The sequence below is a fragment of the Pseudophryne corroboree genome, assembly GCF_028390025.1.
Source record: "Pseudophryne corroboree isolate aPseCor3 chromosome 3 unlocalized genomic scaffold, aPseCor3.hap2 SUPER_3_unloc_29, whole genome shotgun sequence".
Taxonomy (NCBI): domain Eukaryota; kingdom Metazoa; phylum Chordata; class Amphibia; order Anura; family Myobatrachidae; genus Pseudophryne; species Pseudophryne corroboree.
In genome coordinates this window covers 1,112,650-1,256,828 of record NW_026967518.1, presented here as the reverse complement: position 1 = coordinate 1,256,828, position 144,179 = coordinate 1,112,650, and the positions used below count along the sequence as shown (strand labels likewise).

General features: G+C 51.0%; 1 protein-coding gene across 2 annotated transcripts; it reads left to right on the top strand.

Annotated features, from left to right (window-relative positions):
- Positions 1–43,444: 43,444 nt before the first annotated feature.
- LOC134983909 (oocyte zinc finger protein XlCOF6-like) lies at positions 43,445–105,369 on the top strand. Of its 2 annotated transcripts, none has more exons than XM_063949521.1 (6): positions 43,445–43,567; positions 64,414–64,605; positions 65,127–65,205; positions 89,364–89,465; positions 89,611–89,958; positions 100,967–105,369. In XM_063949521.1, exons 1-6 carry the CDS (start codon positions 43,460–43,462, stop codon positions 102,784–102,786), a joined length of 2,649 nt encoding a protein of 882 aa, XP_063805591.1. In that variant the 5' UTR covers positions 43,445–43,459; the 3' UTR covers positions 102,787–105,369. The 2 variants fall into 2 exon arrangements, with proteins under 2 accessions (XP_063805591.1, XP_063805590.1); XM_063949520.1 differs by having other exon boundaries at positions 100,964–105,369.
- The last annotated feature ends 38,810 nt before the right edge of the window (positions 105,370–144,179 follow it).

Here is a 144,179-nt window from a genome sequence, read left to right as displayed (position 1 = left end):
ACGCGGGGCAGGACACTGTTACATACACACTCGGGGCAGGACACTGTTACATACACACTCGGGGCAGGACACTGTTACATACACACTCGGGGCAGGACACAGTTATATATACACGCGGGGCAGGACACAGTTATATATACACGCGGGGCAGGACACAGTTATATATACACGCGGGGCAGGACACAGTTATATATACACGCGGGGCAGGACACAGTTATACACACGCGGGGCAGGACACAGTTATACACACGCGGGGCAGGACACAGTTATACACACGCGGGGCAGGACACAGTTATACACACGCGGGGCAGGACACAGTTATACACACGCGGGGCAGGACACAGTTATACACACGCGGGGCAGGATACAGTTATATATACACGCGGGGCAGGACACAGTTATACACACGCGGGGCAGGATACAGTTATACACACGCGGGGCAGGACACAGTTATACACACGCGGGGCAGGACACAGTTATACACACGCGGGGCAGGACACAGTTATATATACACGTGGGGCAGGACACAGTTATATATACACGTGGGGCAGGACACAGTTATATATACACGTGGGGCAGGACACAGTTATATATACACGCGGGGCAGGACACAGTTATATACACATGGGCAGGACACAGTTATATACACACGCGGGGCAGGACACAGTTATATACACACGCGGGGCAGGACACAGTTATATACACATGGGCAGGACACAGTTATATACACATGGGCAGGACACAGTTATACACACGGGGGGCAGGACAAAGTTATACACACACGGGGCAGGACACAGTTATATACACACGCGGGGGCAGGACACCGTTATATACACACGCGGGCAGGACACAGTCATATACACACGCGGGCAGGACACAGTTATATACACAGGGGCAGGACACAGTTATATACACAGGGGCAGGACACAGTCATATACACGCGGGCAGGAAACAGTTATATATACACGCGGGCAGGAAACAGTTATAAATACACGCGGGGGCAGGACACAGTTATACACACGCGGGGCAGGACACAGTTATATACACACGCACGCGGGGGCAGGACACAGTTATATACACACGCACGCGGGGGCAGGACACAGTTATATACACACGCGGGGGCAGGACACATTTATATACACACGCGGGGGCAGGACACATTTATATACACACGCACGCTAGGGCAGGACACAGTTATATACACACGCACGCGGGGGCAGGACACAGTTATATACACACGCACGCGGGGGCAGGACACAGTTATATACACACGCACGCGGGGGCAGGACACAGTAATATACACACGCACCCGGGGGCAGGACACAGTTATATACACACGTGGGGGCAGGACACAGTTATATACACACGCGGGGGCAGGACACAGTTATATACACACGCGGGGGCAGGACACAGTTATATACACACGCGGGGGCAGGACACAGTTATATAAACACACGGGAGCAGGACACGGATATATAAACACGTGGGGGCAGGACACTGATATATACACACGCGGGGGCAGGACACTGATATATACACGCGGGGGCAGGACACTGATATATACACGCAGGGGCAGGACACTGATATATACACACGCGGGGGCAGGACACTGTTATATACACACGCGGGGGCAGGACACTGTTATATACACACGCGGGGGCAGGACACTGTTATATACACACGCGGGGGCAGGACACTGTTATATACACACGCGGGGGCAGGACACTGTTATATACACACGCAGGGGCAGGACAATGTTATATACACACGCAGGGGCAGGACAATGTTATATACACACACGGGGGCAGGACAATGTTATATACACACGCGGGGGCAGGACAATGTTATATACACACGCGGGGGCAGGACAATGTTATATACACACGCGGGGGCAGGACAATGTTATATACACACGCGGGGGCAGGACAATGTTATATACACACGCGGGGGCAGGACACTGTTATATACACACGCGGGGGCAGGACACTGTTATATACACACGCGGGGGCAGGACACTGTTATATACACACGCGGGGGCAGGACACTGTTATATACACACGCAGGGGCAGGACACAGTTATATACACACGTGGGGGCAGGACACAGTTATATACACACGCGGGGGCAGGACACAGTTATATACACACGCGGGGGCAGGACACAGTTATATACACACGCGGGGGCAGGACACAGTTATATAAACACACGGGAGCAGGACACGGATATATAAACACTCGGGGTCAGGACACTGATATATACACACGCGGGGGCAGGACACTGATATATACACACGCAGGGGCAGGACACTGTTATATACACACGCGGGGGCAGGGCACTGTTATATACACACGCGGGGGCAGGGCACTGTTATATACACACGCGGGGGCAGGGCACTGTTACATACACACGCGGGGGCAGGGCACTGTTACATATACACGCGGGGGCAGGGCACTGTTACATACACACGCGGGGCAGGACACTGTTACATACACACTCGGGGCAGGACACTGTTACATACACACTCGGGGCAGGACACTGTTACATACACACTCGGGGCAGGACACAGTTATATATACACGCGGGGCAGGACACAGTTATATATACACGCGGGGCAGGACACAGTTATATATACACGCGGGGCAGGACACAGTTATATATACACGCGGGGCAGGACACAGTTATACACACGCGGGGCAGGACACAGTTATACACACGCGGGGCAGGACACAGTTATACACACGCGGGGCAGGACACAGTTATACACACGCGGGGCAGGACACAGTTATACACACGCGGGGCAGGACACAGTTATACACACGCGGGGCAGGACACAGTTATACACACGCGGGGCAGGATACAGTTATATATACACGCGGGGCAGGACACAGTTATACACACGCGGGGCAGGATACAGTTATACACACGCAGGGCAGGACACAGTTATACACACGCGGGGCAGGACACAGTTATACACACGCGGGGCAGGACACAGTTATATATACACGTGGGGCAGGACACAGTTATATATACACGTGGGGCAGGACACAGTTATATATACACGCGGGGCAGGACACAGTTATATACACATGGGCAGGACACAGTTATATACACACGCGGGGCAGGACACAGTTATATACACACGCGGGGCAGGACACAGTTATATACACATGGGCAGGACACAGTTATATACACATGGGCAGGACACAGTTATACACACGGGGGGCAGGACAAAGTTATACACACACGGGGCAGGACACAGTTATATACACACGCGGGGGCAGGACACCGTTATATACACACGCGGGCAGGACACAGTCATATACACACGCGGGCAGGACACAGTTATATACACAGGGGCAGGACACAGTTATATACACAGGGGCAGGACACAGTCATATACACGCGGGCAGGAAACAGTTATATATACACGCGGGCAGGAAACAGTTATATATACACGCGGGGGCAGGACACAGTTATATACACACGCGGGGGCAGGACACAGTTATATACACAAGCGGGGGCAGGACACAGTTATACACAGGGGGGGGGGCAGGACACAGTTATACACAGGCGGGGCAGGACACAGTTATACACAGGCGGGGCAGGACACAGTTATATACACACGCGGGGGCAGGACACAGTTATACACACGCGGGGCAGGACACAGTTATATATACACAGGGGCAGGACACAGTTATATATACACGTGGGGCAGGACACAGTTATACACACGGGGGGCAGGACACAGTTATACACACGCGGGGCAGGACACAGTTATATATACACGCGGGGCAGGACACAGTTATATATACACGCGGGGCAGGACACAGTTATATATACACGCGGGGCAGGACACAGTTATATACACAAGCGGGGGCAGGACACAGTTATATACACGCGAGAAGGACACAGTCATATACACGCAGGAAGGACACAGTTATATACATGCGGGAAGGACACTTACATACACACGCGGGGGCAGGACACTGTTACATACACACGCGGGGGCAGGACACTGTTACATACACACGCGGGGGCAACACACGCGGGGGCAGGACACTGTTACATACACACACGGGGGCAGGACACTGTTACATACACACGCAGGGGCAGGACACTGTTACATACACACGCGGGGGCAGGACACTGTTATATACACACGCCGGGGCAGGACACTTACATACACACGCGGGGGCAGGACACTGTTACATACACACGCGGGGGCAGGACACTTACATACACACGCGGGGGCAGGACACTGTTACATACACACGCGGGGGCAGGACACTGTTACATACACATGCGGGGGCAGGACACTGTTACATACACACGCGGGGGCAGGACACTGTTACATACACACGCGGGGGCAGGACACTGTTACATACACACGCGGGGGCAACACACGCGGGGGCAGGACACTGTTACATACACACACGGGGGCAGGACACTGTTACATACACACGCAGGGGCAGGACACTGTTACATACACACGCGGGGGCAGGACACTGTTACATACACACGCGGGGGCAGGACACTGTTATATACACACTCGGGGGTAGGACACTGTTATATACACACGCGGGGGCAGGACACAGTTATATACACACGCGGGGGCAGGACACAGTTATATACACACGCGGGGGCAGGACACAGTTATATATACACTCGGGGCAGGACAGTTATATATACACGCGGGGCAGGACACAGTTATACACAGGCGGGGCAGGACACAGTTATATACACACGCGGGGGCAGGACACCGTTATATACACACGCGGGCAGGACACAGTCATATACACACGCGGGCAGGACACAGTTATATACACAGGGGCAGGACACAGTTATATACACAGGGGCAGGACACAGTCATATACACGCGGGCAGGAAACAGTTATATATACACGCGGGCAGGAAACAGTTATATATACACGCGGGGGCAGGACACAGTTATATACACACGCGGGGGCAGGACACAGTTATATACACAAGCGGGGGCAGGACACAGTTATACACAGGGGGGGGGGCAGGACACAGTTATACACAGGCGGGGCAGGACACAGTTATACACAGGCGGGGCAGGACACAGTTATATACACACGCGGGGGCAGGACACAGTTATACACACGCGGGGCAGGACACAGTTATATATACACAGGGGCAGGACACAGTTATATATACACGTGGGGCAGGACACAGTTATACACACGGGGGGCAGGACACAGTTATACACACGCGGGGCAGGACACAGTTATATATACACGCGGGGCAGGACACAGTTATATATACACGCGGGGCAGGACACAGTTATATATACACGCGGGGCAGGACACAGTTATATACACAAGCGGGGGCAGGACACAGTTATATACACGCGAGAAGGACACAGTCATATACACGCAGGAAGGACACAGTTATATACATGCGGGAAGGACACTTACATACACACGCGGGGGCAGGACACTGTTACATACACACGCGGGGGCAGGACACTGTTACATACACACGCGGGGGCAACACACGCGGGGGCAGGACACTGTTACATACACACACGGGGGCAGGACACTGTTACATACACACGCAGGGGCAGGACACTGTTACATACACACGCGGGGGCAGGACACTGTTATATACACACGCCGGGGCAGGACACTTACATACACACGCGGGGGCAGGACACTGTTACATACACACGCGGGGGCAGGACACTTACATACACACGCGGGGGCAGGACACTGTTACATACACACGCGGGGGCAGGACACTGTTACATACACATGCGGGGGCAGGACACTGTTACATACACACGCGGGGGCAGGACACTGTTACATACACACGCGGGGGCAGGACACTGTTACATACACACGCGGGGGCAACACACGCGGGGGCAGGACACTGTTACATACACACACGGGGGCAGGACACTGTTACATACACACGCAGGGGCAGGACACTGTTACATACACACGCGGGGGCAGGACACTGTTACATACACACGCGGGGGCAGGACACTGTTATATACACACTCGGGGGTAGGACACTGTTATATACACACGCGGGGGCAGGACACAGTTATATACACACGCGGGGGCAGGACACAGTTATATACACACGCGGGGGCAGGACACAGTTATATATACACTCGGGGCAGGACAGTTATATATACACGCGGGGCAGGACACAGTTATACACAGGCGGGGCAGGACACAGTTATATACACACGCGGGGGCAGGACACAGTTATATAAACACGCGGGGGCAGGACACGGATATATAAACACGCGGGGGCAGGACACGGATATATACACACGCGGGGGCAGGACACTGATATATACACACGCAGAGGCAGGACACTGTTATATACACACGCGGGGGCAAGACACTGTTATATACACACGCGGGGGCAGGACACTGTTATATACACACGCGGGGGCAGGACACTGTTACATACACACGCGGGGGCAGGACACTGTTACATACACACGCGGGGGCAGGACACTGTTACATACACACGCGGGGGCAGGACACTGTTACATACACACGCGGGGGCAGGACACTGTTACATACACACGCGGGGGCAGGACACTGTTATATACACACTCGGGGGTAGGACACTGTTATATACACACGCGGGGGCAGGACACTGTTATATACACACGCGGGGGCAGGACACTGTTATATACACACGCGGGGGCAGGACACTGTTATATACACACGCGGGGGCAGGACACTTATATACACACGCGGGGGCAGGACACTGTTATAATAAGATTTTACTCACCGGTAAATCTATTTCTCGTAGTCCGTAGTGGATGCTGGGAACTCCGTAAGGACCATGGGGAATAGACGGGCTCCGCAGGAGACTGGGCACTCTAAAAGAAAGATTAGGTACTATTTGGTGTGCACTGGCTCCTCCCACTATGACCCTCCTCCAGACCTCAGTTAGGATACTGTGCCCGGAAGAGCTGACACAATAAGGAAGGATTTTGAATCCCGGGTAAGACTCATACCAGCCACACCAATCACACCGTATAACTCGTGATACTACACCCAGTTCACAGTATGAAATATAACTGAGCCTCTCAACAGATGGCTCAACAATAACCCTTAGTTAGGCAATAACTACATACAAGTATTGCAGACAATCCGCACTTGGGATGGGCGCCCAGCATCCACTACGGACTACGAGAAATAGATTTATCGGTGAGTAAAATCTTATTTTCTCTGACGTCCTAGTGGATGCTGGGAACTCCGTAAGGACCATGGGGATTATACCAAAGCTCCCAAACGGGCGGGCGAGTGCGGATGACTCTGCAGCACCGAATGAGAGAACTCAAGGTCCTTCTCAGCCAGGGTATCAATTTTGTAGAATTTAGCAAACGTGTTTGCCCCTGACCAAGTTGCAGCTCGGCAAAATTGCAAAGCCGAGACCCCTCGGGCAGCCGCCCAAGATGAGCACACTTTCCTCGTGGAATGGGCTTTTACTGATTTAGGATGTGGCAATCCAGCCGCAGAATGCTCCAGCTGAATTGTGCTACAAATTCAGCGAGCAATAGTCTGCTTAGAAGCAGGAGCACCTATTTTGTTGGGTGCCTACAGGATAGAAAGTGAGTCAGTTTTCCTGACTCCAGCTGTGCTGGAAATATAAATTTTTAAGGCCCTGACTACGTCCAGTAACTTGGAATCTTCCAAGTCCCTAGTAGCCGCAGGCACTACAATAGGTTGGTTCAAGTGAAAAGCTGATACCACCTTAGGGAGAAACTGGGGACAAGTCCTCAATTCTGTCCTATCCATATGGAAAATCAGATAAGGGCTTTTACATGACAAAGCCGCCAATTCTGACACACGCCTGGCCGAAGCCAAGGCCAATAACATGACCACTTTCCACGTGAGATATTTCAAATCCACAGTTTTAAGTGGCTCAAACCAATGTGATTTTAAGAAACTCAACACCATGTTGAGATCCCAAGGTGCCACAGGAGGCACAAAAGGGGGCTGAATATGTAGCACTCCCTTTACAAATGTCTGAACTCCAGGCAGTGAAGCCAGTTCTTTCTGGAAGAACATCGACAGAGACGAAATCTGGACCTTAATGGAACCCAATTTTAGGCTCATAGTCACTCCTGACTGTAGGAAGTGCAGAAAACGACCCACCTGAAATTCCTCTGTTGGGGCCTTCCTGGCCTCACACCACGCAACATATTTTCGCCAAATACGGTGATAATGGTTTGCGGTTACTTCTTTCCTGGCTTTTATCAGCGTAGGAATGACTTCTTCCGGAATGCCCTTTTCCTTTAGGATCCGGAATTCAACCGCCATGCCGTCAAAGGCAGCCACGGTAAGTCTTGGAACAGACAGGGCCCCTGCTGTAGCAGACCCTGTCTGAGCGGTAGAGGCCATGGGTCCTCTGATATAATTTCTTGAAGTTCTGGGTACCAAGCTCTTCTTGGCCCATCCGGAACCACGAGTATCGTTCTTACTCCTCGTTTTCTTATTATTCTCAGTACCTTTGGTATGAGAGGCAGAGGAGGGAATACATAAACCGACTGGTACACCCACGGTGTCACTAGAGCGTCCACAGCTATTGCCTGAGGATCCCTTGACCTGGTGCAATATCTAGTTTTTTGTTTAGGCGGGACGCCATCATGTCCACCTGTGGCCTTTCCCAACGGTTTACCAACAGTTGGAAGACTTCTGGATGAAGTCCCCACTCTCCCGGGTGTAGGTCGTGTCTGCTGAGGATGTCTGCTTCCCAGTTGTCCACTCCCGGAATGAACACTGCTGACAGTGCTAACACGTGATTTTCCGCCCATCAGAGAATCCTTGTGGCTTCTGCCATCGCCATCCTGCTTCTTGTGCCGCCCTGTCGGGTTACATGGGCGACTGCCGTGATGTTGTCTGATTGGATCAGTACCGGCTGGTTTTGAAGCAGAGGCCTTGCCAGACTTAGGGCATTGTAAATGGCCCTCAGTTCCAGAATATTTATGTGTAGGGACGACTCCTGACTTGACCAAAGTCCTTGGAAATTTCTTCCCTGTGTGACTGCCCCCCAGCCTCGAAGGCTGGCATCCGTGGTTACCAGGACCCAGTCCTGTATGCCGAATCTGCGGCCCTCTTGAAGATGAGCACTCTGCAGCCACCACAGTAGAGATACCCTGGTCCTTGGAGACAGGGTTATCAGCCGATGCATCTGAAGATGCGATCCCGACCACTTGTCCAAGAGGTCCCACTGAAAGGTTCTTGCATGGAACCTGCCAAATGGAATTTTGCTTCATAAGAAGCTACCATTTTTCCCAGGACTCGTGTGCAGTGATGCACCGATACCTGTTTTGGTTTCAGGAGGTCTCTGACTAGAGATGACAGCTCCGTGGCTTTCTCCTGCGGGAGAAACACTTTTTTCTGTTCTGTGTCCAGAACCATCCCCAGGAACAGTAGGCGTGTGGTAGGAACCAGCTGTGACTTTGGAATGTATAGAATCCATCCGTGCTGTTGTAGCACTTCCCGAGATAGTGCTACTCCGACCAACAACTGCTCCTTGGACCTTGCCTTTATAAGGAGATCGTCCAAGTACGGGATAATTAAAACTCCCTTTTTTCGAAGGAGTATCATCATTTCTGCCATTACCTTGGTAAAGACCCTCGGTGCCGTGGACAGTCCAAACGGCAGTGTTTGGAATTGGTAATGGCAATCCTGTACCACAAATCTGAGGTACTCCTGGTGAGGATGGTAAATGGGGACATGTAGGTAAGCATCCTTGATGTCCAGGGATACCATGTAATACCCCTCCTCCAGGCTTGCAATAACCGCCCTGAGCGATTCCATCTTGAACTTGAATTTTTTTATGTATGTGTTAAAGGATTTCAAATTTAAAATGGGTCTCACCGAACCGTCCGGTTTCGGTACCACAAACAGTGTGGAATAGTAACCCCGTCCTTGTTGAAGTAGGGGCACCTTGACTATCACCTGCTGGGAATACAGCTTGTGAATTGCCTCTAGCACAGCCTCCCTGCCTGAGGGAGATGTCGGCAAGGCAGATTTGAGGAAACGGCGGGGGGGGGGGGGATGCCTCGAATTCCAGCTTGTACCCCTGAGATACTACTTCAAGGATCCAGGGATCCACCTGTGAGCGAGCCCACTGATCGCTGAAATTTTTGAGGCGGCCCCCCACCGTACCTGGCTACGCCTGTGGAGCCCCCGCTTCATGCGGTGGACTCAGAGGAAGCAGGGGAAGAATTTTGATTCTGGGAACTGGCTGACTGGTGCAGCTTTTTCCCTCTTCCCTCGTCTCTGTGCAGAAAGGAAGCGCCTTTGACCCGCTTGCTTTTCTGAAGCCGAAAGACTGTACCTGATAATACAGTGCTTTCTTAGGCTGTGAGGAAACCTGAGGTAAAAAAATTTCTTCCCAGCTGTTGCTGTGGATACGAGGTCCCAGAGACCATCCCCAAACAATTCCTCACCCTTATAAGGCTCTATGTGCCTTTTAAAGTCAGCATCACCTGTCCAGTGTCGGGTCTCTAATACCCTCCTGACAGAATGGACATTGCATTAATTCTGGATGCCTGCCGGCAAAATATCCCTCTGTGCATCCCTCATATATAAGACAACGTCTTATGTTCGCAAAATAGTATCCCTGTTTGACAGGGTTACAGACCACGCTGCAGCAGCACTATCTGCAGGTCTCAGTCTAGTACCTGAGTGTATAAATACAGACTTCAGGATAGCCTCCTGCTTTTTATCAGCAGGTACCTTCAAAGTGGCCGTATCCTAAGACGGCAGTGCCACTTTTTTTGACAAACGTGTGAGCGCCTTATCCACCCTAGGAGATATCTCCCAGCGTAACTTATCCTCTGGCGGGAAAGGGTACGCCATCAGTAACTTTTTAGAAATTACCAGTTTCTTATCGGGGGAACCCACGCTTTTTCACACTTCATTCACTCATTTGATGGGGGAACAAAACACTGCCTGCTTTTTCTCCCCAAACATAAAACCCTTTTTTTTTTTAGTGGCACTTGGGTTAATGTCAGAAATGTGTAACACATTTTTTATTGCCGGGATCATGTAACGGATGTTCCTAGTGGATTGTGTATATGTCTCAACCTCGTCGACACTGGAGTCAGACTCCGTGTCGACATCTGTGTCTGCCATCTGAGGTAGCGGGGCGTTTTTGAGCCCCTGATGGCCTTTGAGACGCCTGGGCAGGCGCGGGCTGAGAAGCCGGCTGTCCCATAGCTGTTACGTCATCCAGCCTTTTATGTAAGGAGTTGACACTGTCGGTTTATACCTTCCACCTATCCATCCACTCTGGTGTCGGCCCCACAGGGGGCGACATCACATTTATCAGCATCTGCTCTGCCATCACATAAGCCTCCTCATCAAACGTGTCGACACAGCCGTACCGACACACCGCACACACACACAGGGAATGTTCTGACTGAGGACAGGACTCCAAACAGCCCTTTGGGGAGACAGAGAGAGAGTATGCCAGCACACACCAGAGAGCTATATAATTTTGGGATTAACACTATATTGAGTGAATTTTTCCCAATAGCTGCTTGTATATACAATATTGCGCATAAATTTTGTGCCCCCCCTCTCTTTTTAACCCTTTGAGCCTGAAAACTACAGGGGAGAGCCTGGGGAGCTGTCTTCCAGCTGCACTGTGAAGAGAAAATGGCGCCAGTGTGCTGAGGGAGATAGCCCCGCCCCTTTTTCGGCTGACTTCTCCCGCTCTTATAAGTGTATTATGGCAGGGGATTTTTACACATATATAGCTTATTAGGCTATATTATGTGTTGTTTGCCAAAGTCAAGGTACTCTAATTGCAGCCCAGGGCGCCCCCCCCCCCCCCCCCCGCCAGCGCCCTGCACCCATCAGTGACCGGAGTATGTGGTGTGCATAGGGAGCAATGGCGCACAGCTACAGTGCTGTGCGCTACCTTAATGAAGACTGGAGTCTTTAGCCGCCGATTTCCAGGACGTTCTTCTTGCTTCTGGCTCTGCAAGGGGGACGGCGGCGCGGCTCCGGACGACCGAGGCTGGGCCTGTGTTCGATCCCTCTGGAGCTAATGGTGTCCAGTAGCCTAGAAGCCCAAGCTAGCTGCAAGCAGGTAGGTTCGCTTCTCTCCCCTAAGTCCCTCGCTGCAGTGAGCCTGTTGCCAGCAGGTCTCACTGTAAAATAAAAAACCTAAACTATACTTTCTTTCTAGGAGCTCAGGAGAACCCCTAGTGTGCATCCAGCTCGGCCGGGCACAAAATCTAACTGAGGTCTGGAGGAGGGTCATAGTGGGAGGAGCCAGTGCACACCAGATAGTACCTAATCTTTCTTTTAGAGTGCCCAGTCTCCTGCGGAGCCCGTCTATTCCCCATGGTCCTTACGGAGTACCCAGCATCCACTAAGACGTCAGAGAAATACGCGCGCGGGGGCAGGGCGCAGTTACATACGCGCGGGGGGGGGCAGGGCGCAGTTACATACGCGCGGGGGGGCAGGGCGCAGTTACATACGCGCGGGGGGCAGGGCGCAGTTACATACGCGCGGGGGGGGCAGGGCGCAGTTACATGCGCGCGGGGGGGGCAGGGCGCAGTTACATGCGCGCGGGGGGGCAGGGCGCAGTTACATGCGCGCGGGGGGGCAGGGCGCAGTTACATGCGCGCGGGGGGGGCAGGGCGCAGTTACATGCGCGCGGGGGGGCAGGGCGCAGTTACACGCGCGCGGGGGGGCAGGGCGCAGTTACACGCGCGCGCGGGGGCAGGGCGCAGTTACACGCGCGCGCGGGGGCAGGGCGCAGTTACACGCGCGCGCGGGGGCAGGGCGCAGTTACACACGCGCGCGGGGGCAGGGCGCAGTTACATACGCGCGCGGGGGCAGGGCGCAGTTACATACGCGCGCGCGCGGGGGCAGGGCACAGTTAGAATTATCGGTAAGTAAATTCTTATTATATTTCTCGTAGTCCGTAGTAGATGCTGGGAACTCCGTAAGGACCATGGGGAATAGCGGCTCCGCAGGAGACTGGGCACAAAAGTAAAGCTTTAGTACTACCTGGTGTGCACTGGCTCCTCCCCCTATGACCCTCCTCCAAGCCTCAGTTAGGATACTGTGCCCGGACGGGCGTACACAATAAGGAAGGATTTATGAATCCCGGGTAAGACTCATACCAGCCACACCAATCACACCGTACAACTCGTGATCTGAACCCAGTTAACAGCATGATAACAGAGGAGCCTCTGGATAGATGGCTCACAACAACAATAACCCGATTTAGTTAGGCAATAACTATATACAAGTATTGCAGACAATCCGCACTTGGGATGGGCGCCCAGCATCCACTACGGACTACGAGAAATAGAATTATCGGTAAGTAAATTCTTATTTTCTCTGACGTCCTAGTGGATGCTGGGAACTCCGTGAGGACCATGGGGATTATGCCAAAGCTCCCAAACGGGCGGGAGAGTGCGGATGACTCTGCAGCACCGAATGAGAGAACTCCAGGTCCTCCTTAGCCAGGGTATCAAAATTGTAGAATTTAGCAAACGTGTTTGCCCCTGACCAAGTAGCTGCTCGGCAAAGTTGTAAAGCCGAGACCCCTCGGGCAGCCGCCCAAGATGAGCCCACCTTCCTTGTGGAATGGGCTTTTACAGATTTTGGCTGTGGCAGGCCTGCCACAGAATGTGCAAGCTGAATTGTACTACAAATCCAACGAGCAATAGTCTGCTTAGAAGCAGGGGCACCCAGCTTGTTGGGTGCATACAGGATAAACAGCGAGTCAGATTTTCTGACTCCAGCCGTCCTGGAAACATATATTTTCAGGGCCCTGACTACGTCCAACAACTTGGAGTCCTCCAAGTCACTAGTAGCCGCAGGTACCACAATAGGTTGTAACAAAGCAGAATTCCTTTGTCGTATAAACAACCCTTTATGAAGCTAAGAACACTGTACGCTGTTTACTTAAAAAGTACCGTAATGGTACGCTATCTGCGTAACGATCGCTCAGCCGTAGGCGAGACGCTCAAGCGTCACGTTCGCTCACGGCCCAGTGACCACAGGACACGTTATTGATTATGTCTAGGGGAATGATTCGCTGTAGCGTAGCCTACGCTCGAGACCACGAGGAGGTCACCAGCGATGCAGACGCTCACAACACTATACCTTTATGTTAAAATCTTATACCAATGAAATACACTGAATACCTTAATGTGAGTACAGGGTGTAAGTGCAACCTTGTGTAACCTGACTATCTACAAAGCTGCTTGTGCGTCACCGACGCTCAAGTGAACACTTAACACTATAGAAAATACACAGATACTGGTTTAGGTTCCAAGGCCTATTAACTGTATTATATCTAATATACTTGTAAAAGGGGATAACAGTACATATGATACACTACAATATAACAAAGACTTCCTAACCACAGAACTAAACAATAAATACAAAAAGACAATACTACACTGACCTAAATGCAATACAATACAATACTATAATACTATGAGAGATATAAGAGAAAAGAAGAGAGAGAGAGAGAGAGAGACGGAGAGAGATGAGAGAAATTGGCTCACAGAAAGACAATGATTATGGAGAGAAAACTTACGCACAAAGGGTATGATCGCCTGCGCCTCGATATCCAGCTCCCGATTATCAGCAGATAACCGTTGATGAGAGAGTGACTTTGGATATCGTCGGCCTGCCTATTTATGCCCCACACACAATGCAATCTCATAGTCCCTACAATCCCATTGTTCATTGGCCGAAGGAATTCGGCCCTACATCATAGCAAAAGGTCATAGGGTGATTCATACAGGTGGGCTGTGACGATTTCCAACAGCTCAGGTGGGTGGGAAACTGGGTTTCCCGCCGCATACCTGAGTATGTGTAAATCATAGAAATGGACATAAACTTCTTATGTCCATAACTATTCGCACGAGCGATTAATACGCTCCAAACCAACACCGGAATATTGCTAATTAAATACTCTTCCGATGGGTACCAAACACTGCTGTATGATTCCTGTTAGACCCTTCGTACGATGCAAAGAGGGATTCCTCAGCTCAGGGACCTTCTATATTAACTAAACTTTCAGAAACTACCAAAGGGACCATGATCTATAAACTACATTAATTGTGAACATTTGTAACGAATGAGTCGCACGCTACGATTACGTGAAACTCTACCGTAAATACGCATACCGCGCCTGCGAGTACACGCTATTGCGGGTATGCGCTTCCACGGGAGAGCGCACGCACGCGCAGCACGGACCAGTGTGCGGTGCAAATATGGCAACGTGCATTGAGACATTTTTCTGACTTCGACAGTCCACCCTTTGGCAGTCAATAATAACTGCCACAAAATATTTAAGGAGAAAAAATGTAAGTCAGGGGTTAATTGATTTCCATGGTGGGGTAAGGAAGAAGAGAGGAGTAGGTGTGAAAAGGGTATGACCTAGTGAGAAAGTAGAAGCATGTGTGTATGAGTCCATGTTTGGGGGGTCATGTATCATCGTGCCGTACGTGTGGTAAATCAAGCTTCGAGGTATTGCGAAGTATACATTTGAATTCCTTCTTATCCCGTACTAAGGGTCTGTGGATGGGCTGTCAAACTCTACCGAGCTCATTTCGGCTGTGGTTGCAACAAAATGGGGATGCACATGTTAGTTGATGATACATGAATGGGGGAGGTATGTGGTTGCTGATATCTGTGCCTGTATTCCCTATCGACTATGTGTGTCATTACCTGAGGGTTGTAGAGATGAAGATAAAGAACACTTATGGAAAATGCAATGATATTCTATGTCAGGGAAATGTACATCTGTCGTCGAAGTTGTTTTCGGTATCTGTTGAGAGTCGTCTTCTTTGCGCTTTATTGCTCCTTAGGCATGAGCAAATAGCTTTGTCTAAGCCATCAGATTTACAAAAAATGTTGGGCTAGCGTGAGTTTAAAAGTACTAGGGAAACTGGGGATCCATGGCAAAGTTCATCAAGTGTCCATTTCTCAAGTGGTCAAAAGCTTCATCTTTGGTCTGGTCTGTTGTCTTGTCTGTATACCGTCTCGTCAACTTCCTCGTCCAAGGGGTCTTTGTATCTTGGAGAAAAGCAGAAAAACAGGTGAAAGAAACGGACCGCATAATCACATTTTCATCACATTCTGGTTTCTATCATTGGGTCATAAATCAAATCCAGGTTAATTACGGTTTCCTCACTCCTCAAGCTCATCACTTTTGTACTTTGTTTGCACCTCATTAAAGCCTGCCCGCATCTAAATATCAATCCAATCGATATAACGACACCTAAGATACACAGGAGAAACTTTCCAACATCCATGATGACTCCTTGAGCCCAGTCTCCCAAACCGGAGAACCAATTTCGCGGGTTCAACCATGACACCCAACCAGTCAGCTCATTACCTACAGCAGCAAGGGTGAGATTGTGTTTTTGACGAAATTCCCACTTTAATTGCAGAATATCGTCCATCTTTTGGTCTATGACCTCTACCGGATCCTCGGTGCTATTTGTGATATACGTGCAACACTTTATGCCGTACTGTGTTGCCAATGTAACACAATATCCGCCTGTTACTGCTGTAAGATAATTAAGAACCATTCTATGCTGAACTAGTTCTGTTTTGTAAGCTTGAAGTTCTCTTCCAGTGTATCTAAACGTGTCATCATACATTTCAGTGATATTATCTAACAAATTGGCGAGTGCGGAAATGTATTTATAATTCATCACTCCTCGAGCGGTACGAGTGAAATCTAACGCTACCAGAACCTGAATCCCGGTGGATTCATGGATAAGATCAGAGGCCGGATGCTCTAACCTTTCTGACAGTTGTCTTTTAACTCGGTGCTCGTAGTGAGTGTGAGTATAAGGAGCTTGGGCACCACGGTGTATGTCTTTCATTTTGTCATGTGTTACAGTCATCACTTCAGGCAATACTTTTCCAATATAACACAATCCTTCAGAGTTTGGGGCAAGCCACTTGTACGCCTTTCTCCCGCATATGAAATATGCATCATCGGGGAGAACATAAGGGACGGAGAAGGACATGACCATGTTACAAACCTTCCAGGTGAAATCTCCTGACCCTAATTCTTCCATCTGCTTAATGCACGTATCAGTTTGTATGACATGTGCACAGTATCCTGGTGATACCTCTCCAACTCTAGTAATCCTATTTCCTAAGGTATATCGATACCGAAAAGATTTTCCTCTACTGGCTATGTGGCGTACGAGTTCGGTATCTGTAGGCATTCTATCTGCTCTGTGTGAAAAGGTCATGGTAAGGTTGCTCCATGACACTTCCCAATTTCCCGGTTTTCTAGGATTGGTGATATTAAAACATATGAGGGACCTATCCACATGGTATTGGTGGAGCTTCAAACTAGGAGGGCTGGAGATGTTAAACCTCCGGTCCACCGGTCTCCCACCACTTAGCTCAAGTACCTCCCCTAACGTTAAAGGAAATGGTACTAGCCCTGATTTGCTGTGACCCTGAGGTACTTGAGAGCATACCCAACAATCGGTCTTGTTTAATACGTTACCCACTAAGGAGTGATAGTCACTCAATGGATGCCGGTCCATATGGATATTAAAACTGGATTGGCATTTCTTTGTTACAGAGCCTACAGATACAACTTTCTTTTTGAACTAACATTCCTTCACAGTTGTTTACAAATAACATGGTTGTTAGATCGTGCCCGGTACTCGCCTTTGCTTGGTGATTGGGTTGCTATTGGAAATTTACACCTCCGTCTCAGTCATCAGGACCTTTCTGGATCCTTTCTCGACCTCACTGGTACTCTCACCGAAACAGACTGCTCTGGTCAACATCATGGTTAACGGGAAAATCCATGTCACAGTCTCTTGGGGCAAGTCCATCTTACAGGAGGAGAAAAGAAGAAATTTGTAAAGGGGGTATAAGAAAATCAGTTTGAGGGGGAGAGAACTCGTTACGATAATAAGTTCTCTCGTTTTGTTGTTCTTCTTGTTCTGCTGTCCTCTCAAAAGGTGCTGTCTCTTCAGTCTTCCGAATGAACCTTCTGGTGATGTAATCTTTCTTCCTAACTAGCGATCTTTCTGTGTGGAGCAAAAATCTGGCATTACCATTGGTTAACACTTAGGGGTGACATACTATCTTTAAATCATGGAAACATGAGTGAGGAGAGAGAGAAAATAAAAAAAACAAAAGAGATAGAGAACAATTCATGTGCATATATACATTACATAACTCGACAATAACCATCAATAAGAGAAGAGAAACAAAGCATTTTTAAACATTGTCAACATTAAGAAAACATTGTCAGACTATTAGGCTGTCGTATCTACGTGTCTAATGGTTTCCTTGAGCAGTCCCTCCCCACCAGCACTTGCATTATTCCACTGTCTGTATCTGGCCAGAATACATTGTGGTGGATAGGTCATGCTGGGGTTTGGTAGACTTCTGCAAGGACCAAGCGAATATGCAATGTTTGAATTCTTACCAATGATCGTCAGAGATGGGGATAGAGAGAGAGAGAAAAAACATTTTTCACAAATACATTTACAACGTTTAACCTGGTCATTCCTGTGTCTTCAGTGAATGACCTCCCAATTTACTAACCATTACCTCAGGCTTACCATCCGTCGTATGATCACCTTTCTTGACTACCTATCATGGGTGTGGCTCAAAATTCCTCCTATCTGATCTCTGATTATAATGGTGTGTGTTGTAATTTTGCTCATTTCTTGGTCTAGGGGGTCTAACTTTATGTGGGTTATTACAGTTGTTGGCATAATGCCCTTCTCTTCTACAATGGTAACAAATCCTTGGCTTTCTCCATGTGCTAGGGGCCTGGGGTTCCGGTCGACTTGATGCATCCTCTAGTGCTTGGATGTTCAGTGTCATCAACCGCTCTCCCTGCGCTTCCCTGGTTCTTTGGATATTTCGGTCATGCTCGATAGCGGACTCTCTTAATGCCGCCACCGAGATACCTCTCCAATGAGGTATTGAAGTTTGTACCCTAATTTTTAGTGTATCTTTTAAGTTGTTCGCTAATACGGACACAGCTACCTCTCTGTGGTGTACATTAGTTTCAATGTCGTCTATACCAGTGTACCTAGCCATATCCTGCAGAGCCCGGTGAAAATATTCTTCTGCGGATTCACCTTCTTTTTGTCTTATTGTATAGATTTTATTCCACTTTGTTACTGTAGGAAAATATTCTTTCAACTGTAGGTTGATTCTTTTTACATTATCTTGGTTATACTTGTTTGTTAGTGGCACTTCCTCATCTAGCTTACAATCAGTGATAAATTTCAATGAATCAACATCGGGGGATAAACATGCCCTCAAAACTGTCCTCCAATCTTTGTTACTTGGCTCTGCAGTATGTCCTAGCACTCTAATGTATCTTTGACAAGCAACTAAGTCTTTCCTGGGATCAGGAAATTCAGACAGAATTGCTCTTAATTCTGTTCGGGAAAAAGGGCAGTACATGGCGATGTTCCTGACAGGAGTGATTCCTGAAGAGTCAGTTTCCCCATTTGGTACTGCAATTATCCTAACAGGATTAAGTCCAGTAATGTCATTCTGAATTGATTCTAGGATATAAGGTACATTTGTTTGTGCGTGATGTATAATACCATACATACCTGTGGACACGACCTCACCTGACCCTCCATTAGGGGGTTTGATTACAGTTTTTACTGACTGGGTCGCGTCCACCTGGACGTCTTGTGTGATGGCTTCTGGAAGAGGTGCCGACATCGTTCTGGGTTCACTTTCTGGTTGGTGTTCCTGAGGAAAGTTTAACATGGGGTGCGACTTGCATGGGTTAATAGTTGTACCTTCAACAGTATTACAATTATCTTTGTTACATTTATTACACTTATTCTTATCATCTATACTACAGTTGCTAAGAGCGTTTATATTGTTCACCCCTGTGCTTTTCTCCGCAATCATAATTCTCCCTGCTGCCACGTTTCTCCTCTCAAGATGAAAGTTAGGTATGTAAGTTACATTTCTCTGTATTTCACTTTCCTGTAGCCATAACTGCAAACAATCATCATGTTTAACCCGTAGTTTCAAGTATTTTATGAGACAGATCCTCCGCCTTAAATTATGCAACACCTCTAAGTCAAAACTACCTATCCCGGGAAATGGTACCTTATCCCCCGCAGTTATTCGTGTCCATTCATCACAAAAGGTCTCAGAGTGGGGACCATATTTCCCCCACATTACTAACCGAGCAGACCCTCGGGGTCTGCAAGCCTCTGGAGTCTGAATCCTGACCTCCGACCGTCTCTGTATTGTGCACTTGGCTGCCATTGTGGACCTTTTTAACACAGAAAAAAACTTCCTAAAATGCACCAAACACAGAACTTCGTTGGAAATCCTTAAAGCTCTTCCACTGAACTTCTTCTGCTCCGGGTATCTCCGTTCCGCCTTCTAGCAGACACGTGTAGCCGTTGCAGGCCCTATTTTTAGAGATTTTCCTGAGAAAATTCCCTTCCTTTTTCTTTACACAAATCACGCTTGCATGTGCTCCCTACAACACGTATGAGGGCAAGATTTACGCATGGATATACGACCTCATATCACGTTGCGTTATTGGTCACACATACAACCGTGCGGTCCAATCGTACCACTTATAGACACTTGTTGCCCATAAATGGTAGGATCATTGGAGTCTCCCTACTGTGCTCCAAAACAGCCAGAGCGTAATACAACGAAAACTTTATCACACTCTGTTGCACGTTTTCACTCAGATCGTGCTCATCACGTTCCACATAGATCACAAAGTTCACAAAGCGGGATTATCACATAGATCACAAAGTCCACAAAGCGGGATTCAATACACTCATACCGTTTTCAACCCAGTATCATTCTTATAGTTTTCTGATCAGAAAAATCATTTCCCGTAGTCTGATAGCTCTCCCCAGAGGTATTACAGTAAAGTAAGGTATTTAAACTAAGTTTTGGAAAGCTGAAATCAATTTGTGCTATTTATCGCTTTGCGTTATTTACCGCGTTGCGCTACTTATTGCTTTGCGCTATTTATCGCTGTGGCCGGAGAGCCCCAGCCACGAGGCAAATGGCCGCCCTGGCACTGAAGGGGTTAATCCCCTAGTGCCCGGCGCCATTTGCCAAGAACAAAGGGCGCTTGGCGCCAAATTTAAAATGTGTTGGGCGCTAGTCGCCATGTTTATAAAATGTTTAAAAAATGTGTTTTTGTAACATGCGCCGTGGTCCCGGACCCCTCCGGAGACCACGGCAGGGAGGACAGCTCCCCGGCGCGCTCAGCAGAGTGTGCGCGCCGGGGGAGAGGAGGCAGCCGCTGACCGCCGGAGTCCGGGAGCTCCGCTCCCGGCAGCGGTCAGTGTAGCCCCGGGCGCACTGGAGTGTGCGCGCCGGGGAGAAGGGTGAGCGCTGCGGCTGGGAGCTCGGCTCCCGCTGCAGTGCTCTATGTGAGAGCCGCCGCTGGGGGCCGGGAGCTCTGCTCCCAGCGCCTCAGCACAGCACGGGTGGCCAGCCGCAGCAGCCGGGACGGACGTCCCGGGCTGCTAGCCGGCGAGGGGGGTGCGCTGCAGCCCGGCTCCCCGCCGGACGCTGCAGCGAGGCCACAAGACAGGCACCGCTCAGGGGGGACCGGGCTAGCCGGCTCCCTAGCGGCGTGGGCACATTAGGCGGGCCAGCAGGATGGTGAGCGCTGGGGTCCGGGAGCTACGCTCCCGGCGCCTCAGCGCTGAAACAAGCCAGGGTCACGGCGGCCGGGACAAGTGTCCCGGTCCGCCGGGCTTAGGTACAGGGGGGTGCGCCGCTGCGTGCGGCGAGGACACTGATTAGTGCCTCCCTGGGGGGACAGGGAGAGCCAGCTCCCTGGAACCCCAGAGGCAGAAAAGCAGGCTGGAGGATGGGGGAAGCCAGCCCCATACCTCCAGCACACAGAGAGCCCTCGCAGCCAGGCTGCAGGGCTAGGGAAGGCACTGCAGTGCCTGAGTATGTAGAGTCTGTGCAGGGCACAGGCTCAGTGTATATTTACAGGGAATGTACAGTGTGATTTAAAAATGTAAGGTATTTAAAGAGAAATTGCACTTACTTGATTGTGTGGGGAATCCATAGCTGTGCAGGCTGATGGATTCTCCCAGACCTTTTCCCTAAAAAACGGAATGCATTCCCATCCAGCCTCACAGTTCCAATAGGGACAGGGAGAAAGAGAAGCAGCTCAGCTATAAGACAAGCTGAGTGGTTTCTTGGAGCTCCATGGAGATCAGCCGTAGTGGACCAGAGACCTGGACCGGGGAGCCAGGCTGCCCAGCTCTGGAGCCCAAATCCAGGCTGCAGGCAGTGAGAGGGGTCCCGGGCAGGTTTCTGGAAGTCAGTTTAGGAGGGAAACCTTCCCCCCCAGCCAGACTGAACGGCACCGTGGGAGTAGCCTGCTCTCCCAGATGGGAGAGACAAAGGAGACCGGCCACTCCCCACTGTCCATTGGGAACAATGTTGTGTGTGCATGAGTCCAGAGCATGCACAGCTCATGGGTAAACATTGATTGGTTGTACACCACAGGGCGGGCTTACCCCCTGTGGTAGAGGGTCTTGGAGAGGGATAAAAGGAGGGCAGTTGGCCCATAGGAGAGTGTATTGTAACATCTTCTTCTGCTGAAACATCTTATTTGTATGCTGTTTGCCCCTAGCAATAGGGAGGAGCCTTTTTAAAGGTTTTTGAGCAATAAAACACCTTTGCCTCAAGAAGACTGCTTCATCTTGTGACCAATAGGGTTAGGCCAAACCTAGCCCCGTTCTCCGGCTGTCCAGGGAAGCACCTGACGTCTCCAAGCTCCGCCTTCCGCCAGCTACCGGTAGAGGCCTAGCAAGTGGCTAGAGGGGATTCGTCGACACCACACAGGTGTGGTAAAGCAGTGCGTCGGCACATACAGAGCAGAACCGTGGTTCCAAACGCCACGGCAGGTGAGGAGTTTGGTGGTGGCAGCAAGAACCCGCCCACAACGCAGTGGGTGGAGTCAGTAACAGGCGGTTACTGACGGTAAGCGGGAATCCCCTATGTGGTCAGGCCTCGTGCGGCTTGACCTTCCATTCTGTGCGCAGTCGACGGGACGCGGCAAGCGGCGAGTGCTTCCGTACGGTATCGTCCTGTCACAGAAATTGGTGGCATAGTGGTGGGATAATCCCAGGCGGCTTTTCATCACCTGATTGGAGAAGCCGAGTTACTCAGGAGAGGAGTAACTGCAGCGCAGGAGGACGCACAAGATGGCGGAATTCAGCGGAATGTCCAAGGATGATCTGGAGATCGTATGCCAGGAGAAGGGTGTGGTTATCCCTTCCAACGCGTCCAGAAGCGTCATGAAGGCGGCGCTCAGGAGCGTGGAGGAGTCTCATCGGGCGGAGGTGGAAAGCACTGACGGCGTCAGCATCGCAGAGGACGGCCCAACAGTGGACCTTCGTAAGGAACCGGTGAGAAACACAAGCCCCGCCCTCTCTTCTAGCAGCAGCCATGTTTCCCAGCAATCCCTAGCAGGGCCAGGATCCCAACGTCCCAGGGGGGGCGGCCCGGATACCCTAGCAGATCGGCTAGCGGAATTGGGGGAAAGGGCAACGGAGCAAGAGCGCTTGATCATCATCCAGATGTGGCGTGATGAGCGGGCACCACAGGCCGTGGTACCCCGGGAGCCGTTGTCAGCTGTTGTACACAGATCGGGACGTATTCAGTTTGCCAAGTTTGCAGACAGTGATGGGGACATTGATGGACATTTGCAAGTTTTTGAAAGGACTTGTAAACTACACGATCTACCCAAGTCAGAGTGGGTGAGACACCTTGTGCCCACTCTGCATGGAGAGGCCTTGGAGGCCTATCGAGGAGTGGCGACGGAGGACTGCGGGAACTACGACGAAGTCGCGAAGGCCCTCCTCCAGCGATTCTTCATCACTCCGGAGTCTTACAGGAAGAAGTTCAGAGACTTGCCCAAGAATCCTAGCAGCACCCATGAGCAGTTCGCCACCCAGCTGCGGCAGTACGTGGTGAAGTGGGTGAAGGATTCGGAAGCCACTACATGGGACGCACTGATCGACCTGATCTGCACGGAGCAGTTCTACCGCAGGTGCGCCCAAGAAGTGAAGGAGTGGGTGCTAGATCGGGAGCCACCCAGCTTAAAAATGGCTGCCCAATTAGCCGACAAATATGTGGCAATTCGGCCACGGGGGCAGAAGCGCCCAGCGAGCAGCCAGCTCCAAAAGACTGTACCACCAGGGGGACCCCCCTCTTCAGCTCATCACCCCCAAAGACAAGCATCTTCCAACCCGGGTGCTCTTAGCCAGCAACCGCACCGCAGCGTCCCTGCAACTGATCAGAGATCATCGGTGCCACGACTGGAGAAGAAGTGCTACGGCTGTGGGAAAATCGGACATCTGAGGATGAACTGTCCTGCATCCCAAGCACCCCAGACTCGTGCCCCAAATCCGAGTGCTGGAGCCCGGATCGCTTGTTTGACGAGAGGAGATGAGCCTACAGAGACTGTTCCCCCTCCAGTCAGTCCGATGGAGTGCGGCGAGAGACAGGTGCACTCTGCGGAGAGAGTCACCTGCATGGCCAAACAGCCCCTACACAACATGTGGAGGCACCTGCAGCCAGTCCACGTGGGACCCCTGCAGGGAGAAGGCCTAAGAGACTCTGGGGCCTCAATCACTGTGGTGAGCCCCCACCTTATAGATCCTGCTGCAGTATTGCAGGGTCGCACTGCCACGGTCACCCTGGCAGAAGGAACAGAAAAAGTGGTTCCCATGGCAAGAGTCTACCTGGACTGGGGAGCTGGACCAGAGTTGCGAGAAGTTGCCGTCATGGATGGTCTCCCAACTGATGTGGTCCTAGGAAATGATCTGGGTGGTGGGATCGTCACTACGTTTGTTGGCGCCATTCCCCGGAGTCAAGTTCCAAACCCACCGTTGACATCAGCTACTCCAGCACAGCCCAGCCCAGAGGAAAAGACTACAGCTGCTAGACAACTGCCAGCACAGCCAACCACAGCATCAACCAGCCCAGAGGAAAAGATCACAGCGGCTAGATCAGTACATCGACCCCGCATGCCTTTTGCCTCTGGTATGCCCACGTCCCCTAGCAACGCAGAGGATGTCGGTTCCAGCTCGTTTGATCCTGTGGGGGTGCCCAATGATGTTCCTGACCCAAGTGGTTTGCCAACTCCGGCGGTGAGTATGAGAAACCACATTGACTTTTCCATGACTGACCCCTACCAGACTGACCCTAGTAGTCCCCACCTAGATCCCCCTGTAGAGTGTCCCAATTTAGGAGAGATTGAGGGCCACAGGCAGGAGTTTAGGGAGGCTCAACTCTCTGACCCATCCCCGAAAGGCATGAGGCGCCACTCTGGCAGCGGCCTTGACAGGGTTGGGGCGGGGAGGTTGACCTGGCGGGAAGGGTTAAGGTACAGGGTAGCCAGGAAAGTGGGAGGGGATAGACCAGATAGGGAATGTGTCCAACTGGTCCCCTCAGGGTACGATCCTGTGCAACCGGTGTCGGTTGCCAGCGAAACCCCTTTGGACAGTAACCCGGAGACAGACCGTACAATGAAGTGCCTGACACAGAGCTTACCCTGGTCTGGAATGTCGGATGACGCCCAGACCAACTGTAAGGCTGGTGCCATGCGTTGGCAGCCGGGGCACTCCAGCGTTTGTGTTGTCTCTGGGCCTCTGCCCATAGGAGAACCCTCGCAGCAAGTTGCTGTGGACATAGCAGGTCCCGTGCCTGTGCACAGTAGATCGGGGAAGACACGCAGCCTCCCTGTAGTGGATGCCACACAGGATCCAGAGGCTGGTGGTCTGGCCGCCATCACTGTGGCACAGGTAGCGGACGAGGAGGAAGGAGTAGGCCTAGGTGACAGGGTAGGTTTCCCGAGTCATAGGTCGACAGTGGAGGATTGGAGGGCAGGTCTGACAGTTAGGGCAGACAGTTGCCCGATAGGTATGACGGAGGTGCAGTGCCTGGGGCACCATGTGGGAGGAGACAGGGGTAGGCCCAACCCAGAGGGGGTGGAGGCAACCAGAGGCTGTCCCCGACCCACATCACCCAGACCGGTACTGACCTTAGAACCTGTAAGGCCCTACGGACATGTTGTCATTGACTTTAGTCCTGTAGTGAACCCCTTGACAGAGATGGCTAGGAAGGGCATTCCCAAGTCAGTGGACTTTGCACCCGCTTGCGAGTTGGCATTCCAGTCATTGAAGGAGGCTCGGGTACCCGCTCCAGTGCTGATGGCGCACATTCTTGACCAGGACTGGGTGTTACGAACTATTGCGCCACTGCACGGACTGGGAGCAGTACCGAGCCAGAAAGAGCCATATGGGCAGGAGCACCCTGTGGCCTGTTTGAGCAGAAAACTGCTATTGTGGGAGGTGGGGTATGCCACAGTTGGGACACCGTGGGTGGCACTTGTTTGTAACCGGCCCCCCACCGTGGTGACTTACCACCTACCTGTTAGGTGGCTGCAACCTACCTTGGGGAAATTGGACAGACTTTTGTGGTGGAGCCTTGCACTTGGACTTCAGGTGGACTATTTGAACATTGTGCACCCACGAAGAGAGGCCCACTACACTATGGATGAACTGTCTAGGCCAGAGCCTACACCCCCCAGGTAGCGTCCCCTTCACCCCCACGGACTGCGGGACCAGGACCCAAATCGTTGGGACATGGGTCCCTGGTTGACCCGCTTGAATGGGGGGGGAGGAGTGTGGCCGGAGAGCCCCAGCCACGAGGCAAATGGCCGCCCTGGCACTGAAGGGGTTAATCCCCTAGTGCCCGGCGCCATTTGCCAAGAACAAAGGGCGCTTGGCGCCAAATTTAAAATGTGTTGGGCGCTAGTCGCCATGTTTATAAAATGTTTAAAAAATGTGTTTTTGTAACATGCGCCGTGGTCCCGGACCCCTCCGGAGACCACGGCAGGGAGGACAGCTCCCCGGCGCGCTCAGCAGAGTGTGCGCGCCGGGGGAGAGGAGGCAGCCGCTGACCGCCGGAGTCCGGGAGCTCCGCTCCCGGCAGCGGTCAGTGTAGCCCCGGGCGCACTGGAGTGTGCGCGCCGGGGAGAAGGGTGAGCGCTGCGGCTGGGAGCTCGGCTCCCGCTGCAGTGCTCTATGTGAGAGCCGCCGCTGGGGGCCGGGAGCTCTGCTCCCAGCGCCTCAGCACAGCACGGGTGGCCAGCCGCAGCAGCCGGGACGGACGTCCCGGGCTGCTAGCCGGCGAGGGGGGTGCGCTGCAGCCCGGCTCCCCGCCGGACGCTGCAGCGAGGCCACAAGACAGGCACCGCTCAGGGGGGACCGGGCTAGCCGGCTCCCTAGCGGCGTGGGCACATTAGGCGGGCCAGCAGGATGGTGAGCGCTGGGGTCCGGGAGCTACGCTCCCGGCGCCTCAGCGCTGAAACAAGCCAGGGTCACGGCGGCCGGGACAAGTGTCCCGGTCCGCCGGGCTTAGGTACAGGGGGGTGCGCCGCTGCGTGCGGCGAGGACACTGATTAGTGCCTCCCTGGGGGGACAGGGAGAGCCAGCTCCCTGGAACCCCAGAGGCAGAAAAGCAGGCTGGAGGATGGGGGAAGCCAGCCCCATACCTCCAGCACACAGAGAGCCCTCGCAGCCAGGCTGCAGGGCTAGGGAAGGCACTGCAGTGCCTGAGTATGTAGAGTCTGTGCAGGGCACAGGCTCAGTGTATATTTACAGGGAATGTACAGTGTGATTTAAAAATGTAAGGTATTTAAAGAGAAATTGCACTTACTTGATTGTGTGGGGAATCCATAGCTGTGCAGGCTGATGGATTCTCCCAGACCTTTTCCCTAAAAAACGGAATGCATTCCCATCCAGCCTCACAGTTCCAATAGGGACAGGGAGAAAGAGAAGCAGCTCAGCTATAAGACAAGCTGAGTGGTTTCTTGGAGCTCCATGGAGATCAGCCGTAGTGGACCAGAGACCTGGACCGGGGAGCCAGGCTGCCCAGCTCTGGAGCCCAAATCCAGGCTGCAGGCAGTGAGAGGGGTCCCGGGCAGGTTTCTGGAAGTCAGTTTAGGAGGGAAACCTTCCCCCCCAGCCAGACTGAACGGCACCGTGGGAGTAGCCTGCTCTCCCAGATGGGAGAGACAAAGGAGACCGGCCACTCCCCACTGTCCATTGGGAACAATGTTGTGTGTGCATGAGTCCAGAGCATGCACAGCTCATGGGTAAACATTGATTGGTTGTACACCACAGGGCGGGCTTACCCCCTGTGGTAGAGGGTCTTGGAGAGGGATAAAAGGAGGGCAGTTGGCCCATAGGAGAGTGTATTGTAACATCTTCTTCTGCTGAAACATCTTATTTGTATGCTGTTTGCCCCTAGCAATAGGGAGGAGACTTTTTAAAGGTTTTTGAGCAATAAAACACCTTTGCCTCAAGAAGACTGCTTCATCTTGTGACCAATAGGGTTAGGCCAAACCTAGCCCCGTTCTCCGGCTGTCCAGGGAAGCACCTGACGTCTCCAAGCTCCGCCTTCCGCCAGCTACCGGTAGAGGCCTAGCAAGTGGCTAGAGGGGATTCGTCGACACCACACAGGTGTGGTAAAGCAGTGCGTCGGCACATACAGAGCAGAACCGTGGTTCCAAACGCCACGGCAGGTGAGGAGTTTGGTGGTGGCAGCAAGAACCCGCCCACAACGCAGTGGGTGGAGTCAGTAACAGGCGGTTACTGACGGTAAGCGGGAATCCCCTATGTGGTCAGGCCTCGTGCGGCTTGACCTTCCATTCTGTGCGCAGTCGACGGGACGCGGCAAGCGGCGAGTGCTTCCGTACGGTATCGTCCTGTCACAATCGCCTTTTAATTATAACATTTGTGATTTGTTACATGAGCGTACACGGACGCTCCGTTGTGCTGCGTGCGTCGGCCTTTGGGTTGCGTACGCAAGTCTCAGTCTTTTGTTAGAGACACGTGTACGCACAGCAAAGATCCACCGTAACACGATTTATACGTTTATCAATGTAGATGATCCTTGATCATTTACCGCGCACCACACTGACCTTGTCTCTTGGCAAAGCTGTGTGTTTGTCTATATTTTAACTATGTTGCTTCTACTTAAATTATTGAAATAGCGACAAATCTCTCTCAGCACATTTATCAACTATAAAACTGGCAAACAGGATAGTGATATACGAAAAAAATGAAATACACGGATGGAAAAGAAATGCAGATATATATGTATACGTGCGTATATACGCAAGACAGAAGAAAAATACAGTTTTAAAAGACACAAGCGTTTTGTTCTTACCTCCTGGTCTCCGGATTCCTTCAGCACTCTTTATCTAAGCGAAGCGGACGCTTATCCCATCAGCACTGCGAGACAACCTCCCGCCCTTTTGCTGGGGGATAATGTCTGCTGATCTACCTAGTGCAGATATGTGAAGGACTGGACGGCCCCCAATTAACAAAGCAGAATTCCTTTGTCGTATAAACAACCCTTTATGAAGCTAAGAACACTGTACGCTGTTTACTTAAAAAGTACCGTAATGGTACGCTATCTGCGTAACGATCGCTCAGCCGTAGGCGAGACGCTCAAGCGTCACGTTCGCTCACGGCCCAGTGACCACAGGACACGTTATTGATTATGTCTAGGGGAATGATTCGCTGTAGCGTAGCCTACGCTCGAGACCACGAGGAGGTCACCAGCGATGCAGACGCTCACAACACTATACCTTTATGTTAAAATCTTATACCAATGAAATACACTGAATACCTTAATGTGAGTACAGGGTGTAAGTGCAACCTTGTGTAACCTGACTATCTACAAAGCTGCTTGTGCGTCACCGACGCTCAAGTGAACACTTAACACTATAGAAAATACACAGATACTGGTTTAGGTTCCAAGGCCTATTAACTGTATTATATCTAATATACTTGTAAAAGGGGATAACAGTACATATGATACACTACAATATAACAAAGACTTCCTAACCACAGAACTAAACAATAAATACAAAAAGACAATACTACACTGACCTAAATGCAATACAATACAATACTATAATACTATGAGAGATATAAGAGAAAAGAAGAGAGAGAGAGAGAGAGAGAGAGAGAGAGAGAGAGAGACGGAGAGAGATGAGAGAAATTGGCTCACAGAAAGACAATGATTATGGAGAGAAAACTTACGCACAAAGGGTATGATCGCCTGCGCCTCGATATCCAGCTCCCGATTATCAGCAGATAACCGTTGATGAGAGAGTGACTTTGGATATCGTCGGCCTGCCTATTTATGCCCCACACACAATGCAATCTCATAGTCCCTACAATCCCATTGTTCATTGGCCGAAGGAATTCGGCCCTACATCATAGCAAAAGGTCATAGGGTGATTCATACAGGTGGGCTGTGACGATTTCCAACAGCTCAGGTGGGTGGGAAACTGGGTTTCCCGCCGCATACCTGAGTATGTGTAAATCATAGAAATGGACATAAACTTCTTATGTCCATAACTATTCGCACGAGCGATTAATACGCTCCAAACCAACACCGGAATATTGCTAATTAAATACTCTTCCGATGGGTACCAAACACTGCTGTATGATTCCTGTTAGACCCTTCGTACGATGCAAAGAGGGATTCCTCAGCTCAGGGACCTTCTATATTAACTAAACTTTCAGAAACTACCAAAGGGACCATGATCTATAAACTACATTAATTGTGAACATTTGTAACGAATGAGTCGCACGCTACGATTACGTGAAACTCTACCGTAAATACGCATACCGCGCCTGCGAGTACACGCTATTGCGGGTATGCGCTTCCACGGGAGAGCGCACGCACGCGCAGCACGGACCAGTGTGCGGTGCAAATATGGCAACGTGCATTGAGACATTTTTCTGACTTCGACAGTTGGTTCAGATGAAACGCTGAAACCACCTTAGGGAGAAAATGAGGACGAGTCCTCAATTCCGCCCTGTCTGAATGGAAGATCAGATAAGGGCTTTTACAGGATAAAGCCGCCAATTCTGACACTCGCCTGGCTGAGGCCAGGGCCAACAGCATGACCACTTTCCATGTCAGATATTTTAACTCCACAGATTTAAGTGGTTCAAACCAATGTGACTTTAGGAACCCCAAAACTACATTAAGATCCCAAGGTGCCACTGGAGGCACAAAAGGAGGCTGTATATGCAGTACCCCTTTTACAAACGTCTGAACTTCAGGAACTGAAGCTAGTTCTTTCTGGAAGAAAATTGACAGGGCCGAAATTTGAACCTTAATGGACCCCAATTTTAGGCCCATAGACACTCCTGTTTGCAGGAAAGGCAGGAATCGACCTAGTTGAAATTCCTCCATCTGGGCCTTACTGGCCTCGCACCACGCAACATATTTTCGCCAAATGCGGTGATAATGTTTTGCGGTTACATCCTTCCTGGCTTTGATCAGGGTAGGTATGACTTCATCCGGAATGCCTTTTTCCTTCAGGATCCGGCGTTCAACCGCCCTGCCGTCAAACGCAGCCGCGGTAAGTCTTGGAATAGACAGGGTCCTTGCTGGAGCAGGTCCCTTCTTAGAGGTAGAGGCCACGGGGTCCTCCGTGAGCATCTCTTGAAGTTCCGGGTACCAAGTCCTTCTTGGCCAATCCGGAGCCACGAGTATAGTTCTTACTCCCCTCCGTCTTATAATTCTCAGTACTTTTGGTATGAGAGGAAGAGGAGGGAACACATACACTGACTGGTACACCCACGGTGTTACCAGAGCGTCCACAGCTATTGCCTGAGGGTCCCTTGACCTGGCGCAATACCTGTCCAATTTTTTGTTTAGGCGGGACGCCATCATTTCCACCTTTGGTTTTTCCCAACGGTTTACAATCATGTGGAAGACTTCTGGGTGAAGTCCCCACTCTCCCGGGTGGAGGTCGTGCCTGCTGAGGAAGTCTGCTTCCCAGTTGTCCACTCCCGGAATGAACACTGCTGACAATGCTATCACATGATTTTCCGCCCAGCGAAAAATCCTTGCAGCTTCTGCCATTTCCCTCCTGCTTCTTGTGCCGCCCTGTCTGTTTATGTGGGCGACTGCCGTGATGTTGTCCGACTGGATCAGCACCGGCTGACCTTGAAGCAGAGGTCTTGCTTGGCTTAGGGCATTGTAAATGGCCCTTAGCTCCAGGATATTTATATGAAGTGATGTCTCCAGGCTTGACCACAAGCCCTGGAAATTTCTTCCCTGTGTGACTGTTACCCAGCCTCGCAGGCTGGCATCCGTGGTCACCAGGACCCAGTCCTGAATGCCGAATCTGCGGCCCTCTAGAAGATGAGCACTCTGCAACCACCGCAGGAGAGACACCCTTGTCTTTGGTGACAGGGTTATCCGCTGATGCATCTGAAGATGCGATCCGGACCATTTGTCCAGCAGGTCTCACTGGAAAGTTCTTGCGTGGAATCTGCCGAATGGAATTGCTTCGTAGGAAGCCACCATTTTTCCCAGGACCCTTGTGCACTAATGCACTGACACTTGGCCTGGTTTTAGGAGGTTTCTGACTAGTTCGGATAACTCCCTGGCTTTCTCCTCCGGGAGAAACACCTTTTTCTGGACTGTGTCCAGGATCATCCCTAAGAATAGAAGACGTGTCGTCAGGATCAGCTGCGATTTTGGAATATTGAGAATCCAACCGTGCTGCCGCAACACTACTTGAGATAGTGCTACCCCGACTACCAACTGTTCCCTGGATCTTGCCCTTATCAGGAGATCGTCCCAGTAAGGGATAATTAAAACTCCCTTCCTTCGAAGGAGTATCATAATTTCGGCCATTACTTTGGTAAAGACCCGGGGTGCCGTGGACAAACCAAACGGCAGCGTCTGAAACTGATAGTGACAGTTCTGTACCACAAACCTGAGGTACCCTTGGTGAGAAGGGTAAATTGGGACATGGAGATAAGCATCCTTGATGTCCAGAGACACCATATAATCCCCTTCTTCCAGGTTCGCAATCACCGCTCTGAGTGACTCCATCTTGAATTTGAACCTTTGTATGTAAGTGTTCAAGGATTTCAGATTTTAAATAGGTCTCACGAGCCGTCCGGCTTCGGTACCACAAACAGCGTGGAATAATACCCCTTTCCCTGTTGTAGGAGGGGTACCTCGATTATCACCTGCTGGGAATACAGCTTGTGAATGGCTTCCAATACCGCCTCCCTGTCGGAGGGAGACGTCGGTAAAGCAGACTTTAGGAAACGGCGAAGGGGAGACGTCTCGAATTCCAATTTGTACCCCTGAGATACCACCTGAAGGATCCAGGGGTCCACCTGTGAGTGAGCCCACTGCACGCTGAAATTTTTGAGACGGGCCCCCACCGTGCCCGAGTCCGCTTGTAAAGCCCCAGCGTCATGCTGAGGACTTGGCAGAAACGGGAGAGGGCTTCTGTTCCTGGGAACTGGCTGTTTGCTGCAGCCTTTTTCCTCTCCCTCTGCCACGGGCCAGAAATGAGGAGCCTTTTGCTCGCTTGCCATTATGGGGCCGAAAGGACTGCGCCTGATAATACGGCGTCTTCTTATGTTGAGAGGCTACCTGGGGTAAAAAATGTGGATTTCCCAGCCGTTGCCGTGGCCACCAGGTCTGATAGACCTACCCCAAATAAATCCTCCCTTTTATAAGGCAATACTTCCATATGCCTTTTGGAATCAGCATCACCTGACCACTGCAGCGTCCATAACCCTCTTCTGGCAGAAATGGACAGCGCACTTACTCTTGATGCCAGTCGGCAAATATCCCTCTGTGCATCACGCATATATAGAAATGCATCTTTTAAATGCTCTATAGTCAGTAATATACTGTCCCTATCTAGGGTATCAATATTGTCAGTCAGGGAATCCGACCAAGCCACCCCAGCACTGCACATCCAGGCTGAGGCGATTGCTGGTCGCAGTATCACACCCGTGTGAATGTATATACATTTTAGGATATTTTCCTGCTTTCTGTCAGCAGGTTCCTTAAGGGCGGCCGTCTCAGGAGAGGGTAGTGCCACCTGTTTAGACAAGCGTGTGAGCGCTTTATCCACCCTAGGGGGTGTTTCCCAACGTGCCCTATCCTCTGGCGGGAAGGGGTATGATGCTAATAACTTTTTAGGAATTAACAGTTTTTATCGGGGGAAACCCACGCTTCATCACACACCTCATTTAATTCCTCAGATGCAGGAAAAACTACAGGCAGTTTTTTCTCACCAAACATAATACCCTTTTTAGTGGTACTGGTATTATCAGAAATATGTAAAACATTTTCCATAGCCTCAATCATGTAACGTGTGGCCCTACTGGAAGTCACATTCGTCTCTTAATCGTCGACACTGGAGTCAGTATCCGTGTCGGCGTCTGTATCTGCCATCTGAGGTAACGGGCGTTTTAGAGCCCCTGATGGCTTTTGAGACACCTGGACAGGCACAGGCTGAGTAGCCGGCTGTCTCATGTCATCAATCTTTTGTAAAGAGCTGACACTGTCACGTAATTCCATAAGCTCAGCCACTCAGGTGTCGACTCCCTAGGGGGTGACATCTCCATTACAGGCAATTGCTCCGCCTCCACACCATTTTCCTCCTCATACATGTCGACACAATCGTACCGACACACAGCACACACACAGGGAATGCTCTGATAGAGGACAGGACCCCAAACAGCCCTTTGGGGAGACAGAGGGAGAGTATGCCAGCACACACCAGAGCGCTATATATATACAGGGATAACCTTATAGAAGTGTTTTTCCCCTTATAGCTGCTGTTTTATTAATACTGCGCCTAATTAGTGCCCCCCTCTCTTTTTTAACCCCTTTCTGTAGTGTAGTAACTGCAGGGGAGAGCCAGGGAGCTTCCCTCCAACGGAGCTGTGAGAGAAAATGGCGCCAGTGTGCTGAGGAGATAGGCTCCGCCCCTTTTTCGCAGACTTTTCTCCCGCATTTTTATGGATTCTGGCAGGGGTTAAAATACATCCATATAGCCCTAGGGGTTATATGTGATGTATTTTCGCCAGCCAAGGTATTTTTATTGCTGCTCAGGGCGCCCCCCAGCGCCCTGCACCCTCAGTGACCGCAGTGTGAGGTGTGTATGAGGAGCAATGGCGCACAGCTGCAGTGCTGTGCGCTACCTTGGTGAAGACTGATGTCTTCTGCCGCCGATTTTCCGGACCTCTTCTTGCTTCTGGCTCTGTAAGGGGGACGGCGGCGCGGCTCTGGGACCGGACTCCGAGGCTGGGCCTGTGTTCGATCCCTCTGGAGCTAATGGTGTCCAGTAGCCAAGAAGCCCAAGCTGGCTGCAAGCAGGCAGGTTCGCTTCTTCTCCCCTTAGTCCCTTGATGCAGTGAGCCTGTTGCCAGCAGGTCTCACTGAAAATAAAAAACCTAAAACTAAACTTTTTCTAAGAAACTCAGGAGAGCCTCCTAGAATGCACCCTTCTCGGCCAGGCACAAAAATCTAACTGGGGCTTGGAGGAGGGTCATAGGGGGAGGAGCCAGTGCACACCAGGTAGTCCTAAAGCTTTACTTTTGTGCCCAGTCTCCTGCGGAGCCGCTATTCCCCATGGTCCTTACGGAGTTCCCAGCATCCACTAGGACGTCAGAGAAATATACACGGGGGGCAGGACACAGTTATATATACACGCGGGGCAGGACACAGTTATATATACACGCGGGGCAGGACACAGTTATATATACACACGCGGGGGCAGGACACAGTTATATATACACACGCGGGGCAGGACACAGTTATATATACACACGCGGGGCAGGACACAGTTATATATACACACGCGGGGCAGGACACAGTTACAGTGATCGCAAAAACGCGCTATAGCGCGTTTTTTACCCGGTTTTAAAGACATGGGACTCAAGTTTACAAAGTGGGCGGGTCCCCGGGGACGCGCTCCTCAATCCGCCAATCTGTAAGGGGGATTTGTTTAACTGACATGCTGGCCCCGTGCTGGATGATATAAAGAGGAGGTGGAGACAGTTCCCCCTCCTCTTTGGCGCCAGGCTGCTTGCAGAGGAAGGGTGACTTCTGTGTACGTAAGTTTATAGTGCGGATGGGGGACGGGGGTTGCCACAGGGACTCTGAGATGCTGGCAATTATGTGCAGGGATCGGAGTCCGTGATTTAGTGGGTAAAGCTGGGCACAGTGCCTGGGGCTTCCCGCGGTGCCGTCTGAGGCAGTGGCTGCGCTACCGCTCTTGCTTTGAGAGAACACATCAACGGCAAGAGCGGCAGCGCGGCCACTGCCTCAGACGGCACCGCGGGAAGCCCCAGGCACTTTGCCCAGCTTTACCCACTAGATCACGGAGGACGCCGATCCCGGCCTGCAAGTGTGTTGCTTTCCTTGTCTGTGTCCCTGTGTCTGCTACGACCCGTGGGGGGGGCGGGGGGGGGGGGGGGGGGGGGGGAGGAGGAGGACGACGGTGATTACTGCTGTGTGCCTCAGTGCTCTTACCTGGTGCAGTGTGCCTCAGCTTTCTTACCTGGTGCAGTGTGCCTCAGCGCTCTTACCTGGTGCAGTGTGCCTCAGTGCTCTTACCTGGTGCAGTGTGCCTCAGTGCTCTTACCTGGTGCAGTGTGCCTCAGTGCTCTTACCTGGTGCAGTGTGCCTCAGTGCTCTTACCTGGTGCAGTGTGCCTCAGTGCTCTTACCTGGTGCAGTGTGCCTCAGTGCTCTTACCTGGTGCAGTGTGCCTCAGTGCTCTTTCCTGGTGCAGTGTGCCTCAGTGCTCTTTCCTGGTGCAGTGTGCCTCAGTGCTCTTACCTGGTGCAGTGTGCCTCAGTGCTCTTACCTGGTGCAGTGTGCCTCAGTGCTCTTACCTGGTGCAGTGTGCCTCAGTGCTCTTACCTGGTGCAGTGTGCCTCAGTGCTCTTACCTGGAGCAGTGTGTACAACGTGCTCTGCCTGGCGCAGTGTGTATAACGCGCTCTGCCTGGCGCAGTGTGTATAACGCGCTCTGCCTGGCGCAGTGTGTATAACGCGCTCTGCCTGGCGCAGTGTGTACAACGCGCTCTACCTGGTGCAATGTGTATAACGTGCTCTACCTGCTGCAATGTGTATAACGTGCTCTACCTGCTGCAATGTGTATAACGTGCTCTACCTGCTGCAATGTGTATAACGTGCTCTACCTGCTGCAATGTGTATAACGTGCTCTACCTGCTGCAATGTGTATAACGTGCTCTACCTGCTGCAATGTGTATAACGCTCTCTACCTGCTGCAATGTGTATAACGTGCTCTACCTGCTGCAATGTGTATAACGTGCTCTACCTGCTGCAATGTGTATAACGTGCTCTACCTGCTGCAATGTGTATAACGTGCTGTACCTGGTGCAAAGTGTATAACGTGCTGTACCTGGTGCAAAGTGTATAACGTGCTGTACCTGGTGCATTGTGTATAACGTGCTGTACCTGGTGCATTGTGTATAACGTGCTGTACCTGGTGCATTGTGTATAACGTGCTGTACCTGGTGCATTGTGTATAACGTGCTGTACCTGGTGCATTGTGTATAATGTGCTATACCTGGTGCAAAGTGTATAACGGGCTGTACCTGGCGCAATATGTATAAAGTGTTCTACCTGGCGCAGTGTGCATAGGAGGTTCTACCTGGTGCAATGTGTATAAACGGCACTACTGTGTGGTGTAATGTGAATTGGCACTATTATGTGGTCACGCCCCTTCCCCACAAAGCCACGCCCCTAAAATTTTGGGGCGCGCCTTCCCTCTGCTTTGCGGTCTGGGAGGTGGGACACCAAGTCACTTCCTGCCTAAGGGCACCAAAATGTCTAGTTACACCTCTGGTGCAGGGTGTCCTGCATGCTACACAGCCCAGCAGCATTGTCACCCCCATCACCCCAGCTTGCAACACTTTTGTAGTGTCCAAACAAGATTAAGTTTAAAAGAACCTTCATTCCGATGGGACCCAGAAAAAGACCGGTAGGACCCCAATTTTCAAAAGTGAGGGGTCCCTGGGACCCACTTTTTTTTGGGCTCAGCGCGATCACTGCAGTTATATATACACACGCGGGGCAGGACACAGTTATATATACACACGCGGGGGCAGGACACAGTTATATATACACACGCGGGGGCAGGACACAGTTATATATACACACGCGGGGGCAGGACACAGTTATATATACACACGCGGGGGCAGGACACAGTTATATATACACACGCGGGGCAGGACACAGTTATATATACACACGCGGGGCAGGACACAGTTATATATACACACGCGGGGCAGGACACAGTTATATATACACACGCGGGGCAGGACACAGTTATATATACACACGCGGGGCAGGACACAGTTATATATACACACGCGGGGCAGGACACAGTTATATATACACACGCGGGGCAGGACACAGTTATATATACACACGCGGGGCAGGACACAGTTATATATACACACGCGGGGCAGGACACAGTTATATATACACACGCGGGGCAGGACACAGTTATATATACACACGCGGGGGCAGGACACAGTTATATACACACGCGGGGCAGGACACAGTTATATACACACGCGGGGCAGGACACAGTTATATACACACGCGGGGCAGGACACAGTTATATACACACGCGGGGCAGGACACAGTTATATACACACGCGGGGCAGGACACAGTGTATACAGTGAGTTGGGGTATTGGGGTCTGCACTGTGCACAGTGACGTCACAGTACGATAGATATAGATAGAGATAGATAGATATATATATATATATATATATATATAAATGTCATATAGGACCGGCACTCACCTCTCATAAATACTTTGCTCAGGTGCCTTCTGCGAATGATCGATATCCAATTGTCCCAAATATGCAGCGGCACTCAGAGACTCATAGTAGGTGAAAAAAACGTGCAAAATTTATTCCATGTTACAAATTGTTCAGGCCCTGAGTGCCGCTGCATATTTGGGACAATTATATATATATATATATATATATATATATATATATAAACAACGAAATCCTGCACTCTCATCGGAAAAAGTTCATCATATTGTGGGTGCTCCCAATGGACCAAATAGGCCCACGTACATACAGTAGAGGAATACAAAGGATTTGGAAGGTGCACTCGCACTAGTAAAGAATTGTAGAACCTTCTTCTTTAAAATCACCAATACTTTTATTGTCGACGTTTCGGTCTGATAACAGGCCTTTTTCAAGACAGGTGATATATCATCTTCATCAATTCATCATCATAGACAACTCATATGTAGTCTTCAAAAAACACAGTGGTATATAGTCATTCATTTCTTGGACGTGACGATCATGAATACAGGCACAGTTGAGTTATACTCTCTATCGTAAAACCTACGGATCGCAATCAATTACTACTAGCGACTAGCCATCATCCCTCAGCTTTAAAAGAGAGAGTTTTCCCACTTCACAGTACTTGAGAGTAATGAGGTTGAATTCTGATCCTGTGCGCAGAGATGATCAATGTAATGAGATCACTACACGTTTTCTAGAACGTGGCTATTCTCCTAAATTATTACGGGGGTGTAGACACAGAGCTGAACAAGCAATTATGGGGACTAAACCTAAAAGGAAAATGCAGGAGCGCCTGATCTTTCCTACACAGTTTGATGGGAATGCCACGAGGATGAAAAAGGCATTGCATCACCATTGGCCAATTATTAAATCAGATGAGTCTCTACCCTTCACGAAAACGGGGGTACCAATGATGGCTTATAGAAGGGGAGCTAATCTCAAACAGCTTCTCATGAAACCTAGATCGTTTCCTGAAGAAGACCCCATCAAGACTCCATGGACTACCTTGATGCAATCTAAACCGGGATGTTTTTCATGCGGCAGTTGCACTACGTGTCAGTCCATGATTACAGGTCCGACATTTAGTCACCCGCACACTGGAAAAACCATCCGATTAAAGTACCATCTACACTGCCGTCTTGACTTTATTATATATATACTGAAGTGCCCCTGTTGGTTGTATTATGTTGGCCTTAAGACACGTGTGTTTTGTGATCATATGGCCAATCACAGGTCTTCCATACATACGGCTATTCTCACGGGTAAAACTGATAAGCCAGTGGCAGGCCACTTTTTGGATGCTAGACACCAAGTGGCATGCCTTAAATGTAAAATAATTGATTGGATCCCCCCAAATCTAATGGGGGGGGGGGGGTCGCTCCCTGGCTCTCAAACAGCGAGAGTGTTATTGGATACACCCTTTAGATACTGTAGCCCCTAGGGGACTTAATGAAGCAAATTCTTTACATCCCTTTCTTTAAGGGCCATTTATTGACCGTGTGATGTGGAGCCTCACGTGGTATATAGCAGACCTGTAAGTTGGCAGATGGGCTTCTTCCTACATTGAAGCCTTTTTGTCAATTAAAAAATTTTTTTTGTATGTGTAGTCATTTTTTGCACTTTTTGATTATAGGATCATTGTTATGTGAATGTCTCACCGGCCTCCGGGGTAGCCGAACAGACCTTTGGACCACTGTAATTTGCAACCCTAATAGTGCGTAGAGTACGCGTGAATTTATATGCGATGACATAGGCACATTGGGATGGTTGGATGCTCGAGTATATTTTTTTCCCAGGTGATATATAAACAATATTGGGCGAGTTTGGTTTGTTGACTTAAGGAGATAAATTTCACTCCTTAATAACAATCTGGTGCTTTTGTAGAATTTGTTGGTGGGTGCACAAGGTGTACCTATGAATAGTGCCATTGAGGGGTTTTAATTTTCCACTCTCCTACTGGACATGATGGGTATTCTATTAGATGGTTTAATATTGGGCGTAGACCGGCTGTACCCTGGCATCGATTGGAGGGGACAAGAAAATCTTTATGATTTGGAATATTGTTATGGGGAAGTGTGGAGGCACGATCCCTATGTCATTGGGTCATTACACCTATGTCTTTTGAGCCCTGATGTGCTAGCATGACGACTCCGCGGTTACGGCATTCGGATGTACACTTCCGGCAGTTGAACCGCACGTAAGTACCGTTGGAACGCATGATGACGCGTTTCCAGCGGTGCTGCACCGGGATCTTATGTGTGCGGCGTGGGCCGTCGCGGGGGGATATGCGATGTGGCGGCTGGGTGTGCAGGTGAAGGGCAGTGCGTTTGGCACATTCTGGAGTTCGCTTGATTTAGAAGTTGGCTGTAATAGGAGTTTATTAGGTTGCAAGTGTGATTTCCGGAATGGACGTCACTTCCGGTCCACACGGTTTAAATAGCTTAGATGTTTATGGGGACGGCGTGCAGCAATGCCTGTGGCGTCCTCGGGCTAATGTAAGTACTGATGTGGTATTTTGTACTATTATGGGTTGTACAATGACATGTTTACAAATACTTAGTGAGGATATTATTTCCCTTAGGTGTTGGTAGGTGGACTTTCCTAAACCAAATGCCTCCTACAATATTGCTGCATTAGTCCTTTGGCTACTTAATAAGGTATGAGACTGTTATTGATAACATGTTGGATGTAAGATAGCGGTGGTGGATATTATTAAGCCCTATGTATAAACGTGTATTTAAAACCTCTCTTGACAGATGGAGGTAGCTTTTTAGCGTACTTGAGTGTCCTGACATAAGTGATGCCCGGTGTGGATTCCTTGATGTTTCTCAGGTATTAAAAGGAGGATGGTTATACCCTCTAGGCACACTTCCAATGGATGTCTGTTGGTGATGGGTTCAATAGTGTCACTGTCGGGTGCCCACGGGGGCCGGTGAGGCATATTGCTTGTGACTGTATACCACTGTGTTTTTTGCAGACTACAAATGAGTTGTCTATGATGATGAATTGATGAAGATGATATATCACCTGTCTTGAAAAAGGCCTGTTATCAGACCGAAACGTCGACAATAAAAGTATTGGTGATTTTAAAGAAGGTTCTACAATTCTTTACTAGTGCGAGTGCACCTTCCAAATCCTTTGCAGTTCTCTACTATATATATATATATATCAGTGTAAGTATATATGCAATAAGTACTGACCAGTGTTGCCAACTATTAAATGAAAAACAAGCAACTGATGACTAAAAAATAAGCCCAAAACAAGCTCAAACCGTTACTAAAAAGCTGCCAAAAAAGCCCAACTTAAGTTTTTGGATATAGTGTAATTATTGGTGCTATGTCTGGCTGCTGGATGGACTGAAGATAAGTTCTGGATCTTGAAGTCAGGTGGATAGTTTCAGTTTCTTGAACTTTTTCTTCTGCTATCTGGTTCTCCAGTCGGGATGGTAATGATATCCCGGCAGACGGGGTGCCAGGGGTCAATATACCAACAGCGGCATCCTGGCCGCAAGAATACTGGCAGCGGGGCAAGCGCAAAGAGTGCATTCGCCACGGCACGGTGGCTCACTGCACTCACCACAGGTTTTATTGTCTCTCTATGGGTGTTGTAGACACACATGAGTGGGAAAACCTGTGGCGAGCGCTGACGGCATTCCCGTCAGTCAGGATTTCGGCTTCAGGATCCTTAATGCCGGGATCACGACAGCTGGGTAACTACATCCCGTCCAGTCGGTGGTAAGGGGGATACTGACGGGGGCGATCTTAACACAGACGGCTCAGCACACATTTCTCCCCACGCTCAGCACAGTGCGATGCGAGGGGGGATGACGACGGGGGCCGCTCACTTCACACAGCGGCCCACTAGATTGAGTCTGCATGCAGGCTCAATCTAGCACTGGCGACAGACGTGTCATGGCTGTTTTCAGGGCCGGCCAATGATGTCGCTGCATTTCCTGCGATTGGAAACATGGCGGCGGTGCCGCTGCTTATGCATAGGCCGGGGTCAGTCACTATGTGAATTGCGATGGCATGGCGGGGCAGCACCACACATGCCGGGTGGTCTCGCCCTGTTCTGGGCGGCCCCCTGCGTGCCATTCTGGTGGTCGCACATTTTGGTAAAATAGTAAAATCTGCGACAAACTCTGAATAATCTCCTCACCCTGCAGAACAGCGCTCCATCACTATCATCATCTCACTGTCACGTCACAGCGACACAATGTAACACCCCAATTACTCTATTCATCCGCAGCTTCTCACCCGTGTCTGATGGGCGGTGCCAGTAATAACATTAAAAAAATAAAAAATATTAAAAATAAAAAAAAGCCCCAAAACAAGCAAATACAGCAACTTGGGGGAAAAACTATGCTACTGACCTGTATATACTGGAGGGGAGCGCATGGGATTATGGGTAGGCACAGCCGCAGTCACTAAGCAACCAGTAGCTCTCCCGCTCATAGGCTGTAGTATCCCGTCACTCATCTTCTAGCCCCGCCCACTACTTATTTCATACACCAAGGAGTCCATCATACAGCCCCGCCCACTCTACTCGCCATTGGTCGGACTGTCCCGTCACTCATCGTGACATGTGTAGGAGGGAGAGGGGGCGGGGCTGCGAGCAATGGGCGGGAGAAAGGTGACTGAGTGACTGGACCCTGCGACCAATAGCTAGAGACAGAGGCGGGGCTGGCTGAGTGACGGGTCGCTACAGCCAATGAGACAGTGGGCGGGGCTGGTGGCTGATCCCATGCTCCATTCGGTGACCCGGAAACAGAGCCCCGCCCCTTCCTGTACACAGAGCTCCGCCCCCGGTCTCCACCAGGTAATGGCCGCCGCCCCCTCTCCTGCCGGGCAGGGTGTATGTGCTGCAGTGTGTGGTGCATGGAGAGTATATTACCCGTGTCATACACACACACAGCGCTGCTCACACTGCTGTCACTGGTGATACAGGCGTGTTACACATATGGGGCGGTATATACACATAGGGGGCGCTATACACACATAGGGGGGCGCTATACACACATAGGGGGTGCTATACACACATAGGGGACGGTATATACACATAGGGGACGCTATACACACATAGGGGGCGCTATACACACATAGGGGGTGCTATACACACATAGGGGACGGTATATACACATAGGGGACGCTATACACACATAGGGGGGCGCTATACACACATAAGGGGCGCTATACACACATGGACGCTATACACACATAGGGGGTGCTGTACACACATAGGGGGCGGTATACACACATAGGCGGCGCTATACACACATAGGGGGCGGTATACACACATAGGGGGTGCTGTACACACATAGGGGGCGGTATACACACATAGGCGGCGCTATACACACATAGGGGGCAGTATACACACATAGGGGGCGCTATACATACAGGGGGGCGGTATACACACATAGGGGGCAATATACACACATAGGGGGCGCTATACATACAGGGGGGTGGTATACACACATAGGGGGCGCTATACACACACAGGGGGCGCTATACACACATAGGGGGCGGTATACACACATAGGGGGCGGTATTCACATATAGGGGGTACTATACACACAGAGTGGGCGGTATATACACATAGGGGGGCAATATACACACATAGGGGGCGGTATACACACATAGGGGGTGGTATACACACATAGGGGGGCGGTATACACACATAGGGGGCGGTATACACACATAGGGGGCACTATACACACATGTGGGGCGCTATACACACATGGGGGGCGGTATACACACATAGGGGCACTATACACACATGGGGGGCGCTATACACACATGGGGGGCGGTATACACTCATAGGGGGTGCTATACACACATAGGGGGGCGGTATACACACATAGGGGGCGCTATACACACATAGGGAGCGGTATATACACATAGGGAGCGCTATACACACATAGGGGACACTATACACACATAGGGGGCGCTATACACACAGGGGGGCGGTATACACACATGGGGGGCGGTATACACACATAGGGGCACTAGACACACAGGGGGGCGCTATATACACATAGGGGGCGCTATATATACATAGGGGGCACTATACTCACATAGGGAGCGCTATACTCACATAGGGAGCGCTATACACACATGGGGGGCGGTATACACACATAGGGAGCGCTATACACACATGGGGGGCGGTATACACACATAGGGAGCGCTATACACACATGGGGGGCGGTATACACACATAGGGGCACTATACACACATGGGGGGCGCTAAACACACATGGGCGGTATACACACATAGGGGGGCGGTATACACTCATAGGGGGCGCTATACACACATAGGGGGGCGGTATACACACATAGGGGGCGCTATACACACATAGGGAGCGGTATATACACATAGGGGGCACTATACACACATAGGGAGCGCTATACACACATAGGGGGCACTATACACACATAGGGGGCGCTATACACACATGGGGGGCGCTATACACACATAGGGGGCGCTATACACACAGGGGGCGCTATACACACATGGGGGGCGGTATACACACATGGGGGGGCGGTATACACACATGGGGGGCGGTATACACACATGGGGGGCGCTATACACACATGGGGGGCGCTATACACACATGGGGGGCGCTATATACACATAGGGGGCACTATACTCACATAGGGAGCGCTATACTCACATAGGGAGCGCTATACACACATAGGGGGCACTATACACACAGGGGGGCGCTATATACACATAGGGGGCGCTATATACACATAGGGGGCACTATACTCACATAGGGAGCGCTATACTCACATAGGGAGCGCTATACACACATGGGGGGCGGTATACACACATAGGGAGCGCTATACACACATGGGGGGCACTATACACACATGGGGGGCGCTATACACACATGGGGGGCGGTATACACACATAGGAGGGCGGTATACACTCATAGGGGGCGCTATACACACATAGGGGGGCGGTATACACACATAGGGGGCGCTATACACACATAGGGAGCGGTATATACACATAGGGGGCACTATACACACATAGGGAGCGCTATACACACATAGGGGGCACTATACACACATAGGGGGCGCTATACACACATGGGGGGCGCTATACACACATAGGGGGCGCTATACACACAGGGGGCGGTATACACACAGGGGGGGGCGGTATACACACATGGGGGGCGCTATACACACATGGGGGGCGCTATACACAGATAGGGGCACTATACACACATGGGGGGCGCTATATACACATAGGGGGGCGCTATATACACATAGGGGGGCGCTATATACACATAGGGGGCACTATACTCACATAGGGAGCTCTATACTCACATAGGGAGCGCTATACACACATAGGGGGCGCTATACACACAGGGGGGCGGTATACACACAAGGGGGGCGGTATACACACAAGGGGGGCGGTATACACACAAGGGGGGCGGTATACACACATGGGGGGCGCTATACACACATGGGGGGCGGTATACACACATAGGGGGTCGCTATATACACATGGGGGGCGCTATACACACATAGGGGCACTATACACACATAGGGGGTGCTGTACACACATAGGGGCGGTATACACACATAGGGGGCGCTATACACACAGGGGGGCGGTATACACACAAGGGGGGCGGTATACACACAAGGGGGGCGGTATACACACATGGGGGGCACTATACACACATGGGGGGCGCTATACACACATAGGGGGCGCTATATACACAGGGGGTGCTATACACACATAGGGAGCGCTATACACACATGGGGGGCGGTATACACACATGGGGGGCGGTATACACATGGGGGCGCTATACACACATGGGGGGGCGCTATACACACATGGGCGGTATACACACATGGGGGGCGCTATACACACATGGGGGGCGCTATACACACATGGGGGGCGCTATACACACATGGGGGGCGCTATACACACATGGGGGGCGCTATACACACATGGGGGGCGCTATACACACATGGGGGGCGCTATACACACATGGGGGGCGCTATACACACATGGGGGGCGCTATACACACATGGGGGGCGCTATACACACATAGGGGGCGCTATACACACACAGGGGGCGCTATACACACACAGGGGGCGCTATACACACATAGGGGGCGGTATACACACATAGGGGGCGGTATACACACATAGGGGGCGCTATACACACACAGGGGGCGCTATACACACATAGGGGGCGGTATACACACATAGGGGGCGGTATTCACATATAGGGGGTACTATACACACAGAGTGGGCGGTATATACACATAGGGGGGCAATATACACACATAGGGGGCGGTATACACACATAGGGGGTGGTATACACACATAGGGGGGCGGTATACACACATAGGGGGCGGTATACACACATAGGGGCACTATACACACATGTGGGGCGCTATACACACATGGGGGGCGGTATACACTCATAGGGGGTGCTATACACACAGGGGGGCGGTATACACACATAGGGGGCGCTATACACACATAGGGAGCGGTATATACACATAGGGAGCGCTATACACACATAGGGGACACTATACACACATAGGGGGCGCTATACACACAGGGGGGCGGTATACACACATGGGGGGCGGTATACACACAGGGGGGCACTATACACACAGGGGGGCGCTATATACACATAGGGGGCGCTATATATACATAGGGGGCACTATACTCACATAGGGAGCGCTATACTCACATAGGGAGCGCTATACACACATGGGGGGCGGTATACACACATAGGGAGCGCTATACACACATGGGGGGCGGTATACACACATAGGGGCACTATACACACATGGGGGGCGCTATACACACATGGGCGGTATACACACATAGGGGGGCGGTATACACTCATAGGGGGCGCTATACACACATAGGGGGGCGGTATACACACATAGGGGGCGCTATACACACATAGGGAGCGGTATATACACATAGGGGGCACTATACACACATAGGGAGCGCTATACACACATAGGGGGCACTATACACACATAGGGGGCGCTATACACACATGGGGGGCGCTATACACACATGGGGGGCGCTATACACACAGGGGGCGCTATACACACATGGGGGGGCGGTATACACACATGGGGGGGCGGTATACACACATGGGGGCGGTATACACACATGGGGGGCGCTATACACACATGGGGGGCGCTATACACACATGGGGGGCGCTATATACACATAGGGGGCACTATACTCACATAGGGAGCGCTATACTCACATAGGGAGCGCTATACACACAGGGGGGCGCTATATACACATAGGGGGCGCTATATACACATAGGGGGCACTATACTCACATAGGGAGCGCTATACTCACATAGGGGGCGCTATACACACATGGGGGGCGGTATACACACATAGGGAGCGCTATACACACATGGGGGGCGGTATACACACATAGGGGCACTATACACACATGGGGGGCGCTATACACACATAGGGGCACTATACACACATGGGGGGCGCTATACACACATAGGGGGCGCTATACACACATGGGGGGCGCTATACACACATGGGGGTCGCTATACACACATGGGGGGCGGTATACACTCATAGGGGGCGCTATACACACATAGGGGGCGGTATACACACAGGGGGGCGCTATACACACATAGGGGGCACTATACACACATAGGGAGCGCTATACACACATAGGGGGCGCTATACACACATGGGGGGCGCTATACACACATGGGGGGCGCTATACACACATGGGGGGCGGTATACACACATAGGGGGGCGGTATACACATAGGGGGCGCTATACACACATAGGGGGCGGTATACACACATAGGGGGCGCTATACACACATAATGAGCGGTATATACACATAGGGGGCACTATACACACATAGGGAGCGCTATACACACATAGGGGGCGCTATACACACATGGGGGGCGCTATACACACATAGGGGGCGCTATACACACAGGGGGCGCTATACACACATGGGGGGGCGGTATACACACATGGGGGGGCGGTATACACACATGTGGGGCGCTATACACACATGGGGGGCGCTATACACAGATAGGGGCACTATACACACATGGGGGGCGCTATATACACATAGGGGGGCGCTATATACACATAGGGGGCACTATACTCACATAGGGAGCGCTATACTCACATAGGGAGCGCTATACACACATAGGGGGCGCTATACACACAGGGGGGCGGTATACACACATGGGGGGCGGTATACACACAGGGGGGCACTATACACACAGGGGGGCGCTATATACACATAGGGGGCGCTATATATACATAGGGGGCACTATACTCACATAGGGAGCGCTATACTCACATAGGGAGCGCTATACACACATGGGGGGCGGTATACACACATAGGGAGCGCTATACACACATGGGGGGCGGTATACACACATAGGGGCACTATACACACATGGGGGGCGCTATACACACATGGGCGGTATACACACATAGGGAGCGGTATATACACATAGGGGGCACTATACACACATAGGGAGCGCTATACACACATAGGGGGCACTATACACACATAGGGGGCGCTATACACACATGGGGGGCGCTATACACACATGGGGGGCGCTATACACACAGGGGGCGCTATATACACATGGGGGGGCGGTATACACACATAGGGGGCGCTATACACACATAGGGGGCGCTATACACACGGGGGGCGCTATACACACATAGGGGGCGCTATATACACATAGGGGGCACTATACTCACATAGGGAGCGCTATACTCACATAGGGAGCGCTATACACACATGGGGGGCGGTATACACACATAGGGGCACTATACACACATGGGGGGCGCTATACACACATGGGGGGCGGTATACACACATAGGGGGGCGGTATACACTCATAGGGGGCGCTATACACACATAGGGGGCGGTATACAGACATAGGGGGCGCTATACACACATAGGGAGCGCTATACTCACATAGGGGGCGCTATACACATAGGGGGTGGTATACACACATAGGGGGGCGCTATACACACATAGGGGGGCGGTATACACACATAGGGGGGCGGTATACACACATAGGGGGTCGTATATACACATAGGGGGTGGTATACACACATAGGGGGGCGCTATACACACATAGGGGGCGCTATACACACATGGGGGGCGCTATACACACATAGGGGGCGCTATACACACAGGGGGCGCTATACACACATGGGGGGGCGGTATACACACATGGGGGGGCGGTATACACACATGGGGGGCGCTATACACACATGGGGGGCGCTATACACAGATAGGGGCACTATACACACATGGGGGGCGCTATATACACATAGGGGGGCGCTATATACACATAGGGGGGCGCTATATACACATAGGGGGCACTATACTCACATAGGGAGCGCTATACACACATAGGGGGCGCTATACACACAGGGGGGCGGTATACACACAAGGGGGGCGGTATACACACAAGGGGGGCGGTATACACACATGGGGGGCGCTATACACACATAGGGGGCGCTATACACACAGGGGGCGCTATACACACATGGGGGGGCGGTATACACACATGGGGGGGCGGTATACACACATGGGGGGCGCTATACACACATGGGGGGGCGCTATACACAGATAGGGGCACTATACACACATGGGGGGCGCTATATACACATAGGGGGGCGCTATATACACATAGGGGGCGCTATATACACATAGGGGGCACTATACTCACATAGGGGGCGCTATACACACAGGGGGGCGGTATACACACATGGGGGGCGCTATACACACATGGGGGGCGCTATACACACATAGGGGGCGCTATATACACATAGGGGGGCGATATATACACATAGGGGGCACTATACACACATAGGGGACGGTATACACACATGGGGGGCGCTATACACACATAGGGGCACTATACACACATAGGGGGTGCTGTACACACATAGGGGACGGTATACACACATAGGGGCGCTATACACACATAGGGGGCGCTATATACACATAGGGGGGCGATATATACACATAGGGGGCGCTATACACACATAGGGGACGGTATACACACATAGGGGCGCTATACACACATAGGGGGCGCTATATACACAGGGGGTGCTATACACACATAGGGAGCGCTATACACACATGGGGGGCGGTATACACACATGGGGGGCGGTATACACACATAGGGGGCGCTATACACACATGGGGGGCGCTATACACACATGGGGGGCGGTATACACACATGGGGGGCGGTATACACACATGGGGGGCGCTATACACACATGGGGGGCGCTATACACACATGGGGGGCGCTATACACACATAGGGGGCGCTATACACACATGGGCGGTATACACACATAGGGTGCGCTATACACACATGGGGGGGCGCTATACACACATAGGGGACGGTATACACACATAGGGGGCGCTATACACACATAGGGGGGCGCTATATACACATGGGGGGCGGTATACACACATGGGGGGCGGTATACACACATGGGGGGGCGCTATACACACATAGGGGGCGCTATACACACATAGGGGGCGCTATACACACATAGGGGGCGGTATACACACATGGGGGGCGCTATACACACATAGGGGGTGCTGTACACACATGGGGGGCGCTATACACACATGGGGGGCGCTATACACACATGGGCGCTATACACACATGGGGGGCGCTATACACACATGGGGGGCGCTATACACACATAGGGGGCGCTATACACACATAGGGGCACTATACACACATGGACGGTATACACTCATAGGGTGCGCTATACACACATGGGGGGGCGCTATACACACATAGGGGGCGCTATACACACATAGGGGGGCGCTATATACACATGGGGGGCGGTATACACACATGGGGGGCGGTATACACACATGGGGGGGCGCTATACACACATAGGGGGCGCTATACACACATAGGGGGCGCTATACACACATAGGGGGCGCTATACACACATAGGGGGCGCTATACACACATAGGGGGCGCTGTACACACATAGGGGGTGCTGTACACACATAGGGGGCGGTATACACACATAGGCGGCGCTATACACACATAGGGGGGTGGTATACACACATGGGGGGCGGTATACACACATAGGGGGTGTTATACATACAGGGGGCGCTATACACACATAGGGGGCGCTATACACACATAGGGGGCACTATACACACAGGGGGCGCTATACACACATAGGGGGTGCTGTACACACATAGGGGGCGGTATACACACATAGGCGGCGCTATACACACATAGGGGGTGGTATACACACATGGGGGGGCGGTATACACACATAGGGGTTCTATACATACGGGGGGCGGTATACACACATAGGGGGCGGTATACACACATAGGGGGCGGTATACACACATGGGCGCTATACACACATAGGGGGTGCTGTACACACATAGGGGGCGGTATACACACATAGGCGGCGCTATACACACATAGGGGGTGGTATACACACATGGGGGGGCGGTATACACACATAGGGGGTGCTATACATACAGGGGGGCGGTATACACACATAGGGGGTGAATAGGGTTGCCCCTTCGTGTCTCCTGTCCCTTCCCAGTTGCCACCTACCTGCCTCCCATATCCCCCTCCCCTGCCTGTCCCCTTCTATCCCCCTCACCTGATGTGACGACACCGCAACCCTGGCACTCCACATGCATTCCTACTGTCCACTTTCCATCAAGAACCTCATCTCCTCCCAGTCCTCAAACCCTGGCACCCCTTTTCCACTGTCAACTCGCTCCTCTGCCCCCCCCCCCCCCCACCGCCTCGTCTCCCCCCCTCCCCGCCCCCTCACTCTCTGCTCTTGACTTTGCCACCTACTTCCCATGCAAAATTGGCTCCCTATGGCAGGATATCACATCCCACCAGACCCTGAGCAATGCCCTCCTCCATTTCCTGACACCCCCCCCCCCCCCCCTCCCTTACCTCCTACCAACTCTGACATCTCTCTTCTTTGTATCTAGTGTGGAAGTCATGGCCCTCAGCCATTCCTCACCCTCTCCACCTCCCCATTTGACCCTATCACCTCCTCCGCTACCTCTCTATTTCTGCCTGTTCCCATCTTGCCCATCTCATTCTCTCCCTCTCATCAGATACTGTCCCCTCGGCCTTCCATCATGCTCTTGTCTCCCCTATTCTTATAAACCCCTCCCTTCATCCAACCAACCACTCTCTCCAACTACCGACCATCTCTCTCCTCCTAACTCCTGTCTTTCCTCACACTCACTGCTTGACCCATTCCAGCCTGGCTTCCGTCCTCTCCACTCCACTGATACTGCCCTCGCTGAAGTCTACAAAGACCTCCATGCTGCCAGATCCAATGGTCACTACTCTCTGCTTATTCTCCTTCACCTCTCTGCTGCATTGGACACTGTGGACCACCCTCTTCTTTAACTACTTTTCTCTAGCATCCATAAGGGATATTGTAGACAGAATTAGAACCATGGGGTATAGACGGGTCCAAAGGAGCACGTGCACTTTAAACATTCTACCACTGGGTGTGCTGGCTCCTCCCCTCTATGCCCCTCCTACAGCTCAGTTTAGATAAAGAGCCCTCAGGAGAGGATGCCCACTCTGCATCTCCAGAGTTTTCCTTCATTTTTATTTCTAACTTTTAATGATTTCGGTATGCTGTTTGGGCAACAGTATACCTGCACTATGGGAGATTTTTTTTTTGGGGGGGGGAAGGTCACCGGCCTCCTGAGGTGAGAGCCGCTTCCCGTTGCATGACCACCGTCCTGAGGGGCTGTTTGTTCAGCGGGGCATGGCGCCTTGTCTGTCGCAGCCGCAGCATTGCGCACACCCCTGACACTGCCTGAAGGTGATCTTCAGTGGTGAGTACCAACCGGGGGGACCCGCTAGGGGGGGGGGGTCCCCCGGACAAATGTGCGGCTGAACCTCCTGGGGGGGACCCGCTATAGCCCCTGCGTGAGACTGGCTAAACACAGGTGAACCAAGCATTTATGTGAGGCTGTACATACATACGGAGACATGGCCAGTATAAATATACAGCAGTAGCTACGGTGCCATGGCGGGGGGCGGAGCTACATTAGAGCGGGCTCAGCAGCATATTGGCGTCTTCCTCTGCATGAGCTGCAGCAGCCTCCACAGCTCCTCCAGAACTGCCCCTGTATACACTGGTACCGGGTATAGGGGTGGGGGGAGCCGCTATCATTGTGCACAATAATCCCCTGTGGGGTTTTATAAAGAATCTCACTGTGGTTACACAGATGTAACAACCGCTGACAGCCTCACTGGGGCCGGTCACCATTGGGTGCGCTGGAGTCCTCTCTTCTGTCTCCTCTCACATGCAATAGGTCAGGCTTGTCCTATATCATATCAGGCTGTATTGTGTGTGTATATTGTACTGTTTTCTACTACACTATGGTAAAACAGAAGTCTTGCAGTGTGTGTAATGCCAGGTTCTCTCCTAGTACATCCAGCTCAATATCATGTGAGCAGTGTAGTCAGTCATCTCATGCTGATACTAATGTGGGGGAGAATACAGAGCCCCCCTGGTTGGGGGCTATAAAAACTATAATGTCTGATATGTCATCTCAGCTCACTGCAACTGCAAACAAGACACAAGAACTGTAACATGCAGTGGCTAGCCTTACTGCTAAGCGTCCCTCCCTGCCTACTTCACAGAAACCTGCTCTACCTGCACTCCTATCATATGATACTGATGATGATGATGTACAGGATGATGGGGATCCCACCCCAATCCAGGGTATTGAACCCCTCGTATTGGCTATTAGGGAGGTGTTAAAGCTCCTCCTGGGGAATGCAAGTACTCAGCAGTCATTTTTCCTCCCTCAAAAGGAACCAAAAGTCACATTCCCTGATTCCACGGAATTGGATGACTTATTTAAACTAGCCTGGAAGAATCCAGATAAAAAATATCATGGTGACGAAAAGGTTTCTGAATACCTTCCCCATTGCCCTTGAAGGCAGAAAATTCTGGGAAGAATCCCCAGCCGTAGATGTCTCAGTCTCTCGCCTTTCTAAAAAGGCAGTGCTCCCTGCTCCGGGCTCCCTTACGGTGAAGGACCCGGCGGATAGGAAAATAGAGACCACTCTAAAATCTATTTTCTCCTACGTCCTAGAGGATGCTGGGGATGCTTCAAGAACCATGGGGTATAGACGGCATCCGCAGGAGACATGGGCACACTACAAGACTTTGAATGGGTGTGAACTGGCTCCTCCCTCTATGCCCCTGCTCCACACTCCAGTTAGATTCTGTGCCCAGTGAGACTGGATGCACACTGAGGAGCTCTCCTGAGTTTCTCTGAAAATACTTTTTGTTAGGTTTATTATTTTCAGGGAGATTTGTTGGCTACAGGCTCCCTGCATCGTGGGAGTGAGGGGAGAGAAGCAGACCTACTTCTTAAGAGTTCAAGGGCTCTGCTTCTTAGGCTACTGGACACCATTAGCTCCAGAGGGTTCGATCACTACGGTACACCTAGCTGCTTTTTCCCGGAGCCGCGCCGTCACCCCCCTCACAAAGCCAGAAGATAGAAGCCGGGTGAGTATGAGAAGATCAGAAGACTTCAGTGACGGCTGAAGAGGTGCCGCGCTGCGCGCCATGCTCCCACACATAACACAGCACTGCAGGGTGCAGGGCGCAAGGAGGGGCGCCCTGGGCAGCATGAACACCTCAAATCAGACTGCCTTGAGTTATAACAGTGCCCCAGGCACTAGATAAGGGTCCCCCGCCAGTATAAACATATTTAAGCGGGACTGAAGCGCGATATGTAGTGGGCGGGGCTTAGCCCACATACCTCTGACCAGCGCCATTTTCTCTCCTCAGAAGCTGCAGAGACGCTGGCCCTGTCCTCCACACGGCTGTACAAGTAACAGGGTGCAAAACGGGGGGGGGGGCCACAAATAATTTGTTGCTGATTTGTATATATATAAAGCGCTAACAGGTCTGGGCAGTCATTTCACTGGCCTCAGTACCGGGATAGGCGCTGGGTGTGAGCTGGCAGAACTCTGTCTGTGTCTCTCTTACAGGCTTTGTTGTGGGTCTGTCTCCTATAGCCCCAGTGTAGTTGTGGGTGTCGGTACGTGGGTGTCGACATGTCTGAGGCGGAATGCTTTTCCCAGGAGGAGGCTGGAGTGGGGACATAAAATACTGTGAGAGTGACCGTGTCGGCACCGCCGACGGATGATTGGATGAATATATGGAGAGTGTTTTAAACGCAAACGTGACTAAAGGGCCCTACACACTAAAAGATTATCTGTCCAATCTGGCTGATTGGAAAGAAAATCTGGCAATGTCTGGGAGCAAATGGCAATTCACTATTTGCTCTCAAACATTGGAAAACAGACAAAATGGACTTTAAGACAAATTGGTTAAGTTTGTTTCATTAAACCAATTTATCTGAACTGTTTTTGTCCATTTTCTTGATTTTGGTAGCAAATTGTTGATTGTCATTTGCTCCCAGCCATTGCCAGATTTTCTTTCCAATCAGCCAGATTGGACAGATAATCTTTAAGTGTGTAGGGCCTTTAAGTTGTCTAAGAGATTTGATAAATCTGAGTCTAAGAACCAGACATGGAGGAAATCCATGGAAGATGCTTTGTCACAGGCCCAGACCCCTTCGGGGTCACAGAAACGTGCAGTTACCCAGATAGCAGAGACATATACCGACACAGACTCTGATTTCAGTGTCGACTATAGTGATGCCAGATTACATCCAAAGCTGGCTAAAAGCATTGAGTACATGATTGATAAAAGAAGTATTACATATCACCGAGGACCCTGCTGTTCCTGATACTAGGGTCTGTATGTATAAAGGAAAGAAACCTGAGGTAACGTTTCCTCCCTCTCATGAACTGAACGCGCTTTTTGAAAAGGCTTGGGAAAATCCTGACAAAAAGATACAGGTTCCCAAAAGAATTCCAGTGACATATCCGTTCCCCTCTGGGGACAGGGAAAGGTGGGAGTCAATCCCCACGGTAGACAAAGCTTTATCGAGTGTATCCAAAAAGGTGGCGCTTCCGTCCCCTGACACGGCAGCCCTAAAGGATCCTGCAGATCTTAAGCAGGAAAATACCCTGAAATCCATTTATGTCAGTACAGGGTCACTGCTCAGGCCTGCCGTTGCTGTGCCATGGGTGAGTAGCGCTATTGAAAGGTGGGCAGATAACTTGTCATCTGAGGTAGATTACCTAGACAGGGATAGCATGCTTTTGACTTTGGGTCACATCAGGGATGCTGCAGCGTATTTAAAGGAAGCTGTGAGGGATATTGGCCTTTTGGGATCAAGGGCCAATGCCATGGCAGTCTCAGCTAGGAGAGCGTTGTGGATTCATCAATGGAATGCTGATGCTGACTCTAAGAAGGTGATAGAGTCTCTACCATTTAACGGTAGGGTCTTGTTTGGCGACGGCCTCACTGACCTAGTATCTACGGCTACCGCGGGTAAGTCATCGTTCCTGCCTTATGTTCCTGCACAGCAAAAGAAAACGCCCCACTATCAAATGCAGCCCTTTCGGCCCAATAAATACAAAAAAGGACAAGGATCTTCTTTCCTTGCTACCGGAGGAAGGGGAAAAAGGTCACAAGCTGTGGCAAGTTCCCAAGAGCAGAAGTCCTCCCCGGCTTCTGCCAAATCCACCGCATGACGCTGGGGCTCCTCTGAGGGAGTCTGCACTGGTGGGGGCACGTCTCGAACTTTTCAGTCAGGTCTGGGTGCACTCGGACCTGGACCCTTGTATAGTCGAAATAGTAACCCAAGGGTACAAATTGGAGTTTCAAGACGTGCCCCCTCACCGATTTTTCAAGTCGGCCTTGCCAGCATCTCTTCTAGAAAGGGAAATAGTAAGCGCTGCGATACTAAAGTTGTGTCACAGTCAAGTGATTGTCACGGTGCCCCCGTCACAGCGGGGGGGAAGGGTTTTATTCGAGCCTGTTCGTGGTCCCGAAGCCGGATGGTTCAGTCAGACCGATTCTGAACCTAAAATCCCTCAATTTCTTTCTAAAGAAATTCAAATTCAAGATGGAATCTCTACGTGCAGTGATCTCCACGCTGGAAAAGGAGGATTTTATGGTATCGGTTGACTTAAAGGATGCATACTTGCATGTCCCCATATTTCCTCTGCATCAGACTTACCTAAGATTTGCGGTACAGTATTGTCATTACCAATTTCAGACGTTGCCGTTTGGTCTGTCCACGGCTCCGAGGATTTTCACCAAAGTAATGGCGGAAATGATGGTTCTCCTGCGCAAGCACAATTATCCTGTACTTGGACGATCTCCTCATAAAGGCGAGGTCCAAGGAGCAATTGTTGAAGAATGTGGCTCTTTCACTGACGATTCTGCAACAACACGGGTGGCTCCTAAATTTGCCAAAATAACAGTTGGATCCAACTATACGGCTTTCGTTTCTGGGTATGATTCTGGACACAGAATTGCAGAGATTTTTTCTTCCAATGGAAAAAGCTCTTGATTTACAGAACATGGTAAAACAATTTCTGAAACTAACAAAAGTGTCAGTTCTTCAATGCACTCGGTTGCTGGGGAAGATGGTGGCGGCCTACGAGGCCATTCCATATATGGCAGGTTCCATGCAAGGGTGTTTCAGTGGAACCTGTTGGACCGGGTGGTCTTCAGTATGCCGACTGATGGGATCCCGGCGCCAGAATCCCGACAGCCTGCATACCGACATTTATTGTCCCTCGTGGGGGTCCACGACCCCCTGGACGGAGAATAAAAAAGCGTGGCACGCGTACCGCGGCGAGCCCGCAAGGGGCTCATTTGCGCTTGCCACACTGTCGGTAAGCCGGCGGTCGGGCTCCCGGTGCCGGTATGCTGGTTGCAGGCATACCATACTAAACCCTGTTGGACCAATGGTCCGGATCTCACCTGGACATGCATCGGAAGATAATTCTATCTCCCAGGACCAGAATCTCCCTTCTGTGGTGGCTGCACAGTTCTCACCTTCTGGAGGGGCGCAGGTTCAGGATTCAGCATTGGATCCTGGTGACCACAGATGCAAGCCTCCGAGGCTGGGGAGCAGTCACACAGGGAAGAAACTTTCAGGGAAAGTGGTCGAGCCAAGAAGTTTTGTCTACACATAAACATTCTGGAATTAAGAGCCATTTACAACGGCATACTGCAAGCAGAACATCTTCTTCGAGGTCTGCCTGTCTTGATTCAGTCAGACAACATGACAGCAGTGGCGTACATAAACTGCCAAGGCGGTACAAGGAGCAGAGCGGCGATGGCCGAGGCCACGAAGATTCTTAGACATGCCAGTGCTCTGTCAGCAGTCTTCATTCCGGGTGTGGACAACTGGGAAGCAGACTTCCTCAGCAGACACGATCTCCAGCCAGGAGAGTGGGGTCTTCATCAAAAGGTCTTTGCAGAAGTGACAAGTCGTTGGGGAGTTCCTCAAGTAGACATGATGGCGTCACGCCTCAACAAGAAACTTCAGAGATATTGTTCCAGGTCAAGTGACCCTCAAGCTATAGCGATGGACGCCCTAGTGACACAGTGGGTGTTTCCGTCGGTATATGTGTTCCCTTCACTTCCTCTCATTCCAAAGGTGATAAAGATTATAAGAAGAACAAGGATTCAGGCGATACTCATTGTTCCGGATTGGCCAAGAAGGGCCTGGTATCCAGATCTTCGAGAGTTGCTCATAGAAGATCCCTGGCCTCTTCCTGTTCGTGAGGACCTGTTGCAACAGGGGACGTGCGTGTATCAAGACTTACCACAGCTGCGTTTGACAGCGTGGTGGTTGAACGCCAAATCCTAGCCCGAAAGGGTATTCCCAGTGAAGTCATTCCCACACTTCTTCAGGCTAGAAAAGAAGTAACAGCAAAGCATTACCACCGTATTTGAAGAAAATATGTGTCTTGGTGTGAATCCAAGAAGGCTCCTACGGAGGAATTTCAGCTGGGGCAGTTGCTCCATTTTTTGCAAGCAGGTGTGGATGCGGGCCTAAAGTTAGGCTCCATTAAAGTACAAATTTTGTCCTTATCTATTTTCTTTCAGAAGGAGTTGGCCTCCCTTCCAGAAGTTCAGACAAAGGCGTACTGCACATACAACCTCCCTTTGTGCCCCCAGTGGCACCATGGGATCTTAACATGGTGTTGCAATTCCTGCAATCTCATTGGTTTGAACCTTTGCGTAAGGTTGAGTTAAAATTCCTTACTTGGAAAGTAGCCATGCTGTTGGCCTTGGCATCTGCAAGGCAGGTATCTGAATTGGCTGCTTTGTCGCACAAAAGTCCCTATTTAATCTTCCATGCTGATAGGGCGGAGTTGAGAACTCATCAGCAATTTTTGCCAAAGGTGGTTTCTTCGTTTCACGTGAACCAGCCTATTGTGGTTCCAGTGGCTACTGATGCCTTGGTCAGAGCTTTGCAAATCTATGTCGCCAGAACGGCTCAAGTTAGGAAAACAGAGGTTCTGTTTGTCCTGTATGCTCCCAACAAGATTGGGGCTCCTGTTTCCAAGCAGACAATTGCACGCTGGATCTGTAATATGATTCAGCAGTCTCATTCTACGGCAGGATTGCCGTTACCGAAGTCGGTGAAGGCCCATTCTACCAGGAAGGTGGGCTCATCCTGGGCGGCTGCCCGAGGCATCTCAGCATTACAGCTGAGCTGCTACTTGGTCAGGATCAAACACCTTTGCGTAGTTCTACAAGTTTGATACCCTGGCTGGGGAGGACCTCTTGTTTGGTCAATCTGTGCTGCAGAGTCATCCGCACTCTCCTGCCCGTTCTAGAGCTTTGGTATAAACCCCATGGATCTTGAAGCATCCCCAGCATCCTCTGGGACGTATGAGAAAATAGGATTTTAATACCTACCGGTAAATCCTTTTCTCTTAGTCTATAGAGGATGCTGGGCGCCCGTCCCAGTGCGGACGGTATCTGCAGTTATTGGTTGTAGTTACGCACATGTTGTGCCGAGTTCAGTCAGTCTGTGACTGTTGTTAATCATGCCGTTGCATGCGTTGTTGTTGAATGCCATGTTGTATGGCGTGTTGGTGGTGTGAGCTGGTATGTATCTCACCTTAGTTTAAAATGTTAAATAAATACTTTTCCTCGAAATGTCCATCTCCCTGGGCACAGTTCCTATAACTGGAGTCTGGAGGAGGGGCATAGAGGGAGGAGGTAGTTCATACCCATTCAAAGTCTTATAGTGTGTCCATGTTTCCTGCGGATCCCGTCTATACCCCATGGTTCTTGAAGCATCCCCAGCATCCTCTATGGACTAAGAGAAAAGGATTTACCGGTAGGTATTAAAATCCTATTTACGTTGCTGCAGGCGTAGCACAATGGCTTGTCATTGCAGGTTGCAGGATGACACATGCAATCCATTCCTGGGCTAGACAAATAAAGGAAGATCTCTTGGGTAATATGACCTTAGACGACACTGTTGCCTTACTGTCTCACATTCAGGACACGGCAAGAGTCCTCTGTGATTCCTTATAAGAGATTGGCACTGTTAGTGCTAGAACCACGGCTATGGCTGTGTCTGCGCGCAGAGCCATATGGTTACGTCAGTGGATCGCTGATGCTGACTCAAACCGTAATGTGGAATCTATTTCCTTCACAGGTGAATGGCTCTTTGGAGGTGACCTGGACACCTGGATTTCGAAGGCTACGGCCGGAAAATCCACATTTCTCCCTTCGGGTGCCCCTCCTGCTAGACGTTCCTAAACGGGACCATCTACTCAGTCCTTTCGGTCCTCCAGATTTCGATCCAGAGCCAGAGGAGCCTCCAATGCAGCGAGAGGCTCCAGGGCAATACCTATAAAACCAGCAGTTGCTGGGTCTCAGAACCAGAAAACCAGTTCTGCTCCCGCAAACACTTCAGCATGACGGTGCACACCCACCCCGGGGGGATCTCGTGGTGGGAGCTCGGTTACGTCACTTAAGCCACATCTGTGACGGTTCTTGCCAAGATGCTTGGGTAAGGGACTTTATCTCTCAGGCCTACAAGCTGGAGTTTGACGTTTCTCCTCCCCAACGATTTTTCAAATCAGGCTTACCAGTTTTGGAAAGTATGCATGGTACTCTACTACTGGCCATAGAGAAGTTGGTACAGTCCCAGGTCATTGTCCCAGTACCACTGTTGCAACAAGGACAGGGTTACTACAGTCTGTAGTACCGAAAACAGATGGGTCTGTGAGATCCCTTCTGAATCTGAAGTCCTTGAATCCTTACCTGAAGGTTTTCAGATTCAAGACTGAATCTCTGAGGGCAGTGATCGCAGGCCTGGAACCACAGGAGTTCCTAGTATCCCTGGATATCAAGGATGCTTATCTACATGTCCCAATTTGGCCATGTCATCAGGCCTTTCTGAGGTTTGCCCTGCTGAACGATCATTACCAATTTCAGGCATTACCCTTCGGCCTGTCTACAGCTCCAAGGGTGTTCACGAAGGTGATGGTGGAAATGATGTTTCAGCTCAGGGTCCAGGGGGTCAATGTGATCCCATACCTGGACGATCTCCTGATAAAAGCAAGATCAAGGGAGCTTCTATTACTCCACATAGATCGCACTATCCAACGCCTGTCTCACCACGGGTGTATCCTTAATCTACAGAAGTCCCACCTGGAACCGTCTCCGCGGCTCCTGTTTCTGGGCATGCTACTGGATACTGTAGCATAGAAAGTATTCCTCCCAGTTGACAAGGCGAGAGCACTCCAAGAAATGGTATGCATGGTCTTCAGACCTGCTCGAGTGTCCGTTGATCTTTGCATAAAATTGTTGGGAAAGATGGTGGCCTCCTACGAGGCGATACAGTACGGAAGGTTCCATGCAAGACCCTTCCAATTGGACATCCTGAATAAATGGTCCGGTTCCCATCTTCAGGTGCACCGGATGATTCGGCTGTCACCCCTGGCCAGGATTTCACTCCTGTGGTGGACACAGTCTTCCAACCTCTTGGAAGGCTGGAACTTTGGGATTCAGGACTGGATCCTCCTCACAACAGATGCAAGTCTATGAGGATGGGGAGCTGTCACCCAAGGGGCACAGTTCCAGGGCAGGTGGTCTGCCCAGGAGGCCCTGCTTCCAATCAACATTCTGGAACTTCAGGCTATCCAGAACATCTCTGCTTCAGGCGTCTCCTCTACTAAGGCCACAGGCAATCCAGGTGCAGTCGGCCAACGCTTTGGCAGTGGCGTACATCAATCGACAAGGAGGGACAAAAAGCAGGGCCTGCATGCGAGAAGTGTCAAGAATACTCCTCTGGGCAGAAAAACATGCAAGAGCGCTGTCCGCAATCTTCATTCCGGGAGTGGAGAACTGGGAGGCGGACCTCCTAAGCCGCCACGACCTCCACCTGAGGGAGTGGGGACTACACCCTCAGGTGTTCCAACTGAACATCCACAGGTGGGGTTGCCCACAGATCGACTTGATGGCCTCTCATCTCAACAAGAAGCTTCGCTGCTATTGCTCACAGACCAGGGACCCTCAGGCGAATGCAGTGTATGCGCTGACTTTGCTTTGGCCTTACCAGCTGGTCTACCTGTTTCCTCAAGCGGATCAGACAACAAAAAGTGGAAGCAATCTTGATTGCCCTGGATTGGCCCTGAAGAGCATGGAACACGGCTCTTCTGGACATGTCTGTACAGGACCCTTGGCCTCTACCACTAAGAAGGGATCTTCTTCAACAAGGACCGTTCGTCTACCCGGACTTACGGCAGCTTAGTTTGATGGCATGGAAGTTGAGCGGAACATCCTAGCTCACAAAGGGCTTTCCAAAAAGGTAATTGCCACTATGGTACAAGCCAGAAAACCTGTGATGTCAAAACACTATCATATCTTGCGGAGATATGTCTCTTGGTGCGAAGAACGCACATATCCCTCTTCGGAATTCCACTTAGGAAGGTTCCTGTGTTTCCTGCAGGCTGGAGTGGATAAGGGCTTATGTCTGGGATCCATTAAAGTCCAGATTTCAGTTCTTTCCATCTCCATCAAGAAAAAGTTGTCTCTCTTGCCAAAAATTCAGACCTTCTTGCAAGGGCTGCTTCATATACAACCTCCCTTTGTGCCCCCTATGGCACCTTGGGATCTAGATGTTAAGTTACGTTTTCTACAGTCCTCCTGCTTTGAACCTCTGGTGATGGTAGAAGACAAGTACCTCACGTGGAAGACGGTGATGTTACTGGCCCTGGCTTCTGCTAGGTGTGTCTCAGAATTGGGGGCCTTATCCTGTCAACTGATTACCTCCTCCCAGTCCTACCTATTTTGCACGTGCTCTCCCCATCTCACTCTCCACCTCTCTACAAAACTTCAAATGGGCTCTCAAGGCCCACTTCTTCACAAACCCCAGCCAATTGTCCTCCTAACCCTCTTATCCGCACTCAGTCTTCCGCTTCTATGTCACCCTGGTCTGTTAGCCCTATCTGCAGTAATAATACAGGGACATGACTGGGGACTTGAGGGGATCTGGGAGCGTCACAGTGACATCACTTATATCTATAGTAATAATACAGGGACATGACTGGGGAGGTGAGGGGATCTGGGAGTGTCACAGTGACGTCACTTATATCTATAGTAATAATACAGGGACATGACTGGGGAGGTGAGGGGATCTGTCAGTATTTATAGTGATATTGATGTATCCCCCATTTTGCAGAGTTGCACAGTAGTAAAGAAGACATCTGGTGAGTGTGAGACACCCAGCAGCCATAGCCGTGTGTCACGTGGACTGAGCAGAACTAAGAGCCCCATCACGGTGCCTCCACCTCACTCACTGATACATGAGAGGCACAGTGACCAGAAGATCCTGGAACTCACCAACAAGATCATTCAGCTGCTGACTGGAGAGGTGACTGCTGGGAATGGGACATTATACAGTAACACCAGGGGACGTGTCTGGGTGATGACTGGAGAGGTGACTGCTGGGAATGGGACATTATACAGTAACACCAGGGGAAGTGTCTGGGTGATGACTGGAGAGGTGACTGCTGGGAATGGGACATTTATACAGTAACACCAGGGGATGTGTCTGGGTGTTGACTGGAGAGGTGACTGCTGGGAATGGGACATTATACAGTAACACCAGGGGAAGTGTCTGGGTGATGACTGGAGAGGTGACTGCCGGGAATGGGACATTATACAGTAACACCGGGGGATGTGTCTGGGTGATGACTGGAGAGGTGACTGCTGGGAATGGGGCATTATACAGTAACACCGGGGGAAGTGTCTGGGTGATGACTGGAGAGGTGACTGCTGGGAATGGGGCATTAAACAGTAACACCAGGGGATGTGTCTGGGTGATGACTGTATCACTGTGTGTGTCAGGTTCCTATAAGGTGTCAGGATGTCACTGTCTATGTCTCCATGCAGGAGGGGGAGTATATAGAGGAACACAGGGGTCTGTATAAGGACGTGATGATGGAGAATCACCGGCCTATCACATCACTGGGTAAGAGGAGACTGTCATGTATTGTACAGGGGAGAGCAGGTATGGGGGCCCCTATATACACACATCATCTGATCACATTTCTCTAACGTCCTAAGTGGATGCTGGGACTCCGTAAGGACCATGGGGAATAGCGGCTCCGCAGGAGACTGGGCACAACTAAAGAAAGCTTTAGGACTACCTGGTGTGCACTGGCTCCTCCCTCCTCCAGACCTCAGTTAGAATTTTGTGCCCGGCTGAGCTGGATGCACACTAGGGGCTCTCCTGAGCTCCTAGAAAAGAAAGTATATTTTAGGTTTTTTATTTTCAGTGAGATCTGCTGGCAACAGACTCACTGCTACGAGGGACTAAGGGGAGAGAAGCGAACCTACCTGCTTGCAGCTAGCTTGGGCTTCTAGGCTACTGGACACCATTAGCTCCAGAGGGATCGAACACAGGCCCAGCCTCGGTCGTCCGGTCCCGGAGCCGCGCCGCCGTCCCCCTTGCAGAGCCAGAAGCAAGAAGACGTTCCTGGAAATCGGCGGCAGAAGACTTCGGTCTTCATCAAGGTAGCGCACAGCACTGCAGCTGTGCGCCATTGCTCCCCATGCACACCTCACACTCCGGTCACTGATGGGTGCAGGGCGCGGGGGGGGGGGGGCGCCCTGGGCTGCAATATAGAGTACCTTGCTGGCAAATAACACATAATATAGTCATAGAGACTATATATGTGTAAAATACCCCTGCCAGATATACATATAGAAAAGCGGGAGAAGTCAGCGGAAAAAGGGGCGGGGCTATCTCCCTCAGCACACTGGCGCTATTTTCCCTCACAGCTCCGCTGGAAGGATCGCTCCCAGGCTCTCCCCTGCAGTTTCAAGACTACATAGGGTTAAAAAAGAGAGGGGGGGGGGGCACTAAATTTAGGCGCAATATATATATATATATATATATATATATATATATGCAGCTATTGGGAAAAATCACTCAGTTATAGTGTTAATCCCTGTGTTATATAGCGCTTTTGGTGTGTGCTGGCATACTCTCTCTCTCTCTGTCTCCCCAAAGGGCTTTTGTGGGGTCCTGTCCTCAGTCAGAGCATTCCCTGTGTGTGTGCGGTGTGTCGGTACGGCTGTGTCGACATGTTTGATGAGGAGGCTTATGTGGAGGCGATAAATGTGATGTCACCCCCTGCGGGGCCGACACCTGAATGGATGGTCATGTGGAAGGAATTACGTGATAGTGTCGACTCTTTACATAAAAGGTTTGACGACATAACAGATGTGGGACAGCCGGCTTCTCAGCTCGTGCCTGCCCAGGCGTCTCAAAAGCCATCACCGGCTCTAAAACGCCCGCTACATCAGATGGCAGACACAGATGTCGACACGTATACCGACTCCAGTGTCGACGACAAGGAGACTACTGTACATTCCAATAGAGCCACCCGTTATATGATTGCGGCAATGAAAAATGTCTTGCACATTGCTGATGTTACCCCAGGTACCACAAAAAAGGGTATAATGTTTGGGGAGAAAAAACTACCAGTGGTTTTTCCCCCATCTGATGAATTAAATGAAGTATGTGAAGAAGCGTGGGCTTCCCCCGATAAGAAACTGGTAATTTCTAAAAAGTTACTAATGGCGTACCCTTTCCCGCCAGAGGACAGGTTATGTTGGGAGACATCCCCTAGGGTGGATAAAGCGCTCACACGTCTATCAAAGAAGGTGGCACTGCCGTCTCCGCACACGGCCGCCCTCAAGGAACCTGCTGATAGAAAGCAGGAGGCTATACTGCAGTCTGTTTATACACACTCAGGCATTATACTGAGACCAGCTATTGCTTCGGCATGGATGTGCAGTGCTGCAGCTGCGTGGTCAGATTCCCTGTCAGAAAATATTGACACCCTAGACAGGGACACTATTCTGCTAACCATAGAGCATATAAAAGACTCAGTCTTATACATGAGAGATGCACAGAGGGAGATCTGCCGGCTGGCATCTAAAATAAGTGCATTGTCCAATTCTGCTAGGAGAGGCTTATGGACTCGGCAGTGGACAGGGGATGCAGATTCTAAAAGGCACATGGAAGTTTTGCCTTACAAGGGTGAGGAGTTGTTTGGGGATGGTCTCTCGGACCTAGTTTCCACAGCGACAGCTGGGAAATCAGCATTTTTACCCCATGTTCCCTCACAGCAAAAGAAAGCACTGTATTATCAGGTACAGTCCTTTTGGCCCCAGAAAGGCAAGCGGGTTAAAGGCGCGTCCTTTCTGCCCAGAGGCAGAGGTAGAGGGAAAAAGCGGCAAAATACAGCCAGTTCCAAGGAACAAAAGTCCTCCCCCGCTTCCTCTAAGTCCACAGCATGACGCTGGGGCTCCACTGGCGGAGCCAGGTGCGGTGGGGGCCTGTCTCAAGTACTTCAGCGATCAGTGGGCTTGCTCACGGGGGGGATCCCTGGATTCTACAAGTGGTGTCTCAGGGATACAAGATGGAATTCGAGGAGTCTCCCCCTCGCCGTTTCCTAAAATCTGCCTTGCCAACGACTCCCTTGGACAGGGAGGCAGTGCTAGAGGCAATTCACAAGCTGTATTCGCAACAGGTGATAGTCAAGGTACCTCTCCTTCAACAAGGAAGGGATTACTATTCCACAATGTTTGTGGTACCGAAACCGAACGGTTCGGTCAGACCTATTTTAAATTTGAAATCCTTGAACACGTATATAAAAAGATGCTAGTTCAAGATGGAATCGCTCAGGGCGGTTATTTCAAGCCTGGAGGAAGGGGATTACATGGACATCAAGGATGCTTACCTGCATGTCCCCATTTACCCTCCTCACCAGGAGTACCTCAGATTTGTGGTACAGGACTGTCATTACCAATTCCAGACGTTGCCGTTTGGTCTGTCCACGGCACCGAGGGTATTTACCAAGGTAATGGCCGAAATGATGATACTCCTTAAAAAAAAAAGGAGTTATAATTATCCCGTACTTGGACGATCTCCTTATAAAGGCGAGGTCCAGGGAACAGTTGCTGTTATGCACACCAGTGCCTGCAGGAATGTACTGGTGTCTGAACTGTTATGCACACCAGTGCCTGCAGGAATGTACTGGTGTTTGAACTGTTGTTAGGGTCTCCTGCCCTGTGCTGCCACGTCGTCATGGCAACCGGGAGACAAGTGCTAGTGGAGTAACCTGAGCGCAGCTGATACTCCGGTTCGGGTCTTTTGCTGTGCAGTGGTTATAGGCTCTGTGCACGGCAGGGGATCCGGTGCTGGTTTTGGTGCTCACAGTCTGTGAGGTCTGAGTGGGGCGTGGACAGCACCTGCTTTATAAGGCCTCTTTTCAGGGTAAGCAGATGCTGCTGAATCTTTGTTGGTTAGTCAGTTCATGAAAGTTAGCCAGTACTGTGTAGCTTTGTATTTGTTTGTTGCTTACTGCAAATAGGCCTGGGGATTTGGTGTTACACTCTGCCAATCCAGACCTAGCAGTAAGACTGGAGTCAGTCGTTTAGCTTGCTGGGGTTCTGTTACTACTCTGTGAACTTAGCAAGTTTGCGGCTGTATTCTAAGACTTGCCTGTCTAATCCTGTCTCACTGTGCTAGGTGTCAGGGGTCAGTTTGGTGGCAGTAAGCTAAAACCTGTGCACTGCAAGTGAGAATTAGGATTGGGGAGACTCTCCTTGTGTCTATCATTCCATCTCTGACCAAGGAGTTTACTGCCACATCCGTTGGTAACCCTTTAGGGTTTTGCTGTTGCCCTTAGCAACAGCATTTCGGGTTCTCTACGTATTAAAACACAACATCTTGCTTTTTCCACCTGAGCAGTTCTAATACAAGGGAGATACCCAGTTCCTTAGCCTGTGGGCTTCTCTGTTCACTTTGTGTGTATTTTGTTACCCTATCACCTTCTGTGTACGTTATGTCATATTCCCCAGTTTGTCTATGAGTCCATTTGTTTTGCATAACAGTTCAAACACCAGTACATTCCTGCAGACACTGGAGTGCATAACAGTTCTGACACCAGTACTTTCCTGCAGGCACTGGTGTGCATAACATATTCAGCAGCCCAATACTCCTGTTGAAATTTTGTGGGAATATGGAGCATACCCCTCAAAATACGTTGCAACAGGTGGTCGATCAGGTGCAGGTCCTGACTCGACAATTTAATGATTTGTCCATTAAAATGCACACCTCCCAGGCTGCTGGCGGAGCTCCCGCAGCAGCAGCACCTGCAGGGGTTAAGGAGCCGAAAGTAAATCTCCCGGATCGTTTTTCTGGAGATCGCTCGCAGTTCTTTTGTTTCAAGGAGAGCTGCAAGCTATACTTCCGGCTTAGGCCTCAGTCTTCTGGGTCGGAGATTCAGCGGGTGGGCCTAGTGATTTCCTTGCTACAAGGAGACCCACAGGTCTGGGCATATGGGTTGCAGCCTGACTGTCCATCGCTTAAAAGTGTTGATGCTTTTTTTACGGCACTGGGCATGTTGTATGATGACCCTGACAAGACGGCCTCAGCCGAGGCTCAGAATTCGATCCTTAAGCAAGGGCGAAGGCCAGTTGAGGTTTACTGTACGGAGTTTCGGAGGTTGGCCCATGATACCCAGTGGAATGACCCAGCCCTGAGACACCAGTACCGAAGAGGTCTTTCTAACCAGATAAAGGACCAACTGGTACAATATCCCTTGCCTGATAGCTTGGATCAGCTCATGCAGTTATCCATCCGGGTGGATAGACGGCTGAGAGAGCGTAGGCTTGAAAGGGAGACTGAGATTTCCTTCCTTCCCAAGGGAACCTCAGACTCTGAGGAATTTTCTGAGGAGCCTATGCAGATTGGGGCTACCCGCCTCTCCTCGCGTGAGAAGACGCGGAGGAGACAGCAGGGGTTGTGTTTGTACTGTGGGAATAAAGGTCATGTGGTAGTATCATGCCCAGAAAAGCCGGAAAACTTCAGGGCCTGAGGGTGATGGGAAATATCCTGTCAGGCCAGAAGTCAGAATTTCCCAAGAAGACTTTTATCATTCCGGTGACCTTGAAGATCCTCGGTCAAACTGTCAAGATTGAGGCCTTTGTGGACAGTGGGGCCGACGGGGTTTTTATGGACCGCCAATTCGCCCTGAAACACTCTGTTCCCTTAGTACCCTTGGCATCGGAAATTGAGATTTGTGGGTTAAACGGGGAACCATTATCCCAAGGTAAAATTACCTCTTGCACTAGCCAGATTTCTTTGTTTATTGGAGCCACACACTCTGAAAAATTGTCCTGTTATGTGACTGTCTGTACTTTTGCCCCATTGGTGTTGGGGTTACCCTGGTTAAGGGCCCACAATCCTCAATTTGACTGGGTCTCTGGGGAGATTCTTAGTTGGGGTACTGATTGTTTCAGGAGTTGCTTGAGCCTTCCAGTCAGGCTCTCGCAGCTAAGTTTGCCAGGATTGCCAGGGTGTTATGCAGATTTTGAGGACGTGTTCTCCAAAAAAGTTGCAGAAGTACTACCTCCCCATCGCCCCTATGACTGTGCCATTGATTTGTTGCCAAATGCTAAGCTTCCCAAGAGCAGGTTGTACTCCCTGTCACGTCCTGAGACTCAGGCTATGGCAGAGTACATTCAGGAGAACTTGGCTAAGGGATTTATCAGACCTTCACAGTCTCCAGTTGGGTCGGGGTTCTTCTTCGTGGGTAAAAAGGACGGTTCGTTGCGACCCTGCATCGACTTCAGGGAATTGAACCGTATCACGATTAAAAACTCATACCCACTGCCTCTCATTTCGGTCTTGTTTGACCAGCTTCGTACTGCCACCATTTTTTCTAAGATTGACCTACGCGGTGCGTACAATCTAATCCGAATAAGAGAGGGGGATGAATGGAAGACTGCCTTTAATACCCACTCAGGGCATTATGAATATTTGGTGATGCCTTTTGGGCTCTGTAATGCCCCGGCAGTCTTCCAGGATTTCATGAATGATGTGCTCAGGGAATATTTGGATAGATTCTTAGTTGTATACTTAGATGACATCCTAATCTTCTCCCATTCCCTGGAGGAACATCGGAAGCATGTACGCTTAGTCCTCCAGAAACTCAGAGACCACCGGCTTGGGGCGAAGCTGGAGAAGTGCGAATTTGAAGTTTAGCAAATCGCATTTCTAGGATATATTATCTCCCCAGAAGGTTTCCAAATGGAGGGTTCCAAGGTACAGGCAGTCCTGGATTGGGTGCAGCCCACTAATTTGAAGGCGCTTCAGCGTTTCCTGGGCTTTGCAAATTTTTATAGACGATTTATCGCTGGATTTTCGTCTATAGTGGCGCCCTTGGTGGCACTCACTAAGAAAGGGGCGGATGTTGCTCACTGGTCTGGTGAGGCTAAAGCGGCTTTTGCCCGTCTCAAAAGGGCATTTGTTTCGGCCAAGGTGCTGCGACACCCAGATCCAGAGCGTCCTTTTGTGGTGGAGGTGGATGCCTCTGAGATGGGTATTGGGGCAGTGCTTTCTCAGATGGGAGTGTCTGATAATCGCCTTCATCCCTGTGCTTACTTTTCCCGTAAATTTTCGCCTGCCGAGATGAATTATGACGTGGGTAACCGGGAATTGTTGGCTATTAAGGATGCACTCGAGGAGTGGAGACACTGGCTTGAGGGGGCTAAGTTTGTGGTCTCAATTCTCACTGACCATAAGAATCTGGCATATTTAGAGTCAGCGAAGCGTCTCAATGCCAGGCAGGCACGATGGGCTTTGTTTTTTGCTCGCTTTAATTTTTTGATAACATATCGCCCTGGGTCAAAAAACATCAAGGCTGATGCGCTCTCGCGGAGTTTTGCTCCAATCCAGGAGACCACCGAGGAGCCGTTGCCCATTGTTTCCCCATCATGTATTAAAGTGGGCATTACCCAGGACCTCTTATCATTAGTCCTTAGAGCACAGGAGCAGGCTCCTCCAGACCTTCCGGTAGGTCTTTTGTTTGTGCCTCCTAGGTTAAGACAGCGAGTGTTCCTGGAATTCCATGCCAAGAAGTCGGCAGGTCACCCGGGTATTGCCAGAACTCGGGAGTTGCTATCTAGGGCGGTGTGGTGGCCCTCGGTGGCTAAGGATGTGGATCAGTGGGTTCGGGCATGTGACATCTGTGCCCGAAATAAGACTCCTAGAGGGGTTCCTGTTGGCCCATTACATCCACTCTCTATCCCATCTAAGCCATGGACCCACATTTCAATGGATTTTGTGGTGGGCTTGCCCAAATCCTCGGGGATGACAGCCATCTGGGTTGTCGTTGACAGGTTTTCGAAGATGGCGCACTTCGTTCCACTGGTTGGGCTGCCATCAGCCAGACGCCTGTCTGAATTATTTATACTGCATGTTGTGCGTCTCCATGGGTTGCCACTTGATGTGGTCTCTGACCGCGGATCCCAGTTTGTGGCCAAATTCTGGAGGGCATTTTGTTCCGATCTCCAGATTTCTGTCAGCTTGTCGTCAGGCTACCATCCGCAGTCTAATGGGCAGACTGAAAGGGTGAACCAGTCCTTGGAGCAGTTCCTCAGGTGTTATGTCTCCAAGTGTCAGACTGACTGGGTTGCTCATCTGTCCATGGCGGAGTTTGCCTATAACAACGCGGCTCACTCTGCTACAGGGATCTCTCCCTTCCTTTGTGTGTATGGGCATCATCCTAAGGCCAATTCTTTTGACCCCCTGGACTCCACGCCTGGTGGTTCCTCTGTGGTTTCGGTCCTTAGAGGTATTTGGCGGAAAGTGAAGAAAGCCCTTGTGTCTGTGTCATTAGTGACCAAAAGGGTTTTTGATAAGCGGAAAAGACCCTGCAGCTTCAAATTAGGAGACTTCGTCTGGTTGTCTACCAAGAATTTGAATTTGAGACAGCCATCTCATAAGTTAGGGCCCCGGTTCATCGGCCCTTATAAGATCACCAGGGTTATCAATCCGGTGGCATTTCAGTTAGATCTGCCCCGTTCTTTGGGTATCAATAAAACATTTCATTGTTCCCTTTTAAAACGGGCGATTAGTAATCCTTCTTCCAGTGGAAGACCTTCCCCTCTGCTGGTACGTGGCCAGAGGGAGTTTGTTGTTGAAAGGATTCTTGACTCCAAGGTGGTTCGGGGTCGGCTGTCATTTTTGGTGCACTGGAAGGGGTATGGCCCGGAGGAGCGGTCGTGGGTACGCAGTTGTGATCTTCATGCCCCCAGACTGATACGCTCTTTCTTCTCGCAGTTCCCCGATAAACCCGGTGGTAGGGGTTCTTTGACCCCTCGTCAGAGGGGGGGTACTGTTAGGGTCTCCGGCCCTGTGCTGCCACGTCGTCATGGCAACCGGGAGACAAGTGCTAGTGAAGTAACCTGAGCGCAGCTGATACTCCGGTTCGGGTCTTTTGCTGTGCAGTGGTTATAGGCTCTGTGCACGGCAGGGGATCCGGTGCTGGTTTTTGTGCTCACAGTCTGTGAGGTCTGAGTGGGGCGTGGACAGCACCTGCTTTATAAGGCCTCTTTTCAGGGTAAGCAGATGCTGCTGAATCTTTGTTGGTTAGTCAGTTCATGAAAGTTAGCCAGTACTGTGTAGCTTTGTATTTGTTTGTTGCTTACTGCAAATAGGCCTGGGGATTTGGTATTACACTCTGCCAATCCAGACCTAGCAGTAAGACTGGAGTCAGTCGTTTAGCTTGCTGGGGTTCTGTTACTACTCTGTGAACTTAGCAAGTTTGCGGCTGTATTCTAAGACTTGCCTGTCTAATCCTGTCTCTCTGTGCTAGGTGTCAGGGGTCAGTTTGGTGGCAGTAAGCTAAAACCTGTGCACTGCAAGTGAGAATTAGGATTGGGGAGACTCTCCTTGTGTCTATCATTCCATCTCTGACCAAGGAGTTTACTGCCACATCCGTTGGTAACCCTTTAGGGTTTTGCTGTTGCCCTTAGCAACAGCATTTCGGGTTCTCTACGTATTAAAACACAACATCTTGCTTTTCCCATCTGAGCAGTTCTAATACAAGGGAGATACCCAGTCCCTTAGCCTCTGGGCTTCTCTGTTCACTTTGTGTGTATTTTGTTACCCTATCACCTTCTGTGTACGTTATGTCATATTCCCCAGTTTGTCTGTGAGTCCATTTGTTTTGCATAACAGTTCAAACACCAGTACATTCCTGCAGACACTGGAGTGCATAACAATTCTGACACCAGTACTTTCCTGCAGGCACTGGTGTGCATAACAACTGTTATGCACACCAGTGCCTGCAGGAATGTACTGGTGTCTGAACGGATAGGGATGCAAAACAAATGAACTCACAGACAGACTGGGGAATATGACATTACGTACACAGAAGGTGATAGGGTAACAAAATAAACACAAAGTGAACAGAGAAGCCCAGAGGCTAAGAAACTGGGTGTCTCCCTAGTATTAGTAATGCTCAGATGGAAAAAGCAAGATGTTGTGTTTTAATACGTAGAGAACCCGAAATGCTGTTGCTAAGGGCAACAGCAAAACCCTAAAGGGTTACCAACGGGTGTGGCAGTAAACTCCTTGGTCAGAGATGGAATGATAGACACAAGGAGAGTCTCCCCAATCCTAATCCTCACTTGCAGTGTACAGGTTCAGCTTACTGCCACTAAACTGACACCTGAACACCTTGCACAGTGAGACAGGATTTAGGCAAGCAAATCTGAGAATACAGCCGCAAACTTGCTAAGTTCACAGAGTAGCAAAAGAACCCCAGCAAGTTAAACGACTGACTCCAGTCTTACTGCTAGGTCTGGATTGGCAGAGTGTAATACCAAATCCCCAGGCCTATTTGCAGTAAACAACAACAAATACAAAGCTACACAGTACTGGCTAACTTTCAGGAACTGACTAACCAACAAAGATTCAGCAGCATCTGCTTAACCTGAGAAGAGGCCTTATATAGCAGGTGCTGTCCACGCCCCACTCAGACCTCACAGACAGTGAGCACAAAAACCAGCACCGGATCCCCTGCCGTGCACAGAGCCTGTAACCACTGCACAGCAAAAGACCCGAACCGGAGTATCAGCTGCGCTCAGGTTACTCTGCTAACACTTGTCTCCCGGTTGCCTTGACGACGTGGCAGCACAGGGCAGGAGACCCTAACAGTACCCCCCCTCTGACGAGGTGTCAAAGAACCCCTACCACCGGGTTTATCGGGGAACTGCGAGAAGAAAGAGCGTATCAGTCTGGGGGCATGAAGATCACAACTGCGCACCCACGACCGCTCCTCCGGGCCATACCCCTTCCAGTGCACCAAAAATGACAGCCGACCCCGAACCATCTTGGAGTCAAGAATCCTTTCAACAACAAACTCCCTCTGGCCACGTATCAGAAGAGGGGAAGGTCTTCCACTGGAAGAAGGATTACTAATCGCCCCTTTTAAAAGGGAACAATGAAATGTTTTATTGATACCCAAAGAACGGGGCAGATCTAACTGAAATGCCACCGGATTGATAACCCTGGTGATCTTATAAGGGCCGATGAACCGGGGGCCTAACTTATTAGATGGCTGTCTCAACTTCAAATTCTTGGTAGACAACCAGACGAAGTCTCCTAATTTGAAGCTGCAGGGTCTTTTCCGCTTGTCAAAAACCCTTTTGGTCACTAATGACACAGACACAAGGGCTTTCTTCACTTTCCTCCAAATACCTCTAAGGACCGAAACCACAGAGGAACCACCAGGCGTGGAGTCCAGGGGGTCAAAAGAATTGGCCTTAGGATGATGCCCATACACACAAAGGAAGGGAGAGATCCCTGTAGCAGAGTGAGCCTCGTTGTTATAGGCAAACTCCGCCATGGACAGATGAGCAACCCAGTCAGTCTGACACTTGGAGACATAACACCTGAGGAACTGCTCCAAGGACTGGTTCACCCTTTCAGTCTGCCCATTAGACTGCGGATGGTAGCCTGACGACAAGCTGACAGAAATCTGGAGATCGGAACAAAATGCCCTCCAGAATTTGGCCACAAACTGGGATCCGCGGTCAGAGACCACATCAAGTGGCAACCCGTGGAGACGCACAACATGCAGCATAAATAATTCAGACAGGCGTCTGGCCGATGGCAGCCCAACCAGTGGAACGAAGTGCGCCATCTTCGAAAACCTGTCAACGACAACCCAGATGGCTGTCATCCCCGAGGATTTGGGCAAGTCCACCACAAAATCCATTGAAATGTGGGTCCATGGCTTAGATGGGATAGAGAGTGGATGTAATGGGCCAACAGGAACCCCTCTAGGAGTCTTATTTCGGGCACAGATGTCACATGCCCGAACCCACTGATCCACATCCTTAGCCACCGAGGGCCACCACACCGCCCTAGATAGCAACTCCCGAGTTCTGGCAATACCCGTGTGACCTGCCGACTTCTTGGCATGGAATTCCAGGAACACTCGCTGTCTTAACCTAGGAGGCACAAACAAAAGACCTACCGGAAGGTCTGGAGGAGCCTGCTCCTGTGCTCTAAGGACTAATGATAAGAGGTCCTGGGTAATGCCCACTTTAATACATGATGGGGACACAATGGGCAACGGCTCCTCGGTGGTCTCCTGGATTGGAGCAAAACTCTGCGAGAGCGCATCAGCCTTGATGTTTTTTGACCCAGGGCGATATGTTATCAAAAAATTAAAGCGAGCAAAAAACAAAGCCCATTGTGCCTGCCTGGCATTGAGACGCTTCGCTGACACTAAATATGCCAGATTCTTATGGTCGGTGAGAATTGAGACCACAAACTTAGCCCCCTCAAGCCAGTGTCTCCACTCCTCGAGTGCATCCTTAATAGCCAACAATTCCCGGTTACCCACGTCATAATTCATCTCGGCAGGCGAAAATTTACAGGAAAAGTAAGCACAGGGATGAAGGCGATTATCAGACACTCCCATCTGAGAGAGCACTGCCCCAATACCCATCTCAGAGGCATCCACCTCCACCACAAAAGGACGCTCTGGATCTGGGTGTCGCAGTACCTTGGCCGATACAAATGCCCTTTTGAGACGGGCAAAAGCCGCTTTAGCCTCAAAAGACCAGTGAGCAACATCCGCTCCTTTCTTAGTGAGTGCCACCAAGGGCGCCACTATAGACGAAAATCCAGCGATAAATCGTCTATAGAAATTCGCAAAGCCCAAGAAACTGTTAGGCGCCGAGGGTCCGCTCGTCAGTGCGGCCGGCGCCTAGCAACGGGGACGCCACTGTCGGATCGTGTTCCCCGTTGCTGGGTCTAAGTTTATATCTTCACTGGTTTCCTGGCTGTGTAGCATGCAGCTGCATGGCATGTTGTAATTATCACTCATCTGTTTCCCTGACCATGCAGCTTGTCAGCTGCATAGCATTTAAATCCAATCAGCCTCCAAACAGCTGATTGGAAGACTCTCTGTTAAAAGCACTCCCAGGACTCCTCACAGACGCCGGTGATAGCTTCCTGTTTGCCTGTGTCTGCTGCAGAGAAAGTTCCCAGTCCCGGTTTACCCGTTTGTTCCTGTTCTCAGTGATCCTGTACTCGGAAGTTACCATCTGTTCCTGGAGTCTGATCAAGCACCTTTAACATCTGGTGGTGTTCGTGAGTCGCGGCGCAGCCGTGTGTTGCGGCTTGTCCGCTATTATTATTATTTTGTTTATATTGTGTTCTGGAGCTTTGCGGAGGATTCCGCTTCCACAAGATCCACTCTGGTGTCCAGCGGTGCCGGATAGGAGTGTCGGATCAGTGGATCTTTGGTTGTCCTTTTCCCTGGCGGCTAGTCCGCACATACCTTTTGATTTAGTTAAGTTAGCTTGTAACCCCTGGCTTGGTTGCTTAGTCAGAGGGCCCCTTGTTATCACCCTGTCTCGGACTTCCCCTTGTCTCCCATTAAGACCTGCGGGGGCATCGGGGTTGGGCAGACATAATCCGCCCTTCGAACGCGGCTGCCATGGGCTCAAGCAACCATAGTCTCGCAGGGGATTTCTGATAACACGGGCGAGACAACGGAGTTAGGGTGCCAGGGGTTACTAGGCTTTCCAGCTCCCACAACCTGTATATGGTTCCTGTGCTCAGATCCCTGCCATAAGATCTTCCCCAGTCTGGGGTACAGGAATCGTAACATTATCACCGGCCACAAAAGAAAAAATTTCAACAGGAGTTAATTTTTTCACTGATCCAGTTGGGAGAATTTTTGTCGGCCTCATGAATCCCACCGGTGTTGGGCCAAACCCTGGCCAGTTCCTAGTTAGTCAGATTCAGGAACTTACCCAGATGGTTCAGGATCTGTCCCTCCGGGTGAGCTCACAGGAAGATCTGTTACGGACTTCCCCGAGGGTCGTCCCTGAACCAAAAATGCATCTGCCTGACCGTTTTTCTGGGGATAGAAAACAGTTTTTTAATTTTAAAGAGTCTTGTAAACTGTATTTTCGTTTGAGACCAGTCTCCTCAGGTACGGAGGCTCAGCGGGTTGGGATTGTAGTTTCTCTGCTTCAGGGGGATCCTCAGACCTGGGCTTTTGGTTTGAAGACAGACGATCCGGCCTTATCGTCTGTAGACGCCTTTTTTAAATCTTTGGGGCTATTGTATGACGACCCTGATAGAGAGGCGTCCGCAGAAAGTCAGTTGCGTGCTCTGAGACAGGGTAGGAATCCTGCAGAGAATTATTGTACGGAGTTTCGCCGTTGGTCGAACGACTGTGGCTGGAATGACCCTGCCCTGCGCAGTCAGTTTCGCCTCGGCTTATCTGAATCTATAAAAGACAGCCTCCTTCAGTATCCCGCTCCTGAGACCCTTGATAAACTCATGGAGCTCTCTATTAAAATAGATCGTCGGCTCAGAGAGCGGAGGACTGAAAAAGGGGCATCTGTAGTTTCTTTTCCCTGTGTTCCTTCCGTTCCTGTAGACATGGGAGAGCCTATGCAGATTGGTCTCTCCAAATTGTCTCCGGAAGAAAGAACCAGGAGGCAAAATTCGGGTCTGTGTTTGTACTGCGGAGGTAAGGGACATTTTGCCCGTAGTTGCCCAAACAAGTCGGGAAACTTCCTGACCAAGTGAATAGTGAGGGGGTTCACTTTGGTCTACAGCTCATCTCCTCGAATAATTCACTGTTGGTTCCTGCTAAAGTTTCTTATGACAGCCTCTGTTCCTCGGTCTCTGCTTTTGTGGACAGTGGAGCTGCAGGAAACTTTATGGACTTAACATGGGCCAAGGCCTTAGGTATTCCTCAGCTAACCTTAGGTAGGTGTGTCACCATGCATGGTTTAGATGGGAGTCCCTTATCCAATGGGGTTATTTCTCTATGTACACCTCCAGTTTTGCTCTCGGTGGGAGCTCTACATTCAGAAAAGATTGAGTTTTTTCTTACCCATTGTCCAGCAGTTCCTGTGGTTCTGGGTCACCCTTGGCTGGCCTTCCATAATCCCATCATAGATTGGCAGTCTGGGGAGATCCTACAATGGGGTACCATCTGTGATAAAGAATGTATTACACTTCCTATCCGAGTAGCTTCTGCCAGGTCCGCACATATTCCTGGAGAATACCAGGATTTTTTGGATGTGTTTTCCAAGGGCAATGCTGATATTTTGCCTCCCCATAGGCCTTATGATTGTACCATTGAGTTAATTCCTGGTGCCACGTTGCCTAAAGGAAGGTTATATGCTTTGTCTGGTCCTGAAACGGTGGCCATGAATGAGTATGTGAAAGAAAGTCTTGAGAAAGGGTTTATCAGGCCATCTAAATCCCCTTTAAGTGCAGGTTTCTTCTTCGTAGAGAAGAAGGATGGTTCCCTCAGACCCTGCATTGACTTTCGAGCCTTGAATAAGATCTCAGTAAAGAATACTTACCCCCTGCCACTGATCTCTGTCCTCTTTGATCAGCTACGTTCGGCTGTTATTTTTTCTAAGATTGACCTGAGAGGAGCATATAATCTCATTAGAATCAGGTCAGGGGATGAGTGGAAAACGGCATTCAGTACTCAATCAGGCCACTATGAGTATCTGGTCATGCCATTCGGCCTATCTAACGCTCCGGCAGTCTTTCAGGATCTCATTAATGATGTGCTCCGTGAGTTTCTGGGAAGATTCGTCGTGGTCTATTTAGACGACATTTTGATATATTCTGACTCTGTAGAACAACATGTTACCCAGGTGCGTCAGGTGCTTAAGAAATTACGTGAAAATCACTTGTATGCCAAACCGGAGAAGTGTGAATTTCACGTCACGGAGGTATCCTTTTTAGGGTACATTATTTCCCCTCGGGGATTCCGAATGGAACCTAAGAAGCTCCAAGCCATCCTGAGTTGGGCGCAACCCACTAACTTAAAAGCTATTCAGCGCTTTTTAGGGTTTGCAAACTACTATAGAAGGTTTATTCACTCTTTCTCTGACCTAGTTGCTCCCATTGTGGCACTCACTAAGAAGGGAGCAGATCCTACCAATTGGTCATGTGAAGCTAAAGCATCTTTTCAGGCCTTGAAACAAGCCTTTGTCTCAGCCCCTGTCCTTAGACATCCCAACCCAGAATTGCCTTTCATCGTTGAGGTAGATGCCTCGGAGGTTGGTGTAGGGGCTATCCTTTCTCAGAAGGATCCAGATTCCCTTGAGTTACATCCTTGTGCCTTTATGTCCAGGAAGTTCTCGTCTGCTGAATCCAACTACGATGTTGGTAATCGGGAGTTGCTGGCTATTAAATGGGCTTTTGAGGAGTGGAGACATTGGCTTGAAGGAGCGAGCCATACCATTTCTGTTTTGACGGATCACAAAAATCTTCAATACATTGAATCAGCTAAGCGACTGAATGCCCGACAGGCTCGTTGGGCTTTATTTTTTACTCGTTTCAAATTCATTATCACCTTCAGACCTGGTTCCAAGAATACCAAGGCAGATGCCCTCTCACGCAGTTTTCTTCCCGTTCAAGACAACAGTCCTGTTACTCCCATACTTCCGCCTTCAGTCATTCAGGCAGGTCTCACACAGGATGTTTTTTCTCAATTGAAGCTGCTTCAACATCAAGCTCCGGGAAATACTCCTGCTGGTCGTCTTTTTGTTCCTGAGTTTTTGAGAGCAACTGTTTTGGAGGAATTTCATGATAGCAAAGTTGCAGGGCATCTGGGAGTCGCTAAAACTTTGGAATTGGTATCCCGCTCAGTGTGGTGGCCTGGTCTTTCTAAAGACATTAAAGAATTTGTTTTTTCATGTCAGGTCTGTGCACAGCATAAAGTTCCTCGCTCTTTGCCTATTGGTCAACTCATGCCATTGAATGTTCCTCTTAGACCATGGTCGCATATCTCCATGGATTTTGTGGTGGATCTCCCTCTGTCAGCTGGATGCACAGTCATATGGGTGGTAGTGGACCGTTTTAGTAAGATGGCTCATTTTGTTGGTCTTCCCCGATTGCCATCTGCCCAGGGATTGGCAGTCTTGTTCCTCCGTCATGTTTTCAGACTCCATGGGTTACCCACTGATATTGTTTCTGACAGGGGTCCACAATTCATTGCACAATTTTGGAAATCTTTTTGTGCTTCATTAAAGATGAAATTATCATTAACCTCCGGTTATCATCCACAATCAAATGGACAGACTGAGCGAGTGAATCAATCCCTGAAACAATATTTACGTTTGTACTCGGCCAAACTCCAAAATGACTGGTCTGAGTTTCTTCCATTAGCAGAGTTTGCTTATAATAATGCCTGTCATTCCTCCACCAATGTATCTCCATTTTTTGCAGTTTTTGGTTTCCATCCCAGAGCTAATTCATTTTTTCAACATTCCTCTGTCTCCTCTCTGGCCCTGACCTCTCATCTTAAACTTATTTGGAAAAGAGTGCACATTGCTCTCAGAAAAGCAGCTTTCAGGGAAAAAAAAATTTCTGACAAGCTCCGGCGGCCGTGCACTTTTAAAGTAGGAGACAGGGTGTGGCTGTCGACTCGCAATATCAAACTTCGACAAACCTCAGCCAGATTGGGTCCTAGATTTATTGGACCATTTCTCATTATCAAAAAAGTCAATCCAGTTGCTTTCCGGTTACAGCTACCAAAAACTTTACGGATCGGAAATACCTTCCATTGCTCTTTGCTCAAACCATATGTTTCATCTAGCAGATTTCCTCGTAAAAAACCTCAGGGGAGATCACCAGTTAATGTACAGGGTCAGCAGGAGTTCGTGGTTGAGAAGGTTCTCGATTCCAAGTTGTCCCGGGGTCGGCTCTATTTTTTGGTCCATTGGAGAGGTTATGGTCCTGAGGAAAGGTCGTGGGTCCTAGATGAGGATCTTCATGCCCCAAGACTCAAAAGGGCATTTTTTCAAGAATTTCCTCAGAAACCCGGATTTAGGGGTTCCTTGACCCCTCCTCAAGGGGGGGGGTACTGTTAGGCGCCGAGGGTCCGCTCGTCAGTGCGGCCGGCGCCTAGCAACGGGGACGCCACTGTCGGATCGTGTTCCCCGTTGCTGGGTCTAAGTTTATATCTTCACTGGTTTCCCGGCTGTGTAGCATGCAGCTGCATGGCATGTTGTAATTATCACTCATCTGTTTCCCTGACCATGCAGCTTGTCAGCTGCATAGCATTTAAATCCAATCAGCCTCCAAACAGCTGATTGGAAGACTCTCTGTTAAAAGCACTCCCAGGACTCCTCACAGACGCCGGTGATAGCTTCCTGTTTGCCTGTGTCTGCTGCAGAGAAAGTTCCCAGTCCCGGTTTACCCGTTTGTTCCTGTTCTCAGTGATCCTGTACTCGGAAGTTACCATCTGTTCCTGGAGTCTGATCAAGCACCTTTAACATCTGGTGGTGTTCGTGAGTCGCGGCGCAGCCGTGTGTTGCGGCTTGTCCGCTATTATTATTATTTTGTTTATATTGTGTTCTGGAGCTTTGCGGAGGATTCCGCTTCCACAAGATCCACTCTGGTGTCCAGCGGTGCCGGATAGGAGTGTCGGATCAGTGGATCTTTGGTTGTCCTTTTCCCTGGCGGCTAGTCCGCACATACCTTTTGATTTAGTTAAGTTAGCTTGTAACCCCTGGCTTGGTTGCTTAGTCAGAGGGCCCCTTGTTATCACCCTGTCTCGGACTTCCCCTTGTCTCCCATTAAGACCTGCGGGGGCATCGGGGTTGGGTAGACATAATCCGCCCTTCGAACGCGGCTGCCATGGGCTCAAGCAACCATAGTCTCGCAGGGGATTTCTGATAACACGGGCGAGACAACGGAGTTAGGGTGCCAGGGGTTACTAGGCTTTCCAGCTCCCACAACCTGTATATGGTTCCTGTGCTCAGATCCCTGCCATAAGATCTTCCCCAGTCTGGGGTACAGGAATCGTAACAGAAACGCTGAAGCGCCTTCAAACTAGTGGGCTGCACCCAATCCAGGACTGCCTGTACCTTGGAACCCTCCATTTGGAAACCTTCTGGGGAGATAATATATCCTAGAAATGCGATTTGCTGAACTTCAAATTCGCACTTCTCCAGCTTCGCCCCAAGCCGGTGGTCTCTGAGTTTCTGGAGGACTAAGCGTACATGCTTCCGATGTTCCTCCAGGGAATGGGAGAAGATTAGGATGTCATCTAAGTATACAACTAAGAATCTATCCAAATATTCCCTGAGCACATCATTCATGAAATCCTGGAAGACTGCCGGGGCATTACAGAGCCCAAAAGGCATCACCAAATATTCATAATGCCCTGAGTGGGTATTAAAGGCAGTCTTCCATTCATCCCCCTCTCTTATTCGGATTAGATTGTACGCACCGCGTAGGTCAATCTTAGAAAAAATGGTGGCAGTACGAAGCTGGTCAAACAAGACCGAAATGAGAGGCAGTGGGTATGAGTTTTTAATCGTGATACGGTTCAATTCCCTGAAGTCGATGCAGGGTCGCAACGAACCGTCCTTTTTACCCACGAAGAAGAACCCCGACCCAACTGGAGACTGTGAAGGTCTGATAAATCCCTTAGCCAAGTTCTCCTGAATGTACTCTGCCATAGCCTGAGTCTCAGGACGTGACAGGGAGTACAACCTGCTCTTGGGAAGCTTAGCATTTGGCAACAAATCAATGGCACAGTCATAGGGGCGATGGGGAGGTAGTACCTCTGCAACTTGTTTGGAGAACACGTCCGCAAAATCTGCATAACACCCTGGCAATCCTGGCAAACTTAGCTGCGAGAGCCTGACTGGAAGGCTCAAGCAACTCCTGAAACAATCAGTACCCCAACTAAGAATCTCCCCAGAGACCCAGTCAAATTGAGGATTGTGGGCCCTTAACCAGGATAACCCCAACACCAATGGGACAAAAGTACAGACAGTCACATAAAAGGACAATTTTTCAGTGTGTGTGGCTCCAATAAACAAAGAAATCTGGCTAGTGCAAGAGGTAATTTTACCTTGGGATAATGGTTCCCCGTTTAACCCACATCTCAATTTCCGATGCCAAGGGTACTAAGGGAACAGAGTGTTTCAGGGCGAATTGGCGGTCCATAAAAACCCAGTCGGCCCCACTGTCCACAAAGGCCTCAGTCTTGACAGTTTGACCGAGGATCTTCAAGGTCACCGGAATGATAAAAGTCTTCTTGGGAAATTCTGACTTCTGGCCTGACAGGATATTTCCCATCACCCTCAGGCCCTGAAGTTTTCCGGCTTTTCTGGGCATGATACTACCACATGACCTTTATTCCCACAGTACAAACACAACCCCTGCTGTCTCCTCTGCGTCTTCTCACGCGAGGAGAGGCGGGTAGCCCCAATCTGCATAGGCTCCTCGGAAAATTCCTTAGAGTCTGAGGTTCCCTTGGGAAAGAAGGAAACCTTGGTCTCCCTTTCAAGCCTACGCTCTCTCAGCCGTCTATCCACCCGGATGGATAACTGCATGAGCTGATCCAAGCTATCAGGCAAGGGATATTGTACCAGTTGGTCTTTTATCTGGTTAGAAAGACCTCTTCGGTACTGGTCTCTCAGGGCTGGGTCATTCCACTGGGTATCATGGGCCAACCTCCAAAACTCCGTACAGTAAACCTCAACTGGCCTTCGCCCTTGCTTAAGGATCGAAATCTTAGCCTCGGCTGAGGCCGTCTTGTCAGGGTCATCATACAACATGCCCAGTGCCGTAAAAAAAGCATCAACACTTTTAAGCGATGGACAGTCAGGCTGCAACCCATATGCCCAGACCTGTGGGTCTCCTTGTAGCAAGGAAATCACTAGGCCCACCCGCTGAATCTCCGACCCAGAAGACTGAGGCCTAAGCCGGAAGTATAGCTTGCAGCTCTCCTTGAAACAAAAGAACTGCGAGCGATCTCCAGAAAAACGATCCGGGAGATTTACTTTCGGCTCCTTAACCCCTGCAGGTGCTGCTGCTGCGGGAGCTCCGCCAGCAGCCTGGGAGGTGTGCATTTTAATGGACAAATCATTAAATTGTCGAGTCAGGACCTGCACCTGATCGACCACCTGTTGCAACGTATTTTGAGGGGTATGCTCCATATTCGCACAAAATTTCAACAGGAGTATTAGGCTGCTGAATATGTTATGCACACCAGTGCCTGCAGGAATGTACTGGTGTCTGAACTGTTATGCACACCAGTGCCTGCAGGAATGTACTGGTGTTTGAACTGTTATGTACACCAGTGCCTGCAGGAATGTACTGGTGTCTGAACGGATAGGGATGCAAAACAAATGAACTCACAGACAGACTGGGGAATATGACATTACGTACACAGAAGGTGATAGGGTAACAAAATAAACACAAAGTGAACAGAGAAGCCCAGAGGCTAAGAAACTGGGTGTCTCCCTAGTATTAGTAATGCTCAGATGGAAAAAGCAAGATGTTGTGTTTTAATACGTAGAGAACCCGAAATGCTGTTGCTAGGGCAACAGCAAAACCCTAAAGGGTTACCAACGGGTGTGGCAGTAAACTCCTTGGTCAGAGATGGAATGATAGACACAAGGAGAGTCTCCCCAATCCTAATCCTCACTTGCAGTGCACAGGTTCAGCTTACTGCCACTAAACTTACACCTGAACACCTTGCACAGTGAGACAGGATTTAGGCAGGCAAATCTGAGAATACAGCCGCAAACTTGCTAAGTTCACAGAGTAGCAAAAGAACCCCAGCAAGTTAAACGACTGACTCCAGTCTTACTGCTAGGTCTGGATTGGCAGAGTGTAGTACCAAATCCCCAAGCCTATTTGCAGTAAGCAACAACAAATACAAAGCTACACAGTACTGGCTAACTTTTAGGAACTGACTAACCAACAAAGATTCAGCAGCATCTGCTTAACCTGAGAAGAGGCCTTATATAGCAGGTGCTGTCCACGCCCCACTCAGACCTCACAGACTGTGAGCACAAAAACCAGCATCGGATCCCCTGCCGTGCACAGAGCCTGTAACCACTGCACAGCAAAAGACCCGAACCGGAGTATCAGCTGCGCTCAGGTTACTCTGCTAACACTTGTCTCCCGGTTGCCTTGACGACGTGGCAGCACAGGGCAGGAGACCCTAACAGTTGCTGATCGGAGTAGCACTAGCTTGGGAAGTGCTACAACAGCACGGCTGGATCCTGAATATTCCAAAGTCGCAGCTGGTTCTTGCAACGCGTCTATTGTTCCTGGGGATGGTTCTGGACGCAGAACAGAAAAGGGTGTTTCTCCCGGAGGAGAAGGCCAAGGAGTTGTCATCGCTAGTCAGAGACCTCCTCAAACCAAAACAGGTGTCGGTGCACCACTGCACGCGAGTCCTGGGAAAGATGGTAGCTTCTTACGAAGCAATTTCGTTCGGAAGGTTCCATGCATGGATCTTTCAGTGGGATCTGTTGGACAAGTGGTCCGGATCGCATCTTCAGATGCATCGGATGATAACCCTGTCTGCAAGGACCAGGGTGTCTCTACTGTGGTGGCTGCAGAGTGCTCATCTTCTGGAGGGCCGCAGATTCGGCATACAGGACTGGGTCCTGGTAACCACGGACGCCAGCCTTCGAGGCTGGGGAGCAGTCATACAGGGAAGACATTTCCAAGGACTATGGTCAAGCCAGGAGATGTCCCTACACATAACTATTCTGGAACTAAGAGCCATTTACAATGCCTAAGTCAGGCAAGACCCCTGCTTCAAAGTCAGCTAATACTGATTCAGTCAGACAACATCACGGCGGTCGCCCATGTAAACCGACAGGGCTGCATGAGAAGCAGGATGGCAATGACAGAAGCCACAAGGATTCTCCGATGGGCGGAAAATCACGTGTTAGCACTGTCAGCAGTGTTCATTCCTGGAGTGGACAACTGGGAAGCAGACTTCCTCAGCAGGCACGACCTCCACCCGGGAGAGTGGGGACTTCATCCAGAAGTCTTCCGGCTGATTACAAACCGTTGGGAAAGGCCACAGGTGGACATGATGGCGTCCCGCCTCAACAAAAAGCTAGAAAAATATTGTGCCAGGTCAAGGGACCCTCAGGCGATAGCGGTGGACGCTCTAGTGACACCGTGGGTGTACCGGTCGGTTTATGTGTTCCCTCCTCTTCCTCTCATACCAAAGGTACTGAGGATAATAAGAAGGAGAAGAGTAAGAACTATACTCATTGTTTCGGATTGGCCAAGAAGAGCTTGGTACCCAGAACTTCAAGAAATGATCTCAGAGGACCCATGGCCTCTACCGCTCAGACAAGACCTGCTGCAGCAGGGGCCCTGTCTGTTCCAAGACTTACCGCGGCTGCGTTTGACGGCATGGCGGTTGAACACCGGATCCTGAAGGAAAAGAGCATTCCGGAGGAAGTCATTCCTACGCTGATCAAAGCCAGGAAGGATGTGACTGCAAAACGTTATCACCGCATATGGCGAAAATATGTTGCTTGGTGTGAGGCCAGGAAGGCCCCAACGGAGGAATTTCAACTGGGTCGATTCCTGCACTTCCCACAGTCAGGGGTGACTATGGCCCTCAAATTGGGGTCCATTAAGGTCCAGATTTCGGTTCTGTCGATTTTCTTCCAGAAAAAACTGGCTTCACTGCCTGAAGTTCAGACTTTTGTTAAAGGAGTGCTGCATATTCAGCCCCCTTTTGTGCCTCCAGTGGCACCTTGGGATCTCAACGTGGTGTTGGATTTCCTTAAGTCGCATTGGTTTGAGCCACTTAAAACCGTGGAGCTAAAATATCTCACGTGGAAAGTGGTCATGCTGTTGGCCCTGGCTTCGGCCAGGCGTGTGTCAGAATTGGCGGCTTTGTCATGTAAAAGCCCTTATCTGATTTTCCATATGGATAGGGCGGAATTGAGGACTCGTCCCCAATTTCTTCCTAAGGTGGTTTCAGCGTTTCATTTGAACCAACCTATTGTGGTGCCTGCGGCTACTCGGGACTTGGAGGATTCCAAGTTGCTGGATGTAGTCAGGGCCCTGAAAATTTATGTTTCCAGGACGGCTAGAGTCAGGAAAACTGACTCACTATTTATCCTGTACGCACCCAACAAGCTGGGTGCTCCTGCTTCAAAGCAGACTATTGCTCGCTGGATCTGTAGCACAATTCAGCTTGCGCATTCTGCGGCTGGACTGCCGCATCCTAGATCAGTGAAAGCCCATTCCACAAGGAAGGTGGGCTCTTCTTGGGCGGCTGCCCGAGGGGTCTCGGCTTTGCAACTTTGCCGAGCAGCTACTTGGTCGGGGTCAAACACATTTGCAGGATTCTACAAGTTTGACACCCTGGCTGAGGAGGACCTAGAGTTCGCTCATTCTGTGCTGCAGAGTCATCCGCACTCTCCTGCCCGTTTGGGAGCTTTGGTATAATCCCCATGGTCCTTACGGAGTCCCAGCATCCACTTAGGACGTTAGAGAAAATAAGATATTTCTCGTAGTCCGTAGTGGATGCTGGGCGCCCATCCCAAGTGCGGATTGTCTGCAATACTTGTATATAGTTATTGTTTAACTAAAGGGTTATTGTTGAGAGCCATCTGTTGAGAGCCTCCGTTGTATTTCATACTGTTAACTGGGTATAGTATCACGAGTTGTACGGTGTGATTGGTGTGGCTGGTATGAGTCTTACCCGGGATTCAAAATCCTTTCCTTATTGTGTCAGCTCTTCCGGGCACAGTATCCTAACTGAGGTCTGGAGGAGTGTCATAGAGGGAGGAGCCAGTGCACACCAGGTAGTCCTAAAGCTTTCTTTAGTTGTGCCCAGTCTCCTGCGGAGCCGCTATTCCCCATGGTCCTTACGGAGTCCCAGCATCCACTACGGACTATGAGAAATAGATTTACCGGTGAGTAAAATCTTATTATATACTCTGTACTCAGTCACTGTGTGTCTCCTACAGATGGGCCCAGTAACAGAGATACCCCAGAGAGTTGTCCCCGTCCTCTGTATTCCCAGGATTGTACAGAGGAGTATCACAGGACCCCACAGGAGGATCAGGTAGGTGGGATTTAGGGTCTCACCAATATACCAAAGTGACTGTCACTATATGTTGTGTAGAGAAGCTGTGTGTTTTATACACTGATATTATACTGTTTTCTCCAAATGTCATTATAGTGTTGTGTTTTGTTTTTGTTTTTTTTAGGTAGAACGTCTGTCTGATATTAAAACAGATGATATAGAGGGAGAAGAGGAGACGTATGTGACTGATATAAAGGCAGAAGATATAGAGGGAGAAGAAGAGATGTATGTGACTGATATAAAGGCAGAAGATATAGAGGGAGAAGAAGAGACGTATGTGACTGATATAAAGGCAGAAGATATAGAGGGAGAAGAAGAGACGTATGTAACTGATATAAAGGTAGAAGATATAGAGGGAGAAGAAGAGACGTATGTGACTGATATGAAGTCAGAAGATATAGAGGGAGAAGAAGAGACGTATGTGAGGGGGGATCAGCAGTGTAAGGAGGAGGAGATCCCTACAGATATCAGCACAGGTGAGTAATAAACATTTATTACAGAAAAGAGTCACATATTCTCCTTGCTCGGTCACTACAGCAATCTCTTATCCTACACCCTCCTCTGTCAGTACAAACCAATGAGGAATATTTATTTTCCCAGAGGGGAAGTCATGAGCCATCACCTCTATTATACTCCTGCTCTCCCCCTCACATCATGTCACTGTGTGTTACCAGCCCAGAGATCTGACCAGTCTCCGCCCCACACTCTCTGGTGTATCTCGTACATCAGGAGCCATCAGCCCCTATTATACTCCTGCTCTCCCCTCACATCATGTCACTTTCTGTTAGCAGCCCAGAGATCTGACCAGTCTCTTCCCCACACTATCTGGTGTATCTCATACATCAGGAGCCATCAGCCCCTATTATACTCCTGCTCTCCCCCTCACATCATGTCACTGTGTGTTACCAGCCCAGAGATCTGACCAGTCTCCTCCCCACACTCTCTGGTGTCTCATACATCAGGAGCCATCAGCCCCTATTATACTCCTGCTCTCCCCCTCACATCATGTCACTGTGTGTTACCAGCCCAGAGATCTGACCAGTCTCCTCCCCACACTCTCTGGTGTATCTCATACATCAGGAGCCATCAGCCCCTAATATACTCCTGCTCTCCCATCACAACATGTCACTGTGTGTTACCAGCCCAGAGATCTGACCAGTCTTCTCCCCACAGTCTCTGGTGTATCTTATACATCAGGAGACATCAGCCTCTATTATACTCCTGCTCTCCCCCTCACATCATGTCACTGTGTGTTACCAGACCAGAGATCTGACCAGTCTCCTCCCCACACTCTCTGGTGTATCTCATACATCAGGAGACATCAGCCCCTATTATACTCCTGCTCTCCCCTCACATCATGTCACTGTGTGTCACCAGCCCAGAGATCTGACCAGTCTCCTCCCCACACTCTCTGGTATATCTCATACATCAGGAGCCATCAGCCCCTATTATACTCCTGCTCTCCCCCTCACATCATGTCACTGTGTGTTACCAACCCAGAGAACTGACCAGTCTCCTCCCCACACTCTCTGGTGTATCTCATACATCAGGAGCCATCAGCCCCTATTATACTCCTGCTCTCCCCCTCACATCATGTCACTGTGTGTTACCAACCCAGAGAACTGACCAGTCTCCTCCCCACACTCTCTGGTGTATCTCATACATCAGGAGGCAACAGCCCCTATTGTACTCCTGCTCTCCCCTCACATCATGTCACTGTGTTACCAGCCCAGAGATCTGACCAGTCTCCTCCCCACACTCTCTGGTGTATCTCATACATTGGGAGCCATCAGCCCCTATTATTTTAGGCTGGGGATACTGGGATGGTCTTAGTACTATGGGGTATAGATTGGGTCTATTGGAGCCTAGCACTTTAAGAAATCATTAGTGTGTGCTGGCTCCTCCCCTCTATGCCCCTCCTACCAGACTACATTTAGAAAAACGTGCCCAAGGAGCCGGGTGCATTCTCTGGAGCGCCAGAGAGTTTTTTTCAGAATGTATTTTAGTTTTGTTTTCAGGAAGGACGGGTTGGCACCAGTCTGCCTGCGTCGTGAGACTTAGGGGGGGGACCGGTACCAACCTCTTGAAGGGTTAATGGTCCAGATCCCCGCTGACAGGACATAGCTCCTCAAGGGGGTTGCTTCGCTCACCCACAGCGGTGTGCACTCTTCCCCACAGCATGCCGCCACCCCTAATTGAGTGGTGAGTGCTAAACCGGTTCAGATGGCGGCATTAAGGCAGCGGGCACAGTGCTGCTGTTGTCCCTCTATGCAAGCATGATGACACCCAGACGTGACTGAAATCTTTTAGTCTCGCTCCCACCTGCCTGATCTCCAGGCTGAGAGGTCCACCATCATGCTGAATATTTGGAGGAAGCAGAACCTGGATTCTGTCCCTGGGAACCTGTTGGTGCAGGTTTTTTTGATCTTCCCCGACCTCCTGTAAAGAAGGTGGGAGGGGGTTTGGATTTTTTAAATGTTGCGGTCCAAAAGGACTGCAGTGTAGGTGTAGGATAAGATTTCCTAGCTTGGGCTGCTGCGGTGGGAAGAAATGTCTTACCCGCAGTCGCCATGGAAATCCACGAATCCAATGCATCCCCAAATAGTGCCTGACCTGTGAATGGCAAGTTCTCTACACTTTTCTTTGATACTGCATCCGCAGTCCATTGGCGTAGCCAGAGTCCTCTGCGTGCCGAGACAGCCATGGAAGAAGCAGGCCAATGTCCTTCATGGCCTCCACCATGAAACATGCAGAATCCTGTATGTGACGTAAAAACAAGTCAATGTCACTCCTATCCATAGTATCTAAGTCCTCTAGTAAGGTGCCTGACCACTTTACTATGGCTTTAGAAATCCATGCACAAGCAATAGTGGGCCTTAAAGCCACGCCTGTAGTAGTGTATAGTGATTTGAGCGTAGTCTAAATCTTGCGGTCAGCCGGCTCCTTTATGGCGGTTGAACCAGGGACAGGTAAAACCACCTTTTTAGACAGCCTAGATACAGAAGCATCTACTATAGGTGGATTTTCCCACTTCTTCCTATTCTCTTCAGGGAAAGGGAAAGCAATGAGAATTCTTTTAGGGATCTGGAATTTTTTCTCTGGGTTTTCCCAGGATTTCTCATACGTCCTAGAGGATGCTGGGGACTCCGTAAGGACCATGGGGTATAGACGGGATCCGCAGGAGACATGGGCACACTATAAGACTTTGAATGGGTGTGAACTGGCTCCTCCCTTTATGCCTGGCATGACATGTATGCAGTGCACGGACACTGTATACGAACCCCCGCCAGCATGAACCGTTAAAATAACAGCGGGGCTGAAGCGCGCCGAGACGGGGGCGTGGCTTAGCCCTCACAGCACGATACATCGCCATTCTCTCCAACAGTCCCTGCCAAAAGCTCTGTGTACATAGCAGTGTAAAGGAAGTGGGGCACAGTGATTAGTGCAATATACAAGTATAGCACTATGTTAGATCATGGCCGTGTAGTCAGTGTGTTGTGTATAAGTGTCTGTGTTTTCCCTGTCAGATACCCACTATAGCTTTTAGTACACATGTGTCGACATGTGTGAGGGCTCTGTCGCAAACAGTTATGGGAATATCTATGTCGGCATTGCCGACTCCTGTGGTACTTGATTGAGTAAATGAAGTGTCAGCAGGTCGGTAGTGGTATTCTTTCAAAGAGTAAACACGCTATGGGAGACACAGTAGTATGTGGGTGACCCTGTCGGCACCAACTGTCAATACTGGGTGTAAATTAACATGCTGTAACTGCCTTATACCTGTATATATATTTCTATGTATATGTATGGTACGGTTTCATGGGCCTGTAGCTCGAGCACAGACATGGTAGTATTGTGGGGGTGTGATATTAAAATTATATATGTATATTTCCCTTGGACCCCTTGGGGTCGCAAGAATGTTATTTTGCCTGGTACTACTCCCTGCTGTTGACGATTACTATGTTTTATGTCGACCATAAGGTTTCCTGGTTAGATCCACAACTGGGGCATTCAGTACATGGTCATACACATTCAGAACACATTAATGTCACTAGGGACCCGATGGTTGCGGACAATCCGCTTATATGTATGGTGTATATATATATATTTATAAAGCTAAATATTTATCTTATATAAAACCCTTTATGAGGTCTAAGAACACTGTACGCTATTTACTTATGAAGTACCGTAAGGGTACGCACGTTGCGTAACAATCGCTTAGCCGTAGTCGAGACGCTCAAGCGTCACGTTCGCTCACGGCCAAGAGATCACAGGCAGGCACGCTATTGGCTGCCGACTAACGTAATGGTTCGCTATAGCGTAGCGGACGCTCGGGACCACGAGGAGATCACCAGCGGCGCAGACGCTCACAATGTTAAACCTTTATATCTAAACCATCAACAATGTATTATGCAGTAAAACCTTAGTGTAGTGAAAGGGTGTAAATGCAACACAGTATAACCTTATTAACTCAAAAGCTGTTCGAGCGTCACCGACGCTCTGAGAATACTTAACACTATAAGAAATACACAGATACCGTGCTTTAGGGTCTAACGCCTTATATGAATGTTATTACTTGCAAAAAGAGTAATACAGTACAAGTCACACACTACAATATAACATAGACTAACTAACCAGATAACTACACAGGAAATACAATACAATTACGTTTAAGGGAAAATGAGGGAGAAAGAGGAGAAGAGAGAGAGAGAGAGATATGGCTCACAATAACAATAAAGACAATATGATTGCGGAGAAAACTTACGCACAAAGGGAAACGATCGCATGCGCCTCTGGATATCCAGCTCCCGATTATCAGCAATGAGAACCGTTGAAGAGAGTGAGCTGGATACCATCGGCTTGTCTATTTATGCCCCACACACAATACAATTCAATGGTCCCTACAATCTCATTGTTCATTGGACACAGGAATTCGTCTTCGCATTATAACAAAAGGTCATAGGTTGATTCATACAGGTGGGCTGTGTCTACTTCCAACTGCTCAGGTGGGTGGGAAACTAGGTTTCCCGCCGCATGGATAAGTAAGTGCAAATAATAGTAAATGGGCATAAACTTCTTATGTCCATAACTATTCGCACAAGCGATTAATCCGCTTCAAACCAACACCGGAATATTGCTAATTAAATACTCTTCCGATGGATACGAAACACCACTGTATGACCCGTGTTGGACCCTTCGTATCAAACAAAGAGGGATCTCTTTGTCCAGGAACATGCTACATTAACTAAACTTTCAGAATCTATCAAAGGGACCATGATCTACAAAATACATTATATAGTGACAATATGTAACGATTGAGTCGCACGCTACGAACACATAAACTCTACCGTAAATACGCATACCGTGCCCCTGCGGGTGCACGTAACAGTGGGTATGCGCACGCACGGGAGAGCGCACGCATGCGCAGCGCGGACATGTATGAGGTGCAAATATGGCAGTGTGCATAGTGATATTTTTCTGACTTTGACAGTCCACCCTCTGGCAGTCAACAATAACTGCCACCTTCTAAAACATTTCAAAAAGAGAAAAATATATGTCAGGGGTTAATACATTTCCATGGTTGGGTAAGGGAGGAGAGAGGAAGGTGAGAAAAGGGTATGACCTAGTGAGATAGCAGAAGCATGTGTGTATGAATCCATGTTTGGGGGGTCATGTATCATCGTGCCGTACGTGTTGTACATCAAGCTTCGAGGTATTGCGAAGTATACATTTGAATTCCTTCTTATCCCGTATTATGGGTCTGTGGATGGGCTGTCAAACTCTACCAAGCTCTTTTCGGCTGTGGTTGCAACAAAATGGGGGAGCACATTTTATTTGATGATACATGAATGGGGGAATATGTGATTGCTGATATCTGTGCCTGTATTCCCTATCGACTATGTGTGTCATTACCTGAGGGTTGTAGAGATGAAGATAAAGAACACTTATGGTAAATGCAGTGGTATTCTATGTCAGGTTAATGTACATTTGTCGGTTGAAGTCTTGTTCGGTGTCAGTTGATTGCAGTCTTCTTTGTGCTTTTGCCCATAAGGTGCGAGCAAAAAAGCTTTGTCAATGTCCATAGACTTACAAAAAGTGTTGGGCTAGCGTAATTTTAAAATTTCTAGGGAAACTGGGGGTCTATGGCATAGTTCATCAAATATCTGTGTATAAGGTTGTCAAAACTTCTTCTTTAATCCATCAGTTGTCTGTATACAGGATCATCAAATTCCTCGTCCTTGTGGGTCTTTTTACCTTGGAGGAAAACGGAAAAACAGGTGAAAGAAACGGACCGTATAATCGCATTTTCATCACATCATTGTTTCTACAGTTGGGTCATAAATCAAATCCATTGGAATTACAGTTTCCCCACTCCTCAGACTCATTACCCTGGTACGACGTTTGCACTTCATTAAAGCCTGACCGCATCTAAATATCAAGCCAATTGATATGACAACACCTAAGATACATAGAAGAAACTTCCCAACATCCATTATGACTCCTTGAGCCCATTCTCCTAAACCAGAGAACCAATTTTGCGGGTTCAACCATGACACCCAACCAGTCAGCTCATTACCTACAGCAGCAAGAGTGAGATTGTGTCTTCTGCGAAATTCCCACTTCAGTTGGAAAATATCGTCCATCTTTTGGTCTATGACCTCGACCGGGTCCTCGGTACTATTTGTAATATATATGCAACATTTCACGCCGTACTGCGTTGCCAGTGTGACACAATATCCGCCTGTCACTGCTGTGAGGTAATTGAGAACCATTCTATGCTGGACTAGTTCTGTTTTATAAGCTTGAAGTTCTCTTCCAGTATACCTAAACGTATCATCATACATTTCCGTGATATTGTCTAACAAATTTGCAAGCGCAGATATGTATCTATAGTTCATCACTCCTCGAGTGGTGCGAGTGAAGTCTAACGCGAGTAGAACCTGAATCCCGGTGGATTCATGGATCATGTCAGAGGCCAAATGCTCTGTCCTTTCTGTCAGTTGCCTTTTAACTACGTGCTCGTAATGAGTATGAGTATAAGGAGCTTGGGCACCACGGTGTATATCTTTCATTTTGGCATGTGATACAGTCATTACTTCAGGCAGTACTTTTCCAATATAACACAATCCTTCAGAGTTTGGGGCAAGCCACTTATACGCCTTCCTCCCGCATATGAAATATGCATCATCGGGGAGAACATATGGGACGGAGTAGGACATAACAATATTACACATCTTCCATGTGAAATCTCCTAACCCTAATTCTCCCATCTGTTTCGTACACGTATCAGTTTGTACGATATGTGCGCAGTATCCTGGTGATACCTCTCCAACTCTCGTAATCCTACTTCCTAGGGTATACCTATACCGGAAAGATTTTCCTCTACTGGCTATGTGGCGTATAAGCTCTGTATCTGTAGGCATTCTATCTGCTCTATATAAAAAGGTCATGGTTTGGTTACTCCATGACACTTCCCAATTTCCCGGTTTTCGGGGGTTGGTAATGTTAAAACATATTAGGGACTTATCCACATGATATTGGTGGAGCTTCAAACTAGGAGGGCTGGAGATATTAAGTATCGCAAAATATTTTTTCTGTTAGATGTGAAACGGCACTGAGCGCTTTTTACCTGTGTTTTTTCCACATTTGCTTACAAGGGTTAAGTGGCCCTTTTCACCTCAGGTAGCTGCATAGGTGTGTTTTGCGCCTTGGGTAATTCATCACTTTATTTTCTGCATATTAAACCTCCTGTCCACCGGTCTCCCACCCTTTAGCTCAAGTACCTCCCCTACCGTTAAAGGAAATGGTACTAGCCCTGATTTGCTATGACCTTGAGGTACTTGAGAGCATACCCAACAATCTGTTTTATTTAACACACTACCCACTAAGGAGTGATAGTCACTCAATGGATGCCGGTCCATATGGATATTAAAACTGGATTGGCATTTCTTAATGCACCCATCCTCAACTACGTTGTCACAGAGCCTACAGATACAGTTTTCTTCAGCTAACAATCCTTCACAATTCCTTCTATTGTCAATGCTATCGGATCGTTTTCTGATACTCGCCTTTACTTGTTGGTTAAGTTGTTCTTGGAAAACTATGCCTCCATCTTTATCATCAGAACCCATTCCAGAACCTCTCTCGACCTCCATGGTACTCTCGCCGGAACAGACTGCTCTGGTCAACATCATGGTCAACAGGAAAATCCGGATCACAGTCTCTTGGGGCAAGTCCATCTTATAGGAGGTAAACGGAGAAGAATGAGAAGGGGGAAAGAAATAATTGAGGGAGATGGGATGGGAAGTTGGAGAAAAACAATAAAAGGGAACAGGGGATCGACAACTGCTTTTGATCTTGTGATCGGTGTACCGCTGTTAGGGGAGGCCTCAGTCAATCTCGGCGGATACCACTGGTAAGTCTAACTTCGTGAGTTAGATTCCCTCACAACGGTTGGTGACTCATTCTGCTTTGGGATGCAGTCATTTTAACCGGTTCGATACCGTTCTTTTTTCCCCTTTCTGTGCAGATTGTGGAAGGTGAAAAGTAAGAGTTCTGCAGCCTTGTTAGGTTCGCAGAAGTGGATGTCGTTTTCTGTTTCTACCACATCCACCGCATGTCGCTGGGTCTATCTGGCTGGAGCCCACTCTGGTGGGAACTCGTCCAATACTCTTCAGTCAGTCCGGGAATGGACTTGGACCTGTGAGTTAATAATGGAATCCAAAGGGGGACATCCTGGAGTTTACAGATGATTCCCCTCACTGATTTTTAAAGTAGATCTTACCGATTCCCCTCTGAAAGGGGAGGTAGTACGCAACGCCATACCAGAGTTGCGTCAGGTTCAGGGCATTGTCCTGCTGTCCCTGTTAAAAAAAAAGAAAGAAAACTAAGATTTCTACTTACGAAGTTGAACTACAGGATGGAATCTCTCAGGCCAGGGAGCTCCAGCACGTAAAGGTAGAAAAGGGCTTAGATTAATTTTTCTCCGCATTCAGCTTACCTGGGTTGATGTCCAGGACTGTCTTTGCCATTTCACCGGAGTGATGGCAGTATGATGGGTTTCTTTCAGTAGTAGGAGCCATTGTTATTCTGTACTCAGACGCTCTCCGGATTAAGGCGAGGTCAAGAAACAAGTGGTGCAAATCGTTGTTTCTCTCTGACTGTTCTTCAACACAGGGGATGGCTGTTGTTCCCAATGACGGAGATGTCGGAGGTGGGTATCAGAGTAGATACTGAACGGTTGAAGTTCTGTGTGTTCCTGTGGAAAGAGGTCTGAGGATCCGGAGTCGGATCAGATTTGCAGTGACAAACCATCAATATGTTCCATTGATGAAGAAGATGGGTGCGGCCTAAGTGGCCTTTTTCGGTGAGCAGGTCAAATGCCAGAGTGGTTTTCACGGGGCCAGTTGGAAATGTGGTCCGGTTCTCACCTGCACAGGCGCCGGAATATAATCCTAATGGCCAGGATATCGCTCCTGTGGTGTCTGCTCAGTTCTCACCTCCTAGAGGGAGGAAGGTTCAGAATCCAGGATGAGATCCTGGTGTCCATGCATGCAGATCTCCGAGACTGGGATGCAGTCCTTGCAAAGGAAGTATTTCCAGAGGAAAAGGTCAAGCTGGGAAGCTTGTCTGCAATAAGCTTTCTTGAATTAAGAGCTACTTTCAATGAACATATGCTTCGTGATCTGCCCGTGTTAATTCTGTCGGACGACTTCACAGCAGTGGTGTAAGTAAGCCGCTAGGGCGGAACAAGGAGCAAAGCGGCAATGGCAGAAGCCGAAAAAGTTTTCAGCTGGGTGGAAAGACTGGTAAACGCTATATTAGCAGTCTTCGTTCCGGATGTGAACGACAGAGAAATAGATTCCTTTGATGGGATTGCCGTTACCAAATTCGGTAGAGGCCCATTCCACTAGGAAGGTGGGCTCTTCTTGGGCGGCTACCCGAGGCATCTCGCCATTACAGTTGTGCCGAGCAGCTACTTGGTCGGGTTCATACACTTTTGCAAAATTCTACAAGTTTGATACCCTGGCTGATGAGGACCTCGCGTTTGCTCAATCGGTGCTGCAGAGTCATCCGCACTCTCCTGCCCGTTTGGGAGCTTTGGTATAAACCCCATGGTCCTTACGGAGACCCCAGCATCCTCTAGGACGTAAGAGAAAATAAGATTTTAAACCTACCGGTAAATCTTTTTCTCCTAGTCTGTAGAGGATGCTGGGTGCCGGTCCCAGTGCGGACTATTTCTGCAAGACTTGTATATAGTTGTTGCTTACATAAGGGTTATGTTACAGTTGGAATCGGTCTTTGACTGATACTGTTTTGTTCATACTGGTAACTGGTTGGGTAGTATATTCCAGGTTATATGGTATGATTGGTGTGGGCTGGTATGAATCTTGCCCTTAGATTAACAAAATCCTTTCCTCATATTGTCCATCTCCCCTGGGCAGTTTCTCTAACTGAGGTCTGGAGGAGGGGCATAGAGGGAGGAGCCAGTGCACACCCATACTAAAACTTCTTTAGAGTGCCCATATCTCCTGCGGAGCCCGTCTATACACCATGGTCCTTACAGAGTCCCCAGCATCCTCTACGGACTAGGAGAAAAAGATTTACCGGTAGGTTTAAAATCTTATTTTTCTATACTAACAGGGGTGTCATGTGTGGTACATCCCTGCAAAGGCAGATCCAATCTCTTTCTCATCAGACTCTGCTGTCTTCCCTGCACTCTCTCTCAGATGTTCACTGCTGCCAGTAGCACATGTATGAGAAGCAGAAGTATGGCGGCAACTGTATAGATCCTGATATGTAATTCTCTGTATCATACTTACCGTACTCACATCATCCTTATTACTATTGAGAGAATAGAGGTAAGACACTGATGATAGGGGTGTAACAGTGGATTATAACCTAGCAGATGATGATGATGATGATGATTGCAGTGTATCATATGGTGTATTGCATGTAAAGTACCTTGTTCCACACCTACTCTGCTGTAGCAATATACCTTATATAAGGGTGAGTAACACATGTACAGGCTTACCAGCGTATGAGCACACACATAAAGGAATGCTACCTTACCAATGCTTCCAGGAGTAATGTTAGGAGACATTTCTCTGATCCATCAGCTCATATGACTGATATTATTGTTCATCTAGAATCTCCAATTTATACGATATGTTCCCCATCCATAGTTTTACATTGGTGCTGACATAGGACTTGGCGAGTGACTACATCTCCATTTATACTTCATGGTTAGTTACCAGTACAAGAGAGAGATATATCTAAGTCTTATTATAATATTACATTTGTTATTGTGAGTGTTCTCAGGAGGGAGGACACAATGATATAAAGCCTTCATTAAAGTTATGTTTTATTATACACACACATTTACAATTAAGTGTCCCAGAGAGTCGTCTTCTCCTATTGTTTACAAGATTAATATTGTTACAGAAAATGTCACATTTCCATAATGTATTTTATTTCCAGCAGATGGACACACAAGCAAGAATATCTCAGAAGGACATCTAATGTTATCCCCGGATTGTGACATAAAAGATAATGACAGTAGACAGGATTCTCCAGGAGCTAACCCCATTACCCCAATTATACATCCAGCTCTTTCAGCTGGTACCTCTGATCCTGGGAAATGTTCTCCTGATCACTCTGATATTGGTGCATCTGTTACAGCTTGGAGAGTAGATACAGTGTTTCCGTGTTCTATAGATGCCAAATGTTTTACACAGAACACAAAGCTTATTACCCATCAGCCAGCTAATGCAGGGGAGAGGCCATTTCCATGTTCTGAGTGTGGGAAATGTTTTACATACAAATCAGCTCTTGTTATACATCAGAGAAGACACACAGGTGAGAAGCCATTTCCATGTTCTGACTGTGAAAAATGTTTTGCATGGAAATCACAACTTGTTACACATCAGCAAAGTCACACAGGTGAGAAACCATTTCCATGTTCTGAGTGTGGGAAATGTTTTACATGGAAATCACAACTTGTTACACATCAGCAAAGTCACACAGGTGAGAAGCCATTTCCATGCTCTGAGTGTGGGAAATGTTTTGCACAGAAATCAGATCTTGTTAAACATGAGAGAAGTCACACAGGTGAGAAGCCTTTTTCTTGCTCTGAGTGTGGGAAATGTTTTACACAGAAATCACAACTTGTTACACATCAGCAAAGTCACACAGGTGAGAATCCATTTCCATGCTCTGAATGTGGGAAAGGTTTTGCACAGAAATCAGATCTTGATAAACATCAGAGAATTCACACAGGTGAGAAGCCATTTCCATGCTCTGAGTGTGGGAAATGTTTTGCACGCACATCAGCTCTTCTTATACATCACAGAAGTCACACTGGTGAGAAGCCATTTCCATGCTCTGAGTGTGGGAAATGTTTTGCACAGAAATCAGATCTTGTTAAACATCAGAGAAGTCACACAGGTGAGAAGCCTTTTTCTTGCTCTGAGTGTGGGAAATGTTTTACACAGAAATTACATCTTGTTACACATCAGATAAGTCACACAGGTGAGAAACCATTTCCATGTTCTGAGTGTGGGAAATGTTTTACATGGAAATCAGAACTTGTTATACATCAGAGAAGTCACACAGGTGAGAAACCATTTCCATGCTCTGAGTGTGGGAAATGTTTTGCATACAAATCAGATCTTGTTAAACATCAGAGAAGTCACACAGGTGAGAAGCCTTTTTCTTGCTCTGAGTGTGGGAAATGTTTTACACGGAAATTACATCTTGTTACACATCAGATAAGTCACACAGGTGAGAAACCATTTCCATGTTCTGAGTGTGGGAAATGTTTTACATGGAAATCAGAACTTGTTATACATCAGAGAAGTCACACAGGTGAGAAACCATTTCCATGCTCTGAGTGTGGGAAATGTTTTGCATACAAATCAGATCTTGTTAAACATCAGAGAAGTCACACAGGTGAGAAGCCTTTTTCTTGCTCTGAGTGTGGGAAATGTTTTACACGGAAATCACAACTTGTTATACATCACAGAAGTCACACAGGTGAGATCCCATTTCCATGTTCTGAGTGTGGGAAATGTTTTGCACAAAAATCAGATCTTGTTAAACATCAGAGAATTCACACAGGTGAGAAGCCATTTCCATGCTCTGAGTGTGGGAAATGTTTTGCATACAAATCAGATCTTGTTAAACATCAGAGAAGTCACACAGGTGAGAAGCCTTTTTCTTGCTCTGAGTGTGGGAAATGTTTTACACGGAAATCACAACTTGTTACACATCACAGAAGTCACACAGGTGAGAAGCCATTTTAATCTTCTGGAGTATACTTATTGCCATGCGTTGTTCTTCAAGGTTCTTATCCTATCTCCTATGCTTTTTGCAATAATACATGCTACCGCAGGGTGAAATAATCAGATGTCATGCCCTCATCTACCACTGCTATGCAGCTCTGTATTTTGCTCTGGGTACTGAGAACCCAGTACCAATCCTAAATGTCTAGCTGATCTCCAAGTGTGGGTGATGCCAGTTGGCTGTGACTCAGTCCTGGTGAAACAGGTCCTTATGATAGAAGCTCACCAACAAAGGGCAGGGCTACAGCTCAACTTTGCGAACCAACCAGGCTTGCGCTTGGGGGTTCAGAGTTACAAAATGCTGATATGTGAGTCATTCCGATTTCGTTTGTTGACAATTTTCGCTATGCTGCGATTAGTTGCAAATTGCGCATGTGGAAGGCACGCAGGGTGCATGCGCTTAGTTATTTAACACAGAACTTAGCAGTTTTGCTGTGGCTTCTGCAGCGCTTTTCAGTCGCACTGGTGTTCGGTAAATGATTGACAGGAAAGGGGTGTTTCTGGGCGCAAGTCTGCGTTTTTCCGGCGCTTGCAAAAAAACGCAGACGTTTCAGGGAAAAACGCGGGCCGAACGCAGGGCGTGTTTGTGACGTCAAACCAGGAACTAAACAGACTGAGCTGATCGCAATTCGTGAGTAGGTCCACAGCTACTCAAACTGCAAAGAATTATTTAGTAGCAATTCTGCTACTCTTTTGTTTGCAATTCTGCTAAGCTAAGATACACTCCCAGAGGGCGGCGGCCTAGCGTGTGCAAAGCCGCTAAAAGCAGCTTGCGAGCAAACAACTCGGAATGAGAGCCCATGTGCGGAATCTTGGTGTCCTGGGTGGTGGAGTGACACTTAGACATCAGGTATCAACTACAATCAGTTCCTCATGTGTGGACCATAGCCAAACTCCAGCACTTATTTCCCCTCAGAAGATCTACCTAGTCATACATGTACTTGTATTATCCCACTTTGGGGGTCATTCCGACCTGATCGCTCACTGCAGTTTGTCGCAGCGATCGGGTCGGAACTGCGCTGGCGCATGCCAGTCATCGTTGCCTAGCAATCGTCTCTGAGACAGAGGGAGGGGGCTGGACGGTGGCCAACGCAGGCGTGGCTGGACTGTTGGGGGTGCGGGCCATGGCGGCAGTGAAGAACAACTCCCGGCCAGCCGCAGGAGCTGCACTGGTTGGGAGTTACTCCAGAAATATAAAAGCATCGCCGCTGTGTAATGCTTTTGTATTTGGTGGGGGAGGCACTGACCTGCAGGGCGGACTAGCCCTGCGCTGGGTGTTTCCCCTGCATGTCAGGGAAGATGATTGTAGCTACGATCAACTCAGATAGCTCGTAGCTACGATCAACTCGGAATGACCCCCATAGACTACTGCAATGTCCTCTACCTGGGTCTCCCAGCAGAAGAATTGCACCACTTGTAGCATGTACAGAATGTAACAGCCAGTCTGTTACCTAACCAGCCCGTTCCTGCCACATAACACCCATTCTCTACTCCCTCCACCGGCTGCCTGGAAGATGGTGACTCTGGGCCTAATTCAGGTTGGATCGCAGTGTGTGATAGAACTGGAATTATTCAAAAAAGTTGTGGGCGCATCCACTGCGCCCATCCTGTGCATGCTCCCACCTTTTCCACTCCCACAGGCAGTTACGGGTGTGGGTGGGCAATGCTCCATTTCCAGGGAGGAGGCAGTGTGGCGCGAATGGAGGGCAGAGGTGGACAAATGGGCATGATCACGGTGGCTGTGTGACATCACGTGCAGCTGCCATGATTGAGAAGAATGCGGTGTGCCTCCTGCAGGTGCAGCTAAGCTGCGGCAGGAGACTTCACTAACTTCTACGATGAAGCAGAAATTGTGAGGCAATCGCATTTTCTGCTTCATCAAGGAGGAGGCGGCGGTCAGTATGCTGGGTGGCTTTGCGCTGTGATGGGCGGCCCCTAGCATGCTAGGAAAAGGATTGCTAATTCTGCTAATTAGCAGCATCTGCAATCCTTACTGAATTAGGCCCTCTATTAAATAATCTTACTGACTCCCAGCCTTGCATGACCATGGTACCAGAAGTAGCTTCTGCTTCCTTACGGCCCTGGTTACTTCCATCTGTTGATGAAGGACTTAGCAGTACCATAAATTCCCAAGCAGTGCTTAGATGTCGGGGAGACAGGGTGGGTGGCAGTAGTGCAGTAACGGGGGCTGCTGGAGGCAGTGTCTAAATAGGTATTATTGTCCCCAAGCAGCGCTGAGGAGGGAGACAGGGCGGGTGGCAGTAGTGAGAGCTGCTGGAGGCAGTGTCTATGTGGGTAAACATCCACAAGCAGGGCTGAGGTGTCAGAGCAGGGAGACAGGGCAGGGGGCAGTAGTGGGAGCTGCTGGAGGAAGTGTATATAGGTAAATGTTCCTAAGAAGGGCTGAGGTGTCAGAGTGGGGAGACAGGGCAGGTGGCAGTAATAAGGGGAGACAGGTCGGGTGGCAGTAGTGTGGGGAGACAGGGCGGTGGCAGTAGTGGTGGGGAAACAGGTTGGTGGCAGTAGTAGGGGGAGACAGGGCAGGTGGCAGTAGTGGGGGGAGACAGGGCAGGTGGCAGTACTGGGGGGAGACGGTGGTGTCAGTACTGGGGGGAGACAGGGCGAGTGGCAGTAGTGGGGGGAGACAGGGCAGATGGCGCAGTGCAGTACCAGGGGCTGCTGGAGGCAGTAAAGAGGTGTATGGGTCTCTCACAGAACCAGTTGATAATTAGACTTAATGATGATTATGCTTCCTTATTTCTAATGAATCCCTTGTGTGTGTTACTGTTATTTGCTGTGTCAGCCTTTATGTGTGTTCTGTGTAGTAATCCTGAAAGTGCTGCTACCGATCTCATATCATTTGTAGTAACTTGGAAAAGATGAGATATGAGGTGCACTCTGGAAGCTTATAGGGGGTTAATCAGAGATGATCGCAGTTATGACATCACGCAGCCCCCCCAGAAAATCGTCCCACCCTGCCCGCGTTCACCCCTCAGGGATGCGGCTGCAATGTGTGTGTCTGTGTGGCCGCTGTGCATGTGCATTTTGCCACCACCAGTAAACGGCTGTGGGCCGCTATTGCGGCTGGGTCTGAATGACCTCCATAGGCTGTTGTGCAGAGTAAAGTATTTTTTAAGTTTAAGATATAGGCAAAAATATGTGTATTAAAGATATGAAATAAAGTCATTTAAAATCAAAAGATTTCCGGTGCAATTTTGGCTATGTCCGATGCCGACAGCGCATTTGAATAGTGGGATGATATTACGGGGGGTCTCTGTGTAATTAAATAGTTTTATCATTTGTTGGTTTTAAATAAATGTCTACTCAAATGTTCTGGGTTTTTTTTTACTTGTAGGTGAATTAGGGTTGTATTTAAAAAAATAAAAATAAACTTACCTGCCCCTTGCCTGGAAATGTACATATATGAAGGTATGGGAGATACTGCTGCGGTCCCTTCTACTTACATTTAGGGGGTCCGGTTTTTGGGGGGAATTAGCAGCAAATAGTAAATGATACATTGTCTCCACAACGTCTCGCTGACCCTCTGATTTTTACAAAAATATGTTACACAAAATGACATTTGCATTAACAACCATTTGTCACAACTGAGGGCTGAGGCTGACCTGGGGAAGCCTCAGATGTAGGGGCTGACGTGTAAGTGAACTGGGGAGGTAGTATCGAGTTCTTTGATATACAGGAGTACTATTACCCGTTGCCCGAAGGCGTGACCACGACAATGAAGTTGTAAAAGGTAAAGTCAGTTTTATTGAACACAGCTTAAAGACACCTTTGATGTGCAAAACATCACAGGAGATGTGCAATGGTAAGTTACAGTTCAGTTCCCAGAAGTGCAGGGTAATTAGTGCTGTGGCTTGCAGAACAGATATTACAGAGTCCTTGCTAGAACTGGAGATGGTAAGTCCGTATGCCACAGCTAACCGCTGAGGAGAGGTATGAACTGGTACTGCCCAGCAGATGGTGCACAGAGGCTGGAGCAACAAACATGCACAGACGTAGATGGTACTTGGTAATTTGCAGAGAGTGCCGGATGGGACCGGTATGAATGAAAAGGTGTGCAGAACTCACCACTGTAGATTTAGAGTTTGGCAGAACTCACCACTGTAGATTTAGAGTTTGATGGTGAGCATCGATGGACGCTGTGGATCAATGGTAGGATGGTCACTGATGCAGGCGATATAGGAATACCGCTGAAGTTGAAGAAAACCAAAGATACTGTGGAGTACTGCTTAGCAGAATACCAGCGACTCAGGAGCACTGTGGAAAGCTAATAGGCCGTGGTAAGTACACTGTGGAGTATGGGGAGCGGTGCTGCAGAAAGGTGAAGTCAACGATACCAGGACACCGCTGGAGGCTGGAAGTGAAGCAGGGCCAACACTGGAAGCAGGAAGCCAGTGTCTGATCTTGGAGAGTGATCAGGAGCAATGCTGGAACACTGCAGAAGTCAGGCTAAACTGCATGATGGAAACAGGTGCGGATCTGTTAGTGGAGCTGGATCACAGGAGCTGGAATACCTGGAGATACAAGCAGAAGAATCCACAGGCAGGAGAGACAGGTGTACAGGGTAGACAACCAAAGCACTGATGATTAGGCAGCCTTGATGCAGGATATTTATACCAGCTGGGAAGCAGGTATAGGCTGGGTAATCAGGCAGAGTCCAGAGTGCAGCTGATAGGCTGTAAAGCAGGGGTGGGGAACCTCAGGCCCGAGGGCTGTATAAGGCCCTCGTAGCCACTTGATCCGGCCAGGCTCACCTAAACGAGAGGAGATGCCGAGCGCCCGCTGAGATTTTACCACCAGCAGGCGCCCCGGCTCCTCAGCAGCAGCCAGACGCAGGAGCTCGCTCCTGAGCTCCAGCTTCTGGCTCAGGTAGTGTACATATGTGGCGGTGCGGCGCTATGGGAGAGACGTCATGACATCTCTCCCATAGTTCCGAGGAGAGGGAGGGCAGCGGTTCGGAAGCAGGAGCAGGGCTGGTGATCATTGTGGTTTTTTTTTCCTTTTAACATGTGCGTGTGTAAGCGGCGCTACTAGGGGGCATATTTAATGGGGCATAACTACAGGGGGCATATTTAATGGGGCATAACTACAGGGGGCATATCTAATGGGGCATATTTAATGGGCCAAAACAACTGACAGTGGGCATATCTAATGGGTCATAACAACTGACGAGGCAAATCTAATCGGGCATAACAAATTACTAGGGGCATAACAACTAATTTTTGTATGGCCCCCGAAGGATTTTATAAATATCCAAATGGCCCTTGGTAGAAAAAAGGTTCCCCACCCCTGCTGTAAAGCAACATGTGATGAATCCAAACATGGCTGCGCCCATGTTTGTATCTGGAGGGAAAGTCTGTTTGAAGTTTAGCATGTGAGAGACTGAGGCCATGTTACACAGCGTGCTGCACGCAGACAGCGCAGGTGGAATCCAGGATTGGCACGCTGGGCCAGTATCAGGAGACACTTGGAAGGTAAGAAATGGTGATAAATTACCCGGATCGTGACAGCATTAATTGAACAAGAAAAACAAAGCAAGTTTAAAAAACCCAAAACTTTATATATAAAAAATAGAAGAAGACCACCAATTCTGGTCTTCATTCATTGACTCTATCAGGAGAACAAGAGCCTTTGTAGCAAGGACTATGCCACCAGTAACCAGTGGAGGAATCAGGCGTATCCCACAGAATATCAGTGCTGCCACCATACATTAGGGAGAGAAGAGAAAGTGCAGATTTCTGAACAGTGCTTTTAGAAGGAACACAAGAAGTGCATAGATCACAATGATCAGAAGTCCAGGACAATGAGGTCAGGAAACCAATGCTGTGGTACTAATGACCTCACTACAGGTCACTTGGAGCAAGAGACTACGGTAAGGGCAACAACAATTTTTCAAACAACTAAAAGTAAGTTTGAAAAAAAATTAATTATAGATTTAAAAACTGAGGATGGTCCAGTACAGAGGACTGTGTACTCAGCATGTCTAAGTACTGACACTGGGCGATGCTCTGGAATGGGAGGAGGGGGTGGCTGTGTGGGTCCCAGCAGAAAACAGCTCATCTGTTGAGGGTTTCCCGGTACATAATGCATGGGTTGGTGATGTGGGTGGGGCACACTTGGGAGACAGCGCCTGGCAGGTGGTGTTATCTCACACGCCTCATCAAGAGATTCTTTTATTTGCACGTGAGGTAGCGTCAAGAACCAGATGCTTGAAGATCTTCTTTTGATCCTCATTCATCAGTCACAAATCCGCTGCGATGTAATTGCCAAAAGTTTGCTCCAAGTCCGGGAGCCTATTAAGAACCTACTTGGTGTGAGTAAAAGAACTGTTGTGAGCTGGGCGGGGCAGAAGTGGGTTTCTGGATGACCTCTGCTGTTTCAGGGGTCGTGGCTGTGGGGTTGGGTCATCCACTTCAGTTGCCTCACTCATGGAGGGCTCCACTTCCAGCTCCAGTGTAATATCCTGCAATATAAAACAAAAATTATGTCCATGTAAAAATGTGTGGGTACAATACAATACAATACAATACAAATGTGTGTGTACTTACCAGATCCAGACTCTCCGGTGCCTCCTCTTCCACAAGAGTGGGAGAATACGGATCCAGGTTACACCATGACCTTATCCTTGGCTCTTGCTCCAAAGTGAATTTCATGAGGTCATAAAACCACAGCGAAATACACAAAAATAGTGGATACAGATAAGGCACAAGCGCTCTGAATGAATAATACTTCCCTCTTGTAAGACGGAAGAGATGTTCCTTCTTTGTGCTAGATTTTAATCTTGGGTAAGATCATCAACACTCAAAGGAAACATAAAACAGAACAAAAAAACATCATGGTGTAATACGTCCACAATAGAGATTGATGTGAAAAAATGTGTTGAATGAACTGAATCAGGAGGTTTTAGATGGTGTACCCAGGGCCGAAACTAGGAACTTTGTCACCCGGGGCAAGGTAGTCATTTGACACCCCCCCCCCGCAAAAAAAAAAAATCTTTTACAATAAATAAATAAAAATAATTAAAAACAAACAATTTAAAATAAATAAATTAATAAAAATATTTTATATATATATATATATATATCTCTCTCTTTCAGAACTTTTTTACCTGAAAAATTGCCTTTTCTAACATAAATTTCATATCCAGGAAAAAGTGTCCCTATTTTACACAGTACGACAGGCAAGTGTCCCCATTCCCCATTTTACACATTGCGGCAGACAGGTGACCCCATTTTACACATTGCGGCAGACAGGTATCCCCATTTTACACATTGCGGCAGGAAAAAGTGTCCCCATTTTACACATTGCGGCAGGAAAAAGTGTCACCATTTTACACATTGCGGCAGGAAAAAGTGTCCCCATTTTACACATTGCGGCAGGCACAGGTCCCCATTTTACACAGCACGGCAGGAAAAAGTGTCCCCATTTTACACATTGCGGCAGGAAAAAGTGTCCCCATTTTACACATTGCGGCAGGAAAAAGTGTCCCCATTTTACACATTGCGGCAGGCACAGGTCCCCATTTTACACAGTACGCTGGCAAGTGTCCCCATTTTACACATTGCGGCAGGAAAGTGTCCCCATTTTACGAATTGCAGCAGGCACAGGTCCCCATTTTACACAGCACGGCAGGAAAAAGTGTCCCCATTTTACACATTGCGGCAGGAAAGTATCCCCATTTTACACATTGTGGCAAGCACAGGTCCCCATTTTACACAGCATGGCAGGAAAAAGTGTCCCCATTTTACACATTGCGGCAGGCACAGGTCCCCATTTTACACAGTACGCTGGCAAGTGTCCCCATTTTACACATTGCGGCAGGAAAGTGTCCCCATTTTACACATTGTGGCAAGCACAGGTCCCCATTTTACACAGCACGGCAGGAAAAAGTGTCCCCATTTTACACATTGCAACAGGCACAGGTCCCCATTTTACACAGTACGCTGGCAAGTGTCCCCATTTTACACATTGCGGCAGGAAAGTGTCCCCATTTTACACATTGCGGCAAGCACGGGTCCCCATTTTACACAGCACGGCAGGAAAAAGTGTCCCCATTTTACACATTGCGGCAGGAAAGTGTCCCCATTTTACACATTGCGGCAGGCACAGGTCCCCATTTTACACATTGCGGCAGGTGGTGGAGGGAGAGAGAGAGAGGAAGGGAGAGGGGCTGACTTACATTTGAAGCGGTTCTCGCCGCTCTTCAGCCGCCTCTCCCTCCTCGTCTGCGCGGCTTCCCCTTCTCCCTCCTCCGGCGGGGTTTCGTGGAATGACGCGTTTGCGCCGTGACGTCACGACACAATCGCGTCATTTTGCAAAACCCCGCCCCCGAGCTGGGCACTCGGGAGAAGGGGGTTTCAAAGTCTAAAAGTGCCGCGGCGGGTGTTAGGGGGTCTCGGCGCCCCCTCCAATCCGGCGCCCAGGTCGCCTGCCCCCCTAGCCCCCCCCCCCCCCCCCCCTAGTTTGTACCGTACTCAGTGGAAATGGTAAATAAACATATAATGGTATATTTATGTGGAACCCACTCTTGAATGGATATATCCTTGTTTAGATGTGAAAATCCAAATGATGTAGTTGTGGGTACATACATGTGCGTACCCAAACTCACACTATCATTGTAGTTGAAAACACATAGAGGTATCTTTCAACTGAAATCAGCTAGTGATGGTTGTTCAATAAGGATGTACATACCCCACTCACAATGATTTAAGCTGTTACACTCACATCAAGGTTTCTTTATACCGGAGACCGGAAAAATAATCAAATACCAGATTCCAAGTCCATAGAAAAGGGGGTTACAGTTTATTAAAAATTTAGCAAAAAGTAAAAAAAAAATCCATAGAAAAGTTAAAAAACATAGAGGACATGTACTCGGTTAGGTGGTTGGTGAGTGGGCAGTACGGAACGCCTGACACCCTCCTTTTCCATCTTTTTACACCTGTGGTCATTTTTTGTGCCGAGTACATGTCCTCTATGTTTTTTAACTTTTCTATGGAGAATTTTTTTTCAGTTTTGTTTTAAACTTTGTTATTTTAGGTATACTGTCTGGGCAACAGTATACCGGCACCGTGGGAGTTAGGGGGGAGGGTTACCAGCCTCTGTAAGGTGTCAGAGCCACTACCCCTCTGCACGACCACCGCCCTGAGAGGTTGTTGTTCCTTGGAGCACTGCGCCTTGGCGGTCACAACCGCAGCACACTGCACACCCCTAACACTGCCTGAAGGTGAGAAGAGTGGTGAGTAAAAAACCAGGGCCCCCGGTTCTTGGTGCGGTGCAACACGGTGGCAAGTGGGACCCTCCACGGGGGTACCCGCTTCAGCCCCCCTGTGCAGAACTGGCAGAGATTGTACAAACTAGCTAATCTGTGAGGTTTGCACACTGTGGGAGACTTGGCTAGTATAAACATTGTCAGTGGCTCCTGCGCCATTATAGGGGGCGGAGCTTGTTCAGAGTGGTACCAGCGGCATTTTAGTGCCTTCCTCTGCATAAGCATCAGCTTCAAGGACACGCAGCTCCTCCAGAGATCCGGGAGACACTGGAAACTGGTACAGGGGTGTACTAGCAGGGGGAGAGCCGTTATTGCACACAATATAGGCCCTCATTCCGAGTTGATCGCTCGCTAGGTGCTTTTAGCAGCCGTGCAAATACTAAGCCGCCGCCCTCTGGAAGTGTATCTTAGCTTAACAGAAGTGCGAATGAAAGGATCGCACAGCTGCACCAAAATATTTTCAAGCAGTTTCTGAGTAGCTGCAGACCTACTTCAGACTATTTAGTTCCTGTTTTGATGTCACAAACATGCCCTACGTTTGGCCAGCCATACCTGCGCTTTCTCTGGTACGCCTGCGTTTGTATGTGACACGCCTGCGTTTTCCAGCACACTCCCAGAAAACGGTCAGGTACCACCAAGAACCACCCACTTCATGTCAATCACTCTGCGGCCAGCAGTGCGACTGAAAAGCGTCGCTAGTCCTTGTGTGAAACTACTTCGGCTGTTGTAAAAGTACGTTGCACGTGCGCATTGCGCCGCATGCATGGAAGTGATGCTTTTTGGCTTAATCGCTGCGCTGCGAATGAAAACAGCTGGCGAACAACTCAGAATGACCCCCATAGTGTCTTTAAAAAGACACACAATCCGGATTACTGGTATATAGATATATTTCAGCTTGCAGTTGTTACTACAAGCGAGGGGAGTGGGGGGGGGGGGGGCTGTTCTCTCACTCTGAGTCTCTATCACACACGCAGTGAGGCAGGCTGGTTAAACTTGTCTGTGAGTTTTTTGTGTGTGTGAGTGTTGTTCTCTATCAATATGGTTAAACATGCTGTATGCAAAGTTTGTCATACCAGATTCTCCCCTTCTACCACTGGGTCCCTATTGTGTGACCATTGCAGTCAGTCTTCTCAGGTCTGTGTGGAAACTAGGGGGGAGGGTCAGGAGACTTCTTGGCTCATGGCATTAAGACTATGATGGCTGACATGTCATCCCAGCTTGATGCTAATATGCAAACAACACTACAACTGCAACAGGCTGTTGCAGACCTTGCACCTACCTCCAATGCGGCACGAGACACCAGCGGTAAGACTAGAAAACCAGCTGCTACAGCTATTTCCCAAACACCAGTGCAGCTTCCACAAAAGCTTCAACGTGATGGTGGCTACCCACCCTGGGGTGATCTCAAGGTGGGAGCTTGTCTACATCACTTCAGCCACATCTGGGCAGACTCTTGCCAGGATACCTGGGTAAAGGAACTAATTTCCCAAGGTTACAAGCTGGAGGTCGACAGCGCTCCTCCCCAACGATTTTTCAAATCAGGCTTACCAGTTTAGGACCATACCAGAGTTACGCTACAAAAAGCTATCCTCAAATTGGTCCAGTCCCAGGTCATTGTTCCAGTACCACTGCTGAAACAAAGAAAAGGATACTACTCCAACCTGTTTGTGGTACCGAAACCAGATGGATCGGTAAGACCCATTCTGAATCTCAAATCCCTGAACCCTTACCTCAAGGTTTTCAAATTCAAGATGGAGTCCCTGCAGGCGGTAATTGCGGGCCTGCAAGAATGGGAGTTCATGGTCTCTCTGGATATAAAGGATGCTTATCTCCACATCCCGATTTGGTCCCCTCACCAAGCTTTTCTGAGGTTTGCCCTACTGAACAATCACTGTCAGTTTCAGGCGTTACCCTTCGGCCTGTCCACAGCTCCGAGGGTCTTCACAAAGGTGATGGTGGAGATGATGTTCCAACTCTGAGTCCAGGGGGTCAATGTGGTTCCTTATCTGGATGATCTTTTTATAAACTCAAGATCCAGGAAGCTGTTATTGCTCCATATAGATCTGTTGCAACATGGGTGGATCCTCAATTTCCAGAAGTCCCAACTGGAACCGACTCAGCATCTCCTGTTCCTGGCAATTTTACTGGATACAGCGGCCCAAAAAGTCTTTCTCCCAGAGGACAAAGCGAGAACGCATCAGGAGATGGTCCGAATGATCCTTCGGCCTACAAGAATATCCATCCATCTTTGCATAAAATTGTTGGGGAAGATGGAATACGTCTGTCACCTCAAGCCAGGATTTCCCTCCTGTGGTTGTTACCGTCCTCCAACCTACTGGAAGGTCGAAGTTCCGGGATCCAGGATTGGATCCTCCTGACAACAGATGCGTGTCTGAGGGGATGGGGATCTGTCACCCAAGGGGCTCAGTTCCAGGGCAGGTGGTCAGCCCACGAAGCCCTACTTATTATCAATATTCTGGAACTTCGGGCGATCTACAATGCTATGCTTCAGGCTTCTCCTCTGCTCAGGGATCGAGTGATCGAGGTAGTCAGACAGTGCCACGGCAGTGGCTTACATAAATTGACAAGGAGGGACAAAAAGCAGAGCCTGCATGCAAGAGATGTCAAAGATACTCCTCTGGGTGGAAAGAAACACAAGAGCCATGTCCGCCATTTTTTTCCCAGGGGTGGACAACTGGGAAGCGGACTTCCTGAGTGATCACGATCTCCACCCAGGAGAGTGAGGCCTCCACCAGCAGGTTTTTCAACAGATCATCAACTTGTGGGGCTGCCCACAGATAGACTTGATGGCCTCTCGACTCAACAATATGCTTCGCTGGTATTGCTCCAGAACCAGGGACCCTCAAGCTAGGGAAATAGATGCACTGACATCTCCTTGGCCTTATCGGTTGGTTTACCTGTTTCCTCCAATTCCGTTGCTACCGATGGTGCTCAAACGAATCAGGAATCAGGGAATTCAGACAATCCTGATTGCCTCGGAGGGCATTGTACGGCGATCTTCTGGACATGTCCGTGGCAGACCCTTGGCCCCTGCCACTGAGAAAAAATCTTCTACAACAAGGACCATTCGTCTACCCGGACTTACGGTGTCTTTGACAACGTGGAAGTTGAGCAAAACATCTTAGCTCGAAAAGGCCTTTTCAATAAGGTTATTGCAATTATGGTCCGGGTTTGAAAGCAGGTAACGTCAAAACACTATCATCATATCTGGAGGAGATATGTCTCCTGGTGCGAGGAACGCACATATCCACCGGTGGGTTTTCATTTAGGATGTTTTTACGTTTCATGCAGCCTGGTGTGGATAAGGGCCTGCGTTTGGGGTCCCTCAAGATCCAAATCTGAGCTCTCTCAATTTTCTTACAGAAAAAGTTGACTGTATAGCCAGAGGTTCAGACTTTCTTACAAGGAGTTCTCCACATACAGCCTCCATTTGTGTCACCCACGGCACCCTGGGATCTGAATGTAGTGTTAGAATTTCTGCAGTCCTCCTGTTTTGAACCTTTGACGTCGGTGGAATATAATTACCTCACATGGAAGATGGTGATGTTGCTGGCCCTAGCTTCTGCTAGGTGTGTCTCCGAGTTTATTATGTAAAAGTCCCTACCTGGTCTTTTACAAGGCCAGAGCGGAGCTCAGGACTAGACAGCAGTTCCTGCCAAAGGTTGTCTCTGCATTCCTCCTGAATCAACCAATTGTTGTCCTATCTAGTGCTGTGCGAGCCTTGAAGATTTATGTCAAGAGGATGGCTCGGATCAGAAAGATGGATTCTCTTTTTGTACTCTATGATACACAGAAGAAGGGTTTCCCTACTTCTAAGCAGTCCATTGCTCTTTTGATTAGGCTGACTATCCAACAGGCCTGTGTTGGCAGCCTTACCTGTTCCACAGTTTCTGAAGGCCCACTATACAAGATCTGTGGGGTATTCCTGGGCTGCTGCCCATGGAGTCTTGGCCTTACAATTATGCCGAGCTGCTACCTGGTCAGGGAAGAACACTTTTGTGAAGTTCTACAGGTTTAATACCCTGGCCAAAGAGGATACCCAGTTTGGGCAAGCAGTTTTACAGATGTCTCCACATGTTCCGGCCCATTCTGGATGCTTTGGGACGTCCCCATCGTACTAAGTTCACCCCAGAATCCCTTATGGATGCCAGAGAAAACTGGATTTTAATACCTACCTGTAAATCCCTTTCTCGTAGTCCATAAGGGATACTGGGCGCCCACCTAAGTGCGTTGACTTTTCTGCAGGTTTTTTCTCTTCTAAAAAGTTACCTGTTCAGCTGTTACTGTTTGTTCCAGCCGTTGCTGGTTGTTTTCTGTTATGGTGTGCTGGTGTGTGAATCTCACCGCTCGTTGTTATGTTCCTTCTCTCAAGTATGTCCTTTCTCCTTTGGGCACTGTTTTTGCTTAACTGCCTGTGGGAGAGGGCAAGTAGGGGAGGAGCCAGCACACCCAGTGGAATAAATTTAAAGTGCACTGACTCCTTTGGACCCCTTCTATACCCCATCGTACCAAGTTCACCCCAGTATCCCTTATGGACTTTGAGAAAGGGATTTAACGGTAGATATTAAAATCCCGTTTACACACCAATATAGCCATTACACATTTTTACACACAGTAATGCCCATTACACATTATTACACACCGTAATGCCCATTACACACCTGTAATGCTGATTACACATTATTACACACCATAATGCTGATTACACATTATTACACAACCGTTATGCCCATTACACATTGGGGGTCATTCCGAGTTGATCGCTCGCTAGCAACTTTTTGCAGTGCTGCGATCAGGTCAAAACTCAGAAAAACTGCTGTAAATGTCAAATTGCTTTCTAACAAATATTTAAAATGCCCGCTCTAATATATATTGTGGACGCCTGCACATCTTATTACCATGTGCTATGAATGTGCGCTATACATCGCAAAACACAGCATACCATAAAACAATACACCCACATATTATCTGAGTTCCAAAGCTCATTGATGTATATATTTGTTATTAAAAGGATATGTATTTGAGGGGCGTGGCTTGGACGCTGTCCTACACAGACATCTTGGGCTGGAGCTCCTGCAATTTAGGGCTCTAAATCACCCAAAACCCCGCTCAATACAGCCTCCATTAGCCCCTGCTGTAACCCAGTGAGCTGCTGACAGCAGTGGGCAATCTGGAGAGGAGTCCCGCACCGCTGAGGGATCATTTCCACCGCTACGAGCCCGCGGCCTACTCGACTTCCAGAAGGCGGGGCCTCGAGTTTAGAGGCATCACGGTGACGAGCTCCGGGACCCGTTCGCGGCTGCGGCGGAATCCGGCAGACCTCCTGCGGGTGCCCCACACACCCTCTGACCAGCAGAGACCTCCCCAGACCCTCAGGTACCTGCAAAAGGCCGAAAGCTCCCCTCCTGTGCCTGGAACAGCAGGTAGAAAGAGAATCTCTCTGCTGGTAATTCTGGCGGCGGCCATCTTGAAAAACATCCCATAGCTAATATTACCACAGGCAGCATAATTCAGAGACACTGCATAGCAGCTCTGTGGCAGCCTTTTAGTTCACAAACCCTGCCTGCTGTGCATCTGCAAGTGACCTCAGCCTATTGAAGACATATAATACACTGCTGGCGGCAGATAATGCAGCACATTTTGCCATCCAATCGTGCCCTCTCATACTAATCTGAGACTGCTCTCAAGCTCTGTCTGGTGTTTTCCTACCATCACTATTGGGTTTGAGGCGACCCTCGTCTCTACACCTACAGCCCGTTGCAATGTGACCTCTAATATGTGCCTTTTCCACCCAGAGTCTTACCGTTTAACATGGGACTACATTTGAAACCCAGTATCCTGTCTACTCTATTACGCACCAGCCTAGAAGGATCCGTCTGCTGCACTACTCTCAGATCATTTATTTTTTCTCCATTTTTTCTTTATGGCGCCTAAAAAAGCAAAAGGCACACTACCTCCTCAGGTACCTCTCCCGATCCGGAAACAACATCAGGCACCCCCGCCACCTCGAGGAGTGTCGGCCCCTTCTACGAAAAGCCCCTATCTGTCTGACCTGACCAGCTCGCTTTCAGTGTCGGGCGTGGATCCGAATTCTGATGCTCCTTTTACTGTGAAGACCCTTTGCCAGGTCTTGACGGCCTTCAAATCGGACTTAACCCACGACCTCACAGGTGCTATACGTGAAGTCAAGGTTGAGCTAAAAGCCATTGGGGATAGAACTGACACTCTAGAGCGCAAATTGGAAGAACTGGTGACGTCACATAATGATCTCATTACAGCTCATGACCAACAACAAAGCGAGCTGGACACATTTAAAACAATTCTTTCCACAAACCATATCTCGATAAATGCAGAGTTGTCTTGACAAAATACCTGTGGAAATCGCACCTCCCAAAATTGGCACATGCTAGAATGATACACCCTCGACACAGAGGAGGTCTCGCACTACCCGACCTGAGTCTGTATCAGGAATCATGTGTGCTTGCCCAACTTAAATTTTGGAATCCCTCCAACCCCGTATCCTTGTGGGCCCACATTGAAGATGTTGGTTGCATAGGAAACCCCTTAGCAGATCTGTTGTGGACTCCTAAAGCCCTACGTCCCATCGACTTGACCATCCTTCCCTCTACGGCTTCTTCTTTACGAATATGGGATAGTTTGATAAGTAAGCTCCCTGGCATTACTACCCCCTACACGGCCCTTTCACTTAAAGCAGTGAGTAAATTAATTCCCAACTTACATATCTCTGTATGGAAGGCTTGTAATATTTATACCCTTGGAGACTTATTAGATGGAACTGCCTTTCTTTCATTCGCCCAGTTGCACGATAAATTCTCCCTCCCGAGTACTGAACTATTTCACTACTTCCAAATCAGACACTGGTTTAAGAGTCTACCCATCGTACAAACTCCCCCCAGCCCTCTAGTTCAGTCTATCCTATCCCGCGTGGTATTGCCTACATCAACTAAAGATATCACTTATTGGTACAATGCACTCATCTCATTGGTCCCATACCAAAAGTCTAATGCCCAGAAGCTCTGGGAGAGGGACTTGGGTATTCCCATAGCAGAGACACCATGGGAGAAATGATATCGTTTAACATTCCGCATGTCTCGCTGTTTAAACCATTCAGAAATGCATGTTAAATTACTCAATAGATTATACCTGACCCCGGACAGACTGCATACATTTTGGCCTTCCTGCTCACCACACTGTTGGAGAAATTGCGGAGAAATAGGACATTTGTATCACATTTTCTGGTCATGTCACCTTCTCCAAACTTTCTGGGCAGATGTATTTATGCTGATAAATAAAGTTTTATGTCTATCTTTAAGCCCATCCCCAGCTTTAGCTCTCTCTCCTACATATATATACCCTGGAGGTCTCAGCCTCCCAAAGGTACTTATTGGGACACATTTGTATAGCAGCAAAGGCAACCTTGGCCCAAGCCTGGAAACAAGCGATAGTCCCTCCTGCTCTAAAAGTGTTCCATAAAGTTAATTTCCATTATACCATGGAAACTGAATGTGTGCCTTATTCCTCCTCTGCTTCCTCTCCCATTATGCGATGGTTCCATTGGCATGAATACGTCACGGAGGGTGAAGGTTCTGCTCTCATATCACACCCAGGGAAGACACCCTTTTACAATTTAGCCTGAATGAGGAATCTACTACTTCTTGAGTGCTCCATCTCCCATGCTTTTCCTTTTGGTTTATACTAGCTGTTATGTTTATAATGCTATCAACTGCCTCCCCCCTGATGCTAGGGGTGGAGTTGATAAACCCTATTGACCTAGCTCTGCACATCTTCATCTGTTAATATGACTAGGATACCTGTATACCTGCTTAGTTGCTATGTTATCTGTCTCATATGTATGTTTTATTTCATTGACGTGTACACCCTGTTTTTTTTCTGTATCCCCCCAAAATCCAATAAAAATTATTGATGTTAAAAAAAGGATATGTATTCAATATATCACAATGTACAGTATATATATATATATATATATATATATATATATATATAGTTACATGGTTACAATTTACACAGTAAGCAGTTAATACAAACTAATTCATTACAGACACGGCCAGTAATACATCACCATCTCCCTCAATGCACTTTATAATCGCTCCAGTTCCTTCATCTTCAGCTGTGTCTCAACTCCAGCTAACAGAAGCAAAATATTACCAACACTCCATCAAGCTCGGGACCCAGGGGAAAAAGCACGCTTCTGTGTGTCTCTTCAGCAATACACTGAGTCTCTTGGGGGCGTATACAGATCTCTTGTGACTAGTCTAGGGTAGGGAACTTTCTCATTCATGATGAGTCATTGGTCAGTTCATATGCAAGCAAGGTCCAGCCTTGATGGTGTAATCACAGGAGATAGCCACTGGTCAGGCATGCTGTCTTCCAGGAAATCCACTGTTCTAATAAGAGTGACTTTAGCTTTCATACATTTAATCATATCTACTTGTTGCAATGAGCTACAACTTAATAACAGGCATCAAATTGATATACACATTAATCTGGTTGCTTTAATACCAAACACGACATGTCTTTCTTGCTTCGTTCCAATGATACACATACATGACTTTACTCCATTATATAATTTTAAAACATTATGACGTCTGGCGCTTGATATGTTATAATTATGTGCTGTATGAAATATGTGTCGAATCTATCTCTGTGGCATGTCTGTGTAAATGCGTATGTTACCATATATTGCTGTGCTCGCTGCGCATATTAGCAAGCTTAGCAACTCATAATGTGTGGAGTCTGTATGTTCTCTGTAATATTTTTTACTTTGACACTGCGCATGCGTATGCACTACAATGCACAGGCGCGTCGTAAGGGTACAAAGCGGATCGTTGCTGTGCGATGGATTTTACAAAGAATCCATTCGCACGGGCGATCACAAGGTGATTGACAGGAAGAGGGCGTTCATGGGTGTCAACTGACCGTTTTTAGGGAGTGGTTGAAAAAACGCAGGCGTGTCCAAGAGTTTGCAGGGCGGGTGTCTGACATCAAATCCGGACCAGACAGGCTGAAATGATCGCAAGGGCTGAGTAAGTCTAGAGCTACTTAGAAACTGCACAAAACTTTTTTGGGCCACTCGGCAGCACACGCGTTCCCACACTTGCAAAGCGAAAATACACTCCCCCATAGGCAGAGACTATCTGATCGCAAGGCAGCAAAAAAGATTTTAAAAGGTCCACAGGTGAAGTTAATTATTTCATTTGTGATTCTGTGAGGAGACCTGCAAAACGTGCACTGTGTGGGGTCCTGAGGACCGAGTTTGAGAACCTGTGGTCTAGTGCACAGGTTCTCAAACTCGGTCCTCAGGACCCCAAACAGTGCATGTTTTGCAGGTCTCCTAACAGAATCACAAGAGACATAATTAGCTCCACCTGTGGACCTTTTAAAATGTGTCAGTGAGTAATTAATACACCTGTGCACCTGCTGGGTTACCTGCAAAACATGCACTGTGTGGGGTCCTGAGGACCGAGTTTGACAGCCACTGAATTACAGCTAACCCTAATATTAAAGGGATTGAAGTGGGGAAGAACCGTTACAACATTTCACTCTCTGCAGATGACATTCCTCTCACTTTATCTCTCCACAATCTTCAGTCTGAATTACAAACATATGGCTCCTCTCAGTATACACAATAAATAGCTGTAAGTCTGACGCTACGGCTCTCTGTGTTTCCTCGCACTGTCCACGCTTACTTCTTCCTTTTCTTTTATGTGGCGTCCATGACACCAGCGTCACTACTGCCGCAGCTAACGGCGTGACGGATAATGCAATTGGCGTGAATCAGGAAGGAATATATAGTGCTACAGATTGTATGAGGGAGGGGGCCCCACACCAGTGTCTTACCTAGGGCCCCATGAGGTCTAAATCCGCCTCTGGCCAGGACTTACTCCTACAGTGTGATAGAATCAGGGTGATCGGGGCCGGAGCGGACGTCACACACCCGCCCTGAAAACACTTGGGCACAGGATTTGGGGGAATTTGGCGTTGCACCTGCACATTACGATCCGTACACATGCACAGTCGTTTCATAACACCGGTCAACACAAATTGTGAGTCCGGGTTCTGCATATCTGATTTTTATTTCTTTCACATTACTAATTAAAGAAAAAATAGATTTACCAGAAAAAGTTTCCTTTTGTAGCTATCAGAATGAAATTACGGATTGTAAGAAAATTTCCCTATTTTCATAACTTTTATTGCATGTAAAAATAAAACAAACTTTTTGTTTTGAATTTTAATTACTTTTATTTACAAAAACAAATAAAAACAGAAAATATAAAAAAAGGTTTAGAAATGAATATTTGTTGTATTTCTCCTGTGATTGGATGGACTTTCTTGTATTAGCCCCCAGATATAATCCCCCATCATCCTCCATGTTTGTTACTACTCCGTTATCTGCGCATGAGTTGCTGACCGGCTGCGTTACGTCTCCTCTACCCCAGAGTCTTACATCTTATTTCCGTGCACTGTTTATTCTCTTATCTGTTACATGTACAGTGACCTATTCAGCAGAACTAGAGCTATATTATATGGACAGTCATTCCAGTCAGTATTAATAAAAGGTTTACACTTCCAGAAATCTCATCCTCCGTGCATTGAGAGATGGACATGGTTTAGCTATCTGAGTAGTTACACGCTGCTTACGTGTAATGAGGGTCAGAATACCATTTGCTCTCCCCCCGCTCGTCCCCTCTATTACCTACTAAAACACGCTTCTCCTTGTATGGTCATTCAAAAACTTTCATTTCTCTTTTATCCACTAGGGGGCACTGGAACAGCTTATACAGTAGGGTGTGAAGTTAGCAACCAGAGGTGTGGCATAATCTAAAATTATAAATGCTATGCACAGCTGGCTCCTCCCCCTTCACCCCCCCCCCCCCATCCCTCAGTTTGAAAGATTGTGCTGGAGGCACAGCACTGAGAAGCAGCTCCTACTCCATTATACAGTACTGATTCTGCGTCAACCTAATTATAAGGGGGACAAAAGCCTTAAGATTAGAGAGACAAAGATCCCATCTGAAGGGATCTGCACCTCTCTACAGGAGATCCAGGAGCACAGAGAGATTAATGCAGCAGCCAGCCCTGAGTGAGTACTGGTTGTATCCAGAGCACTAGTGTTAGGGAGAAGGGATATATAGGAATAGAATACAAGGGTATCCCGATCGTACATGAACCGGCACCCACACCACTTTATTCCTCCCGGCTCCCAGTGGCTCTTTATGCAAGTGCAGTCATCCCCTGCTCACCGCGCTTCCTCTGCTGGCACACACGGCCAGAGAATGCAGCGCTCAGCGGGACCACTGGTGGCGAAGGCCGGGGGAGGTTACTGAAGAGAGAGAGTATAGACGGGGAGAGGGATGGATGCAGAGCGCTGGGACCGGCAGCAGCATAGGTAGGACGCTAGGCACGGTAATATAGCGGCCACACAGGTGCGCCAGCAGTACAGAAGTGGAGCAGCACAATACAGGCAGGCAGCGGAGCGCTGGGACCGGCAGCGGTGTAGGTAGGATGCGCTGCGCAGTAATATAGCGGCCACACAGGTGCTCCAGCGGTACAGACATGGAGCAGCACAATACAGACAGGCAGCGGAGCGCTGGGACCGGCAGCGGTGTAGGTAGGACGCGCTGCGTGGTAATATAGCGGCCACACAGGTGCTCCAGCGGTACAGACATGGAGCAGCACAATACAGACAGGCAGCGGAGCGCTGGGACCGGCAGCGGTGTAGGTAGGATGCGCTGCGCAGTAATATAGCGGCCACACAGGGGCTCCAGCGGTACAGACATGGAGCAGTACAATACAGACAGGCAGCGGAGCGCTGGGACCGGCAGCGGCGTAGGTAGGATGCGCTGCGCAGTAATAGAGCGGCCACACAGGGGCTCCAGCGGTACAGACATGGAGCAGCACAATACAGACAGGCAGCGGAGCGCTGGGACCGGCAGCGGTGTAGGTAGGACACTAGGCACGGTAATATAGCGGCCACACAGGTGTTCCAGCGGTACAGACATGGAGCAGCACAATACAGACAGGCAGCGGAGCGCTGGGACCGGCAGCGGTGTAGGTAGGATGTGCTGCGCAGTAATATAGTGGCCACACAGGTGCTGCAGCGGTACAGACATGGAGCAGCAAAATACAGACAGGCAGCGGAGCGCTGGGACCGGCAGCGGTGTAGGTAGGATGTGCTGCGCAGTAATATAGTGGCCACACAGGTGCTGCAGCGGTACAGACATGGAGCAGCACAATACAGACAGGCAGCGGAGCGCTGGGACCGGCAGCGGTGTAGGTAGGATGCTAGGCACGGTAATATAGCGGCCACACAGGTGCTCCAGCGGTACAGACGTGGAGCAGCACAATACAGACAGGCAGCGGAGCGCTGGGACCGGCAGCGGTGTAGGTAGGATGCGCTGCGCAGTAATAGAGAGGCCACACAGGTGCTGCAGCGGTACAGACGTGGAGCAGCACAATACAGACAGGCAGCGGAGCGCTGGGACCGGCAGCGGTGTAGGTAGGATGCGCTGCGCAGTAATAGAGAGGCCACACAGGTGCTGCAGCGGTACAGACGTGGAGCAGCACAATACAGACAGGCAGCGGAGCGCTGGGACCGGCAGCGGTGTAGGTAGGATGCGCTGCGCAGTAATAGAGCGGCCACACAGGTGCTCCAGCGGTACAGACGTGGAGCAGCACAATACAGACAGGCAGCGGAGCGCTGGGACCGGCAGCGGTGTAGGTAGGACGCGCTGCGCAGTAATATAGCGGCCACACAGGTGCTGCAGCGGTACAGACATGGAGCAGCACAATACAGACAGGCAGCGGAGCGCTGGGACCGGCAGCGGTGTAGGTAGGATGCGCTGTGCAGTAATATAGCGGCCACACAGGGGCTCCAGCGGTACAGACATGGAGCAGCACAATACAGACAGGCAGCGGAGCGCTGGGACCGGCAGCGGTGTAGGTAGGATGCGCTGCGCAGTAATAGAGCGGCCACACAGGTGCTCCAGCGGTACAGACATGGAGCAGCACAATACAGACAGGCAGCGGAGCGCTGGGACCGGCAGCGGTGTAGGTAGGATGCTAGGCACGGTAATATAGCGGCCACACAGGTGCTCCAGCGGTACAGACATGGAGCAGCACAATACAGACAGGCAGCGGAGCGCTGGGACCGGCAGCGGTGTAGGTAGGACGTGCTGCGCAGTAATATAGCTGCCACACAGGGGCTCCAGCGGTACAGACATGGAGCAGCACAATACAGACAGGCAGCGGAGCGCTGGGACCGGCAGCGGTGTAGGTAGGATGCGCTGCGCAGTAATATAGCGGCCACACAGGTGCTGCAGCGGTACAGACGTGGAGCAGCACAATACAGACAGGCAGCGGAGCGCTGGGACCGGCAGCGGTGTAGGTAGGATGCGCTGCGCAGTAATATAGCGGCCACACAGGTGCTGCAGCGGTACAGACGTGGAGCAGCACAATACAGACAGGCAGCGGAGCGCTGGGACCGGCAGCGGTGTAGGTAGGACGCGCTGCGCAGTAATATAGCGGCCACACAGGGGCTCCAGCGGTACAGACATGGAGCAGCACAATACAGACAGGCAGCGGAGCGCTGGGACCGGCAGCGGTGTAGGTAGGATGCGCTGCGCAGTAATATAGCGGCCACACAGGTGCTGCAGCGGTACAGATGTGGAGCAGCACAATACAGACAGGCAGCGGAGCGCTGGGACCGGCAGTGGTGTAGGTAGGACGCGCTGCGCAGTAATATAGCGGCCACACAGGGGCTCCAGCGGTACAGACATGGAGCAGCACAATACAGACAGGCAGCGGAGCGCTGGGACCGGCAGCGGTGTAGGTAGGATGCGCTGCGCAGTAATATAGCGGCCACACAGGTGCTGCAGCGGTACAGATGTGGAGCAGCACAATACAGACAGGCAGCGGAGCGCTGGGACCGGCAGTGGTGTAGGTAGGACGCGCTGCGCAGTAATATAGCGGCCACACAGGGGCTCCAGCGGTACAGACATGGAGCAGCACAATACAGACAGGCAGCGGAGCGCTGGGACCGGCAGCGGTGTAGGTAGGATGCGCTGCGCAGTAATATAGCGGCCACACAGGTGCTGCAGCGGTACAGACGTGGAGCAGCACAATACAGACAGGCAGCGGAGCGCTGGGACCGGCAGCGGTGTAGGTAGGATGTGCTGCGCAGTAATATAGCGGCCACACAGGGGCTCCAGCGGTACAGATGTGGAGCAGCACAATACAGACAGGCAGCGGAGCGCTGGGACCGGCAGCGGTGTAGGTAGGATGCGCTGCGCGGTAATATAGCGGCCACACAGGTGCTCCAGCGGTACAGACATGGAGCAGCACAATACAGACAGGCAGCGGAGCGCTGGGACCGGCAGCGGTGTAGGTAGGATGTGCTGCGCAGTAATAGAGAGGCCACACAGGTGCTCCAGCGGTACAGACATGGAGCAGCACAATACAGACAGGCAGCGGAGCGCTGGGACCGGCAGCGGTGTAGGTAGGATGCGCTGCGCAGTAATATAGCGACCACACAGGTGCTCCAGTGGTACAGACATGGAGCAGCACAATACAGACAGGCAGCGGAGCGCTGGGACCAGCAGCGGTGTAGGTAGGACGTGCTGCGCAGTAATAGAGCGGCCACACAGGTGCTGCAGCGGTACAGACATGGAGCAGCACAATACAGACAGGCAGCGGAGCGCTGGGACCGGCAGCGGTGTAGGTAGGATGCGCTGCGCAGTAATATAGCGGCCACACAGGTGCTGCAGCGGTACAGACATGGAGCAGCACAATACAGACAGGCAGCGGAGCGCTGGGACCGGCAGCGGTGTAGGTAGGATGCGCTGCGCAGTAATATAGCGGCCACACAGGTGCTCCAGCGGTACAGACATGGAGCAGCACAATACAGACAGGCAGCGGAGCGCTGGGACCGGCAGCGGTGTAGGTAGGATGCGCTGCGCAGTAATAGAGCGGACACACAGGTGCTGCAGCGGTACAGACGTGGAGCAGCACAATACAGACAGGCAGCAGAGCGCTGGGACCGGCAGCGGTGTAGGTAGGATGCGCTGCGCAGTAATATAGCGGCCACACAGGTGCTCCAGTGGTACAGACATGGAGCAGCACAATACAGACAGGCAGCGGAGCGCTGGGACCGGCAGCGGTGTAGGTAGGATGCGCTGCGCAGTAATATAGCGGCCACACAGGTGCTCCAGCGGTACAGACATGGAGCAGCACAATACAGACAGGCAGCGGAGCGCTGGGACCGGCAGCGGTGTAGGTAGGATGTGCTGCGCAGTAATATAGCGGCCACACAGGTGCTGCAGCGGTACAGACATGGAGCAGCACAATACAGACAGGCAGCGGAGCGCTGGGACCGGCAGCGGTGTAGGTAGGATGCACTGCGTGGTAATAGAGCGGCCACACAGGTGCTGCAGCGGTACAGACGTGGAGCAGCACAATACAGACAGGCAGCGGAGCGCTGGGACCGGCAGCGGTGTAGGTAGGATGCACTGCGTGGTAATAGAGCGGCCACACAGGTGCTGCAGTGGTACAGACGTGGAGCAGCACAATACAGAGAGGCAGCGGAGCGCTGGGACCGGCAGCGGTGTAGGTAGGATGCACTGCGTGGTAATAGAGCGGCCACACAGGTGCTGCAGCGGTACAGACGTGGAGCAGCACAATACAGACAGGCAACGGAGCGCTGGGACTGGTAGCGGCATAGGTAGGATGCGCTGCGCAGTAATATAGCGGCCACACAGGGGCTCCAGCGGTACAGACATGGAGCAGCACAATACAGACAGGCAGCGGAGCGCTGGGACCGGCAGCGGTGTAGGTAGGACACGCTGCGCAGTAATAGAGCGGACACACAGGTGCTGCAGCGGTACAGACATGGAGCCGCACAATACAGACAGGCAGCGGAGCGCTGGGACCGGCAGCGGTGTAGGTAGGATGCGCTGCGCAGTAATATAGCGGCCACACAGGGGCTCCAGCGGTACAGACATGGAGCAGCACAATACAGACAGGCAGCGGAGCGCTGGGACCGGCAGCGGTGTAGGTAGGATGCGCTGCGCAGTAATATAGCGGCCACACAGGTGCTGCAGCGGTACAGACGTGGAGCAGCACAATACAGACAGGCAGCAGAGCGCTGGGACTGGTAGCGGCATAGGTAGGATGTGCTGCGCAGTAATAGAGCGGCCACACAGGGGCTCCAGCGGTACAGACATGGAGCAGCACAATACAGGCAGGCAGCGGAGCGCTGGGACCGGCAGCGGTGTAGGTAGGATGCGCTGCGCAGTAATATAGCGGCCACACAGGTGCTGCAGCGGTACAGACGTGGAGCAGCACAATACAGACAGGCAGCAGAGCGCTGGGACTGGTAGCGGCATAGGTAGGATGTGCTGCGCAGTAATATAGCGGCCACACAGGTGCTGCAGCGGTACAGACATGGAGCAGCACAATACAGACAGGCAGCGGAGCGCTGGGACCAGCAGCGGTGTAGGTAGGACGTGCTGCGCAGTAATAGAGCGGCCACACAGGTGCTGCAGCGGTACAGACATGGAGCAGCACAATACAGACAGGCAGCGGAGCGCTGGGACCGGCAGCGGTGTAGGTAGGATGCGCTGCGCAGTAATATAGCGGCCACACAGGTGCTGCAGCAGTACAGACGTGGAGCAGCACAATACAGACAGGCAGCGGAGCGCTGGGACCGGCAGCGGTGTAGGTAGGATGCGCTGCGCAGTAATATAGCGGCCACACAGGTGCTGCAGCGGTACAGACGTGGAGCAGCACAATACAGAGAGGCAGCGGAGCGCTGGGACCGGCAGCGGTGTAGGTAGGATGTGCTGCGCAGTAATATAGCGGCCACACAGGTGCTCCAGTGGTACAGACGTGGAGCAGCACAATACAGAGAGGCAGCGGAGCGCTGGGACCGGCAGCGGTGTAGGTAGGATGTGCTGCGCAGTAATATAGGAGCCACACAGGTGCTGCAGCGGTACAGACATGGAGCAGCACAATACAGACAGGCAGCGGAGCGCTGGGACCGGCAGCGGCATAGGTAGGATGCGCTGCGCAGTAATATAGCGGCCACACAGGTGCTCCAGCGGTACAGACGTGGAGCAGCACAATACAGACAGGCAGCGGAGCGCTGGGACCGGCAGCGGTGTAGGTAGGATGCGCTGCGCAGTAATATAGCGGCCACACAGGGGCTCCAGCGGTACAGACGTGGAGCAGCACAATACAGACAGGCAGCGGAGCGCTGGGACCGGCAGCGGTGTAGGTAGGATGTGCTGCGCAGTAATATAGCGACCACACAGGGGCTCCAGCGGTACAGACATGGAGCAGCACAATACAGACAGGCAGCGGAGCGCTGGGACCGGCAGCGGTGTAGGTAGGATGCGCTGCGCAGTAATATAGCGACCACACAGGGGCTCCAGCGGTACAGACATGGAGCAGCACAATACTGACAGGCAGCGGAGCGCTGGGACCGGCAGCGGTGTAGGTAGGATGCGCTGCGCGGTAATATAGCGGCCACACAGGTGCTGCAGCAGTACAGACGTGGAGCAGCACAATACAGACAGGCAGCAGAGCGCTGGGACTGGTAGCGGCATAGGTAGGATGCGCTGCGCAGTAATATAGCGGCCACACAGGTGCTGCAGCGGTACAGACATGGAGCAGCACAATACAGACAGGCAGCAGAGCGCTGGGACCGGCAGCGGTGTAGGTAGGATGCGCTGCGCAGTAATATAGCGGCCACACAGGTGCTGCAGCGGTACAGACATGGAGCAGCACAATACAGACAGGCAGCGGAGCGCTGGGACCGGCAGCGGTGTAGGTAGGATGTGCTGCGCAGTAATAGAGCGGCCACACAGGTGCTGCAGCGGTACAGACGTGGAGCAGCACAATACAGACAGGCAGCAGAGCGCTGGGACTGGTAGCGGCATAGGTAGGACGTGCTGCGCAGTAATATAGCGGCCACACAGGTGCTGCAGCGGTACAGACATGGAGCAGCACAATACAGACAGGCAGCAGAGCGCTGGGACCGGCAGCGGTGTAGGTAGGATGCGCTGCGCAGTAATATAGCGGCCACACAGGTGCTGCAGCGGTACAGACGTGGAGCAGCACAATACAGACAGGCAGCGGAGCGCTGGGACCGGCAGCGGTGTAGGTAGGACGCGCTGCGCGGTAATATAGCGGCCACACAGGTGCTCCAGCGGTACAGACATGGAGCAGCACAATACAGACAGGCAGCGGAGCGCTGGGACCGGCAGCGGTGTAGGTAGGATGCGCTGCGCAGTAATAGAGCGGCCACACAGGGGCTCCAGCAGTACAGACATGGAGCAGCACAATACAGACAGGCAGCGGAGCGCTGGGACCGGCAGCGGTGTAGGTAGGATGCACTGCGCAGTAATAGAGAGGCCACACAGGTGCTGCAGCGGTACAGACATGGAGCAGCACAATACAGACAGGCAGCGGAGCGCTGGGACCGGCAGCGGTGTAGGTAGGATGTGCTGCGCGGTAATATAGGAGCCACACAGGTGCTGCAGCGGTACAGACGTGGAGCAGCACAATACAGACAGGCAGCGGAGCGCTGGGACCGGCAGCGGTGTAGGTAGGACGCGCTGCGCAGTAATAGAGCGGCCACACAGGTGCTGCAGCAGTACAGACGTGGAGCAGTACAATACAGACAGGCAGCGGAGCGCTGGGACCGGCAGCGGTGTAGGTAGGATGCGCTGCGCAGTAATATAGCGGCCACACAGGGGCTCCAGCGGTACAGACATGGAGCAGCACAATACAGACAGGCAGCAGAGCGCTGGGACCGGCAGCGGTGTAGGTAGGATGCGCTGCGCAGTAATATGGCGGCCACACAGGGGCTCCAGCGGTACAGACATGGAGCAGCACAATACAGACAGGCAGCGGAGCGCTGGGACCGGCAGCGGTGTAGGTAGGATGCGCTGCGCAGTAATATGGCGGCCACACAGGGGCTCCAGCGGTACAGACATGGAGCAGCACAATACAGACAGGCAGCGGAGCGCTGGGACCGGCAGCGGTGTAGGTAGGATGCGCTGCGCAGTAATATAGCGGCCACACAGGGGCTCCAGCGGTACAGACATGGAGCAGCACAATACAGACAGGCAGCGGAGCGCTGGGACCGGCAGCGGTGTAGGTAGGACGCGCTGCGCGGTAATATAGTGGCCACACAGGTGCTGCAGCGGTACAGACGTGGAGCAGCACAATACAGACAGGCAGCGGAGCGCTGGGACCGGCAGCGGTGTAGGTAGGATGCGCTGCGCAGTAATATAGCGGCCACACAGGGGCTCCAGCGGTACAGACATGGAGCAGCACAATACAGACAGGCAGCGGAGCGCTGGGACCGGCAGCGGTGTAGGTAGGACGCGCTGCGCGGTAATATAGTGGCCACACAGGTGCTCCAGCGGTACAGACATGGAGCAGCACAATACAGACAGGCAGCGGAGCGCTGGGACCGGCAGCGGTGTAGGTAGGATGCGCTGCGCAGTAATATAGGAGCCACACAGGTGCTGCAGCGGTACAGACGTGGAGCAGCACAATACAGACAGGCAGCGGAGCGCTGGGACCGGCAGCGGTGTAGGTAGGACGTGCTGCGCAGTAATAGAGCGGACACACAGGTGCTCCAGCGGTACAGACATGGAGCAGCACAATACAGACAGGCAGCGGAGCGCTGGGACCGGCAGCGGTGTAGGTAGGATGTGCTGCGCAGTAATATAGCGGCCACACAGGTGCTGCAGCGGTACAGACATGGAGCAGCACAATACAGACAGGCAGCAGAGCGCTGGGACCGGCAGCGGTGTAGGTAGGATGCGCTGCGCAGTAATATAGCGGCCACACAGGTGCTGCAGCGGTACAGACGTGGAGCAGCACAATACAGACAGGCAGCGGAGCGCTGGGACCGGCAGCGGTGTAGGTAGGACGTGCTGCGCAGTAATAGAGCGGACACACAGGTGCTGCAGCGGTACAGACATGGAGCAGCACAATACAGACAGGCAGCGGAGCGCTGGGACTGGTAGCGGCATAGGTAGGATGTGCTGCGCAGTAATATAGCGGCCACACAGGTGCTGCAGCGGTACAGACGTGGAGCAGCACAATACAGACAGGCAGCAGAGCGCTGGGACTGGTAGCGGTGTAGGTAGGATGCGCTGCGCGGTAATATAGCGGCCATACAGGTGCTGCAGCGGTACAGACATGGAGCAGCACAATACAGATAGGCAGCGGAGCGCTGGGACCGGCAGCGGTGTAGGTAGGACGCGCTGCGCAGTAATATAGGAGCCACACAGGTGCTGCAGCGGTACAGACATGGACAGCACAATACAGACAGGCAGCGGAGCGCTGGGACCGGCAGCGGTGTAGGTAGGATGCGCTGCGCAGTAATATAGCGGCCACACAGGTGCTGCAGCGGTACAGACATGGACAGCACAATACAGACAGGCAGCGGAGCGCTGGGACCGGCAGCGGTGTAGGTAGGATGCGCTGTGCAGTAATATAGGAGCCACACAGGTGCTGCAGCGGTACAGACATGGACAGCACAATACAGACAGGCAGCGGAGCGCTGGGACCGGCAGCGGTGTAGGTAGGATGCGCTGCGCAGTAATATAGCGGCCACACAGGTGCTGCAGCGGTACAGACATGGAGCAGCACAATACAGAGAGGCAGCGGAGCGCTGGGACCGGCAGCGGTGTAGGTAGGATGCGCTGCGCAGTAATATAGCGACCACACAGGTGCTGCAGCGGTACAGACATGGAGCAGCACAATACAGACAGGCAGCGGAGCGCTGGGACTGGCAGCGGTGTAGGTAGGATGCGCTGCGCAGTAATATAGCGACCACACAGGTGCTGCAGCGGTACAGACGTGGAGCAGCACAATACAGACAGGCAGCGGAGCGCTGGGACCGGCAGCGGTGTAGGTAGGATGCGCTGCGCAGTAATATAGGAGCCACACAGGGGCTGCAGCGGTACAGACATGGAGCAGCACAATACAGACAGGCAGCGGAGCGCTGGGTCTGGCAGCGGTGTAGGTAGGATGCGCTGCGCAGTAATATAGCGGCCACACAGGGTCTCCAGCGGTACAGACATGGAGCAGCACAATACAGACAGGCAGCGGAGCGCTGGGACCGGCAGCGGTGTAGGTAGGATGCGCTGCGCAGTAATATAGCGGCCACACAGGGGCTCCAGTGGTACAGACGTGGAGCAGCACAATACAAACAGGCAGCGGAGCGCTGGGACCGGCAGCGGTGTAGGTAGGACGTGCTGCGCAGTAATATAGCGGCCACACAGGTGCTGCAGCGGTACAGACGTGGAGCAGCACAATACAGACAGGCAGCAGAGCGCTGGGACTGGTAGCGGCATAGGTAGGATGTGCTGCGCAGTAATATAGCGGCCACACAGGTGCTGCAGCGGTACAGACGTGGAGCAGCACAATACAGACAGGCAGCGGAGCGCTGGGACCGGCAGCGGTGTAGGTAGGATGTGCTGCGCAGTAATATAGTGGCCACACAGGTGCTGCAGCGGTACAGACGTGGAGCAGCACAATACAGACAGGCAGCGGAGCGCTGGGACCGGCAGCGGTGTAGGTAGGATGCGCTGCGCAGTAATATAGCGGCCACACAGGGGCTCCAGCGGTACAGACATGGAGCAGCACAATACAGACAGGCAGCGGAGCGCTGGGACTGGTAGCGGCATATGTAGGACGTGCTGCGCAGTAATAGAGCGGACACACAGGTGCTCCAGCGGTACAGACATGGAGCAGCACAATACAGACAGGCAGCGGAGCGCTGGGACCGGCAGCGGTGTAGGTAGGATGCGCTGCGCAGTAATAGAGAGGACACACAGGTGCTCCAGCGGTACAGACATGGAGCAGCACAATACAGACAGGCAGCGGAGCGCTGGGACCGGCAGCGGTGTAGGTAGGATGCGCTGCGCAGTAATATAGCGGCCACACAGGTGCTCCAGCGGTACAGACATGGAGCAGCACAATACAGACAGGCAGCGGAGCGCTGGGACCGGCAGCGGTGTAGGTAGGACGCGCTGCGTGGTAATATAGCGGCCACACAGGTGCTCCAGCGGTACAGACATGGAGCAGCACAATACAGACAGGCAGCGGAGCGCTGGGACCGGCAGCGGTGTAGGTAGGATGCGCTGCGCAGTAATATAGCGGCCACACAGGGGCTCCAGCGGTACAGACATGGAGCAGCACAATACAGACAGGCAGCGGAGCGCTGGGACCGGCAGCGGTGTAGGTAGGATGCGCTGCGCAGTAATATAGCGGCCACACAGGTGCTGCAGCGGTACAGACATGGAGCAGCACAATACAGACAGGCAGCGGAGCGCTGGGACCGGCAGCGGTGTAGGTAGGATGCGCTGTGCAGTAATATAGCGGCCACACAGGGGCTCCAGCGGTACAGACATGGAGCAGTACAATACAGACAGGCAGCGGAGCGCTGGGACCGGCAGCGGCGTAGGTAGGATGCGCTGCGCAGTAATAGAGCGGCCACACAGGGGCTCCAGCGGTACAGACATGGAGCAGCACAATACAGACAGGCAGCGGAGCGCTGGGACCGGCAGCGGTGTAGGTAGGACACTAGGCACGGTAATATAGCGGCCACACAGGTGTTCCAGCGGTACAGACATGGAGCAGCACAATACAGACAGGCAGCGGAGCGCTGGGACCGGCAGCGGTGTAGGTAGGATGTGCTGCGCAGTAATATAGTGGCCACACAGGTGCTGCAGCGGTACAGACATGGAGCAGCAAAATACAGACAGGCAGCGGAGCGCTGGGACCGGCAGCGGTGTAGGTAGGATGTGCTGCGCAGTAATATAGTGGCCACACAGGTGCTGCAGCGGTACAGACATGGAGCAGCACAATACAGACAGGCAGCGGAGCGCTGGGACCGGCAGCGGTGTAGGTAGGATGCTAGGCACGGTAATATAGCGGCCACACAGGTGCTCCAGCGGTACAGACGTGGAGCAGCACAATACAGACAGGCAGCGGAGCGCTGGGACCGGCAGCGGTGTAGGTAGGATGCGCTGCGCAGTAATAGAGAGGCCACACAGGTGCTGCAGCGGTACAGACGTGGAGCAGCACAATACAGACAGGCAGCGGAGCGCTGGGACCGGCAGCGGTGTAGGTAGGATGCGCTGCGCAGTAATAGAGAGGCCACACAGGTGCTGCAGCGGTACAGACGTGGAGCAGCACAATACAGACAGGCAGCGGAGCGCTGGGACCGGCAGCGGTGTAGGTAGGATGCGCTGCGCAGTAATAGAGCGGCCACACAGGTGCTCCAGCGGTACAGACGTGGAGCAGCACAATACAGACAGGCAGCGGAGCGCTGGGACCGGCAGCGGTGTAGGTAGGACGCGCTGCGCAGTAATATAGCGGCCACACAGGTGCTGCAGCGGTACAGACATGGAGCAGCACAATACAGACAGGCAGCGGAGCGCTGGGACCGGCAGCGGTGTAGGTAGGATGCGCTGTGCAGTAATATAGCGGCCACACAGGGGCTCCAGCGGTACAGACATGGAGCAGCACAATACAGACAGGCAGCGGAGCGCTGGGACCGGCAGCGGTGTAGGTAGGATGCGCTGCGCAGTAATAGAGCGGCCACACAGGTGCTCCAGCGGTACAGACATGGAGCAGCACAATACAGACAGGCAGCGGAGCGCTGGGACCGGCAGCGGTGTAGGTAGGATGCTAGGCACGGTAATATAGCGGCCACACAGGTGCTCCAGCGGTACAGACATGGAGCAGCACAATACAGACAGGCAGCGGAGCGCTGGGACCGGCAGCGGTGTAGGTAGGACGTGCTGCGCAGTAATATAGCTGCCACACAGGGGCTCCAGCGGTACAGACATGGAGCAGCACAATACAGACAGGCAGCGGAGCGCTGGGACCGGCAGCGGTGTAGGTAGGATGCGCTGCGCAGTAATATAGCGGCCACACAGGTGCTGCAGCGGTACAGACGTGGAGCAGCACAATACAGACAGGCAGCGGAGCGCTGGGACCGGCAGCGGTGTAGGTAGGATGCGCTGCGCAGTAATATAGCGGCCACACAGGTGCTGCAGCGGTACAGACGTGGAGCAGCACAATACAGACAGGCAGCGGAGCGCTGGGACCGGCAGCGGTGTAGGTAGGACGCGCTGCGCAGTAATATAGCGGCCACACAGGGGCTCCAGCGGTACAGACATGGAGCAGCACAATACAGACAGGCAGCGGAGCGCTGGGACCGGCAGCGGTGTAGGTAGGATGCGCTGCGCAGTAATATAGCGGCCACACAGGTGCTGCAGCGGTACAGATGTGGAGCAGCACAATACAGACAGGCAGCGGAGCGCTGGGACCGGCAGTGGTGTAGGTAGGACGCGCTGCGCAGTAATATAGCGGCCACACAGGGGCTCCAGCGGTACAGACATGGAGCAGCACAATACAGACAGGCAGCGGAGCGCTGGGACCGGCAGCGGTGTAGGTAGGATGCGCTGCGCAGTAATATAGCGGCCACACAGGTGCTGCAGCGGTACAGATGTGGAGCAGCACAATACAGACAGGCAGCGGAGCGCTGGGACCGGCAGTGGTGTAGGTAGGACGCGCTGCGCAGTAATATAGCGGCCACACAGGGGCTCCAGCGGTACAGACATGGAGCAGCACAATACAGACAGGCAGCGGAGCGCTGGGACCGGCAGCGGTGTAGGTAGGATGCGCTGCGCAGTAATATAGCGGCCACACAGGTGCTGCAGCGGTACAGACGTGGAGCAGCACAATACAGACAGGCAGCGGAGCGCTGGGACCGGCAGCGGTGTAGGTAGGATGTGCTGCGCAGTAATATAGCGGCCACACAGGGGCTCCAGCGGTACAGATGTGGAGCAGCACAATACAGACAGGCAGCGGAGCGCTGGGACCGGCAGCGGTGTAGGTAGGATGCGCTGCGCGGTAATATAGGAGCCACACAGGTGCTCCAGCGGTACAGACATGGAGCAGCACAATACAGACAGGCAGCGGAGCGCTGGGACCGGCAGCGGTGTAGGTAGGATGCGCTGCGCGGTAATATAGGAGCCACACAGGTGCTCCAGCGGTACAGACATGGAGCAGCACAATACAGACAGGCAGCGGAGCGCTGGGACCGGCAGCGGTGTAGGTAGGATGTGCTGCGCAGTAATAGAGAGGCCACACAGGTGCTCCAGCGGTACAGACATGGAGCAGCACAATACAGACAGGCAGCGGAGCGCTGGGACCGGCAGCGGTGTAGGTAGGATGCGCTGCGCAGTAATATAGCGACCACACAGGTGCTCCAGTGGTACAGACATGGAGCAGCACAATACAGACAGGCAGCGGAGCGCTGGGACCAGCAGCGGTGTAGGTAGGACGTGCTGCGCAGTAATAGAGCGGCCACACAGGTGCTGCAGCGGTACAGACATGGAGCAGCACAATACAGACAGGCAGCGGAGCGCTGGGACCGGCAGCGGTGTAGGTAGGATGCGCTGCGCAGTAATATAGCGGCCACACAGGTGCTGCAGCGGTACAGACATGGAGCAGCACAATACAGACAGGCAGCGGAGCGCTGGGACCGGCAGCGGTGAAGGTAGGATGCGCTGCGCAGTAATATAGCGGCCACACAGGTGCTCCAGCGGTACAGACATGGAGCAGCACAATACAGACAGGCAGCGGAGCGCTGGGACCGGCAGCGGTGTAGGTAGGATGCGCTGCGCAGTAATAGAGCGGACACACAGGTGCTGCAGCGGTACAGACGTGGAGCAGCACAATACAGACAGGCAGCAGAGCGCTGGGACCGGCAGCGGTGTAGGTAGGATGCGCTGCGCAGTAATATAGCGGCCACACAGGTGCTCCAGTGGTACAGACATGGAGCAGCACAATACAGACAGGCAGCGGAGCGCTGGGACCGGCAGCGGTGTAGGTAGGATGCGCTGCGCAGTAATATAGCGGCCACACAGGTGCTCCAGCGGTACAGACATGGAGCAGCACAATACAGACAGGCAGCGGAGCGCTGGGACCGGCAGCGGTGTAGGTAGGATGCACTGCGTGGTAATAGAGCGGCCACACAGGTGCTGCAGCGGTACAGACGTGGAGCAGCACAATACAGACAGGCAGCGGAGCGCTGGGACCGGCAGCGGTGTAGGTAGGATGCACTGCGTGGTAATAGAGCGGCCACACAGGTGCTGCAGTGGTACAGACGTGGAGCAGCACAATACAGAGAGGCAGCGGAGCGCTGGGACCGGCAGCGGTGTAGGTAGGATGCACTGCGTGGTAATAGAGCGGCCACACAGGTGCTGCAGCGGTACAGACGTGGAGCAGCACAATACAGACAGGCAACGGAGCGCTGGGACTGGTAGCGGCATAGGTAGGATGCGCTGCGCAGTAATATAGCGGCCACACAGGGGCTCCAGCGGTACAGACATGGAGCAGCACAATACAGACAGGCAGCGGAGCGCTGGGACCGGCAGCGGTGTAGGTAGGACACGCTGCGCAGTAATAGAGCGGACACACAGGTGCTCCAGCGGTACAGACATGGAGCAGCACAATACAGACAGGCAGCGGAGCGCTGGGACCGGCAGCGGTGTAGGTAGGATGCGCTGCGCAGTAATATAGCGGCCACACAGGTGCTGCAGCGGTACAGACGTGGAGCAGCACAATACAGACAGGCAGCAGAGCGCTGGGACTGGTAGCGGCATAGGTAGGATGTGCTGCGCAGTAATAGAGCGGCCACACAGGGGCTCCAGCGGTACAGACATGGAGCAGCACAATACAGGCAGGCAGCGGAGCGCTGGGACCGGCAGCGGTGTAGGTAGGATGCGCTGCGCAGTAATATAGCGGCCACACAGGTGCTGCAGCGGTACAGACGTGGAGCAGCACAATACAGACAGGCAGCAGAGCGCTGGGACTGGTAGCGGCATAGGTAGGATGTGCTGCGCAGTAATATAGCGGCCACACAGGTGCTGCAGCGGTACAGACATGGAGCAGCACAATACAGACAGGCAGCGGAGCGCTGGGACCAGCAGCGGTGTAGGTAGGACGTGCTGCGCAGTAATAGAGCGGCCACACAGGTGCTGCAGCGGTACAGACATGGAGCAGCACAATACAGACAGGCAGCGGAGCGCTGGGACCGGCAGCGGTGTAGGTAGGACGCGCTGCGCGGTAATATAGCGGCCACACAGGTGCTCCAGCGGTACAGACGTGGAGCAGCACAATACAGACAAGCAGCAGAGCGCTGGGACCGGCAGCGGTGTAGGTAGGATGCGCTGCGCAGTAATATAGCGGCCACACAGGTGCTGCAGCAGTACAGACGTGGAGCAGCACAATACAGACAGGCAGCGGAGCGCTGGGACCGGCAGCGGTGTAGGTAGGATGCGCTGCGCAGTAATATAGCGGCCACACAGGTGCTGCAGCGGTACAGACGTGGAGCAGCACAATACAGAGAGGCAGCGGAGCGCTGGGACCGGCAGCGGTGTAGGTAGGATGTGCTGCGCAGTAATATAGGAGCCACACAGGTGCTGCAGCGGTACAGACATGGAGCAGCACAATACAGACAGGCAGCGGAGCGCTGGGACCGGCAGCGGCATAGGTAGGATGCGCTGCGCAGTAATATAGCGGCCACACAGGTGCTCCAGCGGTACAGACGTGGAGCAGCACAATACAGACAGGCAGCGGAGCGCTGGGACCGGCAGCGGTGTAGGTAGGATGCGCTGCGCAGTAATATAGCGGCCACACAGGGGCTCCAGCGGTACAGACGTGGAGCAGCACAATACAGACAGGCAGCGGAGCGCTGGGACCGGCAGCGGTGTAGGTAGGATGTGCTGCGCAGTAATATAGCGACCACACAGGGGCTCCAGCGGTACAGACATGGAGCAGCACAATACAGACAGGCAGCGGAGCGCTGGGACCGGCAGCGGTGTAGGTAGGATGTGCTGCGCAGTAATATAGCGACCACACAGGGGCTCCAGCGGTACAGACATGGAGCAGCACAATACAGACAGGCAGCGGAGCGCTGGGACCGGCAGCGGTGTAGGTAGGATGCGCTGCGCGGTAATATAGCGGCCACACAGGTGCTGCAGCAGTACAGACGTGGAGCAGCACAATACAGACAGGCAGCAGAGCGCTGGGACTGGTAGCGGCATAGGTAGGATGCGCTGCGCAGTAATATAGCGGCCACACAGGTGCTGCAGCGGTACAGACATGGAGCAGCACAATACAGACAGGCAGCAGAGCGCTGGGACCGGCAGCGGTGTAGGTAGGATGCGCTGCGCAGTAATATAGCGGCCACACAGGTGCTGCAGCGGTACAGACATGGAGCAGCACAATACAGACAGGCAGCGGAGCGCTGGGACCGGCAGCGGTGTAGGTAGGATGTGCTGCGCAGTAATAGAGCGGCCACACAGGTGCTGCAGCGGTACAGACGTGGAGCAGCACAATACAGACAGGCAGCAGAGCGCTGGGACTGGTAGCGGCATAGGTAGGACGTGCTGCGCAGTAATATAGCGGCCACACAGGTGCTGCAGCGGTACAGACATGGAGCAGCACAATACAGACAGGCAGCAGAGCGCTGGGACCGGCAGCGGTGTAGGTAGGATGCGCTGCGCAGTAATATAGCGGCCACACAGGGGCTCCAGCGGTACAGACGTGGAGCAGCACAATACAGACAGGCAGCGGAGCGCTGGGACCGGCAGCGGTGTAGGTAGGACGCGCTGCGCGGTAATATAGCGGCCACACAGGTGCTCCAGCGGTACAGACATGGAGCAGCACAATACAGACAGGCAGCGGAGCGCTGGGACCGGCAGCGGTGTAGGTAGGATGCGCTGCGCAGTAATAGAGCGGCCACACAGGGGCTCCAGCAGTACAGACATGGAGCAGCACAATACAGACAGGCAGCGGAGCGCTGGGACCGGCAGCGGTGTAGGTAGGATGCACTGCGCAGTAATAGAGAGGCCACACAGGTGCTGCAGCGGTACAGACATGGAGCAGCACAATACAGACAGGCAGCGGAGCGCTGGGACCGGCAGCGGTGTAGGTAGGATGTGCTGCGCGGTAATATAGGAGCCACACAGGTGCTGCAGCGGTACAGACGTGGAGCAGCACAATACAGACAGGCAGCGGAGCGCTGGGACCGGCAGCGGTGTAGGTAGGACGCGCTGCGCAGTAATAGAGCGGCCACACAGGTGCTGCAGCAGTACAGACGTGGAGCAGTACAATACAGACAGGCAGCGGAGCGCTGGGTCCGGCAGCGGTGTAGGTAGGATGCGCTGCGCAGTAATATAGCGGCCACACAGGGGCTCCAGCGGTACAGACATGGAGCAGCACAATACAGACAGGCAGCGGAGCGCTGGGACCGGCAGCGGTGTAGGTAGGATGCGCTGCGCAGTAATATGGCGGCCACACAGGGGCTCCAGCGGTACAGACATGGAGCAGCACAATACAGACAGGCAGCGGAGCGCTGGGACCGGCAGCGGTGTAGGTAGGATGCGCTGCGCAGTAATATGGCGGCCACACAGGGGCTCCAGCGGTACAGACATGGAGCAGCACAATACAGACAGGCAGCGGAGCGCTGGGACCGGCAGCGGTGTAGGTAGGATGCGCTGTGCAGTAATATAGCGGCCACACAGGGTCTCCAGCGGTACAGACATGGAGCAGCACAATACAGACAGGCAGCGGAGCGCTGGGACCGGCAGCGGTGTAGGTAGGATGCGCTGCGCAGTAATATAGGAGCCACACAGGTGCTGCAGCGGTACAGACGTGGAGCAGCACAATACAGACAGGCAGCGGAGCGCTGGGACCGGCAGCGGTGTAGGTAGGATGCGCTGCGCAGTAATATAGGAGCCACACAGGTGCTGCAGCGGTACAGACGTGGAGCAGCACAATACAGACAGGCAGCGGAGCGCTGGGACCGGCAGCGGTGTAGGTAGGATGCGCTGCGCAGTAATATAGCGGCCACACAGGGGCTCCAGCGGTACAGACATGGAGCAGCACAATACAGACAGGCAGCGGAGCGCTGGGACCGGCAGCGGTGTAGGTAGGACGCGCTGCGCGGTAATATAGTGGCCACACAGGTGCTCCAGCGGTACAGACATGGAGCAGCACAATACAGACAGGCAGCGGAGCGCTGGGACCGGCAGCGGTGTAGGTAGGATGCGCTGCGCAGTAATATAGGAGCCACACAGGTGCTGCAGCGGTACAGACGTGGAGCAGCACAATACAGACAGGCAGCGGAGCGCTGGGACCGGCAGCGGTGTAGGTAGGACGTGCTGCGCAGTAATAGAGCGGACACACAGGTGCTCCAGCGGTACAGACATGGAGCAGCACAATACAGACAGGCAGCGGAGCGCTGGGACCGGCAGCGGTGTAGGTAGGATGTGCTGCGCAGTAATATAGCGGCCACACAGGTGCTGCAGCGGTACAGACATGGAGCAGCACAATACAGACAGGCAGCAGAGCGCTGGGACCGGCAGCGGTGTAGGTAGGATGCGCTGCGCAGTAATATAGCGGCCACACAGGTGCTGCAGCGGTACAGACGTGGAGCAGCACAATACAGACAGGCAGCGGAGCGCTGGGACCGGCAGCGGTGTAGGTAGGACGTGCTGCGCAGTAATAGAGCGGACACACAGGTGCTGCAGCGGTACAGACATGGAGCAGCACAATACAGACAGGCAGCGGAGCGCTGGGACTGGTAGCGGCATAGGTAGGATGTGCTGCGCAGTAATATAGCGGCCACACAGGTGCTGCAGCGGTACAGACGTGGAGCAGCACAATACAGACAGGCAGCAGAGCGCTGGGACTGGTAGCGGTGTAGGTAGGATGCGCTGCGCGGTAATATAGCGGCCATACAGGTGCTGCAGCGGTACAGACATGGAGCAGCACAATACAGATAGGCAGCGGAGCGCTGGGACCGGCAGCGGTGTAGGTAGGACGCGCTGCGCAGTAATATAGGAGCCACACAGGTGCTGCAGCGGTACAGACATGGACAGCACAATACAGACAGGCAGCGGAGCGCTGGGACCGGCAGCGGTGTAGGTAGGATGCGCTGCGCAGTAATATAGCGGCCACACAGGTGCTGCAGCGGTACAGACATGGACAGCACAATACAGACAGGCAGCGGAGCGCTGGGACCGGCAGCGGTGTAGGTAGGATGTGCTGCGCAGTAATATAGCGGCCACACAGGTGCTGCAGCGGTACAGACGTGGAGCAGCACAATACAGACAGGCAGCGGAGCGCTGGGACCGGCAGCGGTGTAGGTAGGATGCGCTGTGCAGTAATATAGGAGCCACACAGGTGCTGCAGCGGTACAGACATGGAGCAGCACAATACAGACAGGCAGCGGAGCACTGGGACCGGCAGCGGTGTAGGTAGGATGTGCTGTGCAGTAATATAGCGGCCACACAGGTGCTGCAGCGGTACAGACATGGACAGCACAATACAGACAGGCAGCGGAGCGCTGGGACCGGCAGCGGTGTAGGTAGGATGCGCTGCGCAGTAATATAGCGGCCACACAGGTGCTGCAGCGGTACAGACATGGAGCAGCACAATACAGAGAGGCAGCGGAGCGCTGGGACCGGCAGCGGTGTAGGTAGGATGCGCTGCGCAGTAATATAGCGACCACACAGGTGCTCCAGTGGTACAGACGTGGAGCAGCACAATACAGACAGGCAGCGGAGCGCTGGGACCGGCAGCGGTGTAGGTAGGATGCGCTGCGCAGTAATATAGCGGCCACACAGGGGCTCCAGTGGTACAGACGTGGAGCAGCACAATACAAACAGGCAGCGGAGCGCTGGGACCGGCAGCGGTGTAGGTAGGACGTGCTGCGCAGTAATATAGCGGCCACACAGGTGCTGCAGCGGTACAGACGTGGAGCAGCACAATACAGACAGGCAGCAGAGCGCTGGGACTGGTAGCGGCATAGGTAGGATGTGCTGCGCAGTAATATAGCGGCCACACAGGTGCTGCAGCGGTACAGACGTGGAGCAGCACAATACAGACAGGCAGCGGAGCG

Coding starts and splice junctions, on each gene's coding strand:
- LOC134983909 (XM_063949520.1), top strand. CDS start 43,460: ATGAGACAGTGGGCGGGGCTGGTGGCTGATCCCATGCTCCATTCGGTG. Junction 43,568..64,413: donor CCGCCCCCGGTCTCCACCAG/GTAATGGCCGCC, acceptor CCCATTTTGCAG/AGTTGCACAGTAGTAAAGAA. Junction 65,206..89,363: donor CCGGCCTATCACATCACTGG/GTAAGAGGAGAC, acceptor TGTCTCCTACAG/ATGGGCCCAGTAACAGAGAT.